The sequence below is a fragment of the Triticum aestivum genome, chromosome 6B (genome assembly GCF_018294505.1).
Source record: "Triticum aestivum cultivar Chinese Spring chromosome 6B, IWGSC CS RefSeq v2.1, whole genome shotgun sequence".
Taxonomy (NCBI): Eukaryota; Viridiplantae; Streptophyta; class Magnoliopsida; order Poales; family Poaceae; genus Triticum; species Triticum aestivum.
This window is the reverse complement of record NC_057810.1, coordinates 351555754-351699932: the sequence shown is the minus strand read 5'-3', so window position 1 is coordinate 351699932 and position 144179 is coordinate 351555754.

The window sequence follows — 144179 nt, the reverse complement described above, 5'->3', positions numbered from 1 at the left end:
CAGAACCCCATCTTGATCAATAAAGCTTTCATCTTATATTCGCAATATCTAGATTGCAATCTCAGTTTCTTGCTTGTTCTTTGTTTGCTCGCAGGAAACAGACCCTCGTGGTCAGGTTCATCGTGCTCCGGCGTGGTCAATAACCTCTCGGAGTTGGTTTAGCGATTGCTAAGGCGCGACGTCCTCGCACGTTCGTAGTCCGATCGTCAAAGTCGACTTCCACCAAAGCGATATCCATCCTCTCATCGAAAGACGGGACACCTTTGCCTCTATCAAGTGGTATTAGATTTCCAGGTTGCTCGGTGAGATTTTACAGTTTTTCATAATTTAGATCGAGTCGGTTCTTCATACCTACAGTCCATGAAAAAGCCACAAAAAAAGTTAGGGTTAGTTCATCATATCCGAACCAATCTGAGCCTTTGCATAATCTTTTTAGGGTTTTGCTTTGTTGAATTTGCGGTTGCATCGTCGTGTCTAGTTGCTGGTCTTAGCGTCTAGTCCTTTAGAGTTTCGAGTTCTGTCACAGTTTGTCACGCCGCCGCCGCACCATCTTCATCGTTGTTGCCATATACCACCACCGCTGCCATATCCCAGCAACGCTACCTTATACCACCACCGCTGCCATATTCCACCGCCGCTGCCATATCCCACCAACGCTGCCATATACCACCGATCCATATCTATATACCACCACCACTGCCATATCCTACCACCATATATCCACCACCAATCCGAGTTCTTTTCGTAGTAGGTTTGTTTCCGAGATCCATCTAATTTCCGATTCGTGTTTCCTTGCCTGAGTAGGTTTTGGGAAAAAAATTGTTGAACTTTTTAGGCCAAAATTTTTAGTCTGGAGACCCCCGGGCAGTTTTTAGGCCGAAATTTCGGTGACCGAAAATATTTTTTCCCTATCTTATTTTTCGGTCCCCAGGAGTGTTTTGAGACATTCGCCATCATAGTGATTTTTTGTCGCACTTTTTCGTCGTCGCTGCCCTGATTTCCGAAAAAAAAATGTCAAAAAAATTTTTGTGCCCATCTTGTCAGTTTGACCTGGGAAGAGTTTTGAGACACTCGCCATTATAGTGATTTTTCGTAAAAAAAAGCAGCGCAAAAAAAGAGAAGCACAAAAAAAAGAACGAAAAAAATTCTAAAGTGTGCTTTTCCCTTGTTTAAGTGCAGCGCTGTGATTTTGTTAGTGTTCTAGGCTCCCGTCTCTAGCACGGTCTAGCCTAGGACCAGCACAGTACCGTCGTTGAGCGTTTATTCACCTTTGCATGTCTGAATTGATTATTGCTGATCCTTTTTGCTACCATATTATAATCCTTCCTAGCTCCACATACATCTACGTCGTGTGTTTGACTCTCCCTGGTAATCGCTCTATCCAAGCTTTGAGAGTTTCGACTACAACGGTTGCCGATCACCGCCTGCTGCTGGGTAAGAACTGGTAAGAATTTGAGTTTTGCTTGACGGATTTGCAACACCCACCACCAACACTTGTTAGTAGTCTGTAGGATCATAGTCTTGTGTGTTTCTATTGCTGCTAACCATGCCAAGATCACAAGCCGACGAGATTGACTGGGAGAACTTAACGAACAAGGAGCTTCATGATAAGTTTCAGCAAATGATGACTAAACAGGTGCAAGATGTGCTGAACAATTTTGAAGAGGCCATGGAGAAGATCATTGGCCTTGAAAAGACGTTTGAAACAAAGCTCGATAACAGATTTTATGAACTGCTTGCGTGTCTTCCACCGGCTACCTGCCACACCTCTGCAACAACAACAACAACTACTACCTCCATGTCGCGAAACAGCCCTCTGCCGAGCGAGCCGTGTCCTTCTTCAGCCTGGCCAAACTGTTGGTGATACTTCTGTGGCTCCTGCTGCTGATTATGAGGGAGATTACGAGGATGAGGTTGATCAAAATCAGAACTACGTGCAACCACCAGCACCACAACCACCAGGTCATCCACATGGAAATAATCACAATGGTAGGGCTCTCCCTTAGGTACGAGATCATGACCATCTTCCTAAACCGAAATTGAATATTCCACCATTTGACGGTAGATATGTTCCTGATATATATCTTACTTGGGAGTTAGAAACTGAACAACGATTTACATGTTTACAATATCCTGAGGAGAGACGTGTTCCTGCTGCTGTTTGTGCTTTCACTAGCTTTGCATGTGTTTGGTGGTCTAAACATTGTAGATTATATCCTATTCCAGCTACTTGGGCTGCTTTGAAAACCGCTATGCGTACTCGTTGGGTTCCACCATATTATCAACGTGAATTGCTTCAAAAATTGCAGCGTTTGAGACAAGGAAAAAATTCTGTAGAAGAATATTATTAGGAATTACAAACTGGCATGATTAGATGTGGTATTGTTGAGGAGAATGAACCTATGCTTGCACGTTTTATGGGTGGATTAAATAGAGAGATTCAGACCATTCTAGAGTATAAGGAGTATACTAATATCACTCGTTTATTCCTTCTTGCTTGTAAAGTTGAACGTGAAGTGCAGGATCGACAAGCATTGGCGCGAACTAACTTTTCTGCAGGTCAACCTTCATCATGGACACCGCGTGCATCTTCTACTTCCACTGCACCAGCACCTCCATTAGGTGCCACCTCCAGCCGTGATACAAGAAAGCAGGCACAACCACCACTATCTGCCAAGAGCGCACCTGTCGGGCCTACACAGAGCTCTTCTTCTTCCATGGCATCAACTGGGCACACAAGTGATATTATTTGTCGTCGTTGTAAGGGAAGAGGTCATTATGCGAGAGAATGCAAATCTCAGCGTGTGATGATTGCTACTGAGGATGGTGGGTATGAGTCCGCTAGTGACTATGATGAGGAGACGTTGGCTCTTATTACACATGAAGAACACGGTGGAGATGATTCTGATCATGAGACGCAATACATGGCTCATGAAGACGCTGACAGGTATGAATGTTTAGTTTCTCAACGTGTTTTGAGTGTGCAGGTCACACAAGCTGAGCAAAATCAGAGGCATAATTTGTTCCATACAAAGGGAGTTGTGAAGGAACGTTATGTGCGCGTCATCATAGACGGAGGGAGCTGCAACAACTTGGCTAGCATGGAGACGGTGGAGAAGCTCTCTCTCACCACAACACCACATCCACGTCCTTATTACATCTAACGGTTCAACAACAGCGGCAAGGTTAAGGTAACACGTACTGTTCGTGTGCATTTTAGTATCACTACATATGCTAATTATGTTGATTGTGATGTGGTACCTATGCAAGCATGTTCCTTATTACTTGGTCGGCCATGGCAAGTTGATAAAAATTTTGTCCACCATGGTAGAAACAATCAGTATACTCTTGTTCATAAGGATAAAAATATTACTTTGCTTCCTATGACCCCTGATTCCATTTCGAAAGATGATATTAATAGAGCTAATAAAGCAAAACAGGAGAAGAATAAGAGTGAAAATCAGATTGTGGGAAAAGAATTTGAGCAACAAATGAAGCCTTATAATAAACCATCTAGTGTTGCTTCTGAAATTAAATTGAAAAGTGCATGTTTACTTGCCACTAATCTGATATTTATGAGCTAGATTTTAGCAAATTTGTTTGCTATGCTTTTGTGTGCAAAGAGGCATTATTTTCATTCGAGGACGTGCCTTCCTCTTTGCCCCTTGCTGTCACTAACATTTTGCAAGAGTTCGCTGACGTCTTACCACAAGACGTGCCACCGGGATTACCACCTATTCGAGGGATTGAACATCAAATTGACTTAATTCCCGGTGCATTGCTACCCAACCGTGCACCATACCGTACCAATCCAGAGGAGACGAAGGAGATTATGCGTCAAGTACAAGAGCTTCTCGACAAAGGTTATATACGCGAATCCCTTAGTCCTTGTGTTGTTCCTATTATTTTAGTGCAGAAAAAGGATGGTACATTGCGTATGTGTGTTGATTGTAGAGGCACTAATAATATTACTATTCGTTATCGTAATCCTATTCCTAGGCTAGATGATATGCTGGATGAATTGAGTGGCTCTACAATATTCTCCAAAGGTTATTTGCGTAGTGGATACCATCAAATTCATATGAAATTGGGGGATGAATGGAAAACAACATTTAAAACTAAGTTTGGATTATATGAGTGCTTAGTCATGCCTTGTGGGGTAACTAATGCACCTAGTACTTTCATGAGATTAATGACTGAAGTTTTATGTGCTTTCATTGGACGATTTGTGGTAGTTTACTTTGATGACATATTTATTTATAGCAGAACTTTGGAGGAACATTTGGAACATTTACGTGCTGTTTTTACTGCTCTATGTGATGCACGTTTGTTTGGTAACCTCGGGAAGTGCACCTTTTGCACCGACTGAGTGTCATTTCTTGGCTATGTTGTTACTCCACAGGGAATTGAAGTTGATAAAGCCAAGATTGAAGCTATTGAGAGTTGGCCGCAGCCCAAATTGGTCACACAAGTGAGGAGTTTTCTTGGCCTTGCTGGATTCTATAGGTGTTTTGTGGGATATTTCAGCACCATTGCTGCACCTCTCAATGAGCTTACAAAGAAGGATGTGCCTTTTGTTTGGGGTACCGCATAGGAAGAAGCCTTCACGGTATTGAAAGATAAGTTGACACATGCTCCTTTACTCCAACTTCCTGATTTTAGTAAGACTTTTGAGCTTGAATGTGATGCTAGCGGAATTGGATTAGGAGGTGTGTTATTACAAGATGGCAAACCTGTTGCATATTTTTCTGAAAAATTGAGTGGGCCTAGTCTGAATTATTCTACTTATGATAAAGAATTATATGCTCTTGTTCGGACTTTAGAGACATGGCAACATTACTTATGGCCCAAAGAATTTGTTATACATTCTGATCATGAATCTTTGAAACATATTAAAAGTCAAGCTAAACTGAATTGTAGACATGCTAAATGGGTTGAATTCATTGAGACTTTCCCTTATGTTATTAAACACAAGAAGGGTAAAGAAAATGTTATTGCTGATGCATTGTCTCGTCGCTATACTATGCTTTCACAACTTGACTTCAAAATATTTGGTTTGGAGACCATCAAAGATCAATATGTGCATGATGCTGATTTTAAAGATGTATTGCAGAATTGTAAAGAAGGGAGAACATGGAACAAGTTCGTCGTTAATGATGGATTTGTGTTTCGTGCTAACAAGCTATGCATTCCAGCTAGCCCTATTCGTCTTTTGTTGTTGCAGGAGCCGCATGGAGGGGGATTAATGGGACACTTTGGCGTGAAGAATACGAAGGACGTACTTGCTACACATTTCTTTTGGCCAAAGATGAGACGAGATATTGAGCGTTTTATTGCTCGCTGCACTACATGTCAAAAAGCTAAGTCACGACTCAATCCTCATGGTTTATATATGCCTTTGCCTGTACCTAGTGTTCCTTGGGAGGATATATCTATGGACTTTGTTTTAGGTTTACCTAGAACAAATAAGGGGAGGGATAGCATATTTTTTGTCGTGGATAGATTCTTGAAAATGGCACACTTTATACCATGTCATAAAAGCGATGATGCCATTAATTTTGCTGATTTGTTCTTCAGTGAAATTATTCGCTTGCATGGTGTGCCCAATACTACTATTTCAGATCGTGAAACTAAATTTCTTAGCCACTTTTGGAGATGTTTATGGGCTAAATTGGGGACTAAACTGCTTTTTAGTACTACTTGTCACCCCCAAACTGATGGACAAACTGAAGTAGTCAGTAGAACATTGTCTACTATGCTTAGGGCTGTTTTGAAGAATAATAAGAAAATGTGGGAAGAATGCTTGCCTCATATTGAATTTTCTTATAATCGTTCATTTCATTCTACTACTAAGATGTGCCCTTTCGACATTTTGTGTATGGTTTCCTACCTCATGCACCTATTGATTTGTTGCCTCTTCCATCTTCGGAGAAGGTTAATTTTGATGCTAAACAACATGCTGAATTGATTTTAAAAATGCATGAGTTAACTAAGGAAAACATTGAGCGTATGAATGCTAAATATTAACTTGCTGGAGATAAGGGTAGAAAACATCTTGTGTTTGCACCTGGAGATCTTGTTTGGTTACATTTGCGTAAGGATAGATTTCCTGATTTGCGCAAATCAATGTTAATGCCACGTGCTGATGGTCCTTTTAAGGTGTTGGAGAAAATAAATGAGAATGCATATAAACTTGAGCTGCCTGCAGATTTTGGGGTTAGTCCCACTTTTAACATTGCAGATTTGAAGCCTTATTTGGGTGAGGAAGATGAGATTCTGTCGAGGACGACTTCATTTCAAGAAGGGGAGGATGATGAAGACATCAATACCATTGTTACACCCACAGCCCCTACTGCTACATATACTGGACCAATTACTAGAGCTCGTGCATGCCAATTAAATTATTTGGAACTTTCGTTTCTTGGTAATGATTCTAATGTTCATGAGAATATGATGCTGCCTAAATTGGATACATTTGTTTTGCTTACAAATGAAGGGCCTAGCTTGGAGAAGGATGAACATTGGAGCAAGAACAAGCATGGTGATGATGGCATGCGCAAGGGGAACAAGATCGGAGTTACAAGTGATGATTTCAGGACTTTGAAGCCACCATAATGAGTGCATGAAGCCTTGGACGAAATATACAAGATGCCACTTCATAAATATCGTGCTGTGTCACCTTATTATTGGGCCAGGCCCATGTAATTTCGAAATACATAAGTATAGGCTATTTTTAGAGTCCGTATGTGTGGGGAAACAAGAGATAGGGTTAGTTTCGGACCCCTCCATCAAGGGCCACTAAATTCACCCCCTCTTCCTCCATATGTAGCCCTTAGCGCACCATTTAGACTTTGGGTTTTGTTTAGATTAAAAGTTCGCCATAGCTGCAACTTCGCGTACTTCGTTTGTGTTGAACGACCAGACAAAGGCGTCACAGAACCCCACCTTGATAAATGAAGCTTTCATCTTATATTCGCAATATCCAGATTGCAATTTTAGCTTCTTGCTTGTTCTTCGTTTGCTCGCAGGAAACAGACCCTCATGGTCAGGTTGATCATGCTCCGACATGGTCAATAACCTCTCGGAGTTGGTTTAGCGATTGCTAAGGCGCGACGTCCTCGCATGTTCGTAGTCGGATCGTCAAAGTCGACTTCCACCAGAGGGATATCCATCCTCTCATTGAAAGACGAGACACCTTTGCCTCTTGATAGAGGCGAGGGTCCCGATCTTTCGATGAGATGATAAGTATCGATTTGGTGGAGACGACTTTGACGATCCGACTACAAACATGCACGATGTTGCGCGTTAGCAATCGCTAAACCAACTCCGAGAGGTTATTGACCATGCTGGAGCACGATCAACCTGACCACGAAGGTCTATTCCAGCAAGCAATCGAAGAACAAGCAAGAATATGATTAAGCAATCTGAATATTGTGAGTATGGATGAAGTATTGATAAAAGTGGGGTTTCATAAGCGGTCTTGGTCTGGTCATTGGACACAAATGAAGTACACGAAGTTGCAGCGATGGCTAACTTTTAACTAAATAAAACCCAAGCCTAAACGATGCCTTAAGGGCTATATTTATAGGGAAAAGAGAGGGGATTTTGTCCACCCTTGGCAAGGTGGGACTAAAACACCTCCTAAATCGTTTTCCCTACAATATGGACTCTAAAAATAGATTACATGGGCATGGCCCAAAATAAGGTGGCACAGCACCAATAATAAGCTATGGACGAAATTTATGAAAGGCCATCTTGTATATTTCGTCCACCATCTTGTATGTCATCATGGTGGCTTCAAAGTTCGGAAATCTCCACTTGAACCTCCGTTCTTGTTCTCTTCGCATGCACCTTCATCTCCGTCCTTGACCATGCTCCAATGTTCAACCTTCTTGTCCGTGCTAGGCCCTTCAATTGCAAGCAACACAAATGTAACTAAGTTAGGCAGCATCATATTCTCATGAACGTTAGAAACATTACCAAGAAACGAAAGTACCTAATAATTTAATTGGCGTATCTGAGCTCTAGCAACTATTCCAAGAGGTAAAACAGTAGGGGATATGGGTGTAAGTATGGTAGCCATGTCCTCATCATCCTCCCCCTCTTGAAAACAAAGCCGTCCTCGGCGTTGCTTAATCTGAAATCTGGCTAACAAAAGAGGCAAGGTGTACACGTTGTATATGTATATGTCATCCATTTTCAATGATCTCAGTTGGGGCACATGTGACACAGTTATACAAGAGCACCCTTCAAAAGTCATGAAATATAAAGCCAATATATTATCACAAGAAGTCGAAGGCATGAAAAAATTGCAACCTAGTTTGCACATATAAGTGAAGCTCTTATTCATATCAAAAGATTGACAATGCTTATCATTAAACCATCCCAACATTGATGAACCATCACCAAGATTAGAGGTCATATCAAAATGATTAAACATTGGCACAATTATTTTCAAACGTATTTGATCCAAATCTGATTTATTCCCTGATTCACTTGATTCTTTTGCATCGATAGTTAATTCAATGGGTTCACTCAAAATTGTTTGATCACATGGCAAAGTCAAATCATCAACATAGTCCTCTAAAATAGCTTGTGTGATCAAAGTAGTGGGTAGCTCACCGCATGGTGCATTTAAATTGACAAGACATTCATCATACTCATGTGGAGGTGGAAGATTAGTACCTTTGTCATTACCTCTTATGATCAACTAAGATGATGGCTCCCCACCAATAGACTCCTATGGCTAAGTGAAGCTAATAAAGGTGCATAGTCCAATTGCCTGGTTCACCCTGGAGATGCCTCCTTTATGGACCAAGACGTTGGATAAAGTGCGGTCACGCGTTACATAGAACACCCCTATAACATTTACATGGGGGCAGAAGCGGTGACTGGCAACTTTCAGAAATATAAACAATAAATGACCGCATGGGAGGATAAATTAACACAAAAGGCACAAGCATAGCATGGATTCATAACATAGTTTTTACAACCTGGATACATCTAATCGAACATAACGTCCTTTGAGCACTGGCCTTCTACTATTCGGGCCCCTTCTAGGACATCTTCAAAGTACCTCTCCGGCTTCCGATAATCTTTGCCTTCGGGCGGGCCTGCGGTTGCCACTTCAGTGGCCCTCATCTTCTCCCATTGCATCTTGACACGGGCGAAGGCCATCCGGGCACCTTCTATGCAAGCCGAACGCTTTATACCATCAATCCGAGGACGCGCATTGACCAACCGCTTTACAAGGCCGAAGTAGCTGCTAGGAATGGGCTCGGCTGGCCAAAGTTTTACTATTAGATCCTTCATGGCCAAGCCGGCCACCATATGCAGCTATGTCAGCTGCTTCAGCTGGTCGCTTAGATGCGTCAAATGCTCCGGCGCGAGATACTGCGACCAGAACAACTTCTCGATCGAGCTCCCCTCCTGAGCTCGGAAAAACAGTGAGGCATCTGCGATGCTCCTTCGAAGATCTGAAAGCGCGCCTGGAGAACTCCAAACTCGGGTAAAAAAGATATACCTCTTACTTCCAAATTTACTCTGCAGAAGAAAGGCCTTACCAACCGCTATCTGCCTCGCCTGCTGGATCTCCTCGCGAGATCTCTTGTACTCGACCCGGGCCACTGTGGCATCCTGGGGAACCTTGGCAAGCTCGGACGCTTGGTCTGAAGTCTTCTGCTCCAAGGTCTCGCATGTTTAGATTGCGTCCTTCAGCTCTTGTTCGACTTTGGCCACTCGAGCCTCATGTTAGCGGCGGTCGGTCTGCTCTGCCTCAACTCCATAGCCTTGTTCTCCTTCGCATCCTTCTTGGCCTGGGCAAGCGCCTTTGAGGGATTCGACCTCTGCTGCGCCAACTATGATCATAATCAAAAGAATTCCGTGAGTTAAAATACTCACTATACATATCACTTCTGATATAAACATAAATTCCTTCTTCCAAACTTACACATACCTTGCGTCTCCTCGAACCACTTGTTAATGCGGTCAAGCTCCTCATCGGCCACTCGAAGCTTCCAATTGAGCTCGCAAACCTCTGCGGCATGGGTGGTAGCTGCCAACATGGATGCATGTTAAACATTCAGTACAATATATCAATGTCTGAATTATCATAGGGATCCTTTGTCTGGATTGTTCTAATCCGAACAGAGTATCAGGGGCTACTGTCTATACACAAGTTCACCCTTTCATAGCAAAACATTTTTATCGCATTACGTCACATACCTCAAAGCATGTCAGTAGGCTGTAGAAGGCTTCGTTCAGTTTGCTTTTTGTACACCAAACCTTTTCTATAACCATACCCATCAGGGTGCGGTGCTTCTCCACAATGGAGGCACTTTGCAGTGCTTCCTCCAGAGCATGAGACGCCTTCGGGTTAGTGGAGGCCACTGATGGAGCTGTTGCTTCTCACCCTCTCTCGAAGGGGGGGTGCCTATCCAGTCCCAGAGCCGCGTTGGTCTCCGGAGCTTTGTGCGACAGGGGCCCGGACTGATGGGGCTCCCCACCATTGGTTGTCAGGGGGGTCGCCTCCCCCAGGTCTTCAGTGACCAAGGTGTTAACCTCAGGCACCTTCTCGACGGCCTCGTCCGCCCCTCCTCGGCCAGGAGAAGTCCTTCGGGACAACAGTTCGGTGTCCTCCATGGTAGTAGGCAAGGGGGATCGCGACGGTGTGTCGCTCTCCTCCTTCTCAGGCGGCAAGGAGTTCACCTTCGAAGAGGGGGTGTTCGAAATCTCACAGGGAGGGCTGAAAGGCAAATAATAATATAACTTACATAACAGATGCTGGTAAGCTAAAAAAGAACAGTAAGATTATCAATACTTACGATTCGGCCAGGGGCTTCATCTTGGGAGGTCTCTTAGGGATGTGTTTGGAATCTGAGTCCGAACTGTCCGAAAGGGTTATCTTCCCCCTCTTCGGCACCACCCCCTCTGGGTATTCAAAGGCAGTCCTCTTCTTCCTCCTCAACTTGTGGGGGGATTCGCTTTCCACCTCATCCTCCTCCTCCACTTCTTCCGCGTCTCCCTCATGACAGGAGATGATTTTAGTCTCCCCAGACACAAGAGTCCGAAGGACCTCTGTGGTGAGGGCCGCCCTTGGCTTCCTTGCCCATCTTCTTACCCTTCTTCTCTGGCACCTGATAGGGCTCTGGGGCCAGCATCTCGGTCAGCCGGGGAGTGGCTGGGTCTTTGGGCAGTGGAGCCGGACAGTCGATCCGCTCCTCCTTTGCTGTCTAGCCATGTGCGAAGGGCAGGTGATAAGATCTCTATTGATTAAAACATCATCCGAATAGGTCTTTGGAAAAACTGATAATTACCTCTGAGGCCAGATTCTCAATGTCGAGCCCGATGTCCTCGGTGTCCATGGGACAGCTCTTTTGGACATTGAAGAGCAGCTTGCATATATCTTCATGCGCAATGCCGAAGAAGCGCTTCAGGGTCCACGGATTCTCCGGATTGAACTCCCACAGAGGGGAGGCCCGGCTTTGGCAGGGGAGGACGCAACATGACAGCATTATCTGAACCACGTTGGTGAGGCAGATGTTCGTGCCCAGCACGTTGGTGATGCGTTTCTGCGGCATCTTCACCTTCGTCTATGACACCCAGTCAAGGCCCTTGGCAGCCCATGAGGTGAGTCTCATAGGGGGTCTAGATCTGAACTCAGGAATGGCAGCCCAATTAGCGCAGTGGGGTTCAGTGATGTAGAACCACTCCTATGGCCACACCTTGACAGTCTCATTGAACGCCCCTTTAGGCCATGTGGCGTTGGTAAACTTACTTACCATGGCCCTACCATAGTCCGCATGCTGTCCGTCGACCACCTTTGGCTTCAGACTGAAGACCTTAAGCCACAAGTCGAAGTGTGGCGGGATGCAGAGCTAAGCCTCACACATGACGATAAACACTAATATGTGGAGAAAGGAATACGGAGCTAGATCATGGAAATCTAGCCTTTAGTAGAACATAAGGCCGCGGACGAAGGGGTGGAGGGGAAACCCTAGTCCCCTGAGGAAGTGGGGGAGGAACACAACCCTTTCGCCGAGCCCTGGAGTGGGGATGACTTGGTCCTTGTCAGGGAGCCTATGCACGATGTTCACAGACAGATATTCCATGCTCCAGGGATCCTTCACGTCTTTCTTAGTGATGGAGGAGGCCTCCCACTTGCCCTTGGAGCCGGACCCGGCCATAGCTGGGGAGGGTAGTGGCGGTGGGGAAGATTGAATATTTTTGGGTGCTAGAGCTCGGGGGAGTGCAAAGCAGAGGCTAGTGGAAGGCGTGGGGAGGAAAGGAGGAATCTTTGTCCTCTTATAGGCGGTGAAAATGCCAATCGTCCCTCTCTTAAGCCTTAAACCTCGCCTATTCCCAATGAAATTGTGTGTAAGGTGCAGTTTGGGTTACCCAAATCCCATTGATGAGAATCCCGCAATAAGCGGGCACGATCTCTGTTTCGATAAGACATGCCAATGGAGGCTCGACCTCAAATGCGAAACGGGAAGTGTGAAAATGATTCAAAATGCTAAGGAGTCAAGTGTGACGCTTCGCCGGGAAAACTTGTCAGTAAAGACACTATTCCTATTTTAACATCTTGCCTTCGTGGCTAAGGGTTGTATTGACAATGCAGAGGCGGATACAGTTCTTTTATAAGGGAAGCTAACGTATGATATTCAAGTGGAGGAACCCGCCTTGCAATGCCGAAGACAATCCACGTGCCGAACACATCATCATTGAAGACTGGTTCAAGGGCTACTGAGGGAGTCCTGGACCAAGGCGTCCTCGGGCATCCGTTCTATTCAATATCGGCCGGACTAATGGGTTGTGAAGATAAAGGCAGAAGACCATCCCTCGTGTCCGGGTAGGACTCCTATATGCGTGAATGGCAAGATAGGTGTCCGGAGATTCAGTTTCCTTTCCCTGTAAACCGACTCTATACAACCCTAGGCCCCACCGTGTCTATATAAACTGAAGGGTTTAGTCCGTATGGACAAGGATAATATTCATAGGCTAGACAACTAGGGTTTAGCCACTACGATATCAAGGTAGATCAACTCTTGTAACCCCTATAATCATTTAATACATTCATAGGGTTTTACCTCCTTTAAGAGGGCCCAGACCTGGGTAAACATTGTGTCCCTTTGTCCAATGTTACCATTGATCCTTAGAGCATAGCTTGCCCCCCTACCCGAGATCTGCCGGTTTTGACACCGATAGGTGGGTCGGCGTGGGAGGCAGGGGCCGGTGGTTCGGCCAGTGGTGGCTGGCGGCTCAGTGGGTGGAGGTTGAAGATGAACTGCAGGCCCTTGATTTCATATCCAACGGTTGGAAAATCGACTGACTAGAGATGAGAAAGTCAACCGATTGACGTGTCGCCTCACCCGCATCTTTTTGTAGTTCCATCAGGTCATCCAAAGCCACCTAAATTTTTAGTATTATTGGAGGTAAAGGTACTTCATGAAGTAGAATCTAGGACTTGGTTCAAACAATGAAGAAAGGGGGGAAAGTCGTAGCATGAATCTAGGCCTTGATTCAAAGAGGAAATAACAGGGGGAAAGTAGTAGAGACTGGATACCCAACCGGTCTCTTGGTTGAAAAGGGAAATAAAGGGAAAAGACAATACAAATTGGATAAGGAACAAATCTATTATTGGTTGAAAAAAGGATAGAAAGTGGCGGCTGGTGGACAAGTCAATAGAGTATGTCCAGGATTAGATTTGCTGCCCTCACATAGTAAAAGGTCTCCATGATTATATTTGTTGCCCTCACAGAGTATGAACAAACTCGGCACCACCACTTTATGCCTCCTTGTAGGTACATTGTGCTGATGCGTCCACTATCGCATGTCCTTATACCAACTGTTTGTTGTTGTTAAAGTAAGAGCGCATGTAAAATGAAGATATCACACTATTACCTTAAGGACATGCCTAACCAGTGTTATTGTTAATCTAATGCCTCCAGTGATATGATGCAATTAAATTGTGTAAAAAATGGTACTCCTACTGTTTTCCCCTGTATGATAAGTAAGTTGCTTCTTTACACTGCTGAGTGTCCTGGTGTCTGCACGGTCCCATGCCCTTAAACCAACTCTTTAGCTGTTGTTGATCTACTGTATCTGGTAAACAAGCAATGCCACCATTAAAGTAATCCCGTATTTGATGAATGTCATTGTTGATCGTAATGCTTTTAGTAACATGAAGCATTGCTAATGTTTTAATATTTCTACTGTTCTTGCATGATTGCCATGAAAAAAATCAAGATGCTTCTTTTCATTTCGTGTATGTTTCGTATCTTGTTATTGACCTGGAACTGTTTTTTTTCTATCTTTTTGTGCAGATAGGGATATCCATTTCACCTTGTTGCTATTGTGACCTTTTGGTGAACTGCACAAAGCACTTTATTTGGAATGAGTGTCTTGTGCAGTTTAACTAAAATGTCATGTGGTCAACATCTCTTAATTTTGCTGGAACTACACAAAATGGTGATTGGAGTTTCCAAAATCTCTGTCAAATTATGCTGGTAATCTTGTGCAACATTTTGTTAGCCTTTGCAAGATGAGCCATCACTGTCACCACAATGGCACTTTATTTTAGTGGAAATGCACAAAAGGATAAGCAAATTATAGTTGCACCTTACATGGGCAGGACAGCCAACCTTAATGTTGCTCAATTTTAGTGCAACTACTAAAGAAGAACCTGCCAGCTCATGAGAGCAACTACTTCTTTCTAGCTGAATGATGCAATCTTTGCTTCATTTCAGGTGAACTACAGAAAAAGTCGCATGAATTGAGTCATCCGAGTGGAGTTGAAGGTTCGCCACATCGAGTCCTGACGCCATAAGGCCCCTCTCTCAATTATGGTTCCCATGACTGGGTATGTTCCTTTTTGGTTGATTTTGACTCTGCATCTAGCTAGTGATCATGTGCTACTTTTTTGGCACTGCTACTGCCACTGATAAAATGAAGTAATAATACGTTTAAAATATACCTACTGTCTTAGCTACCATTTCATTTCCAATGTACATAATTTGGAGAAAAAAGTGATCGAAATGAGTTGACGCTCCTCCTCTCTAACTGGCGGGCGCCATATTTTTAGTTGAACTGCACAAAAAAGTGATTGAAATGAGTCAACGCTCATCCTTCTACTACCACACTGAGGTGTTAATGAATGTCATTGAATCTCTTTCATGGCAAGATATGGGGACATGAAGAATAACTTGATCTCCCAAAGTCATCTCACACCGGTCAGTATTGTCCTTTATCAACATGTTTGTGCTTTGCCATACTGTGCTAACGTTGTCTTTTTAAATAAAGGTATCCTATCGCAATCTTTTCTCGTTTTGGAAATAAATTTGTTTCAACTAGTGCCACTATTATAGTAATCATGCTCTTTCTTATCTGTGCAAACAGAAATACTCAACTATAGATGTTGTGATGGTCAAGAGAATTCGCCAAGTTCTTAGGTTGTATGACACAACTAGCCAAGATGGATTTAATCCCGATGTTCACTTTATCAAAAGGCTCTAATGGGTAGGTTCTGAATCTTGCAAGCTGGGAATCAATGAGATGTGTAGGCATCTTTGTTATACTTATTATTTGAATCTTATTTGTTGGTCCTGAATCTTGCAAGCTGGGAATCGATGAGATGTGTAGGCATCTTCGTTGTACTTATTGTTTCAATCTTATGTGCTGGTTCTGAATCTTGCAAGCTGGGAAACACGGCATGATGATGCAGAGGACGAAAACCATAACAAATTGTTCAAACTTGGTAGTATTGTTTGTGTGAAAGTGCGGCAAATGTGCTGATCATGTGCGTCCGGAGAATAATAATTCTAATTGATGTGCATGTTGATCCTGTGGCACTGATAGAATGAGCCAATGCATTTCTTGTTTTAAGAATAAATTTTAATTAAAGCTAATTAAATTTAAGTAAAGTACCACTAACACTTGTTATTATAGTAGCAATACAGACCCGCTCATGAACCGACGTCTGGCTGTAATATGTTTCTTAATGGAGGCATTTGAATGCGCTGAGGTTGCATGTTCCGCCAGGTGTGCAGCGGGCAAGGGAACGGTAGTAACTGTTGTAACCTGTACACACATAGTTTACTGTTGTATCCAGTTCCCCAAGAGCTAAAAAAACAAACTACTACCGCTGCATACCCACTCGTTCACTTGAAGATACTCCAATGGCGATCCGAGGGGGTGAGCTTGCTGGATATGGACTTCAGCAAGGAGTTCACCATTGACTTCGCCGTTCAGTCCCATGGCTGCACCAAGTTGAATGTGATGTACATCAATGAAGCTCTGCCTCGCCGAGTTCAAGCAGTACCTACAGGACGAGAAAGCACAAGGTCGCAAGAATAGACCTTGTGCCCATACATTCGTCTCCTGGTAGGGACCAGCGGATCGCCGTCGCCCAAGTATGCGTGCGGGACGCAGTTCTCATCTACCACTGTTGTAGGGCCATCAGAGGTTCTGGAGAATTCGCCCGTTTCATCGACAGCGCCGATTGCACCTTCGCTACGCTGGAGAGAAGGAAGAACGCCACGATTCGGCCATCTGGTGCAACAAGCTTGTCGACATCCAAAAGCAATACAAGATCATTGGCAACGGGCAGGAGAGCGACTCTGTGGTTGACCTCGCTGAGACCATCATCGACCCCTGCTATGCCAACATGAAAGAAGATAACAATACCAAGGACCTGAACACGTGGGAGATACCTCTGAATCTAGCCTACATAACCTACGCGGCCAAGGACGCATACACATGCTATGACATGTACAGGCAGATCTTGGATATGAGGGCATCTCTGCTTCCCGTAACCGACAAGTATACGGACAGCCGCAACGTCATGATCAAGCGTGCCAAGATGGTCTAGATGATGTACTTTATCTGTTTAGGCACCTTTATCATTTGAGTGTTTCAAGCATTGGCCTATGTGTCATAATTATCTGTTTTGTCTGAAATATTTCGTCTAAGAACACATTAACCTTTTTGATTTTTTAGTGTCTATTTGCTTATGTATGTAACTAGTTTGCTGGGCTACCGTGCTTTGAATCTCCTTCCTCCCAACATATTCCCCTTCTCAGGTGAACCCAGCAGGTCTCGTACACAGACATCTGGGACCAACCACCTATCCATTTGTATTTCTTTATTTTGTTCAATCTTTTGTCCTCTTCCTATACAACGGCTGGTGACCCTGCCGCGCACGCCTCGGTGACCCATCATAGCCTATGGCGTTGGCTAGGCCATCCCTCAACTTCCAGACATTGTCTGACGGCGGCAGCTCCACCGGCCCACCCTGCGCCCGAACAAGTCAACCCTCGTACTCCCCTCCGCCTGTGTCTTCCTCTGCTCTGGTTCTTTTGGTCCGGGGGCTCGACGTTGTCCTCCACACTGGCACTCTCGTTGTGGTGCCGCCGTCTGACATTCCCAACATCGTCAGGAAAACAAGAGGAATCGGGAGACGACTGTTCGTCGAGAGGCTGACAGTCCCGGGCCCACCAGGTCCATGGCCTAGGTTTTGTTGTTTAACATGCGCAGCCCACGACATGTTTCAACTTTTTTTGGATCCAGCAGGTATCAAGCGGCCTCTGGGCCACCCAGCCTAGCTTGTCTATAACATCAGCAACCCAAGTTATGTTTGTTTTTTCAAGACGACGCACAGCTCAGTTCTATTTTTCCTATAAGAATGCAAAATTGAACCTATGTTTTCCCTTCTATAATAGTATATATATTTATATTTATATCTTACTTTATTACATATATATAATAGAAACAACATAAGGTTCCATTAAACCTATCGTTCGTCCAACCATTTTATAGACCTTCCCACTTTCTCTATTTTTCATTTTTATGAATCCTATATATGAATTTTCTCCCACTTTCTTTTTCGATGTAATCTGAGTTTTCTCCCAATACTTTTCCCTAGAACCAACTCAACTGTCCCACGTCTATCCTAAAAATTAATAATACCCCACGTCCTATTCATCAAATTAAAATGATATTTTATTTCGTAAATCTAAAGTTCTTACAAAATAATAATAATATTTGTTTATATATAACTTCGCAAGTTAACTCCTGGTGATTGCGTACGTAAGCTTGCGAAGATTTTACTGACCAATGCAGTAATAGATGTGCAATCATGTGTTTATGTTTTTATAACATTTCTCCATCCAGCCCAACATGATATTTTCACCCAGCACAGCTAGTCCACGGATTTAGAGAAAATGCATATGGGCTTTAAATTCTACCATAATATATAAATGGGCTGCATAAGCACTACATCATTGTTTCACCCAGCCCACCAAATGGATGAAAAAACAAATGGACTGGCTGACATGTAGGCCAGTAGGCCGAACCCTAAGCACTTTCGCAAAGAATAAAAATACAAAGGTCGAAGCATAAGCAAGGTGTTGGATTTACATCCAACGGCCAACATTACTCTTCAATCTCTCGTCTTCTTCCCCAGCGCTGCCGGGACCGCCTACTCCAGCCTCTAGCGTCCAGCAGCGCTGTTTTGCATGCCTAGTAATGAAACGCTACCCCACCGACGGCCAGGCCATCCCTCCACTCCTCCGCACCTCCTGTTGTTGTGTGCCAATTGTAGGCCCAACCCTCACCCGAACAAGTCAAGTTTCCCACTCCTCTCTGTCTGCGACTCCACTATCGCGTCTTCCCCATCGTTGGGGCATTCGAGTCTTGGGCCTCGCTGTTGTCCACCGTCTTGGTGTGCTCTGCATGTTGTGGTCAATGTGGTCAACAAATGAGCGCCATAGGAAGAAAACTATATGTGGAGAGGCTGGCAGTGGGGACGCTCCACGCCCATGGACGCTAGCATGCAACTTCATCCTGTTTACCCTAAAATTTATGTTTTCTCCCCCTGACAGCTGGGACCCACCAACTACATCTTCGCACACAAGGAACTGCGTCCTGATTACGGGCAAGAAAAAAGATTCTTCCCCCTGACAGCTGGGACCAACCAGTTATATCTTCGCATGCAAGGAAGTGCGACCTTATCCTCCCTGACAGCTGGGACCCACCTGCTCGAAGCATACATAGCGTTGTCTATGTAGATACCGGTCGATCGATCTGTCTGCCATGATCAACCGTGGCCATGTAAGGAGCGGTAGCAGTTCAGGCCGTCCAGTCCAAATCGTGTACACGTACGGCCATGTAAGGAGCGGTAGCAGTTTAGGCAGTCCAGTACAAACCGTGTACACGTATGTACAGCCTGATAGAGGCAAAGGTGTCCCATCTTTCGATGAGATGGTGGCTATCGTTTTGCCTGGAGTTGACTTCGACGATCCGACTACGAACGTGCGAGGATGTCGCACCTTAGCAATCAACCAACTCCAAGAGGTTATTGACCACGCCGTAGCACGATCAACCTATGTTAGCGTTCTGGATATGGGGGTATCCAGACTTGCCTACCTGCGGCCCACCACGTGGCTCCATCGACGGCCTGGTACGTCCTAGCTTGGACATCAACAGCTCAAGACCCTCGCGAGGGGCCAAGCCTCGCCGAGGCGGACGACGCCAAGACCCCCGAGGGGATCGGCCTCCTCAGGCTGGCTCCCGAGGGGCGGAGAGTTCTATGCAAGATGCACCTCATGAGGCTCAGCTGACGTGAGCCTTTGACGACCAAGGTCAGGTGGGCGCTAGTGGGCGCAGAGCGCCAGTTTCCTCTTGGTGCAAGGGAGGCAAGTTGCAGGCACGGAGTCCCGATGAATCAGCCAAAGGTTTCCATCCTGGTGCAACAAGACCAAGACCACCAGGACGGCAGGACGGAGGTCATCACTGAGCCCATCGCAGCGTCACGACCAGAGGCTTTTCGTAGGCGAAGACTACTTTTGTCAGGATAAGTTGAACTACTTGTCCCCTTTCAAATCCGGCCATTGTGGGATCCCTTCCCACCAACATTTGGGAAGAGGACTAAGGCCACAATAAATAGGACTTAGCCACCACCAGAGTGGAGGCATCTGATCTAGTTCACATCCACCAGCTCTCTTGAGCTCAAGAACACCTCACCTCCTGAGGCCAGTTCATCCACTTTACTAGTTCTTCCTCAGCCCCTTCGAGGCAATCCACCAAAACACTAGAGTAGGGTATTACACCGCAAGGTGGTCCGAACTAGGATAAACTGCTGTGTCTCTACGTCTCTTCGAGCTCATTGCGCTAGGGTTAGGAGAATCGCGAGTAGGCATGCTGGTAGGTTGAGATTTCCACATGCACCCTAGAGTTCGAACCTTTCAAGGGTTTGCGGAACCCGTAATCTGACATTTGGCGTGCCAGGTAGGGGTGCATCGGATCTTCTATTTCGTCGATCAATCGACCGTCACTCCGACAACTCCATGGCTGATGCACGCCGAGCTCGCGCCGAGCACCGGGCCGCAGTCGCCGCTCGTGTTGCTCAGACGGCTCTGGCAGGCGATGGTTGCGCTCGTCGTTCTCCGTCTCCGGTGGCAAATGCCACCATGGGCCCTGCCGGCCATGAGCAGCAAGCTTCTTCACTGCACCCTTCGGTGCGCCGCGACAGGCGCACCGCTACTCCGTCACTGACTCCAGTAGCTTCGTCCTCCCACGGACATCACAACCCGGTGAACGCACAAGCCGCTCTACTCATGGCGCGTGAGATCCTCCGCTATCGCCCGGTCGACGACTTCTACAAGGAGTGGCTTGAGCGGATCGCTGAGCTCGTCAACACGGCCGGGGGCTCCGTCGCGCTGGCCCACTCCCTGCCTCAGCAGCCAACTCCCGTGAGCGACGTGGCTCACGGGGATCCTCCACCACCTCTGGCTTAGGGCGTCATCATCGAGCCAAGGCGTGTGGCGCCGCGGCGCGACCCACCATGCCAGGCGCCTGTGTGGGAAGAAGTGAGCTGATAGGTGGTGTAGCGACCTCAAGGAGAAACACACATACTTCCTACAGCCCCGCGTCAGGCCCGCCTGCCGCCACAAGAGGTGGCGGCACGCATGCACCAGGACCAAATTCTACCTCCTCGGCGGGCCGCAATGGCCACAGCAGGATGCCTCGCGTTCACCCCGGAGCTCTGCAACGTCGTCTGGCCGAGCAACTTCAAGCCTGACCTGCCCCCATGCTACGACGGCACCATCGACCCCGACGAGTTCCTGCAGCTCTACGAGCTGAGCATCGAGGCGGATAGTGGTGATGAGAAGATCATGGCAAACTAGTTCCCGATGGCCCTCAAGTATGGCGCGTGTTCATGGCTCCTGAACCTTCCTGAGGGATCGGTCTCTTCTCGAGAGGAGAAACGCGGCCGCTTCATCGCCAATGCCAGGACACTCGCGATGACCTGTGTCATATCAAGCAGCAGCCTGGAGAGATCCTGCAGAAGTATATCCAGCGCTTCAACAATGTTCGTCTCAAGATCCCCAAGGTGTCAGATGAGGCCATCATCTCAGCATCCACTGATGACGTCTGCGATCTCAAGATGAAGGAGGAGCTCGCCATTGATGAGGACCTCTGCATAGCCCTGGAGATTTTCAACATGGCGAACAAGTGCGCAAGGACTGAGGAGGGGCGCCTCTCCCTCCTCGAGCTCACCAATGCTGACCCAGAAGACAAGAAGGCCAAGACCAAGGACGTGAAGCACAAGGGGTTGGCCGTGCTTGCGACCGAGCCAGAGACGAAGCATGGCTGCGACCACCCCAAGTCCTCCAAGAGAAATTGACCGTTCCGCGTCTTCCACAATGTCCACAATCACAACACCATCGACTGTCGGGAGCTAAGGGCTCTCCGCGACGGGCGCCTCGGTCGACACCCCGAGCGCAACTATCGAGGCTACGACCGTGGAGGTGGAGGATGCTGGGACGGACGCGACCATCGCCAGGAGTGGCGCGACCATCCTCGGGAGGACCGCTGGCAGGTCCAACCTCGCGAGGGCGCCTGGAGGGAGCAGCCTCATGAGGAGTGCCCTCAGGGCAATGCAGGTCTGCCTCCACCGCCAAGAAGGAACGAAGACCACCACCAAGACGAGCGGGCTGGGGGCTTCCAAGAGCCTCGATCCATCGCCTGCATCCTGGGCGGCTCATAGGCCCCAGCTTCCCACCACATCTTCAAGCAGTTCGTGTGTGAGGTGAACACAGTGCTCCCCAAGCCCGAAGCAACTCGCCCTCTTAGGTGGTCCAAGTGCACCATCACCTTCAGCTCCTAAGACCAGCTCAAGTGTGAGGCCACTGCTGGCACGCTGCCGATGCTCCACTCTCCCGTCATCAGCAACATGGTCGTCACCAATACCCTCATTGATGGTGGAGGGGTGCTCGATGTCCTATCTGTTCAGACGTTCAATGGACTCCAAGTGCCATACTACCAGCTTCAGCCAACTAAGCCATTTTAAGGAGTGACCGACGGCTCCACACACACAATAGGGTAGGTCCGCCTCCCTGTCACCTTCGGCGAACGCAACAACTACCACACCAAGCTCATCGACTTCGACGTCACCGACATCCGCCTGCCCTACAACGCCATCCTAATGTACCCAGTGCTGGCCAAGTTCGTGGCAGCTATGCACCACAGCTACAACCTCTTCAAGATGCCAGGAAGCAGCGGAGTCATCACAGTCGCATGTCAAGAAAAGGATGCGGTGTGCTCCCTCGAGCGCGCCTTCCAGGCTGCAGCAGTCGAGAACCCTGAAGATGGGGGCCGTGCCATCCCTCCTGAGGTCGCCCCCAAGACGAAAAAGCTGCAGCTGGGTCAAGGATCCCGTGAGGAAGCATCGCCCGAGGACGCCGCGCTGAGCCTCGTGTCCCAGGACGCAACGCCTTCACCCATCGCATAGGAAGGCGTGCCCGGCGCCCCTCTCAGGCTAGGCTTGGGGGTTCTCCTCGGGAGGGCCTCCGACCTAGCCGTCACGTGGGAGGTGCTCGAGCACCACGTGGAGGCACGCTTCAGAGCACGCTTCCAGGAGAAGGCATCAGGCTGGAGGCGCCAGGCGTTCAGGAGTTCATCAGAAAGGCAATCGAGAAGATTCAAGAGGCAAGGGTTCTGTAAGGCAATCACCGGCTACCGCGAGGCACGGCTCACTACCCTGGCGAGGGTAAGGAGTTCCGTGTCTGCATCGACATCCCTGGGCTCAACATGGCCGCGTCTCGGTAGCTCTTCTGGACGTCTCGTGTCAGCCGATGCGAGGGTCCACCCCACAGCTACGTTTGCATGCCTTTCGGCCTGCCTGGCACGGCTGTGGTGTTCCAGCGCTGCATGAGGGATGCCCTGGCGGCTCGCGAGGCCAGGCATCAGGCAATCCTGGTGAAGATGGAGAAACACCTCCAGGAGCCTCACGGGCCCTCTGGGCCTCCCGAGGCTCGGCACCAGGGCGGCTCATGAGGAATGACTCCAGCAACGCCCGTCCTTTGCTACCCCAACACATCTTCAGCAACGGTACCAGGTGACATCTCTTCAGTTCGTTTAGTTTGGGGGTGCCCCTCGGGCTGCATCATCCCCAGGTCGTATGGGTCCGTCCCTGCGGCATGTATCCCTTTTTGCATCTATCAGAACTAGTTTACCTTCCTTCACAAGCTCCCTTAAGGTTATCAAATTGCCTGACCGGTGCTTCGTCGCCAAGAACGTCTCGCGCCCTTGTGAGCCCTCTCGCGGCCGCCTCATGATTAAGGACTGGCACAGCGTCTGTGCTCGGGTCTGTCCCTGCAGCGTCGCTAAACCCAAGAGGCTGAGCTCTGGCTCATGGGCCAGTCCCCATGTACGTCACCTCCCATGGCCCTTGGTGCCTTGTTCTCGCATGAGCTAATCGTGGGTGGATAAGTGAGGGTGCGCGACCTGGTGCCCCCGTGGCCACGGGAACCACGCGCCGGTTGTTTTTCTTCAGGATCTTTGCATGAGAAGACTGGGCATGGCGTCCTTGCTCGGGTCCGTCCCTGCAGCGTTGATAAACCCTACGACTGAGCTTTGTCTGGCGGGCCGGCCCCGTTCACGTCACTCGGGTGGTCGTTGGTGTCTAGCCTTCTCATGCAATAGCCTCAGGAGATTCATTCGGCGCAGGCTGCCTAATCATCTTGTAAGACTAACACAAGTGTTCCCATTCAAGCTCAGGCGGAACCCGCCTTGAAGTAGGGCCTCGTGAGTCCAGTGCTGGCTCACGGGTGCCCATATACACCTCCACCAGCCCTTCCGTGCAAGCCACGTGTTAGGGCGAGGTTGTACATGCCTCGGGGGCTCTCCTCAGAGGGAGCCCCCTCCCACGCACCAGTGGAAGCACCAAGCTCTGTGCTGGCCGTCGACACTGCTGAGGAGCGGCTATGCCCGTGCAAGAGCGGAAGCACTATGCTCCGCGCTGGTGATAAACAACTTGGGGTGGCCTTGCGGCTGCATTAACCTCAGGGAGCTTTCGGGCTCAGTGACCAGCCTCACCGCGCTGCTCTCCCTCGGGAGGGTAGCGCGAGGGGGCTGGGCACGGGTCTACGCTCAGGTCACGCCTGGCGTACCCCACTTCGCTAGGCCCCATGGGGCTGGTCTTCGCGCGCCTCACCCGAGCGAGGGTTTGGCGAGGAAAAGGTATGATGGTCGGTTCGTACGTCAAGGGGGACTCCTGAGCATCACATCTCAGGAGCCTAACTGTCCATGTAGCCCCTCACCCCTTGGTCTATTCCTAGTGATCCGGACGACCCAACGGCGGTTGTGGCATGCGTGGGGCCGGGCCCTGCCGACGCAGAATGCCAAGGCCTGACTTTCTCCCTTTTCAAGTCGTTCGTACGTCAACGGGGAATCCTGAGCATCGCGTCTCAGGAGCCTAACTGGTCACGTGGCCCATCACCCCTTGGGCTCGTCCTGGCGATCCGGACGACCCAACGGCGGATGAGGTATGCACGGGGTTGCGCCCTGCTGACGCAAAACATCAAGGCTTGCCTTCGCACTTTTTCCTAAGCTGTTAGCACGTCAAGGAGGACTCCCGAGCATCGCGTCTCAGGAGTCTAACTGGTCACGTAGCCCCTCACCCCTTCAGCTCATCCTGGCAATCCGGACGACCCAACGGCGGCTGAGGTACGCGCAGGGCCGGGCTCTGCCGATGCAGAACAATAAAGCAAACGAAAAAAATCGAAGGACCATAATCTAATTATTACAAAAGATATTGTTTCAATCAAAGAGTTTTAAACGCCTCCGTGAGGCATGCTACATGATACAGGACGAATAGGAAGGAGAAGCATCACCAAGCCAGCTCTTCAGACTTGGATGCCGCCATCACCCGCTAGTGGAGCCCTGTCGCCGAACACGTCGCCCATCCCTTCGGCCACAGATGGACGACCGACGACAAGGAACTTGCTCAGCAAGGCATCCACGGAGGTCTTCACGGCGGAAAAAGTAGCGTCCTGGCAGTTGGGGTCCACATGAACGAGGAAGGAGGAGAAGATGGCTGAGGACGCACGTAAGGGCTGAAGAAGAAAGCAAGCGAGCTGCACCTTCCATAAAAGAACCAAACCCGTCGACAGCATCCTCAGGAAGCAGAGTGGCAGGGCTCTCCCTCGGGGCCCTCACCATTGCCTTCTTCAAGGGATCGTCCCCGAAGAGTGACCGCCGAGCCTTGTGGAACCTCGCCTCAAGGGAGGTGAGGGTGCTGCGTTCCATGGTGGCCGACTCCTTGGCCTCGGCAAGGGACGCCTGGGCAGCCCCTACCTCCTCCTTCAGCTTTGTCACGGGGTCGCGCTCCGCAGCCTGCTCTAGGGCTGCCTTCTTCAGCTCGGCATCTCGATTGGCAACGGCAGCCTCCTGGGCCTTTAGCTTCTCCTCACATTCCTGAAGCTGGCTGGCCTGGGAGGCCTATTGATCCTGAAGGTCCTTCAGTTCAGCCTCCACCACGTGGCAACAATCCTCGGCTTCCGTGGCCTCCTTCCGTGCTAGGTCGCGCTCTGTGGCAGCCATCTCAAGCACCTTCTGGGTTTCCTCCACAGAGCCCCAGGCCGCTCGGACAGACGCATTGGCCTGGAGCCATCCAGAAATTAGCCCCAGGCATCCCAACACTGCGCGTCGGTCCGGGCCCCGGAGTTCACCATGGAGGAGGTCCAGCACCGCTCTTACCTCCTCCAGGGCCCCGGAGATGGTAGGGGCGCCATGGCCCAGCTGCACGACAAGCAGAAGAGAAGACGTCCTCGGCGCTAGGACTGGAAAAACCACGGCAGCAGGAAGGACCGGGCGCTCCGGAGGCTGGGTGGCCTCGGCAGCCGCGGCAAGGACAGGTGCCGGTGGGGCCAGCCCCGTTGAGGGCGCCGGCACCTCATAAGGACGGGCATCCGCACCCTGGGGAGGCGATATCACTGCTGGGGCTGCAAGGGCTGCATCACTCTCCTTCGTGAGGGCTATGGCGACCACCTCGACGCGCTCGATCATGGCAACTCCCGCGCCCTCCTTCTACTTCTTCGATGGCTGCTGCCTAATGACAGAGGAATACGCTAAGCATCGCACCAGGAATCAATGACATGACGAAGGGAAGAGACTCACTGGTCAGAGTAGATGTAGTTCCTCTTCAGGCTCAGCAACAGGGGCCGAGCCGGGGCAGTCGGAGCCGCACTCTTGGGGGCAGCAGAACTCGCGGTCGGCACCACTCGGGACGCTGCCGGCGAAGGCAGAGCGCTGCCTGGGGGAATCAGCACAGTCCTGCCCTTCTTCGTGGCCGACTGCTTGGGCTGCTTCAACGAGGCCACCCCGGATCTCGTGGTGACCTAGAGGGGCGAGCCAGCTCGACCACCGGAGGCGCATCATCATCATCATCGTCAGGAAAGTCGTGGAGAAGCTCCCTCTGCCCTGGGATAGAGGATTCCCCCTCACCCTCATCCTTGATGGACTCGGAGGATTAATCGCTAGAGGACAGGTCCACCAAGGAGGTAGGCGGTGGGGGAAGCCCCACCCGCACGAGCCCGAACTCGTCGAAGACCGGCATGGCAGCTGCAACCTCCTCCCCGTCGTCTCGACAGTATAGTGGGAGCCAATCCTCCGGAGGACCATTTGGGTCTTTCCCAGTCAAGTAAAGCACCACCTTGCTCAGCTCCTCCTCGGGAAGGACGTCCTGGCGTAGGAAGATCTTGTCATCGGCGCCCCCAAGCTTCCACAAGGGGCGGGAGTGATCTTGGAGCGGCGCTAGGTGCTGCATCAAGAACTCCTTGACGATCATGGTACTCGTCAGCTTCTCGCTCTTCAGGTCCTCCTCCATCTTCTTCATCAATGGCCTGAGGGAAGGGTTGGTGATCTTCTTAGAGAGCCACCCCTACCCAGAGGAGGGAAACCCGGTCGGCAACTCCAGCAAGTCCTGCGAGCACTTGGCATCCATCAGAACCCACCTCTTCAGGGCATCCTCCACCTTCTTCCCATTGCGGGAGATCGTGTTACCGCCCTGGGCTGCAACGAAGCCGACGCACCCAGCAGGATGGTCGCCACCCATGCGGAGGAAGAAGAAGTGGCGGAGCGTGGCGAAGAAGGGCATCACCCCCATGAACGCCTCATAGTAGAAGGCAAAGATAGACAGGAGGAGGATGGAGTTGGGACGAATATGGAGCGCGTGGAGGCCATAATGGTGAAGAACAACGTAGAAGAAGCGGGAGAATCGGGCCACGAGCCCCAAGTAGATGCTGTGCAGGAAGAAATTGTAGAAGGTACTATTCATGGGTTACGGCGAAGCGGCGGTGACCCGGTGATGCAGAGCATCCTTCGGTCATCCCCATGGACCTTCCATCGCCTCGCCAAGCACCAAGAGGACCCATGACTAGAGCACGAGCTAGAGCTCTCGAGACTGAGGCGACTTCTCTCCTTAGTGATATCTCATATGATCCTCTCGAGACATGGCTACTACCTCAATCCGGAATGTTGTGCATGATTAGGTACCAAGAGGATCCTCCCGAGGATGCACATGAAGATGGTCAAGACCCCATGTCCATGGAAGAAGAGAACCAATGGAAGAAGGCAAGAACAGCCTCCAGGCACCGGACATCCGGCCAGGATCCCGGACATCCGGCCCCTGGAGATCTACATGGCCAGCCCACTTCAGAAGAAACTACAGCGACCGGACATCCGGCGTCCATCCCGGACATCCGGCCCCCACCGGAAATCCGGCCAAAATCCCGAATATCCGGCACCAGCGACCAGAGAGCACAGAAGCTTGCCCCGTCAGCCCGGACATCCGGCGATCGCCCCGGACGTCCAGCGCCTCCCGAAGCAGCGGACATCCGGCCCCTCCGAGCGGACATCCGGCATCGCCCATCCAGAGAGCATAACAGCCGTCTGCGCCAGCCCGGACATCTGGCTCCTAAGCCCGGACATCCGGCGCCCCGCGAGCCACCGGACATCCGGCCCGACACCCGGACGTCCGGCCTTCCCAGCGCCTGCGCACGCGTGTTGGACAGAGTCCATGTACCCCTTCGCCCCTAGCCTATATAAAGGACTCCTCCTCACTTCGAGACTTAGCATTGTGATAGCTCATTTAGAGATAGAGCTCTGCTCATCTGTACCAGATCTACTCCACGTGAGGGATCGTGCCTCCTCGGAGAAGATCCATTCGGATTCAAGGCCTCCATCCGGAGAAGACAATCAAGACCTCCTCACGGAGAAGAACGGTTCCCTTTGTATCCTTCCTTTGTTGATTTTGGATCATGTGTTACCTTATGCTTTCGGTGATCTAGCCCTTGTGTGATCGATTACTTGTCGGTTGAGTGATTCTCTCGTTTCTCCCCGTGTTTTCCCTTGTGATTTCCACGCGTTGTTCGTGTTTTCCCCGTAGGATGCACTCCAAACGTGAAATATTGGCCCCATAGGGATCCGCCCTACATCATCTTGGTATCATGAGCCAAGTTGATCACGTTTTTGGAACCCCTACCCCGTGATTTCTTGCTTGATTTTGTTGTTTTTGTCCTAAATCCAAAAATCCCCACCAAAAATAGCCCTAATTTTTTTTTTGTGATTTCTTGGTGTGATGAAGTTTTGTTGGATTTGATCCACGGATCTGCTTTGCATCGAGTTGATCAAGCTTTTCCCCATCTCTCCCGCGATTTCCATCCACAAATTCGTCCGAATTTTGCCCTGGAGTTGCAATTTTTCCTATGCTGTTCATCGTGTTCGTCCCCGATCCACAGCCCGGACATCCACCCCGTGTCCATCGAACATCCGGCATTCCGGACATCCGGCCGCTGGCCCGGACATCCGGCCCCTGGGAGCAACAACTCCATCCCCTGCGCCCATTTCCGCCTACTTTTGCCCAATTTTGCCCCGGTGCCCACGCTTACTTCCGCATACCCCCAATGCTTTCCACAAACATCACCACCGCTCACCACTACCTCCTATGTCGATTTTGACACGTTTTGGTCTTTGAGATTTTGAGTTGTGGTTCCCGTGTCCTATTGTGTTTCGGCTATATAGGTACGGTTCGACGTCACCATCACCACCGCTCATCTCCATCGACTACTCATCATCGCCAAGGACGCTAACCTCGACGACATCTTTGTCATACCTTGCAATTGCATTGATACACCACATGGCCTTACTTTTGCGTAGCTTACCCATCGAGACTAGCCATTGAGTATTGCCGGCAACGTGACTTGTGCACATTAGTGATCATACTCCATAGCATACATACCATACCAAAGTGGTGCATATCTTGGCATCAACTTGTTTGTCACAAAGTTGTCATAGCATACACAATTGCTATCTTGGTTCGTGAAGTTTTGCATGAGAAAAGAGCTCAAAAGTGAAAGAGCCACCAAGCTTTTAAGCAAAGAGGAAAGATAAGCAAAGAGCTTATAAGCAAGAACCATAGCATCATACTACATTAAGATTGTCATATAACATCATCTTGGATCATAGCACCGAAATACCATACATATAGCATACTTGGGATAGAGATCATTGCATTTTTGCCTAGTAGGTTGTGCACAAGCTCCGTATCCGCCTATTGTGCAATCGTGCTAGCATCTCTCTAGTATTGTGCAACAAGAGCATTTTCGTGGATTCCACATTTTGTCTCACTTTTGGTTTGCACAATCCCATTTATCTATTTGCGTCTGTGTTTCCATGTACCACTACTTGTTTGCTCTACTTGTTGCATTTGCAAATTTGTGAATCTTTTCCAACATTATTGAATCTCACTTTCAATTGCATCAAATTTTGTGCCACCATCCTAACCAAGCTCAACAATAAGCTTTTACTTGTGTAGGTGTGAGAACCGACAAGAATTGGTACCAATAGTGCTATTTCATTGTCCGCATTTGAGTGAACTTGATTCATCATCAACATCGGTCAAGGTACATTGGTATAAGTTATTCTCCTTCTACCACTCACATTTTTCTTGGAATGATGGATAGGCCGAGTACTTCTACCAACTCACTCTTCATCAAGCAAGACGACGACATGTCATCATACGTCACCAAGAGCCACCTCTTCGGTGCACAACAAGCGTTGCATCAAGAGAAACATGCAATGAATGACCGCATCGACAACCTCGCCACCGACTTACGACTCTCCGAGCAACGTACAAGAGACTACTTCGACAACAAGCTCGACGCACACAAGTAAGAGAACGATGCAAGAATGGACGAGATCCGTGCCTTGTTGGTGAACCGGCCTCCTTCTACATCGTCATACTCAAGACAGAGCCACTCAAGTCGACACTCTGACGACTCCTTCTCCGGCTCAAGTACACCGTCATCAAACAGTCTTCGACGAGCCGCGCGTCAAGACCGTCATGCATCTCGCAACCCGCTACATGTCAAGCATTCACAAGAGGAAGCCGATGAGCAACTTCCTCGTCCTCAATCAAACCAAGTCGCTTTTGCTAAAGCTCAAGAACAACAACGTCTTCATCGCCAAGAAGAAGAAGAACGAGCGCGTCTACACCAAGAGCCACAAGACACTGAGGCTCAACGTCTTCAGCAACAACTACGTGAAGCGCAAGCTCTTGAGGCGCAACATGCCCTTCAAGAATCAAGTCGAGCTATCGCCAACCGCAATCGCGAACGGCGCAATCAAGAGGAAGCCCTTCGATAAGAATTCCAAGAGAGGAACTACCAACCGCGTGTGCAACATCAATCTCCACAAGCTCCTTCACAAGCTCATCAAGCTCCACCTCAACCTCAAGTTCAACAAGAGCAAGTTGATCATGGACTTCCTCCACGCCAAGAGCAACATGAGGATGATTACCCTCCATGGCAAGGGCGTCATCATCAACATCGCCAACAAGACAATGAAGAGCAACGCTATGGCAAGCTCAAATTCACAATGCCCAAGTTCAATGGAAGAATACCTCTCATGGGCATTGAAGGTCAACAAAATCTTTCGTTTGCACAACTATGAGGAAGAGAAGAAGATCGCTATGGCATCACTTGAGTTCCAAGACTATGTGCTCATATGGTGGGAACAAGTCCTTGAGCACCGACAAGCAAGAGGTGAACCTCCAATCACCACTTGGGCTCAAATGAAGGATGTCATGCGCGCACGTTTTGTGCCAACCTACTACAACCGTGATATCTTCAAGAAGCTACAACTCCTCAAGCAAGGAACAAAGAGTGTTGAAGAATAGTACAAGGAAATGGAGATTGCCATGATTCGAGCCAATGTCATGGAGGATGATGAGCAAACTATGGCACGATTCTTGAATGGACTCAATCATCCCATCAAGCAGATCGCCGACTTCCTACCCTACTCCAACCTCATTGAGCTTGTTCATCAAGCGACCAAGGCGGAACGTCAAGTGCAAGATGACTCCAAGTACACCAAGTATTCATCAAAGACGTATGACTTCTCCAACAATCAAGCTTCAACAACTCCTCCAACATCTACATCAACCAAGCCTTCTCCAAGCAACGACGACAAGTCAAGTTACAAGAAAACTTTGGCAAGTTCAAGTCGGCTTCCTCCTACTATAAGCAACTTCAAGCCGCTTGCTTCTTCATCTACTCCGACCGATGAGACCATCAAGACAAGCTCCTTCAAGTGTTTCACTTGCGGCGGCCGAGGCCACAAGTCCTATGAATGCACAAACAAGCGCACCATGATCCTCGACGATGATGGCACCTATGACTCAATGAGTGATGAGGAGATGGAAGCTCTTGAGCAAGTAGCCATGCACCGGCGCGTGAATGAGGATGAAGATGATCAAGTCTTTTGTGATGAGGATTCGAGCCCCGCTCTCGTTGTCTCCAAGGTCTTGACTCTTCAACATCAACAAGAAGAAGACCAACAATGCCACATCTTCCACAAAAAGGCCAGCATCAATGGACGGTCCATCAAGGTCATCATCAACAGAGGTAGTTGCCACAACTTGGCAAGTGAAGAATTATGCTCCAAGCTTCAATTGGTCAAGAGGAAGCACCCACACCCCTACAAGGTTCAATGGCCAAGTGACTCCGGCACTATACGAGTTGAGCATATAGTTCAAGTCTCCTTCAAAATCGGTGCATATGAAGACACTTTGGAGTGTGAGGTGGTCCCCATGACCGTTTTCCACATCCTTCTTGGTCGACCATGGCAATTCGACCGTGGTGTCATCCACAACGGGCGCACCAATCAATATAGCTTCAAGATGAAAGGGAAGGAATATGTGCCATGACCTATGTCTCCTAGTCAAGTGATAGCCGACAAGCAAGCCACCCATCATGGAGAGAAGAGTGAGAAAGTGATCCACCCAAAAGTGAGTGAGAGCCACAAGCCAAGCTTGAGCGCCTCTTCGCCTAGAGAGAAAAACCTAGTCCTATTTGCCACAAAAAGTGAGATGCGAGAAGTGTGTGAGAACCCATCGAGTGTTATGCACTTTGTCCTTGTGTGCAAGGATGGAGAACCAAAAACTAACACTTCTCACGAGCTACCTTTAGTGTTTCAATCTCTTTTGCAGGAATTCCAAGATGTTTTCCCCGATGAGCTACCTCCAGGTCTACCTCCTCTACGAGGCATTGAGCATCGAATCAACCTCATCCCCAGAGAGCCCCTACCAAACAAAGCTCCATACCGCGTCAACCCGGAAGAAACTAAGGAGATCCAATGGCAAGTACAACAACTAATCGACAACGGTCAAGTACGTGAAAGCCTAAGCCCTTGTGCCGTTCCGGTTATACTTGTGCCTAAGCCCGATGGAAGTTTTCGCTTGTGTTCCGATTGTAGACCTATAAATGCTATTACCGTTCGCTATAGGCATCCCATTCCTCACTTAGATGATATGCTTGATGAACTTAGTGGAGCCAACTTTTTCTCAAAAATTGATCTTAAAAGTGGCTATTACCAAATCCGCATTCAAGAGGGTGATGAATGGAAAACTGCTTTCAAAACCAAATTTGGTTTATATGAGTGGTTAGTTATGCCTATGGGTTTATTGGAGGCTCCCGGTACTTTTGTGCGTCTTATGCATTATGTACTTCGCCCTTATATTGGAGTCTTTGTTGTGGTTTACTTCGATGATATTCTTGTGTTTAGCAAATCCATGAAAGAGCATCTTAATCATGTTAGGGCTGTTTTGCAAACCCTTCACAAGAAATGTCTTTACGCCAACATGAAAAAGTGCACATTTGGTGTTGACAAAGTGGTTTTCTTGGGTTTTGTTGTATCTTCCAAGGGTGTCCATGTTGACGAATCTAAATTTGAAGCAATTAAAACTTGGACCCAACCCACCATTTTGCAACAAGTGCATAGTTTTCTTGGTCTAGCAGGTTTTTATCGTTGCTTTGTGAAAGACTTTAGCATAATTGCCGCTCCTTTCCATGCTTTGAGTAAGAAGAATGCTCCTTTTGTTTGGGGATCTTTGCAATCCACCGCTTTTGATGAGCTCAAGTCTTGCTTACTCATGCTCCGAGTCTTGCTTTGCCCAACTTTGACAAAACTTTTGAGGTTCATTGTGATGCAAGTGGTACCGGAATTGGCGGAGTTTGGATGCAAGAAAAACGAGCCATTGCATATTTTAGTGAAAAACTCTCCGGTGCTCAACTTAACTATCCCTTCTATGACAAAGAATTGTATGCTTTAGTGCGTGTGCTACATGTTTGGGAACATTATCTTAGACCTCATGAGTTTTTCATCCATACCGATCATGAAATGCTTAAGTACTTAAAAGGTCAAACTAAGTTGAACAAGCGTCATGCCAAATGGAGTGAATTTATTGAATCTTTTCCCTATGTGATCAAGTACATTAAGGGTAAGGAAAATGTAGTTGCCGATGCACTTTCATGCATATGCACACTTGTCACTAAACTTGGGTTGAATGTTATTGGCTTTGAGCACATAAAAGACTTGTATACTAATGATCCATATTTTGCGACTCCTTATGCTAAATGTTTGATGCATACATCTTGGGAACAATATTACATCAAGGATGGTTATCTTATGAGAGCTAACAAACTATGCATTCTCGAGTCTTCTCTTCATTTGCTCCTTTTGCAAGAGGCTCATGGAGGCGGACTCATGGGACATTTCGGACGCGACAAGACATTCGCCACGCTCTCCAAGAACTAATTTTGGCCCAAGATGTTCTGCGACGTATCGCGCTTCACCACCCGATGCTCTACATGTCGCAAAGCTAAGTCTAAACTCAATCCCATGGTCTTTACATGCCTCTTCCTGTTCCTTATCAACCTTGGGAAGACATTAGCATGGATTTTGTACTTGGTTTGCCTAGAACTCAAAATGGCAAGGATTCTGTGTTTGTTGTTGTGGACCGATTTTATAAGATGGCACATTTCATTCCTTGCAACAAGATAGACGATGCTTCACACATTGCAAATCTCTTCTGAAGGGAAATCTTGCGTCTCCATGGAGTACCAAAGACAATCGTCTCCGACCGCGATGTCAAGTTCTTGAGTTACATTTGGAAGACCCTATGCTCCAAGCTCGGAATCAAGCTCTTGTTCTCATCTGCATACCATCCTCAAACCGACGGCCAAACGGAGGTGACGAACCATACACTCTCCACTCTACTTCGCGTGTTGATCAAGAAGAACATCAAGGAGGGGAGGAGTGTCTACCCATCGCCGAGTACGCCTACAACCGTGCAAGACATTCGACGACCAGCAAGTCCCCCTTTGAGGTCATCTACTGCTTCAACCCGTTGTCCCCATTGGACATTCTACCTCTCCCTCTACAAGAGCGCACCAACCTCGACACAAGTACCCGTGCAAGCTACATCAAGAAGATGCATGAAGATACAAGGCACACCATCGAGCGCCAAGTACAATGACTCGCGACATCTTCAACATTGGAGACCTCGTGTGGCTACACCTTCGCAAGGACCGCTTCCCCAACGAACGGAAGTCCAAGCTTCTCCCTCGAGCCGAGGGACCCTTCAAGGTGCTAGCATGCTACAACAACAATGCTTACAAGATTGATCTCCCACGCGACAAGTACAACGTGAGCGACATCTTCAACGTCTCCGATCTCTCCCCGTACCATGGTGATGAGGATTTTGATCCGAGGTCGGATCTTTCCCAAGGGGGGGGGGAGATGATGCGGAGCATCCTTCGGTCATCCCCATGGACCTTCCATCGCCTCACCAAGCACCAAGAGGACCCATGACTAGAGCACGAGCTAGAGCTCTCGAGACTGAGGTGACTTCTCTCCTTAGTGATATCTCATATGATCCTCTCGAGACATGGCTACTACCTCAATCAGGAATGTTGTGCATGATTAGGTACCAAGAGGACCCTCCCGAGGATGCACATGAAGATGGTCAAGACCCCAAGTCCATGGAAGAAGAGAACCAACGGAAGAAGGCAAGAACAGCCTCCAGGCACCGGACATCCCTCCAGGATCCCGGACATCCGACCCTTGGAGATCTACACGGCCAGCCCACTGCAAAAGAAACTACAGCGACCGGACATCCGGCGTCCAGCCCGGACATCTGGCCCCCACCGGAAGCTTGCCCCGTTAGCCTGGACATCCAGCGATCGCCCCAGACATCCGGCGCCTCCCAAAGCAGCAGACATCCGGCCCCTCCGAGCGGAAATCCGGTGTCTCCCATCCAGAGAGCAGAACAGCCGTCTGTGCCAGCCCGGACATCCGGCTCCTCAGCCCGAACATCCGACGCCTCGCGAGCCACCGGACATCCGGCCCGACACCCAGACATCCGACCTTCCCAGCGCCTGCGCGCGCGTGTTGGACTGAGTCCATGTACCCCTTCACCCATAGCCTATATATAGGACTCCTCCTCCTCACTTCGAGACTTAGCATTGTGATAGCTCATTTAGAGATAGAGCTCTGCTCCTCCGTACCGGATGTACTCCACGTGAGGGATCGTGCCTCCTCGGAGAAGATCCATTTGGATTCAAGGCATCCATCCGGAGAAGACAATCAAGACCTCCTCACAGAGAAGAACGGTTCCCTTTGTATCCTTCCTTTGTTGATTTTGGATCGTGTGTTACCTTATGCTTTTAGTGATCTTGCCCTTGTGTGATCGATTACTTGTAGGTTGAGTGATTCTCTCGTTTCTCCCTGTGATTTCCCTTGTGATTTCTGCGTCTTCTTTGTGTTTTCCCCGTAGGATCCACTCGATACGTGAAAGATTGGCCCCATAAGGATCCGCCCTACATCACCAGGAGTGCAGTCTCCTTCCGCTCTTTGTCCTCGCTCGCCGTCAGGAGAAGCATGGTTTGGAGCTTCTCCTCAGTGATGGAGGGAGCGAAGAGCATTGCTTCGTACCGGGCGGAGACGGCAGCCGAGGCTGAGGCCTTGGCCTTCTCAGCAGCCATCGGGCGGAAGATTGGAGGAGAAAATCGGCAGATCTGGTGAGTTCTTTCGGTGTTGGGAAAAGGGGACCTGGAGCAAGACGAAGAGGAGGCAATGAAATCCTGGCAACAGATGGCAAACCTTTTGTAAGACGGGAACAATTGCCGAGGCAGTGTGGGGAAGTGGAGACGCCCACGTCCCATCAATCGCCACACATCATCAAGGCCGCAGGCGGTTAGGGCCCGCGGCGCTCCGCACTTGCCCCTTGGCTTTGCCTGGAGGCCAAGTCCGAGTGCGCCTTGGCACCAGGGGCTATTGTCGGCGTTCTGGATATTGGGGTATCTAGACTTGCCTACCTGCGGCCCACCACGTGGCTCCTTCGATGGCCTAGTACGGCCCAGCTTCGACATCAATAGCTCAAGACCCTCACAAGGGGCCAAGCCTCGCGAGGCGGACGACGCCAAGACCCCCGAGGGGATCGGCCTCCTCAGGATGGCTCCCGAGGGGCGGAGAGTTCTATGCATGATGCACCTCACGAGGCTCAGCTGACGTGAGTTGTGACGACCAAGGCCAGGTGGGCGCCAGTGGGCGCAGAGCGCCACTTTCCTCTTCAGTGCAAGGGAGGCAGGCCGCAGGCGCGGAGTCCCGAGGAATCAGCCAAAGGTTTCCATTCTGGTGCAACAAGACCAAGACCGCCAGGAAGGCAGGACGGAGGTCATCACCGAGCCCACCGCAGCATCGCGACTAGAGGCTTTTCGCAGGTGAAGACCACTTTTGTCAGGATAAGCTATACTACTTGTCCCCTTTCAAATCTGGCCGTTGTGGGATGCCTTCCCGCGAACATTTGGGAAGAGGACCAAGGACACTATAAATAGGACTTAGCCACCACCAGAGGGGAGGCATCTGATCTAGTTGACATCCCACCAGCTCTCTTGAGCTCAAGAACACCTCACCTCCGGAGGTCAGTTCATCCACTGAACTAGTTCCTCCTTAGCCCTTCGAGGCAATCCACCAAAATGCTGGAGTAGGGTATTACTCCATAAGGTGGCCCGGACTAGGATAAACTGATGTGTCTCTTTGAGGTCGTCACGCTAGGGTTAGGAGAATCACGAGTAGGCAGGCTAGGTAGGTTGAGATTCTGCACGCACCCCAGAGTTCGAACCTTTCAAGGGTTGGGTCTATTTTCTATAAGCAACAAAGAACAAGCAAGAAACTGAGATTGCAATCTAGACATTGCGAATATAAGAGGAAAGCATAATTAATGAACGTGGGGTTCTGTGATGTCTTTGTCTGGTCGTTGAACACAAACGAAGTACGTGAAGTTGGAGCTATGGCGGACTTTAATCTAAACAAAACCCAAAGTCTAAATGACGCCCTAAGTGCTGTATATATGGAGGAAGAGGGGGGATTTCGTGGCCCTTGGGGGAAGCACTATTAGGGAAAAGCCTATACACAGAATATTACCAAAAGTGCGCTTTAAAATAAGGCGCTGCTGCTACGTAGCAGTAGCGCGCGCAAACATAACTTGCTGCTGAATAAATATTGCGGTAGCGCGCCCGCTCTAAGATGCGCTACTGCTATAATTCCCACGAGGCCGCCGCGAGGCTAGTTCTAGCTGCAGCGCATTATCACGAAGAGCGCTACTGCTACAGATCATAGTAGCAGCGCATTTCACCAATAAGCGCTACTGCTAAGTTTACTACAAAAATTTACTCCCACCATGCTCCGTGAAGAGAGTTTCTACCACCTTAAATATGTTACTTCTCAAACTTCTACAAGCACATGGTCTTCATTGAACTCTATGTGTAGAATTTGTGGCCACAATATGAGTCTTCACCGGTTCCTAAACCGGTGAGGACTCATATCGACAAATCAGATTGTACACAAAAAGATCGTTGATGATCAATGTATTTTTGAAGTCTATTTTTACATGCTGACACATAGCAGTTGCGCTTTCTTTGTGAAAGGCGCTACTGCTAGGTAGTTTACCAATAGCGCATTTCTCTATAGCGTGCTACTGCTAAGCCATTCCATCTCCCATCCCCCACTCTCCTCTATCCGATCTACTCACACTCACACACTCACTGGATCTCCCCCTCAACCCCCCGCGCCGGTCCTCCCCCGTCGCACCTCCTCCCTCTGCGCCGCCGTCACCTCCTCTTCCGTGCTGGACTCGGTACCGGCCTCCTCCTCCGTCCTCCCTCCACTCGCCGCTGGCCACCCCCTCCTCGCTCCGCCTTCCTCCTACATCCTCCCTCCACTCGCCGCCGGCCGGCCCCTCCTCGCTCCGCCTTCCTCCTCCGTCCTACTCTCTTCTCCCTCCTCGAGTCGCCCCTCCTTCTCCCTCCTCCCTGCTACATTTTGATTTAGTAGGCTAGTTCAAATGCAACATTTTGACTTAGTTGATTTAGTAGGCTAGTTGATTTAGTTGATTTAGAACATTTTTATTTAGTTGATTTAGTAGGCTAATTGATTTAGTATGCACCATTTTATTGTTATTTTTTTCGTACATGGATAGGTAGATGCTTTTGTTTTTTTGTAATAAGTTATTTTTTGGCAAAATGCAGGTGGTACCTTGTCATCTAATATGTTACTAGATCTTAGGATTATAATTGTCCATCAAATTGCTTCTCGCGGAAGAACCAAAAAAATCACATGCTACTGTTTTTCTTTCTTGTGAAGTGGATCGTTAATCCTTTGCTCATATTGCTTTAGGAAAAATGGCGCCACCACCACCACCACCACTATGTCGACTGTGCAAGTCAAGGTGCACCAGCAGCCTTGCAACTGGCAAGCTATTCGGTATCTACTTCCAGCCGAGTTTTCGTCATGCGGCGGTAAGAAATTAGATGAAATGTAACAACTATTTTATTTCTAGTGTTGGCATTACTGCATTGTGTCATTTTGCTTTTTTTACACAGATCGTCCTATGCAATGTGAGGTTGAAATTCAACAAGCTGACAGGAGACACTGTGACATTTGAGGCTCCTCGGGGGCCGTACACTATGGAGGTCGAGAAAGGACGCAATATCTCACAGATTGGAGGAGATGGATGGGCCCATTTCCTCACCCGCATGCTTCTTACTGGTGGTGAGTTGATCAGATTCTCCTTTAGAGCAGAAAGACCCAAGGTGGCTGTCATTTATCTCAACCAAGTGGAAGATGATGAAGATGACGAAGATGACGAAGATGACGAAGATGATGAAGATAATGAGGGCCCACTCGATGAAGATGATGAGAACCCACTTCATGAAGCCATCGTAGCTCAAAGAATGAGGCTGAGTGAGGAGGAGGTGTGCAACCTATGGGACATAATTCCGCCATGTGATGACTTTGTCGGGGTGCCATTCGTGACCTGCCTGACAAGTACCATCGTGATCTGCATGAAATGGTATGTTATACTGATTGTAGTAATTTGATGATATATATATGCTTTATTGTTACACTTACAAATGCAAATTATCCGATGATATGCTTAGTGAATCCGATGATATGCTTAGTGTATAGTCCAAAATGATATGCTTTGTGGAATCTAGTCGATGATATGCTTTAGTGTAGAGTCTGATCACATGCTTATTAGTGTAGACTCCAAGGAACTATTAATAGTGTAGATAATCCATATATACTTATTAGTAGAATTCATGATTAATTAGTAGAATCCATATATACTTATTATGTGCGAGGCTATTTATTAATTGATATGTTTTTCTTATTCAGAAATTGCGAAAGAACATATCTGTGAGTTGTGGTGTTGATCCTGATGAAGAAGGTTCAGCTGGACTACACCTTACTGCAAGGGGCTCTGTCACCACATGTACTTACCGCATGGACACAGGCGGTCGCACACACTTAAACTCGGTTGGGTGGAAGAGATTCCTCGTTGGCAAGCATCTTCGTGTTGGACATGCCATCTTAATTACTATCAGGAACACCCACCGCCCAAGCTTGAGGATGATGATCGTCCTCAATATCATCTAGAACTACATATGTGTGTGTGGCTATATCATCTAGAACTACATATGATGATTGTCCTCGATATCATGTAGAACTACATATGATGATCGTCGTCGATATCATCTAGAACAACATATGATGATCGTCGTCGATATTACCTAGTACTGCTTGAGGATGCATGTTGAGTATATATGAAATTGTTATCTAGTAGTCCCTCCATTCCAAATTACTCGTTGTGGTTTTAGTTCAAATTTGAACTGAAACTACGACGAGTAATTTGGAACCGAGGAGTACTACCTAGTACCTATAATGCTTTATGAAATTGATATCTAGTAGTACCTAGTATCTGGAAATTGCAGTTTATTGAAGCTGAAACGGGGTAGGAAGCCGGGGGAAAATGATGAAAGATATAGCAGTAGCGCAGGGCTAGGAAATCGCTACAGCTAATTAATAGTAGCGCGTTACGGAAAAGCGCTATTGATATAGTCAATAGTAGTAGTGCGGGTACAAACCGTGCTACTACTAATAGTTAGTTGTAGCGCCTTATTGGTAGCGCGGCTGCTCGCGCTGTTGATAGCCTCAAAACCCGCGCTACTACTAGGGTTTTCCCTAGTAGTGAAGGGGTCCGAAACCAACCCTATCTCTTGTTTCCCCAGACATACGGACTCTAAAAATAGCCTATACTCTTGTATTTCGAAATTACATGGGCCTGTCCCAATAATAAGGCGACACATCACCTATAATAGCCTCTGGACGAAATTTAGGAAGTGGCATCTTGTATATTTCGTCCAAGCCTTCATACACTCATTATGGTGGCTTCAAAGTCCTGAAATCACCACTTGAAACTCCAGTCTTATTTCCCTTGCGCATGCCATTATCTCCATGCTTGATCTTGCTCAAATGATCATCCCTCTTGTCCATGCTAGGCCCTTCATTTGTAAGCAAAACAAACGTATCCAGTTTATGTAGCATGATATTCCCATGAACATTAGAATCATTACTAAGAAACAGAAGTAAGTGATAATTTAATTGGCGTGCGCGAGCTCTGGTAATTGGTTCAATATATGTAGCAGTAGTGGTTGTGGGTGTAACAATGGTATTGATGTCCTCATCATCCTCCCCTTCTTGAAATGAAGTCGTCCTCGACGGAAGCTCATCTTCCTCACCCAAATAAGGCTTCAAATCTGCAATATTAAAAGTGGGACTAACCCCAAAATCTGCAGGCAGCCTAAGTTTATATGCATTATCATTTATTTTCTCTAACACCATAAAAGGACCATCATGACATGGCATTAGCTTTGATTTGCACAAATCAGGAAATCTATCCTTACACAAATGTAACCAAACAAGATCTCCGAGCGCAAACACAACATGTTTTCTACCCTTATCTCCAGCAAGTCTATATTTAGCATTCATATGCTCAATGTTTTCCTTACTTAACTCATGCATTTTGAAAATCAATTTAGCACGTTGTTTAGCATCAAAATTAACCTTCTCCAAAGATGGAAGAGGCAACAAATCAATAGGTGCACGAGGTTGGAAACCATACACAATTCCGAAAGGGTACATCTTAGTAGTATAATGCAATGAACGATTATAAGCAAATTCAATATGAGGCAATCATTCTTCTCACATTTTCTTATCATTCTTCAAAACAGCCCTAAGCATAGTAGATAATGTTCTATTTACTACTTCAGTTTGTCCCTCGGTTTGGGGGTGACAAGCAGTACTAAAAAGCAGTTTAGTCCCCAACTTAGCCCATAAACATCTCCAAAAGTGGCAAAGAAATTTAGTATCACGATCTGAAACAATAGTATTTGGCACATCATGCAAGCGAATAATTTCACGAAAGAATGAACAACACTAACAACACCATCACTTTGATGACATGGTTTAAAGTGTGCCATTTTCGAGAATCTATCTACGATAACAAATATGCTATACCGCCCCTTCTTTGTTCTAGGTAAACCTAAAACAAAGTCAAAAAATATATCCTCCCAAGGAACACTAGGTACAGGCAAAGGCATACAATAACCATGAGGATTGAGTCGTGACTTAGCTTTTTGACATGTAGTGCAGCGAGTAACAAAACACTCAACATCTCGTCTCATCTTTGGCCAAAAGAAATGTGTAGCAAGTACGTCCTCCGTCTTCTTCACTCCAAAGTGTCCCATTAATCCTCCTCCATGTGCCTCCTGCAACAACAAAAGATGAACGAAGCTAGCTAGAATGTATAGCTTGTTAGCATGGAACACAAATCCATCATTAACGACGAGATTGTTCCATATTCTTCCTTCTTTACAATTCTGCAATACATCTTTCAAATTAGCATCATGCACATATTGATCTTTGATGGTCTCCAAACCAATTATTTTGAAGTCAAGTTGAGAGCATAGTATAGCGACGATACAATGCATTAGCAATAACATTTTCTTTAACCTTCTGCTGTTTAATGACATAGGGGAAAGTCTCAGTGAATTCAACCCATTTAGCTTGAGTTTTAATTTGTTTCAGAGATTCATGATCAGAATTTATAACAAATTATTTGGGCCATAAATAATGTTTCCATGTTTCTAAAGTCTGAACAAGAGCATATAATTCTTTATCATAAGTAAAATAATTCAGACTAGGCCCACTCAATTTTTGAGAAAAGTATGCAATAGGTCTGCCATCTTGTAATAACACACCTCCTAATCCAATTCCACTAGCATCACATTCAAGCTCAAAAGTCTTATTAAAATCAGGAAGTTGGAGTAAAGGAGCATGTGTCAACTTATCTTTCAATACCGTGAAGGCTTCTTCCTGTGCGGTACCCCAAACAAAAGACACATCTTTCTTTGTAATCTCATTGAGAGGTGAAGCAATGGTGCTAAAATCTCTCACAAAACGCCTGTAAAAACCAGCAAGGCCAAGAAAACTCCTCACTTGTGTGACCGTTCTGGGCTGTGGCCAATTCTCAACAGCTTCAATCTTGGCTTTATACTTCAATTCCCTGTGGAGTAACAACATAGCGAAAAGATACTCAGTCGGTGCAAAAGGTGCACTTCTCGAGGTTACCAAACAAATGTGCATCACGTAGAGCAATAAAAACAACACGTAAATGTTCCAAATGTTACTCCAAAGATTTGCTATAAATCAGTATATCATCAAAATAGACTACCACAAATCGTCCAATGAAAGCACGTAAAACTTTTTTCATTAATCTCATGAAAGTACTAGGTGCATTAGTTAACCCAAAAGGCATGACCAACCACTCATATAATTCAAACTTAGTTTTAAATGTTGTTTTCCATTCATCTCCCAATTTCATACGAATTTGATGGTATCCACTACGCAAATCATATTTGGAGAATATTGTAGAGCCACTCAGTTCATCAAGCATATCATCTAGCTTAGGAATTGGATGACGACAACGAATAGTAATATTATTAATGCCTCTACAATCAAGACACATACGCGATGTACCATCCTTTTTTGGCACTAGTATAATAGGAACATCGCAAGGACTAAGATATTCGCGTATATAACGTTTGTCGAGAAGCTCCTGTACTTGACAAATAATCTCCTTCGTCTCCACTGGATTAGTATGGTATGGCGCATGGTTTGGCAGCGAAGCACCAGGAATAAGTCAATCTGATGCTCAATCTATCTAATAGGCGGTAATTCCAGTGGCACATCTTGTGGAAATACGTCAGTGAACTCCTACAAAATGTTAGTGACAGTAGGAGGCAAAGAGGAAGGCACGTCCTCAAATCAAAATAATGCCTCCTTGCACACAAAAGCATAGGAAACAAATTTGCTGAAATCTAGCTCATCAATATCAGATTTGGTGGCAAGTAAACATGCACTTTTCAATTTGATTTTTGAAGCAACACTAGATGGTTTATTATTAGGCTTCACTTGTTGCTCAAATTCTTTTGCCACAATCTGATTTTCACTCTTAGTTTTCTCCTGTTTTACTTTATTAGATCTATTAATATCATCTTTCAAAATGGAATCAAGAGTCATAGGAAGCAAAGTAATATGTTTATCCTTATGAACAAGAGTATACTGATTGTTTCTACCATGGTGTATAGAATTTGTATCAAATTTCCATGGTCTACCAAGTAATAAGGAACAAGCTTGCCTGGGTACCACATCACAATCAGCATAATTAGCATATGTAGAGATACTAAAATGCACACGAACAATATGTGTTACCTTAACCTCGCCGGTGTTATTGAACCATTGGATGTAGTCAGGATGTGGATGTGGTCTTGTGGTGAGAGATAGCTTCTCCACCCTCTCCATGGTAGGCAAGTTGTAACATCCCAAAAATTTAACTATGATTTATTGATTAAAATTTTGCCTTGGTAAATTAAATTTTTATTTACTGGGTTTATCTTTTGATTTCAGAACCTTTCCTTTCTTTGATATTGTGAAGCTTTCACCCCAAGTAAAAACTTTCCAAAATTATTATTGGACTTGTATACCCTCTCAAGAAAATCAATTTTTTTATCAATGGATTTATTTGCATAATTATTTTCCCCTGAGCTCTATTTCTTTAAAAATGATTTTTATAAGCTTTGGAGCCTCTTTTGCACTACAACCCTTTGATAGATTTATTTAAAAATCCCACCAAAATTTGGGGATGACATGTGATGTCCCTAAATCACTTTGATGCAAAAATATCCTTTAGTCTTTTGGAGATTTTGAGCTTTACCCCAAGTTTTCAAATCTGGTCCAGTTGCACTTTTGCACTACAACCTATTTAAATATTCTTTTAAAACTACCACCAAAATTAGGGGATGTCAGTAGGAGTATATAATTCAACTTTGTGCAAAAATCCACTGGTGTTGTTTGAAAAATTTGAGCAAATCATCCTCTTTTACTCTCTGGTCCAGATTGGCTTTTTCTACTGCAACCCTAATTTATTTTGCTCTAGTGCCCATGAGCTTTTTCCTGCTTATAGTCCTGCCTACCAAACCCTTAAGTCCAGGAGAATGGACCCATTGGAGTATTTTTGGTCCATGAAACTATGCCCTTTTCTTTCTGTCCAGAAATGGTTTTCTCAAAAACATACACTAACAAGTTTTTGTTTATGACAAACTAACCTTGCGACCCCCTTTTACATCTAAAGAGACATTGGTCTGGAGTTTTTGGCCACCACAAGAGTTGCCTGGATGCACATGGCATTCTGTCAAGCACCTTGTGTGCATGGTCAGTTTTGACATAGTTTCTGGTTTGCACATTGGACCTGCTTGCTTTGCCTAACCAGCATGTCTAATGGATCTACCATTGTCTATAGCCCCAACCTGCTAAAGCTCATGTGAATTGGAGTCCTCTGGCATGCCTTGGCATTTTGCCGAACATGCAGTGTGCATGCTCTGGGCGCGTCCAGAGTGCACGTTTTGCACGTGCGCGCACCGAGCCGCAGCGTCTCACTGCCGCCTCCCCGCGCCCGTTTGTTTCCCTTCCCACTCGCAGCCAACACGCCCGCCCCCTCCCTCACCTCAAAGCCGTCCCTGGAGCCCCACAGCACCACCGTCAGGTCGACCGTGGCAACTAGCGGCCGACCACAGCAGGCCCCTGCCCTGGACGGCGCCGCCCGAGCCACAGCCGCACGCCAGCTGCCCTCTGGAGCAGCTCGAGCTCATCTGCAAGCTCGTTTGCTAGTGCACGTCTCCGCCACGTCACGCTGCAACTAAAGAATGGCGGTTCGTCGATCTTATCCCCGGTCGCCGTCGGAACCGACCTAGTCGTGCTATAAAAGGAACCCCCGAGCTCGTCCGAACCTCACGCGACCTCCTGCCATCCCCCTAGGGCCCCCACAGTCAGCAGTTGATGGCGGGAGGCCGTCTTCCTTGCCTCCGGCCAGTTCGGCCGCCACCACTCTCCGGCTCCATTCGTCACGAGTAGGCCCTCCCCCGTCCATCCAGCACCACCATCCGACTCCCCTCAACCTTGCGGAGCCTCCCAACCTCTCAAACACGACCGAGAACCACCGTAGCCCAAACCCCCAAATCCTCCCGAAGCCACCTCCGCCATGGAGCTCGCCGTCGGCGACTCCCTCCGTCCCCACCAGCCTTTCGACCATCGGGAGGACCGCCCTGGACTGGTGGATCCATCCCCGCACTCAGAACCCCGCGGGGAGCCGCCGTTCGCTGGCGTCGATCGCCGGAGCCCCACCTCTGCCCGGACAAAGGAGGAGGGAGGCAGGGCGACTGGTCAAACCTAAGCAGTGGGCCCCATGGACCCACTGTCAGTGAGCCAGCGCTGGTCCACGCAGGCGTAAGTGGAGGCGTAATCCCAGAGTATGTCTCCTATGTGTTTTTTTATTCGAAACGTTTTTTCTTTTTCTGTTTTATTAAAAAAACAGAATTTTGACTAAACTTTGACTGGCTATAACTTTTTAAATATAACTCCAAATGAGTTGATTCTTTTTCCTACCTCTCTCAGATTTCACCTAGTTTATTTTAAGATTTATTTCAAAATAATTAGGAAAACTTTGTGTACTATTTTTAAAGTTTGTGTTAATTTGAATATTTTCAAAAATAGGATTTTGAAGAGGAGGGCAACTTTCAAAAGTTTTGGAATGCACCCTGCCTCTCCACAACTTGAAGGCAAGCATTCTGAACTCTGGCATAATATTTCTGTGTGTTGTTTGATACGGTTACAACACCACCTTGACATGGAGCATTCGTTATTTTATGTGATGATTCGATCATATGCATGAGTGCATAAGGAAGATTCTTTGCTGTTGGAAATGGATATGCTTGTGATAGTAATCATCCTCGTATACCTTTCCTGCCTACCGAAAGGAAGCCGAGAAAGTCGCTGTCTTGGGTAGACACGAGGTTGTCCCTAGTTCCTCATCGAGACGATTGTGTCTGGTCTGGCATGACGGGGTATGACGAGTGGTGATTCTGTCTGTTGTCTGAAATACATTTGTTATGCTAATCATGCAAGGAATACTTAAACCTCCTGAGTCGACCATAGATCGAGTCTTGTTCCAGTAACCCCCATACTTGTTTCGTACTACCACTTGTCCCTGCCGCAGGTAGGGTATAGTTCAATAATTGTCAACCCCTTTCCTGGCACACACCGTACAGAGAGGCCATGGTGGAAGATACCGGCTGCATCCAGTAGGCAGGCCACCTGGTCCGGGGGCATTGGTGTTTCCGGTTGGGACCGAGAGGGGGGCACCCCTTAGTAGAGCGCGGTATAAATTTGATCCCATGCTAATCGAGGTTGTAGCCTCCCCACTTAGAGTTTTTCTTGACAGGTGTCGTGGGTGATTCCAGACACCGGTAAGTTAAGCTGGTGTGTGCGGGTCAGGTGTGTTTTCAATAAAAATACCGTAAATGGAATTAGTCCCGATGGATTAAAGGAATCCGTTACTCGTGGGTAATGAGTACACCCTCTGCAGAGGTTATTTCTATTCGAATAGCCGTGTCCATGGTTAAGGACTACAATCTAGGTTGGGTCAAGTGTCGGGTCTTAGTGTCGGTCTTCGGAGGAGAAACTGCTAAACCAAAACATGGACCTTGACTTGTGACTTATGATGGTTATGATTATTATTATTATGGACTAACCCTTTATATTAATTGAATTATTGAGTATCCCTGGGACGGTACAACCTCCTGGATATTCGCTGTGATTATTCTCTTATAAGCCCTTTATGCGGTGTCGCTCAGACGCCCGACTATGGCATGCTTGTTATTTATTTACTTTATAAGCCCTTTATGTGGTGTCGCTGAGACGCCTGACTATGGCATGCTTGTTATTTATTTCATTATAAGCCCTTTATGTGGTGTCGCACAAACGCCCGACTGTGGCATGTTCATTACTTGTTTCACTTATAAGCCCTTTATGTGGTGTCGCTCAGACGCCCGACTATGGCATGCTTTCTATTTATTTACTTTATAAGCCCTTTATGTGGTGTCGCTTAGACGCCCAACTGAGGCATGCTTTATGTTATTGTCCTTTCAAGGCGTCGCTTCGGACACCCGAACGGTGCATTCTATTTCTACTCTCTGATTTCATATTCATGTTTTATATGAACAATTTGCTTATGTGCATCATGGATTTCATTTTGTGACTGACGTTGTGATCATAGAATATTTCAGTGCATGATTATTATTTGTTATGTTATACCCGTGTCCATAATGTTTGCGAGTACATTCAAAGTACTCACTGTCGTGTCCCTGGCTATTGTCTTGGCCAGATTTCTTGCTTGGAGAGGAGGGTTGCGATGACATCCCTGGAACCTAAGCAATGGTGATAGCAGCCTTGTGAAGATAGGAGTTATCGAGGTCAGCTGTTCCTGTGGGAAATGGAGTCTCATAGACGCTGATGAACCGCAAACCGCTTCCGCCATCAACCACTAGTAGCCATTTGTTGTACTCATAGGCCAGAATGGTCTTGTACTACACATTATGTACCTTGCTTGGAGTTTCTGTATCAAGTTGGTGTCTCGCCAGCTAACAGTACTCCTAGGGCTGGTGAGCACAAGGGCCATTTTCTGGGAAATTAATATCCCGAAAATCTGGTCCTAACAAACTTGGTATCAGAGCCAGGCTGACCATTGTCTAATCCTATCTTAGCCAGGTCGAAAAACCTAGGTTAACCAACCCACCAGACCTTAACCTAACCCCAGCCAAGCTTCTCGTGTAAGATAGCCACAGAGTGACCCCGACACCTTTTGGCAGTCGGTGCCAAACCTATCAGCCTAGCCTGTCGATCACGCGCCAGTGACCGACACCTAAATATTCTCTTTCGCAAGCGTGCGAAGGAAGACTCCGTCCCCTTTTTCTATAAAAAGGGCACGCTAGCCTCAACACAGCACAGCACAACCTCTTCCCCAAACCGAGCTATAATGCCTGGCCCCATTATTCACAATGAGACCACAGCAACCAACCTTGGAGGTTTTGTGACCGTGCTAGCAAACCTCACCCGCCGTGCCTTTGCATTAGAAGATCCCCCAGAATATGTTGTGTACCAAGGACCCATGAGCGGTGAGAGCCGTCAATTCTGGGCCACCGTGCATGTCTATGGTAGGGGTCTATCTCCAGAACGCCCCTACTGGTTCACCGGAAGGACAACTTCCTTTGAGCCACAAGCCATCCAACTAGCTGCCCAAGAGGTTATAGTTCAACTCCGACAATTGTCGCCCAGAGTAAACTGTCGCTCGTTCTACTACTACCCCAGCCGTGACGGGTATGGTAGGCCACCCGAGGTTGCCAACAGAAATCACAAGACGGATCCTGCATTGTTGCTTCTGGTGCGCTATGTAAGTGCACTAGAGGATCTGTTCGATCAAATCACTCTTGATCTGATCGCAGCTCGTGGAGAACTGATACGCCGAGCCCCGCCAAGAGGAGAAGATGAGCCCGACGCCGACAACCCAATCGTGTTGTTCGGACAACTGACCGAGTCCTTGAGGTCTGCCCCAGTCATCGACCAAAATACTTTGATGTCCCCAGAAGTGCTTCGTCGCCTTTTGGGGACACGCTCCAACGGGATTGTGGCCAACAATCCCCGGGATGGTCATCATCGCTACCCCGAGCCTGTAGCCCCTCAACCCCCTCCAGCTAATCCCGATGGTGAAACCCGTGGAGAAGCCTCGACGTCCACAAGGCACGCCCGCTTATATATTAACAAGGTAGACTGAGTCCCTCGAGTAGAACCGAGTCTTAGTATGTCCACGCCCTGTAACTATGTGATCCTCTATCGCCATAATTAAATGTTGTTTGCTTGTGCGCCCCTATTTTAAATAGTAGCCATGCATAAGTATGTTGGTGTACGATTGCACTTTTTTTCCCGGGCGTAGCTACCAAAAACCAAACCCGACGACACAAAGTTTGTGCTATGAATAAATCTTGGTTCCAGCTAATGGGAGTAATATTTCCAAAACAAACCTTAGCAAATCTCGAGGACGAGATTTTTCTTAAGGGGGTAGTGTTGTAACACCCCAGAAATTTAACTATGATTTATTGATTAAAATTTTGCCTTGGTAAATTAAATTTTTATTTTCTGGGTTTATCTTTTGATTTCAGAACCTTTCCTTTCTTTGATATTGTGAAGTTTTCACCCCAAGTAAAAACTTTCCAAAATTATTATTGGACTTGTATACCCTCTCAAGAAAAACAATTCTTTTACTAGTGGATTTATTTGCATAATTATTTTCCCCTGAGCTCTATTTCTTTAAAAATGATTTTTATAAGCTTTGGAGCCTCTTTTGCACTACAACCCTTTTATAGATTTATTTAAAAATCCCACCAAAATTTGGGGATGACATGTGATGTCCCTAAATAACTTTTATGCAAAAATATCCTTTAGTCTTTTGGAGATTTTGAGCTTTACCCCAAGTTTTCAAATCTGGTCCAGTTGCACTTTTGCACTACAACCTATTTAAATATTCTTTTAAAACTTCCACCAAATTTAGGGGATGTTAGTAGGAGTATATAATTCAACTTTGTGCAAAAATCCACTGGTGTTCTTTGAAAAATTTGAGCAAATCATCCTCTTTTGCTCTCTGGTCCAGATTGGCTTTTTCTACTGCAACCCTAATTTATTTTGCTCTAGTGCCCATGAGCTTTTTCCTGCTTATAGTCCTCCCTACCAAACCCTTAAGTCCAGGAGAATGGACCCATTGAAGTATTTTTGTTCCATGAAACTATGCCCTTTTCTTTCTGTCCAGAAATGGCTTTCTCAAAAACTTACACTAACAAGTTTTTGTTTTTGACAAACTAATCTTGCGACCCCCTTTTACATCTAAAGAGACACTAGTCTGGAGTTTTTGGCCACCCCAAGAGTTTCCTAGATGCACATGGCATTCTGTCAAGCACCTTGTGTGCATGGTCAGTTTTGACATAGTTTCTGGTTTGCACATTGGACCTGCTTGCTTTGCCTAACTAGCATGTCTAATGGCTCTACCATAGTCTATAGCCCCAACCTGCTGAAGCTCATGTGAACTGAAGCCCTCTGGCATGCCTTGGCATTTTGCCGAACATGCATCATGCGTGCTCTGGGCGCGCCCAGAGCGCACGTTGTGCACGTGCGCGCACCGAGCCGCCGCGTGTCACTGCCGCCTCCCCGCGCCTGTTCTGGTCCCTTCCCACTCGCAGCCAACACACCCGCCCCCTCCCTCACCGTAGAGCCGTCCCTGGAGCCCCATAGCGCCGCCGTCAGGTCGGGCGTGGCAACTAGCGGCCGGCCACAGCAGGCCCCTGCATTGGACAGCGCCGCCCGAGTCACAGCCGCACGCCAGCTGCCGTCTGGAGCAGCTCGAGCTCATCCGCAAGCTTGTTTGCTAGCGCACGTCGCCGCCACGTCGCCCTGCAATTATAGAACGGCGGTTCACCGATCTTATCGTCGGCCGCTGTCGGAACCGACCTAGCCGCGCTAAAAAAGAAACCCCCGAGCTCGTCCGGCCCTCAGGCGACCTCCTGCTATCCCCCTAGGGCCCCCACAGCCAGCAGTCGACGGCGGGAGGCCGTCTTCCTCGCCTCCGGCCAGTTCGACCGCCGCCACTCTCGGCTTCGTTTGTCATGAGCAGGCCCTCCCTCGTCGATCCAGCACCACCACCCGACTCCCCTCAACCTTACGGAGCCGCCCAACCTCTCAAACACGACCGAGAACCACCATAGCCCAAACCCCCAAATCCTCCGGAAGCCACCTCCGCCGCGGAGCTCGCCGCCGGCGACTCCCTCTGTCCCCGCCAGCCGTTCGACCACCGAGAGGACCGCCCTGGACTGGCGGATCCATCCCCGCCCTCAGAACCCCTCAGGGAGCCGCCGTTCGCCGGTGTCGATCGCCGGAGCCCCGCCTCTGCTTGGACAAAGGAGGAGGGAGGCGGGGGCGACTGGTCAAACCTGACCAGTGGGTCCCATGGACTCACTGTCAGTGACCCAGCGTCGGTCCACACTGGCATAAGTGGAGGCGTAATCCCAGAGTACGTCTCCTCGTGTTTTTTTTATTCGAAACAGTTTTTCTTTTTCTGTTTTATTAAAAAAAATTGACTAAACTTTGACTGGCTATAACTTTTTAAATATAACTCCAAATGAGTTGATTCTTTTTCCTACCTCTCTCAAATTTCACCTAGTTTATTCTAAGATTTATTGCAAAAATAATTAGGAAAACTTTTTGTAATGTTTTTAAACTTTGTGTTAATTTGAATATTTTCAAAAATGGGATTTTGAAGAAGAGGGCAACTTTCAAAAGTTTTGGAATGCACCCTGCCTCTCCACAACTTGAAGGCAAGCATTCTGAACTCTTGCATAATATTTTTGTGTGTTGTTTGATATGGTTACAACACCACCATGACATGGAGCATTCGTTATTTTATGTGATGATTCGATCATACGCATGAGTGCATAAGGAACATTGTTTGCTATTGTAAATGGATATGCTTGTGATAGTAATCATCCTCGTATACCTTTCCTGCCTACCGGAAGGAAGCCGGGAAAGTCGCTGTCTTGGGTAGACACGAGCTTGTCCCTAGTTCCTCGTCGAGACGATTGTGTCTAGTATGGCATGACGGGGTATGATGAGTGGTGATTCTGTCTGTTGTCTGAAATACATTTGTTATGCTAATCATGCAGGGAATACTTAAACCTCCTGAGTCGACCATAGATCGAGTCTTGCTCCAGTAACCCCCATACTTGTTTCGTACTACCACTTGTCCCTGCCGCAGGTAGGGTAGATTTCAGTAAATTGTCAACCCCTTTCTTGGCACACACCATACAGAGAGGCCACGGTGGAAGATACCGGCTGCATCCGGTAGGCTGGCCACCTGGTCTGGGGGCATGGGTGTTTCCGGTTGGGACCGAGAGGGGGCATCCCTTAGTAGCGCGCGGTATAAATTTGATCCCATGCTAATCGAGGTTGAAGCATCCCCACTTAGACTTTTGCTTGACAAGTGTCGTGGGTGATTCCAGACCCCGGTAAGTTAAGTTGGTGTGTGCGGGTCAGGTGTGTTTTCAATTAAAAGACCGTAAATGGAATTAGTCCCGATGGACTAAAGGAATCGGTTACTCGTGGGTAAAGAGTACACCCTCTGTAGAGGTTATTTCTATTCGAATAGCCATGTCCATGGTTAAGGACTATAGTCTGGGTTGGGTCAAGTCTCGGTCTTAGTGTCGGTCTTCGGAGGAGAAACTGCTAAACCAAAAGATGGACTTTGACTTGTGACTTATGATGGTTATGATTATTATTATTATGGACTAACCCTTTATATTAATTGAATTAATGAGTATCCCTGGGACGGTACTACCTCCTGGATATTCACTGTGATTATTCTCTTATAAGCCCTTTATGCGGTGTCACTCAGACGCCCGACTGTGGCATGCTTGTTATTATTTACTTTATAAGCCCTTTATGTGGTGTCGCTGAAACGCCCGACTGTGGCATGCTTGTTATTTATTTACATTATAAGCCCTTTATGTGGTGTCTCACAGACGCCCGACTGTGGCATGTTCCTTACTCGTTTCACTTATAAGCCCTTTATGTGGTGTCGCTCAGACGCCCGACTGTGGCATGCTTGCTATTTATTTACTTTATAAGCCCTTTATGTGGTGTCGCTCAGACGCCCGACTGAGGCATGCTTTATGTTATTGTCCTTTCGAGGCGTCGCCTTAGACACCCAAACGGTGCATTCTATTTCTACTCTCTGATTGCATATTCATGTTTTATATGAACAATTTGCTTACGTGCATCATGGATTTAATTTTGTGACTGACGTTGTGATTATAGAATATTTCAGTGCACGATTATTATTTGTTATGTTATACCCGTGTCCATAATGTTTCTGAGTACATTCAAAGTACTCACTGGCTTGTCCCTGGCTATTGTCTTGGCCAGATTTCTTGCTTGGAGAGGAGCATTGCGATGACAGCCCCGGAACCTAAACAATGGTGATAGCAGCCTCGCGAAGATAGGAGTTATCCAGGTTAGCTATTCCTGTGGGAAATGGAGTCCCATAGAAGTTGATGAACCGCAAACCGCTTCCGCCATCAACCACTAGAAGCCATTTGTTCTACTCATAGGCCAGAATGGTCTTGTACTACACATTATGTACCTTGCTTGGAGTTTCTGTATCAAGTTGGTGTCTCTCTAGCTAACAGTAATCCTGGTGAGCACAAGGGCCATTTTCTGGGAAATTAATATCCCGAAAATCCGGTCCTGACACAAGTTGTTGCATTCCCTCCATCTATGATGACACAAAAAGAACGTTCCTTCACAACTCCCTTTGTATGGAACAAATTATGCCTCTGATTTTGCTCAGCTTGTGTGACCTACACACTCAAAGTACTTTGAGAAACTAAACTTTGATACCTGTCAGCATCTTCAGCAGCCATGTATTGCGTTTCATGTTCGGAATCATCTTCACCGTGATCTTGACTTGTAATAAGAGCCAAAGTCTCCTCATCATAGTCACTAGCGGACTCATACCCACTGAGGGATGGTCAGTGTGGCATATGAAAAAATGCCCCGACTTCTCACATTCGCTCGACACGTGGGGATAGCCATTATTGAAGCACAGAAGCCGAGGAGTGCGACATTGATGAGGAGCCGGACACTGCTCGCTACAACAGATACTCTGGAGAATTTGGAGAAGAACCTGCCTTGCAATGCCCAAGACAATCTGCGCGCCAGACTCATCATCATTAAAGCGTGGTTCGGGGGCTACTGAGGGAGTCCTGGAGTAAGGGGTGCTCGGACAGCCGGACTATATACTTTGGCCGGACTGTTGGACTATGAAGATACAAGATTGAAGACTTCGTCCCGTGTCCGGAGGGGACTCTCCTTTGCGTGGAAGGCAAGCTTGGCAATTCGGATATGTAGATTTCCTTCTCTGTAACCAACTCGGTGTAACCCTAGCACCCTTCGGTGTCTATATAAACCGGAGGGTTTAGTCCATAGGACAACAACAATCATAATCATAGGCTAGCTTCTAGGGTTTAGCCTCTACGAGCTCGTGGTAAATCAACTCTTGTAATACTCATATCATCAAGATCAATCAAGCAGGAAGTAGGGTATTACCTCCAACGAGAGGGCCCACACCTAGGTAAAACATCGTGTCCCCTGCCTCCTGTTACCATTAGCCTTAGACCCACAGTTCGGGACCGCCTACCCGAGATCCGCCGGTATTGACACCGACATTGGTGCTTTCATTGAGAGTTCCACTGTGTCGTCCCGATAAGGCGTGATGGTTCACCTTGTTTTCAAGGACAACATCACCTCTGGAGGAACCCTGGCTATAGGCCAGACTCTCTGGCTGGGCGGTTTCATCATGGCCGCCTGTTCGGCTGCCACGCCGACGATGACTTCTCAGGTCATCAAGAACAGCCTCTGTGTCAGCTCGGAATTCACCGAGCAGATGGATCCAATGGAGCTCTCCTCCCTAAACGAGCTCTTGGATCGCATCGCCGCCCTAGGAGCCGCTACGGACTAGGATTGGATCGGGCTTAAACCCGACCAAAGGGAGATTAACTCTCCGCCGGTCACCCATCAGATAGCGGTGGTGGAGGAACAAAACAACGATTCTTCCTCGATTTTGAGGATGAACTATGTCCGGATTCCCGAGCTCACTGGCCGGATACCCGTCTACGGGAAGACATGGCCCAGGCTCCAAACTTAGAATCGGGTAACGGGCCACAAATATTGGGCAACATCCTGGAGCCCAAGCTGCCTAGCTCGGGAGCTCGTTTGCCGCTGGGTCTCAGATTGGATCGGGATTTGGACTTAAGTCTACCCACCCACCCAGACACAAGTGATATTTCCCACATTAGACAAGAGCCCCAAGAGACAGTACATCACTTCTGGGCCAGATTCCTCCTTGTAATGAGCAAGGTTTAGGACTGTCATGAGAAAGACGCAATCTCATTCTTTTGCAAAAATTGCACGGACAAGGGAATTCTCAATGCCATAAGTCGCCGTGACATAGCACAGTTTGCTGACTTGGCGGCCATAGTACAGAAGTACTGTGCGATGGAAAGCGCCTGGAAAACCCAAGAATTCTGGGATCCTCCGGCTCTAACTAAACCCCTAGTCCGAACTAAAAGGGTGCGCTCTCGCAAGTCACCCAATCCAATCACAAAGAAGCCAAAGCCCTCTACAGGGTGTCGAACCGTACTAGAGGGATGGCTCAACAAGCCATGCAAATTTCACAGCGCACGGCGCATCATACCAGCACACAGCCTTAGAGCATGTTGGATACTCCGGCAGGTGGCCAAGAGCAGCAAGGACCTTCTCATCAACAATACCGCAAAGCACGATCCCACGGAGAATAACAATACAATACTGACAGTCTTCGAGACTTTCGCCTCAAACAATAGGCGTAAGCGAGCACTCCGCAGCCTTGCCGAAGTCTGCCACGTCGCAGCTATAAATCTGTGGAACGATACGGCCATAACCTTCAATGCCAGTGACGAACCTTAATTCCGAATAGTCTGAGCACCAGCCGCTTTGGTCCTTAGTCCAATTGTGGACGGCTTTCGGCTTACTAAAGTGCTCATGGACAGTGGCAGCGGATTAAACCTCATCTATGAGGAAACTCTTAACAAAATGGAAATAGATTAGAGTCGCATTAAGCAAAGCAGTACGACCTTCGGAGGAATCATCCCTAGTCGGGAGGCACGATGCGCAGGAAAAATTACACTTGATGTGGTACTCGACACTCCGGAGAATTATAGGTCTGAAGAAATCACATTCCAAGTGGCCCCGTTTAGCAGTGGATACCACGCCCTTATAGGGCGGTATGGATTCACAAGCTTCCAAGCTATACCCCATTACGGGTACATGAAGCTCAAGATGCCTGGACCCAATGGAATCATCACTCTAGCCAGTGACCCGGACATAGCTCTCCGCGCCGAAAATAAAACCGCTGCACTAGCCCTGGAGGCATTATCCGAAGCCCTCGCGGCCGAAGATTTAACTGCGCTATGCTCCACGGTGGACAGGACGACGTGATACTCGACAAACGACCCAAGTCCACCTCTTTTAAACCAGCAGACAAAATAGTCAAGTTCTAGGTCCACCCAACGAACCCTTCAAAAACAGTATCAATTGGGGCACAGCTAAACCCCACAATAGACCCCATCAATTGGACAAGCCATGGGAGAAGAGCTAGCCAAACTACTCGAGGCCGAATTCATCCGAGAAATAAAACATCCGGATTGGCTAGCAAACCTGGTGATGGTACCAAAGAAGGACAAATTCTGGCGCCCATGCGTCGATTTCAAGAACCTCAATAAGGCTTGCCCCAAGGATCCCTTCCCCCTCCCCCGCATTTACCAAATCATCAACACTACCGCAGGACACGATTCATTGTGTTTCCTCGATGCATACTCCGGATACCATCAAATCAAGATGGCGGAGTCCGATCAGGCCTCAACAACATTTATCACTCCATACGGCCCCTTCTGTTTTAACACCATGCCCTTCGGGCTCAAAAACGCCGGCGCAACCTATCAACGCATGATTCAGACATGCCTGGAAACACAAATAGGCAAAACAGTGGAGGTATGTGTAGACGATGTGGTCGTCAAAACCAGACACGTCGAATCTTTAATAGACGACCTGAGGCTTATCTCCAACAATCTCCGAACATATGAAATCAAGCTCAACTCGGAAAAATGCGTTTTCGGTGTACCTGCTAGAAAGTTCTTGGGCTTTATCGTTTCCAATAGAGGAATCGAAGCAAACCCGGCTAAAATACGAGCTCTGTCACAAGTTGGCTACCCCAATAGACCTTAAGCATATCTAGAAATTAACTGGATATGTGGCCACCTTAAGCCGCTTTATCTCCCGATTAGGAGAAAAGGCACTACCTCTTTATCGCCTTATTCGATGCACCGAACACTTCGAGTGGACGGATGTGGCCACAGCCGGACTGGAGGAAATAAAAGCCCTCTTGGCCACCAATCCTATCCTGGCCGCGCCAAATGTCAGCGAACCCATGCTGCTATATATAGCTTCAACACACCAAGTTGTAAGAGCAGTGCTCGTCGTCGAACAACAGACAGATGGACATAAGTTCCCGCTTCAAAAGCCGGTATACTAAGTATCCACTGTCCCCACTCCATGAAAGTCACGGTACCCACATTATCAAAAGATAGCATACGCGGTCTTCATGGCATCCCAAAAATTACGACACTACTTTCAAGAGTTTTCAATCACAGTGGCCTACGAAGTACCACTCAATGACATAATAAACAACCGCGATGCCACGGGCCGGATTGCTAAATGGGCTATCGAGCTCCTCCCGTTCGACATAACATACAAACCACGGAGAGCCATTAAGTCGCAAGTACTGGCTGACTTCGTCGCCGAATGGACAGAAGCCGAACTCCCTAAAGAGTACGACGTGTACTCCAATTGGATCATGCACTTTCACGGCTCTAAGATGCTGGCTGGTCTAGGGGCAGGTGTTGTCCTGACATCCCCCACCGGAGATACAGTCCAATATGTGCTCCAAATACTGTACAAAGATTCCAACAACGCAGCCGAATACGAGGCCCTGTTGCATGGTCTTTGGATGGCAGTCTCCATGGGCATTCAACACCTAGAAGTGCGTGGGGATCCAGACCTTGCAATATCTCGAATAAATGGAGATTTTGATGCCAAGGACCAAAAAATGGAGGCCTACCGCAATGCCATCCTCAAAATGTCAGCTCGGTTCGAGGGGCTCCAATTCCACCATGTGGTCCGAGAAAACAACCAAGCGGCGGATATCCTTGCCCACATCGGCGCTAAGCGCGACCCCGTCCCACCTAATATCTTTCTGGAAAGGCTGTTCAAGCCATCCGTGGTATGGGAAGGGGAGACCGACAATACCAGTCTGGATCCGAACACAACCCCAGATCCCAAACAATCTGACGTAATCGGAGGCTCCGCCACCGAAATAACACCATCGACCCACATGATTATGGCTGTCATCGCCCCGTGGACAGAACCCTTCTTAGCCTACTTAAATAGGCAAGAACTCCCTGAGGACCAAAATGAGGCTCGCTGCATTGTGCGGCGCTCTAAAGCCTACAAGGTCCATGAGGGAGAGCTTTATAAGAAAAGCACTACTGGAGTGCTCCAAAGGTGCATCTCCGAAGAGGAAGGGCGGCGGCTCTTGGCCGAAATTCATGCCGGACTCGGCGGCCATCACGCCACAGCTCGGGCGCTTGTAAGCAAGGCCTTCCGCACAGGTTTCTACTGGCCGACAGCCCGGGCAGACGCACAGGACCTTGTCCAACATTGTGTCGGTTGCCAGCTTTTTGCAAATCAAAGCCATATGCCACCTACCGCTGTCTAAACAATCCCCATAACTTGGCCCTTTTCGGTCTAGGGCTTGATATGATTGGACCCCTTAAAGGAGGAAGCCATAAGAAGAAATACTTGTTGGTCATGGTTGATAAATTCACCAAATGGATAGAAGCCAAAACAGTTAAAATGGCCGATTCTGGACCGGTGATAGACTTCATATCCGAGGTCGTACACCGTTACGGTGTCTGCCACAGCATCATCACTGATAACAGCTCAAAGTTCACAGCTGACGAGGTGAAAACTTGGTGCAGCAAAATGGGCATAAAGCTCGATTATGCATCCGTCTATCACCCCCAAACAAACGGTCAAGCCAAACGAGCGAACGGTCTTATTATGAGCGGCATTAAGCCTAGGCTAGTGCGATCCTTGAAGGAATCAGATACGCACTGGGTCGAGGAGCTCGACTCCGTACTATGGGGGCTGCGGACAATGCCAAATCGCATAACCGGATACACACCATTTTTATGGTGTACGGCACAGAGGCAGTGTTACCCTGTGATATCATCCATGACTCACCTCGAGTGCGGATGTACGAAGAGAGAGAAGCCGAGCTGGATCGGCAAGACGACTTAGATGCCCTGGAGGAGGAGCGTGACGTTGCAAAGGCCCATTCCGCATTTTATCAATAGCAGGCTCGAAGGTATCAAAGGAGAGAAGTACGGGCCAAAACTTACAACATTGGTGAACTCGTTCTACGCCTACCAGAGAAGAAAAAGGACAAGCTCAAGCCCAAATGGGAAGGTCCCTTCATCATTGATAAAGTTCTCACCGGAGGAGCGTACCGTCTGCGTGATGCGTCCAATAATCGACTCGAGCCAAACCCATGGAACGCGGCCAGACTCCGAAGATTCTACGCGTAGTGCCGAACTCTGTGTTTGTCTCCTTACCTGCGTATTCCTTTTTACAGTATACCCTCTCTATCCTTTTTATATATATTGCCTTAAAAGCTTCAAGTATCCTTTGGCCGCACACTCCTACCGCGCTATGCGTGCTCAATATACCTGGGGGCTTCTTATACAGAAGCTTAATATAATTGTCTTTCTGGCTTTATGCCCACCACATATGCCTCACTTCTACATATGTGCCTTTTTTTCACCACTATATGCATCGATATGACTTAAGTTTTGGCCAAGATGGGTTGCCTGGCTCTTGTGTTTATGCCCAACATTCCTGTTAATTTGGCTAGGGCATAAGGGGAGCACCTCCGCGATTGTTACTGCCGGGTCAGCCAAATGTGTACCTCAGACTGGGTGACGCCGAAAGCTAGCATTCTTAAGGGAATATTCGGTCGATGAACAATAGATGTCTTTTACCTATTACAAAACATGCCCCCAGAGGCTTATATCCTGTGTAATTTTTTGCAGTTCGGACATGCACATTTACGCATGCACACCCAGGGAAAGGAACCCTTAACGGAACTATTCTCCCTGGAAGATGTTACGTAATATAACATAACTAGTTGGGTACTTGTCTGTTCAAGCACTTATGACCCCTACGCCTGGTTTCCATGCATGCCCCGGTTTTCACATAACCGAGCAGGCATTCAGATACACTCTGGACTGTCTGGTCCAGAGGTTGAAGCAAAAAGGTCCACCAAGACAAATGATTTACAATCCGGCTAGGGACAAAATGTGTCCTTCGAAGTACAAAAGTCACTTAGACTGACTAAATTCTTCTTCTATACCATCCAACAGGCTGTCTAGCCTACAGTCCTGTTGGGAATTACTTAGCGGCTAATGCTAACTGGTCATACACCAGATTTATAGGGATCTCTTTCCCATCTGACCCTACAGGTCCGACCTCGGCCATGTGGTTTGGGTCAGCCTTGGTGTATCGCGTCTTCACCATGGCCCAGGCTTCCCTTGCGCCTTGTCGGTAGGCTGATATCTTCCATAATCGGAAGCGCCGCCGCGCTCCCTTGAGCATCTCCACAATCTCCCCCATGCCTCCTGGCAGGGAGGCGGATGGCCACAAGGCCTGGGCAATGCCTTGCATCACCTGCCAAACTTGTTCGTGCAGTTGTGAGAGCTCCTGCAGAAGATCGCCGGCAGATTCGGGCATCTCTTCTTCTGGACGACCTGTCAACATACCTACAGACATAATTATTTTAGCATGCTTCTTCGCCAAAATTTATAGTGGTTTGTTAGAGCACTTACTAAATATGTTGCATCGAAGCCTCTTATTCTCCTTCACAGAGTCAGCAAGCTGGGCTCGAACATCCTTTAATTCGACATCCAGTCGGATGTTCGCCTACTAGAGATTATTTTTCTCCTGTATAACCTTTGTAAGCACACGCTCGCCAGCCTTCAGCTGTCGTTGAGCATGTTGCTCATCCTCTGGTACGATCTCCGGATCGCCTCCGGGATTCTCTGCAGAATCTATTGTTACATTTGCACTCATGCCGAATACTAACTGGTACATGTCATTACATCATTTTCGATCAAAATAAGTGTTACCGGATGGGGCCCTAGTGGACTCCTCCATTCCGGTGATCACGGCCCGCAGTTGGGCTTTGCACTCCTCCAGCTCTTTAGACAGCTGGGTATTCTTCTCTGTTAGAGCCTATGCACACGAGGATCCTTAAATTAGTTGTGCCAACTGTTTCAAGTCTCAGGGGCTACTGATATACATACTTATCAAATTTTCTTACCCGTATATCCTTTACGTAATGGTCCGTGGCTCTGGCGAGGCCATCTTGAGCAGCCCGGATGTATGCTTCCCCTGAGTTGAAGGCATTAAACGCCTCTTCAGAGAAATTAGGGTCGTGTAGTGTGGCCCGTCGGCGCCTATGATTCAAGGCGCTCTCCACTTTGGAGTTTGTAGCAGAGAATCTATCTGTATCCACTGTAGGAGGATCGTCCGGCGTTGTCCCCGCATCGACCTCCGCCCCTGAGTCCGGCCTTGGAGTCCGGCTGGTGGAGGCGCAGCCGACAGGCTCTCCGAATATAGTCCGGCGACCGCTTTTTCTGCCACGAGGCAATGGTCATTATTATATTTTAACGACGATGATTTCATGGCAGGTTTTTAAACATACCTTTGTAACGGCGTCTCGGTCCTGACCGCCTTCCTTTTGAGCCTACCCGGCTTCGGTGCCCCTTATTGACGAGTCACCGCGGGTTCGGCATGGCGTCCCGATGGCCTTCCCTGTAAAACACAATACATGTGCGGTGGGTAAGGCGCAAAGAGGGATTCCTTTTTGGAAGTCGGGACTCCGGTCTTACTTACATTTGATACAGGTAGTAGGCCAGGATAATCAGCTATGATAGCCACCAACGCACCATCGCAGCTTAACTGATAAAATGTCCTGTCGACGAGCTCCACAAATGTGTCCGGATCTTCTTTGAGTCCGGGGTCGGGGGTCCTCTGGCTGAGGAGACGAGCTGTGAACCTCCCTCATAGCTTTTCGCAGTTCCTGCTATGAATGGACAAGGTAAACATTTGTGCTAAAAATAAGAGAAAGGCTGGAATAAAAGATAATAGCCCACCCAGCTTGGGGGGGTTGTACATGGAGAATCCGTCCCGTGGTTTGATACAGATGAACTCCTCTTCTTCTCCTTTGTACAAATCGGACAATATCTTCGCCAGAGCAGCGGCGGGGTCCGGACCTTTACGGCCGCAGCGGGTGGCATCGTCTTCTCCATTGAAGTGCCACATGGGTTTCCCCCAATATTGAAGTGGCTGCACTCCCTGAATTATACATATGGACATAACCTCAATTATTGTCAGTCCATATTTGGCCAGCGTCTTTATCTTATTCGTTAGGAAAAGGATATCTCTGTTATCTTCCTCCTGGGGGCTCCGGGGGTGCCAGTTGTGGCATTTCTTCAACGAGGCATTTACAAAATCGGGAAGGCCCTTCCGAATAGGGTCCGGAAGAGGGACATCCTCCATATAGAACCACTCCTAAGGCCAGTCTTTGAATGTCTTCTTTGGGGTACCGGACAGGTATCCGGTCCCAGCGATGCGCCATATTTCGGCTCTGCCCACTTGATATACCAACCCCTCCTGAGTGCGGGGTATGAGGCAGAATAGCCTCTTCCACAGCTCGAAATGAGCTTCGCAACCCAGAAATAGCTCGCAGAAGGTGACATAGCCTGTGATATGCATTATGGAGGCTGGGGTAAAATTGTTCAGCTAGAGGCCGTAGAACTCCAGGAGCCCGCGGAGGAAAGGATGGATTGGAAATCCGAGTCCCCTCAGCAAATAGGGGACAAAGCATACTCGCTCCCCCTTGGATGGGTTTGGAGAACTCTCCGCTTGCTCGCCGCCATTATAAGTGGCTAGTCCAGCTCGGACGGGACCATGTATGCAGGGGGAGAAACCCCTTGGTCTGCAACTCTACTAATCGGCTGTGGGGGACAGAACATTTCTACCAATCGCCTAGCCTAGTGCTATGGGAGCGAGAGGAGGAGCTACGACGGCCGGCCATGATGGGATGGTTTCTTCCGGGCGCACTCTAATGGATACTCGCTGGGAGGAGATGGTGTGATTTGGATCTGAGGATCCTCAACTCTTTAAATAGAAGATTTACTTGCATGGTCAGTGTGGCAAATGAAAAAATCCCCCACTTCTCACATTCGCTCGACACGTGGGGATAGCCATTATTGAAGCACAGAAGCCGAGGAGTGCGACATTGATGAGGAGCCGAACACTGCTCGCTACAATAGATACTCTGGAGAATTTGGAGAAGAACCCGCCTTGCAATGCCCAAGACAATCTGCGCGCTGGACTCATAGTCATTAAAGCCTGGTTCGGGGGCTACTTAGGGAGTCCTGGATTAAGGGGTCCTCGGACATCCGGACTATATACTTTGGCCGGACTGTTGGACTATGAAGATACAAGATTGAAGACTTTGTCCCATGTCCAGAGGGGACTCCCTTTGCATGGAAGGCAAGCTTGGCAATTTGGGTATGTAGATTTCCTTCTCTGTAACCGACTCTATGTAACCCTAGCCCCCTTCGATGTCCAGAGGGTTTAGTCCGTAGGACAAAAACAATCATAATCATAGGCTAGCTTCTAGGGTTTATCATCTACGATCTTGTGGTAGATCAACTCTTGTAATACTCATATCATCAAGATCAATCAAGCAGGAAGTAGGGTATTACCTCCAACGAGAGGGCCCGAACCTGGGTAAAACATCGTGTCCCCTGCTTCCTGTTACCATTAGCCTTAGACGCACAGTTCGGGACCCCCTACCCGAGATCCGCCGGTTTTGACACCGACACCCACCATCCTCAGTAGCAATCATCGCACGCTGAGATTTCCATCCTCTTGCATTATGACCTCTTCCATTACAACGACGACAAATAATATCACTTGTGTGCCCTGTTAATGCCATGGAAGAAGAAGAGCTCTGTCCAGGCCCGGCAGGTGTGCTCTTGGTAGATAGTGGTGGTTTTGCCTGCTTTCTTGTATCACGGCTGGAGGCAGCAGCTGAAAGAGGTGTTGATGCAGTGGAAGTAGAGGATGCGCGCAGTGTACATGATGAAGATCCCGTAGAAAAGTTAGTTCGTGCCAATGCGTGTCTATGCTGTACTTCACGTTCAGCTTTACAAGCAAGATGGAATAAACTAGTGATATTATGATATTCCTTATACTCTAAAATGGTCTGAATCTCTTTATTTAATCCACCCATAAAACATGCAAGCATACCTTCATTATCGTGAACAATACCACATCTAATCATACCAGTTTGCAATTCCTGATAATATTCCTCTACAGAATTTTTTCCTTGACTTAAACGCTGCAAATTTTGAAGCAATTCATGTTGATAACATGGTGGAACCCAACGAGTATGCATAGCAGTTTTCAAAGTAGCCCAAGTAGCTAGAATAGGATATAATCTACAATCTTCAGGCCACCAAACAGAAGGAAAGCTAGTAAATTGACAAATAGTAGTAGCAACACGTCTATCCTCGGGATATTATAAGCATGTGAAACATTGTTCAGTTTCTAACTCCCATGTAACATACACATCAGAATTGTATCGACCCTCAAATGGTGGAACATTCAATTTTATTTTGGGGACATGGTCACAATCTCGTACCTGAGCTAGTAGTACATCCCTACCATTGCAATTATTTGCATGTGGCCGACCTAGTGCTGGTGGTGGCACGTAGTTCTGATTTTCATCAACCGTCATCCTCATAATCGCCCGCATAACAGTCATCCTCCTCGGCACCAGCGGCAGTAGTAGGAGCAAAAAATAATCAAAAGTAGGTATAGCAGCACCAGAAGTTTGGCCATCCTCAATAGGAACACGCTTCACTTGTCCTAACTGATTCGGAAGGGGTGTTGTTGTTGTCGTTGCTGAGGTGCAACAGGTGCAGGCGGTGTTGGTTGTGGAAGACGTGTGAGCAATTCATTAAACTTGTTATCCAGCTTTGTCTCAAACGACTTCTCCATGCCATCTATCTTCTCCATGGCCTCTTCAAATCTGTTTAGCACATCTCCCACCTGGCCACTCATCATTTGATGAAATTTATCATGCAACTCCTTGTTCGTCATGTTCTCCCAGTCAATCTCGTCAGCTAGTGGTCCTGAATGGTTAGTAGGAATAGAAACACAGAAGAATATGATCCTACAGAGTACTAGAAAGTGGCGGGGTGTCACAAATCTGTCAAGCAAATCTCAAATTCTTACCATTTCTTACCTAGCAGCAGGTGGTGATCGGCAACCGTTGTAGTCAAATCTCTCAAAGCTTGGAGAGAGCGATTGCCAGGTGGTGTCAAACGCACGACGTAGATGTATGTGGAGCTAGGAAGGCTTATGATATGGTAGCAAAAATGCCAGCAATAATCAATTCAGATATGCAAACTTGAATACATGCTGAACGATGGTACTGTGCTGGTCCTAGGCTAGACCATGCTAAAGACGCGAGCCTAGAACACTAACAAAATCACCGCGCGGCACGGAAACAAGGTAAAAAAATTATTTTCTCTTTTTTTGCGAAAATTCATTATAATGGCGAGTGTCTCAAAACTCCTCCCAAGTCAAAGTAACAGGATAGGCACAACAAATTTGACTATTTTTTTCCAGAAATCAGGGTAGCGATGACGAAAAAGTGCGACAAAAAATCACTATGACGGCGAGTGTCTCAAAATGCTCCTTGGGACCTAAAAACAGGATAGGAAAAAAATATTTTTGGTCTCCGAAATTTTGGCCTAAAAACTGCCCGGGGGTCTCCAGACTTTTTGTTTTGAAGCCTACTCAGGCAAGGAAACATGAATCGGAAAATAGATGGATCTCGAAAACAAACCTAATATGAAAAGAACTCGGATTGGTGGTGGTATATGGTAATGGTGGTGGATATATATGGTGGCGGTGGTGGGATATGGTAGCGGTGGTGGTATATGGATAGGGAACGGTGGTGGTATATGGATACAGATCGGTGGTGGTATATGGATTCAGAGCAGTGGCAGCGGTGGTGGTAGATGGCAGGGGTGATGATGATGGTGTGGCGGCGGCATGACAGCTTATGAGCAGAACATGAAACTCTAAAAGACTAGACGCTAAGACCAACAACTTGACTTGATGATGCAACCGCAAATTCAACAAAGCAAAATACTGAAAAGACTATGCAAAGGCTTAGACTGGTTCGGATATGATGAACTAACCCTATTTTTTTTAGCTTTTTCATGGACTGTAGGCATGAAGAACCGACTTGATCTAAACTATGAAAGACTGTAAAATCTCATTGAGCAACCTGGAAATCTGATACCACGTGATACAGGCAAAGGTGTCCCATCTTTCGATGAGATGGTGGCTATGGTTTTGGGTGGAGTAGACTTTGACGATCTGACTACAAATGTGCGAGGATGTCGCACCTTAGAAATCGCTAAACCAACTCCGAGAGGTTATTGACCATGCTGGAGCACGATCAACCTGACTACAAGGGTCTATTTCCTGCAAGCAAAAAAAGAACAAGCAAGAAACTGAGATTGCAATCTGGATATTGCTAATATGAGAGGAAATATTTATTGATGAACGTGGGGTTCTGTGACATCTTTGTCTGGTCCTTGAACACAAATGAAGTACGCGAAGTTGCAGCTATGGCAAACTTTAATCTAAACAAAACCCAAAGTCTAAACGACGCTAGCACACCTTGCTTCCAAGGCTCTGAGTGTATTGCATGAAGGCGTGGTTCATGAATTGTGTGCCGTTCTCAGTGATGAACCTATTTGGGACCCCGAACCAGCAAACCAATCCTTTGAAGAACTTGACGGCTGACTGTGCTATAACCTTTGTCACTAGCTCTACTTCAGGCCACTTTGTGAACTTGTTGACGACAACGTACAAGAACTCAAAGCCCCCAGTAGAACGAGGGAAGGTGCCTAAAATATCGAGCCCCCAGACCAAAAAAGGCGAGGATAGAGGAATCATTTGGAGAGCTTGCGCTGGTTGGTGTATGTTCTTTGTATAGAACTGGCATGCTTCACATCTTGGTACTAGCTCAGTTGCATCCTGGAGGGCAGTGGGCCAACAAAAGCCTTGACGCATAGCTTTCCCGAAAAGAGTTCTTGCTCCAGTGTGACATCTACATACACCTCCATGTATCTCCGCCAACAACTTCAGTCCATATTCCCGGGTAATGCACTTCAATTTCATCCTGTTTGGTCTCTTTCTACACAGAATGTTATCCACAAACTGTTACATACTCGATTGACAGGCTACTTTCTCAGCTTGCTCTTGCTCTTCGGGAAGTTCTCATGTTTGGAGAAACTAGACTATTTGTTGTGCCCATGTTAGAGCTTGGGGCTCGACGACAAGGACTAAAGGCATCTCTGTGGCTATGGGAGCGCTGATCTCATTAGCAAAAATCTGGGCTGCCTGAGACCGGTGCTCACCGACAGGCACATCATTGCTTTCGACAACTTTTATCCCGGCGGCTTCTTGGACCTCTGCCAGAATGTATTTGCCAGTGCTTATCTTCCTTCTCTTCTAGGCTCTCACTGACGAGGTTACCGTGGGTCGAGTCAAGCGGACTACAAAAGTGCCTAGTTCCACAGGTAGCTTTTGGGCAACACACTTTGACAACTCATCATCGATGCTACTTTGCACGAGGGATGTGCTCTATTTGCAAGCCATCAAAGTGTTGTTCCAACTTCCTCACTTCATCTACATACGCTTCCATCAACGGGCTCTGTTATTTATTGTTTAATTGCTTTACCACTAGCTGTGAAACTCCACGGACGATCAGCTTTTTGATTCCCAACTCTACCACAATTCTGAGGCCGGCAAGTAATCCCTCTTAGTCAACAATATTGTTGGTAGCTTCCTAAGGGGGGAATATATTTGAACCACGTACTTGAGGTGCTCTCTGGTGGGTGCAATAAGCAGCACCCTGATAATCCACAAGTATAGGGGATCAATTGTAGCCTCTTTCGATAAGTAAGAGTGTCGAACCCAACGAGGAGCTAAAGGTAGAACAGATATTCCCTCAAGTTCTATCGACCATCGATACAACTCTACCCACGCTTAACATTCGCTTTACCTAAAACAAGTATAAAACTAGAAGTACTTTGTAGGTGTTGTTGGGTAGGTTTGCAAGAATATAAAGAGCACGTAAACATAAACTAGGGGCTGTTTCGATAAAGAAACAATAAAGTAAATATAGTGAGTGTGGAAAAGTGGTGGTAGGAGTTGCAAAATTGTCCCTAAGCAATTGACTACTTTACTAGACCAATAGCAAGCTTTATGTGGGAGAGGCATAAGCTAACATACTTTCTATTCTTGGATCATATGCACTTATGATTGGAACTCTAGCAAGCATCCGCAACTACTAAAGATCATTAAGGTAAAACCCAACCATAGCATTAAAGCATCAAGTCCCCTTTATCTCATACGCCAGAACCCCCTTACTCGGGTTTATGCTTCTGTCACTCAAGCAACCCACTAGAAGCGAATCGTGAACGTATTGCAACACCCTACAGCGGGAATCCCTCACGCTTGCGCGACACGGAGAGCACCATAGGAAAGCGACATAACCACAAGCAAATTAAATCAATCATAGAAATTAACCAATTACCGATAGGACAACAAAAATCTACTCAGACATCATAGGATGGCAACACATCATTGGATAATAATATGAAGGATAAAGCACCATGTTCAAGTAGAGGGTACAACGGGTTGCGGCAGAGTGGACCGCTGAATATAGATGGGGGAAGGTGATGGAGATGTTGGTGAAGATGGCGGAGGTGGTGGTGTAGATTGCATTGATGTTGATGGCCCCCGGCGGCGTTCCGGCGCCACAGGAAGCAAGGGGGAGAGAGCCCCCCGTCTTCTTCTTCTTCTACCTTGACCTCCTCCCTAGATGGGAGAAGGGTTTCCCCTCTGGTCCATGGTCTCCATGGCGTGGGAGGGGCGAGCCCCCCCCCTCCCCCGAGATTGGATCTGTCTCTCTGTGTCTCTCTGTTTCTGCATTCCCGTATTCTGCCCTTTCACCATTTCTTATATATCCGGAGATCCATAACTCCGATTGGATTGAAACCTTCACCAAGATTTTTTTTCCCGAAAATTAGCTTTATTGCGGCGAAAGAAGAGCAGTAACCGCCTTACGGGGTGCCCATGAGGGTCAGGGGCGCCCCCCTGCCTCGTGGCCCCCTCGGGCATCGTCTCGCGTTGATTTTTCTTCCCAAAAATCATAAATATTCCAGAAATATTCTCCGTCCGTTTTTATCCCATTTGGACTCCGTTTTATATGGGGTTTCTGCGAAACATAAAGCATGCAACAAACAGGAACTGGCACTGTGCACTGGATCAATATGTTAGTCCCAAAAATAGTATAAAAAGTTGCCAAAATTATATGAAAGTTGAATAATATTGGCATGGAACAATCAAAAATTATAGATACGGCGGATACGTATCAGCATCCCCAAGCTTAATTCCTACTTTTCCTCGAGTAGGTAAATGATAAAAAGATAATTTTTGATGTGGAATGCTACCTAGCATAATCTTGATCATATATCTAATCATTGCATGAATATGAAGACGCGAGTGATTCAAGGCGATAGTCTATCATTTGACATAAAAACAATAATACTTCGGGCATCCCAACAAACAATCATGCCTTTCAGAATATAAGCGCTTCAGAACGCTATCCCTACAAAGTCATATAGTCTTGTATGCTCACTTTTCTTAACACAAGGTACCCCTCATCCTATCCCGGTGTCAGCCAAACAATTGGTTCATACTTTTTAATGCGCTTCAGCTTTTTCAACCTTCACGCAAATACATGAGCGCAAGCCATGGATATACCACTATAGGTGGAATAGAATATGATGCTGGAGGTTTATGTGGAGAAGACAAAAAGCGAGAAGGTCTCACATCAACGCGGCTAATCAACGGGCTATGGTGATGCCCATCAATTGATGTCAATGCGAGGAGTAGGGATTGCCATGCAACGGATGCACTAGAGCTATAAGTGTATGAAATCTCAAACTGAAAGTAAGTGGGTTTGCATCCAACTTGCTTGCTCATGAAGATCTCGGGCATTTGAGGAAGCCCATCATCGAAATATACAAGCCAAGTTCTATAATGAAAATTCCCACTAGTATATGAAAGTGATAGCTCAAGAGACTCTCTATATGAAGAACATGGTGCTACTTTGAAGAACAAGTGTGGTAAAAGGATATTAACATTGCCCCTTTTCTGTTTTTTTGGGCGGGCTTCTTTGGCCCCCTTTTTTATTTAGGCTTCTTTGGCCTCTTTTTTTTATACAGGGCAATGCTCTAATAATGATGATCATCACACTTTTATTTACTTACAACTCGATATTATAACTCGATATTAGAACAAAATTATGACTCTCTATGAATGCCTCTGGTGGTGTACCGGGATGTGCAATGATCTAGCATAGCAAAGATATCAAAAAATGGACAAGCCATGAAAACATCATTCTAGCTATCTTACGATCATGCAAGGCAATATGACAATGAAAGCTCAAGTCATGTATATGATGATGATGGAAGTTGCATGGCAATATATCTCGGAATGGCTATGGAATTGCCATGATAGGTAGGTATGGTGGCTGTTTTGAGGAAGCTATAAGGAGGTTTATGTGTGATAGAGCGTATCGTATCACGGGGTTTGGATGCACCGGCAAAGTCTGCACCAACTCTCGAGGTGAGAAAGGGCAATGCACGGTACCGAAGAGGCTAGCAATGATGGAATGGTGAGAGTTAGTACAATCCATGGACTCACATTTGTCATAAAGAACTCATATACTTATTGCAAAAGTTTATTAGCCCTCGAATACAATTACTACTACGCATGCTCCTAGGGGGGAGGTTGGTAGGAGTTAACCATCGCGCGCCCCCGACCTTCACGCAAAGATAAACAATCAATATACAATGCGCGCCAATTTGGTTACATAGTCAGTAGACCATACATGCATGCTTCGGGAATCACAAACCTTAACACCAATATCCTTACTATACACAACCATCTACTAGAACTTCCCACATATTATCATCTCTATATCGCAAAACTATTGCAAGGAATCAAACATATCATATTCAGCGATCTACAAGTTTATGTAGGATTTTATGACTAACCATATGAATGACCAATTCCTGTCATCTCTCTAAATAGATATAAGTGAAGCAAGAGAGTTTTAATTCTTTCTACAAAAGATATGCCCACGCTCTAACAAATATAAGTGAAGCTAAAGAGCATTCTATAAATGGCGGTTTTCTATGTAAAGAGAAACAGGCAATCCAAACTTCAAATGATAGAAGTGAAGCACATGAAGATTTCTATAAATCAACCAAGGACTATCTCATACTACCATGGTGCATAAAAGAAAAGTGAAAACTAAATGCAAAAGACGCTCCAAGATTTGCACATATCGCATGAACAAAACGAATCCGAGAACATACTGATACTTGTTGAAGAAAGAGGGGATGCCTTCTGAGGCATCCCCAAGCTTAGACAGTTGAGTCTCCTTGAATATTTACTTGGGGTGCCTTGGGCATCCCCAATATTGAGCTCTTGCCTCTCCTCCTTTTCCTCATATCGAGACCTTCTCGATAAAGCTCTTCATCCACACAAAACTTCAAACACTAAACTCGGTAAGATCCGTTAGTATAATAAAGCAAATCACTACTCTAAGAACTGTTGCAAACCAATTCATATTTTGTTTTTGCATTATAGCTACTGTAATATAACTTTTGCATGGCTTAATCCACTGATAGAAATTGATAGTTTCATCAAAACAAGCAAATATGCATCAAAAACAGAATCTGTCTTAAACAGGGCGGTCTGTAGTAATATGAACATTCACCATAAATATGCTACCCCAAAAATTCTACCAAAATTATGAAAAATAAAGAATTTGTCTAGAAAGACAGTTCAAAAACTTTCAGAACCGTTTGATGTTTCAGTAAAAAATGTAAAATCGCGCACTACAGCTAAAGTTTCTGTCCTCCACTATAACACCCACGATGCGGCTATATCTCCCACGTGTCAAAGCACGACTTAGAGGCATAACCGCATTGTGGTTTTGTCGCAAGAAGGGTCATCTTCACACAATCCCATGTAATGAACAAGAATGGGATAAAGAGTTGGCTTACAATCGCCACTTCACACAATGAACATATAATAAATCATACATCATTCAGAAAACACACATATAGTCCGACTACGGATGAAGCCAAAAGAAAAGAAGATAACCCAACTACTAGATCCCCGATCATCCCAACTGGGCTCCACTACTGATCAACATGAAATGAAACATAGCAACGACCAATATCTTCGTTGAGCTCCCATCTTAGCTCGGTTGCATCACCTGCACTGGCATCATCGGCACCTGCAACTGTTGTGATAGTATCTGGTGAGTCACGAGGACTCAGCAATCTCAAAACCCGCGAGATCAAGACTATTTAAGCATATGGGTAGGAAGGGGTAAAGTGGTGAGGTTGCAGCAGCGCCTAAGCATATATGGTCGCTGACATACGCAAATAAGAGCGAGAAGAGAGCAAACGGAACGGTCGTGAAGCTAGCAATGATCAAGAAGTGATCCTGAACTCCTACTTACGTCAATCATAACCCAAAAACCGTGTTCACTTCCCGGACTCCGCCGAAAAGAGACCATCACGGCTACACACGCGGTTGATGCGTTTTAATTCGGATCTGGTGTCAAGTTATCTACAACCGGACATTAACAAATTCCCATCTGCCACATAACCGCGGGCATGGCTTTCGAAAGATAATATACCCTATAGCGGTGTCCCAACTTAGCCCATCACAAGCTCTCACGGTCAACGAAGGATATACCTTCTCCCGGGAAGACCCGATCAGACTCGGAATCCTGGTTTACAAGACATTTCGACGATGGTAAAACAAGACCAGCAAAGCCTCCCGCTGTGTTGACAAATCCCGATAGGAGCTGCACATATCTCGTTCTCAGGGCACACCGGATTGTCCAAACTTCCGGTAGGCCAGCCCAGAGTTGCCCCTGGTGGCCACCGGCGGTTGACAGGTTGGACCAACACTCACGACGAGAACTGGCCCGGGGGGGGGGTAAAATAAAGATGACCCTTGAGTCTGCAGAACCCAAGGGAAAAAGGCTTAGGTAGGCAAATGGTAAAACCAAGGTTGGGCCTTGCTGGAGGAGTTTTATTCAAAGCGAACTGTCAAGGGGGTCCCATAAATCACCCAACCGCGTAAGGAACGCAAAATCCGAGAACATAACACCGGTATGACGGAAACTAGGGCGGCAAGAGTGGAACAAAACACCAGGCATAAGGCCGAGTCTTCCACCCTTTACCAAGTATATAGATGCATTAATTAAATAAGAGATATTGTGATATCCCAACATAATCCTGTCCATCATGGAGCAATCTTCAACTTCACCTACAACTAACAATGCTATAAGAGGGGCTGAGCAAAGCGGTAACATAGCCAATCAATGGTTTGCTGGAAGGGTGAAAAGGTAAGATGCTGACATGGCAATATGGGAGGCAGGGTAAACAAGTGATAGGTAGCGCAGCATAGCGATAGAACGAAGCAACTAGCAAGCAAATATAGAAGTGATATCGAGGGTAATGGTCATCTTGCCTGAAATCCCGCAAGGAAGAAGAACGAGTCCAAGAAGAAGACAAACGAACGTAGTCGAACGAATCCTCACAACTCCGGAACGAAACCAGAGCTAACGAGAGAAGCAAACCGGAAAGAAGCAAACAACATGGTAAACACACAAGCATAATCATGGCATGATGCACAATCAAGTATGATGCATGTCCGGTTTAATGAGGCATGACATGGCAATATGCACAAACAACACTACAAGTTAAGTGGAGCTCAATATGCAACGAGTTGCATATTGACGGAACACCACAACAATTATTTAGTTCCCTCTCATTTATGTACCCAACATTTTTAAATGTTGTTAAACATGGCAAGAGGTGAAGCATAATTAAACTAACAATTTAAGCAAGTTTAAATGAGGCCGGAACAACAAACAACAATTCCGGAAATCCCCATATGTCATTTAGCAATTTAATGCAACAACAATTTTAAACATTTTAAATGTTGTTATCATGATGCGGATGACATATACAAGTTCATGCAATTTTATGAAAACGTTAACATGAGCATGATACGAAGCATTTGTCGCCATGGTGGGACGAAAGGGGTGCCACGGCAATGACAACGGGAATGGTGCCACGGTAACATTTCGATGATCCGACAATTCGTCGAGATGTCGGTGCAAAAGAAAGTGGGCGTGAGCGTGTCATGCAAGGATGGTGGGGTGCTCCCGAATTCCGGGTTCCCACAGGACGGTGGCATGGCAAAGGAGCGGCATCGCAAGGACGATTCGATCACGGTGCAAAACTCGAGCATCTCATACAACCAAGCATGTATTCGTTCACGGAAGTCGTCTCGGGGTTATACCTTTGAAGCGTGCATTCGGGGCGGAACGCGTTTCGTAGAGGGAAGTAGACGTTCTCGTGATGTAGTGGATGTAGTTGTTCTTGCGACGGTAGTGTAAGTAGTCGTACACGGCGACGGTAGTTGTACATGTTTTCGTAGATGAAGTAGTTGTTCATGATCCGTAGATGTTCGGGGTCACCACAAGGAACTTGTTGCATCGCCGAGCGTAGTCGACCTCGGCATATCCGAAGGGGTACTTGTCGGATCCGAGAGGTACTTGGCGAAAAGCATGTCGACGGTAGTTGTACTCAGGTCATAGAGGAACTTGATGCATCCAAGGTCTTCGGGTTCGTAGTTGTACTTGGCGTTCGGAGTCCGGGTCTTGTCGGTCCAAAACGAAGGAACACCAGGGCCTCAATTGGCAGCAGCAAGGAGGCGATGGAACAACAGGCTGAGGAAGACGCGATGCTGGGTTGGGCCTTGGCGTGCTAAGGCTGCTGGTAGCCTGAGCGAGCAACACAGAGGAGGGCTCGAAGGGAAGCAGGGGCAGTGGCATGGAGCTTGACGGTGGGGACTTGAAGCGATCGAGGAGGCAGGGGACTCCGGGCTCCTGGTGGAGCTCCTGGTGGTCGCCACCAGCGGAGGAGGCGGCAAGGGGCGCAGGGCAGAGAGGCAGATGCGGGCGAGCGAAGACGGGGCGACGTCGGGTGCACAGGGAAAGGAGAAGGGCGAGGAGGTCCTGGCACGGGGACGGCAGGGCGTGTGGAGGCGACGGACGGGCAGCAACTCGGGGAGCTCCTGCTCAAACCCGACCGCAGAGGGAGGCACGGGGCTGCAGGCCTCGAGCGGTGAGGAGGCGATGGGAGGAGCGGACGGTCGCTGGTCGGCGCGAGGGAGCGAGGGGGGTCGAGGGCTGCGCGTGGGGATCTTCTCCCCTTGGTGCGATGCGTGTTGCGTGGGTGGTGGCGGCGGAAGGGAACGAGGGGATGGAGATGGGAATCGGGCAGGGGAGAGGGGGTGGATCGGCTAGGTTAGGAAGGGATGCGGCGGTTGGGCCATGATGCAAATGGGCCGGCCTGGTTGGTCGGCCCTAAGAGGCCTGGCTGGGCTCTCTTCTCCCTCTCTCTTTTATTTACCTAAAGCAGTAAATAGCAAAGAAAGAAAAAGGAGATAAAGAAAGGGTTGGATAAATAATTTGAGCATGGGGGTAATTTTCCCGGACTCGCAAAAATATGCTTGTTCCAAGAAAAATAGAAAGGTCATGATTGAAAGATTTAAATTCAAACTCATTTGATTTAAATTCAAATGGTTTGAATAAGAAGTGAGGGTTGGGAAGGTCCAAAAATGTTGAGATTTTTGGTGGAGCTCCGAAAAATGATAAAAGAATTATTGGCAAGGTTAGAGAGTCAAAACTTGAAGAAGAAAAGGCCAAGGGATTTAATATGCCAGTGGGTTCATGGGTGATTCCAAAACAATGGAATATTTTATAATATCTCCCTAAATATCGGGAGGGTATGTTTTAAAGAGAACCCACCATGTGAGTTTCCTCAATTTAAATGGACCGAAGATCCATACGATTTATTTAGATGAGTTTTTAAAATTAATGATATGATGGCATGATGGCATGATGACATGATGCAATGCAAAAATAAAAGAGCAAGCAAAAAAATGAAACACATGGCAAAACTCGGAATAGCTGGAAGTCTTCTGGAGCGTCGGTCTCGGGGCGTTACAACACTCCACCACTACGAGAGGATCTCGTCCCGAGATCTAGGATGGCACCGGAGAGAAAACGAAAGAGGAAGAGAGGAGGTAAAACTAAGTTGCTTCTCCGACAAACGAGTGAAACCAAAGAACCTTGAGAGGTTGAACAAATTGAAAGAAATAATACAATGGAGATGAACGAGATTGCAAACACTCTGTTAGCAAAGAGGAACAAGGAACATCACAAGAACCTTGGAGGTTGAAAGACATGGAAATAAGAGCTTGACGAACGAAAAGAATATGACCACATCGGTATAATGAGATAGCCAAGGAACAAGAATGACAGAATTTGGACAGCACTCCGATAGAAAAGAGATGCAAGACTTGATAAGATGAAAAGAACTTAGCAGAGAACATAACAATCCGGTTAAGTGGATAAGCAAGAAAATAACATGAGCTTGACAAAATGACGTGATGGGTGAAGATCACAACATCACAATGCCTCCGGAAGAAATGAAAGAATGGAATGGAATGAACGGAGGAAAACTTGATCTTGAAAGAGCACACTTACAGGAAAAGCTAGAATGTCGTTGTTGGATTAACAACAATGAAAGGATAAGATTGTTGTGGGCTTATGGAAAACATCTCAAAACTATGAGGTGACAACCGGCCACTAACGGAAACAATTGATTGCTTGAGATCAATGAAGAGATGAAAACTGCTTTTGCCGAGAGGATAGGAGAAAACTTGGATCATTGATAAGTACCACAATACAACATTCCTTAGGGAAGGCTTTAGGTGAAATCTATACCAAGATAACTCCAACGAAGAGATTGATGGATTTAAAATACCTCATTCTTGACAACATGTGAGTCACAAAACATGAATGGAAATTGTCAAGAACGATATAACATTGGAATGCAAGATGAAGAATGCTTGAACTCCTCTGAAAAGAATCTCGATGAACACTTCGAGAAGGAATTAAATCCTTGATGAACCATCATGTAGAGCCTCCATGGAGAACTCCGGTAATAAAAGGATGATAAAACGAAAGGAAAGTTGAAAACACAAAGTGAAGCCTTGCGATGATTTAGAAGGAGCTTCACGACGATATAACCGAGAAAACTTGGAACTCCGGAAAAAGAAAAGATGAACAACAAGAAACCAAGAATTTATTCCTCCTGAACAAACTCCGAAGGAAAGGATTAATCACTTGGATGAAAAAACAATAAGAATTATGTCATGCCTATCCTTCACCAATTTAAATTGATGACAAGCAACGGATTTGGCATACTACTTATTCTCGTAGAAAGGATTAAGAGAGATATAGCGCAAACTTGGGAAGGTCTTCAATGAACCACCGATAGGATTGAAACAACGAATAAATTGATATGATAACCAAGGAAGAGAACTCTTGAATGAACCACCGTAAGAATTGGAAATGAAAGTAGCAAATGCACAATTGACCGGGAAGAATTGGGAAAATGAATGAAGATACTTAAGGGGATTTAGATACAAGAGAACGAAGAGATCATGAACTGATTAGAGGATATTTGAACGACGCACCGGTAAGATTTGGAGAACTATAGCTACATGCTGAGAATGAAGAATTATGACATGATGGCCCTCGGAGGAAAGAAACGGAAATAACTCATGACATGCTCCGGATGGTGAAAAGAATTCTCACAATCGAAAGCAATTATGAGAGGATGGTATCAAGCTAGAAGCACGCATCTTTGGAAGAACAGGTAATGATTTAAGAGGAACTCTTCTTCGGACTTCAAAATTCGAGAATGACAACGAGAAACACCACCATGAATTGTTGAGACACTCCATAATAAAGAATAGAAAGGTTGAATCAATGATGAAAGAATTTGGAAGATCTTGGACAAAGGCATATGACTGATGAAATTCATTCTTACATCAAACATGGAAATGAATTTGAGAATCGCTCCTGATAATTAGAAGAGTCAGGTAAGATCCTGGAAAAAGACCTATGGGTTAGGGCCCACTAAAAGAAAACACCGTAGAATGAGATTGAAAGGGGGGATTGCACCGGTTGAATTAAATGGCTTGAATGGAAACACGAATCTTCTGAGATATCTTCAACACTCCGGATATGAACTGGGAGAGGCAAATAAATAAGAGAGCCTTGGATAAGAAATTCACATGGGAAGATATGTGAAACGAAAGGAAGATATATGATTTACACTGAAACTTGAAATTAATCCACCGGAGAAGAATACGAGAATGAAGAATAATAAACTTGAAGCTTCCTTAGTATCTTCCTGAGAATCACCGGATAAGAACATTGACGGAAAAGAATGGGGAGTCTTCCCATCAATAAAATGGATACCCGATTAAGAAATCTGAGTCCTTGAAGAAAAGGGTGGGAGGGCGGGTAAACGAAGGCAACTTGGGGCAGATGGAATGGATACCGTTGAGAAAACTTAGAATTGATCTTGCGGATGTTGAAATGATCTGATGCACTTGAAGAGAAGCACACCGGTCGAAAAGAATTCACATGACAATCTCGATGATCAAGAAGGATTAGTATTCACATAGCCATATGAGAACAACCTTTAGGGAAGGTATGGATTCAACATTTGACTTCGAAGCAACTCGAATACCACATATAACACAAAACAAAGGATTTGGCTTGCAGAATAAGCCAGAACAAACATATGATAGAGATTTCATCCGAAGTTTTCGTGGTGGGGCCCACACGGGCTCGAGTGTACAACACCATCATGTACAAGGCAGTGCACATGACATACGAAGTGTCCCCGAACCAGCATAGCCAAGGGTTCTTTAAGATACAACGAGACCACTGTAAAAACGACCGTGGAAAGGCGGACCACTAGACGTCGAACCCCAATCTCATATCATGCATCTGTCGAAAAGATATTCTAGGAGCTACTTGGATTCCCACCTATAAAACTCCCGAAACTTTCTGGTTATGCAATCTGGTGTTGGGGATATAGGGGAAGCAACATATATCTCACCCAAAACTAACAATACCTACATCCAAGCTGTATCCATCCGTCAACACATAACCAAGAAACCTTCGGAAATCGTGTACCTCAACCTTCGAAAAGCATCCGTTATACGAGTTATGGCAATACTCCCGAACTCTCGCCCCGGTACTGGGTGGCGTCGAGGTTATCTCACCAACAACTGCATAAAAGAGATTTTCGATGTCGGCAAAACTTAGGTATTCCAGAACTGCAACGATAAAATTATGACGACAACACCTTGGAGCTCAACTCCCCGGGTCACTGCCACATAATAGATAGGAGGCACCAAGAACAATGTTCTCGTAACAAAACCATCAGAACGATTCCAAGATACCCGCGTGATCCTAAAAAAAAATTAGTGAAATTTGTGGAGAGGGAAGTAAAAACATCTACGTCAGGAGACCTCACCAGAGCGACAAAGGGACTGAGGAGTAAAAAGAATCCTACTCTTCGATATATATAATCCTAAGACTCAAAACATTTTTGTTCTAGACTCAACAACGCCAGCAAACAATCAAGCAGGGGGCTCCTAAGTCGGGGATGGCTCTGATTACCAACTTGTAACACCCACGATGCGGCTATATCTCCCACGTGTCGAAGCACGACTTAGAGGCATAACCGCATTGTGGTTTTGTCGCAAGAAGGGTCATCTTCACACAATCCCATGTAATGAACAAGAATGGGATAAAGAGTTGGCTTACAATCGCCACTTCACACAATGAACATATAATAAATCATACATCATTCAGAGTACACACATATAGTTCGACTACAAACGAAGCCAAAAGAAAAGAAGATAACCCAACTGCTAGATCCCCGATCATCCCAACTGGGCTCCACTACTGATCAACATGAAACGAAACATAGCAACGACCAATATCTTCGTTGAGCTCCCATCTGAGCTCGGTTGCATCACCTGCACTGGCATCATCGGCACCTGCAACTGTTGTGATAGTATCTGGTGAGTCACGAGGACTCAGCAATCTCAAAACCCACGAGATCAAGACTATTTAAGCTTATGGGTAGGAAGGGGTAAACTGGTGAGGTTGCAGCAGCGACTAAGCATATATGGTGGCTGACATACGCAAATAAGAGTGAGAAGAGAGCAAACGGAACGGTCGTGAAGCTAGCAATGATCAAGAAGTGATCCTAAACTCCTACTTATGTGAAACATAACCCAAAAACCGTGTTCACTTCCCGAACTCCACCGAAAAGAGACCATCACGGCTACACACGCGGTTGATGCCTTTTAATTCGGATCTGGTGTCAAGTTATCTACAACCGGACATTAACAAATTCCCATCTGCCACATAACCGCGGGCACGGCTTTCGAAAGATAATATACCCTGCAGGGGTGTCCCAACTTAGCCCATCACAAGCTCTCACGGTCAACGAAGGATATACCTTCTCCCGGGAAGACCCGATCAGACTCGGAATCTCGGTTTACAAGACATTTCGATGATGGTAAAACAAGACCAGCAAAGCCTCCCGCTGTGCCGACAAATCCCGATAGGAGCTGCATATATCTCGTTCTCAGGGCACACCGGATTGTCCAAACTTCCGGTAGGCCAGCCCAGAGTTGCCCCTGGTGGCCACCGGCGGTTGACAGGTTGGACCAACACTCACGACGAGCACTGGCCCGGGGGGGGGGGGGGGGTAAAATAAAGATGACCCTTGAGTCTGCAGAACCCAAGGGAAAAAGGCTTAGGTAGGCAAATGCTAAAACCAAGGTTGGGCCTTGCTGGAGGAGTTTTATTCAAAGCGAACTGTCAAGGGGGTCCCATAAATAACCCAACCGCATAAAGAATGCAAAATCCGGGAACATAACACCGGTATGACGGAAACTAGGCGGCAAGAGTGGAAGAAAACACCAGGCATAAGGCCGAGTCTTCCACCCTTTACCAAGTATATAGATGCATTAATTAAATAAGAGATATTGTGATATCCCAACATAATCCTGTCCATCATGGAGCAATCTTCAACATCACCTTCAACTAACAATGCTATAAGAGGGGCTAAGCAAAGCGGTAACATAGCCAAGCAATGGTTTGCTGGAAGGGTGAAAAGGTTAGAGGCTGACATGGCAATATGGGAGGCAGGGTAAACAAGTGATAGGTAGCGCAGCATAGCGATAGAATGAAGCAAGTAGCAAGCAAAGATAGAAGTGATATCGAGGGTAATGATCATCTTGCCTGAAATCCCGGAAGGAAGAAGAACGAGTCCAAGAAGAAGACAAACGAACGTAGTCGAACGAATCCTCATGACTCCGGAATGAAACCGAAGCTAACGAGAGAAGCAAACCGGAAAGAAGCAAACAACATGGTAAACACACAAGCATAATCATGGCATGATGCACAATCAAGTATGATGCATGTCCGGTTTAATGAGGCATGACATGGCAATATGCACAAAAAACACTACAAGTTAAGTGGAGCTCAATATGCAACGAGTTGCATATTGACGGAACACCACAACAATTATTTAGTTCCCTCTCGTTTATGTACCCAACATTATTAAATGTTGTTAAACATGGCAAGAGGTGAAGCATAATTAAACTAACAATTTAAGCAAGTTTAAATGAGGCTGGAACAACAAACAACAATTCCGGAAATCCCCATATGTCATTTAGCAATTTAATGCAACAACAATTTTAAACATTTTAAATGTTGTTATCATGATGCGGATGACATATACAAGTTTATGCAATTTTATGAAAATGTTAACATGAGCATGATACGAGGCATTTGTCGCCATGGCGGGACGAAAGGGGTGCCATGGCAATGACAACGGAAATGGTGCCACGGCAACATTTTGATGATCCGACAACTCGTCGAGATGTCGGTGCAAAAGAAAGTGGGCGTGAGTGTGTCATGCAAGGATGGTGGGGTGCTCCCGAATTCCGGGTTCCCACGGGACGGTGGCATGGCAAAAGAGCAGCATCGCAAGGACGATTCGATCACGGTGCAAAACTCGAGCATCTCATACAACCAAGCATGCATTCGTTCACGGAAGTCGTCTCGGGGTTATACCTTTGAAGCGTGCATTCGGGGCGGAACGCGTTTCGTAGAGGGAAGTAGACGTTCTCGTGATGTAGTGGAAGTAGTTGTTCTCGCGACGGTAGTGGAAGTAGTCGTACACAGCGACGGTAGTTGTACATGTTTTCGTAGATGAAGTAGTTGTTCATGATCCGTAGATGTTCGGGGTCACCATAAGGAACTTGTCGCATCGCCGAGCGTAGTCGACCTCGGCATATCTGAAGGGGTACTTGTTGGATCCGAGAGGTACTTGGCGAAAAGCATGTCGACGGTTGTTGTACTCAGGTCGTAGAGGAACTTGATGCATCCGAGGTCTTCGAGTTTGTAGTTGTACTTGGCGTTCGGAGTCCGGGTCTTGTCGGTCCAAAACGAAGGAACACCAGGGCCTTGATTGGCAGCAGCAAGGAGGCGATGGAACAGCAGGCTAAGGAAGACGCGACGCTGGGTTGGGCCTTGGCGTGCTAAGGCTACTGGTAGCCTGAGCGAGCGACGCAGAGGAGGGCTCGAAGGGAAGCAGGGGCAGTGGCATGGAGCTTGACGGTGGGGACTTGAAGCGATCGAGGAGGCAGGGGACTCCGGGCTCCTGGTGGAGCTCCTGGTGGTCTCCACTAGTGGAGGAGGCGGCAAGGGGCGCATGGTGGAGAGGCAGATGCGGGCGAGCGGAGGAGGCGGCAAGGGGCGCAGGGTGGAGAGGCAGATGCGGGCGAGCGGAGACGGGGCGACGTCGGGCGCACAGGGCGAGGAGAAGGGCGAGGAGGTCCTGGCACGGGGACGGCAGTGCGTGTGGAGGCGACGGACGGGCAGCAAATCGGGGAGCTCCTGCTCAAACCCGACCGCGGAGGGAGGCACGGGGCTGCAGGCCTCGAGCGGCGAGGAGGCGATGGGAGGAGCGGACGGTCGCTGGTCGGTGCGAGGGAGCGAGGGGGGTCGAGGGCTGCGCGTGGGGATCTTCTCCCCCTAGTGCGATGCGTGTTGCGTGGGTGGTGGCGGCGGAATGGAACGAGGGGATGGAGATGGGAATCGGGCAGGGGAGAGGGGGTGGATCGGCTAGGTTAGGAAGGGGTGCGGCGGCTGGGCCATGATGCAAATGGGCTGGCCTGGTTGGTCGGGCCTAAGAGGCCTGCCTGGGCTCTCTTCTCCCTCTCTCTTTTATTTACCAAAAGCAGTAAATAGGAAAGAAAGAAAAAGGAGATAAAGAAAGGGTTGGATAAATAATTTGAGCATAGGGGTAATTTTCCCGGACTCGCAAAAATACGCTCGTTCCAAGAAAAATAGAAAGGCCATGATTGAAAGATTTAAATTCAAACTCATTTGATTTAAATTCAAATGGTTTGAATAAGAAGTGAGGGTTGGGAAGGTCCAAAAATGTTGAGATTTTTGGTGGAGCTCCGGAAAATGATAAAAGAATTATTGGCAAGGTTAGAGAGTCAAAACTTGAAGAAGAAAAGGCCAAGGGATTTAATATGCAAGTGGGTTCATGGGTGATTCCAAAACAATGGAATATTTTATATTATCTCCCTAAATATCGGGAGGGTATGTTTTAAAGAGAACCCACCATGTGAGTTTCCTCAATTTAAATTGACCGAAGATCCATACAATTTATTTAGATGAGTTTTTAAAATTAATGATATGATGGCATGATGACATGATGCAATGCAAAAATAAAAGAGCAAGCAAAAAAAAAGAAACACATGGCAAAACTCGGAATAACTGGAAGTCTTCTGGAGCGTCGGTCTCGGGGCGTTACATCCACTTCACAAACCAACAAGCATTGTAAATATCATAAAGGCAAACCTTAGAACATTATTTTTATAATACAATGGAAATGTACAAGGGGAAAATTATTGTTGATGAAAAGTTTCTATAATTAAGATTCACAAAGTTTCCGTGAGCATGAACGAAGCTCAAGGAGCTCCCCAACTTCAACAATGCTTGTCTCTCTCACTTTCACTTTCCTTTTGAAAGGTTTTGGGTAACCCTCTTTATTTTTTTTGTTTTTAAACTTTATGGAAGCACACAACAGATATAAATGACTCTCCAAAACTTCCGGGTTATGTCCCTGGCAGCGCTTTCTTTAAAGCCATTAAGCTAGGCATATAGTACTCAAGTAATGGACCCACCCGGATCCCAAGGTATATCAAAGCCAACTTTAATTAACAATGATTTGTGATTTAGTAGTGAGCACAAAGTAACATATATCATGCAACAAGGAAGTCTAACTCTCTTCCTATGCATCGGCATGTCATAAAAGAACAATTCATGCACACATATTAAAGGCCAATGCATAGTATAAGCAGTTTGTTGCAATTCTATCATATTGGATACATAGAGAGGTGGAGATGTAGTTCCTCTCTCATAATAATTGCAAGTAGGAGCAGAAAGCACATGCATATTATATTTATCAAAATTATCATGTGCAACGGTAAAAGGCAACCCATCAATATAATCCTTAATAAGCACAAACTTCTCCGATAAAGTGTAGTCGAGAGAATTCAAAAAGATAATAGGACTATCATGCGTGGGTGCAATATCAACAATTTCATGTTTAACATAACCAACTATACAAAATTCATCTCCATAAGAATAATTCATATTGGCATCTTGGCCACAAGCATAGCAAGCATCATCAAAAAGGGGTATTTAAAAAGAATCAATGGGATCATAGCAATCATCATAGCAATCATCCTTCGGTAAGAACCAAGGGGAATTAAACAATGTATGAGTTGAAGAGTTACTCTCCTTAGAAGGTGGGCACGTGCAGCTAATCTACTCTTCCTCCTTTTGTTCTTTGCTCTCCTCATCATCTTTTTTATCCAATGAGCTCATTGTTTCATCAATTTCTTCTTCCATAGACTCCTGCGAAATATTAGTCTCTTCTTGGACAGCGGAGGAGCCCTCAATATATGGTTTAACATAGGCATTAGAAGCATAATTATCATAACAATATTCAAGTATGGCAAAATTTTCATATTTGTAAAGAGTAGCATCATACTTTTCAATCAAAGAAGCAATTTCATAAGCACACGTAAAAGCAACAAATTCTTCAATTTGTTGAACATCATAGTAATTATAAACACCCTTAGCATACGAAGATGCGATTACATTATCACTAAACTCACATTGGTAGGGAAGGTATTTCTTAGGGTTTTTAGAACAACAAGTAACATCATATATTTCACATAAATTCCAAGCATAGCATTGCAAACGAAGGATTTAATCCAATAAAAGTTTCCCTTTTTGAGATAAGTGGTGTCACACATAACAAGCATGCTCATCTAAAGATTTGCTATCAACTAAGCTAGTTGGGGTTTCAACACGAGCACATAGGGATCGAAGATGATCCAAGTAAAAAGCTTCAGGTGTGTGATAGATTTTGAGTGGTTCTTCAACCATTTGTGTAGTAGGTACATCTAATTTTTTTTGGTATTTTGCATTTCCCACCCATAGCTAAAGATAGAAAACAACTAAGAACAGCAAATAAAAATTACTTAGTGATAAAGCAAACAAGCACACACGAGAATATTCACCCCATGCTATGACTCCCCGGCAACGGCACCAGAAAAAGGTCTTGATAACCCACAAGTATAGGAGATGAACTGTAGCCTCTTTTGATAAGTAAGAGTGTCGAACCCAACGAGGAGCTAAAGGTAGAACAAAAATTCCCTCAAGTTCTATCGACCACCGATACAACTCTACGCACGCTTAATGTTTGCTTTACCTAAAACAAGTATAAAACTAGAAGTACTTTGTAGGTGTTGTTGGATAGGTTTGCAAGAATATAAAGAGCACGTAAATATAAACCAGGGGCTGTTTAGATAAAGAAACAATAAAGTAAATATACCGAGTTTGGAAAAGTGGTGGTAGGAGTTGCGAAATTGTTCCTAAGCAATTGACTACTTTATTAGACCGATACCAAGCTTTATGTGGGAGAGGCATAAGCTAACATACTTTCTCTTCTTGGATCATATGCACTTATGATTGGAACTCTAGCAAGCATCCGCAACTACTAAAGATCATTAAGGTAAAACCCAACCATAGCATTAAAGCATCAAGTCCCCTTTATCCCATACACCACAACCCCCTTACTCGGGTTTATGCTTCTGTCACTCAAGCAACCCACTATAAGCGAATCATGAACGTATTGCAACACCCTACAGCGGGAATCCCTCATGCTTGCGCGACACGGAGAGCACCATAGGACAGCAACATAACACAAGCAAATTAAACCAATCATAGCAATTCACCAATTACCAATAGGACAACAAAAATTTACTCAGACATCATTGGATAATAATATGAAGCATAAAGCACCATGTTCAAGTAGAGGGTACAACGGGTTGTGGGAGAGTCGACCGCTGAATATAGATGTGGGAAGGTGATGGAGATGTTGGTTGAGATGGCGGAGGTGTTGGGGTAGATCGTGGTGATGATGATGGCCCCCGGCGGTGTTTCGGCGCCACCGGAAGCGAGGGGGAGAGGGCCCCCTCTTCTTCTTCTTCTTCCTTGACCTCCTCCCTAGATGGGAGAAGGGTTTCCCCTCTATTCCATGGTCTCCATGGCATGGGAGGGGCGAGAGCCCCTCCGAGATTGGATATGTCTCTCTGTCTCTCTTTGTTTCTGCGTTCCCGTATTCTTCCCTTTCACCGTTTCTTATATATCCGGAGATCCATAATTCCGATTGGATTGAAACCTTTGCCAAGATTTTTTTCTGAAAATTAGCTTTATTGCGTCCAAAGAAGAGCAGTCACCGCCTTACGGGGTGCCCACGAGGGTCAGGGGCGTGCCCCCTTCCTCGTGGCCCCCTCGGCATCATCTCGTGTTGATTTTTCTTCCCAAAAATCGTAAATATTCCAAAAATATTCTCCGTCCGTTTTTATCTTGTTTGGACTCTATTTGATATGGGGTTTCTGCGAAACATAAAACATGCAACAAACAGGAACTGACACTAGGCACTGGATCAATATGTTAGTCCCAAAAATAGTATAAAAAGTTGCCAAAAGTATATGAAAGTTGAATAATATTGGCATGGAACAATCAAAAATTATAGATACGATGGAGATGTATCACACCCCGACACCGGCGCCTTGCAGCGAGAAAGCACAATCAAAGTACATGATCCAATTCCCTTGGGTTTTCCTGCTGGGGAGGGCTGATTCCAGGATCTCATCCTTTGGTGTTGGCGTCCATTCTATGATGAATTCAGCCAATATGCTCTGCCATGAATAGTTCATGTACTCCCAAACTTGAGCGCAAAGCTTGACAGTTCCAATGCCCACTCTACTATTATGCCAGTTGCCTCTGGATTCCTCAAGATACACTGCAACGGAAACCGAGTGACCACCGTGACCTCATGTGCTTGAAAATAATGGCGCAACTTCCTTGAGGCCATGTGTAGGACAAAAAGCAACTTTTGCACGCCCTAATACCTTGACCTAGCCACCTGCAATAGGGAGCTAACAAAGTATACTGGCCGCTGCACCATTTTATTCTTTGATGTAACTTGCTCCTTAGTTGTCCTCCCTTGCACCACCATATCCTTCCCAGTATCTAGCTTTGCTGGGGAAGAAGCTATTTCATCAAAGGATGGTTGTGCCGCTGTTGTGCCCTCATTGTCGGCTTCCCTCTGCACAACTAGTGCAGCCCCTGACCACTTGCTTGGTCGCCGCCAAGTATAGCAGCAATGGTTCTAATGGTTTAGGCGCGACTAGAGTGGGCGCAGAAGATAGGTAGTTTTTCAGGTCATGTAGCACAACCTCCACTTTCATAGTCCATTTTACTAGACCCGCCTTTTTCCCGGGCGCGCTCGGCAGACCTAAAAAAAACCTATCAGAGCTGCAACACAACTGGCAAGGTGACGCACGTCCTTGACGGTCTTGGGTGCTTGGGTCTGCTTAATAGTCTTGATCTTGTCGGGGTTCACTTCAATCTCACGCTGAGATATGAAGAATCCAAGGAGCTTGCTAGAGGGAACACCGAATACACACTTCTCGGGGTTGAGTTTCATGTTAATCTTTTGCAAATTTGAGAAAGTTTCTTCCAAATCTAGAATTGCGGTGGACTTGTCCTTGGTCTTAACCATAGTATCTTCCATGTCGGCTTCTATGTTTGTGTGCAATAGTGGCTCAAAACCGATCAGAACCACCCTTGCGAATGTCGGACCTGCACTCTTTAGTCCGAAAGTCATCCGTATAAAGCAGTACGTGCCACATGGACTAATGAATCAAGTTTTCTCTTCGTCTTCTTTGGACATGAATATCTTGTGGTATCCGGAGTAGGCACCAAGAAACAAGAGCAGATCACACCCGGCGGTGGAGTCCACAATCTGGTCGATGCGCTGCAAAGTGATAGGATCCTTTGGGCATGCTTTGTTGAGATCAGTGTAATCAATACAAAGTCTCCATTTCCCATTCGCCTTGCGCACGACGACCAGATTCACCAACCAGGTTGGATGTAGCACTCCCCTAACCAGGCCAGCTGCCTCGGGTTTCTTGATCTCTTCTGCTATGAATTGATTCCATTCCAAATTTTTCTTTCTGACCTTCTTCTTGATGGGCCGTGCATGGGGGAAGAAAGCAAGGTGGTGCTCAATTACCTCCATGGGAGCACTTGGGATGTCAGATGGTTGCCTTGCAAACACAATGAGCGCACTTTCCTATTTGCTGTCTAGGGTGGCACTAATGGTGAAGGTACCAGCAGTGCCATCCTCCCTTGCAGATGCCTTCTTTGTGGCAGGAGGATCGACTTTGGATGTCTTGCTGGTAGAGCTTTTCGGCAAGTCCTCGACGGGCGTGTAGCACTTCGAGGAGGTGCCCTTCCCGGAAGTCTCACTGGATGTCTTGCCAGGCTTTTTGCTAGTCTTCGGCTTGGCGGGAGCTGTTACCTACTCGGCTTCTGCTGCAACCGCATATCTGTTCGGCTTGTCCATACAGATGACTTCTTCTTTCTAGTCGGAGCTGGTGGAGATGACACCCATGGGCCTTGGCATCTTCAATGTATTGTATGTATAGTGGGATGTTGCCATGAACTTGGCCAAGGCAGGGCAGCCAAGAATTCCATTGAACGGCAAGGGGATCTTAACCACGTCAAACCTGATCTTCTACATTCGGTAGTTGAGGTCTCCGCCAAACATCACCCGCATCGTGATCTTTCATTTTGGGTGGCTCCTTCCTGGGTTAGTTCCCCTGAAAGTCCCGCTTTTCCTAAGCTCTTCCTCAGGTATCTGCAGCCTTTCGATCACCTAGTGGGAGATCAATCTCAAGCCAGCCGCACCGGCGACTAACATTTTTGTGACCTTGAGGTTGCATATCATTGGTGAGTCCAACAGCGGTGTCAGGACCCTGATCCTAAGTCACACTGATCTAGCATCTAACACATCATATCACTTTGCGGCCTCACGCACGGTATTCCCATGGGTGCCACCTTACCTAGCCCAGGACCGTTTGCGCCTTTTGTCTCACATATATGATAGTGCCGCTAGCATCCATATGACAAAGAACCCGGGCTGACATGACTAGTCGTGGACCCAAAGTGGCGCTAACTTACAGGGACAGGCATACATGACCCAACAACGAACGTGTCGATCAACAACATATGAACCCAAGTCGTAGCAAGCTACATGGACTTAAAGGAACAACGTGTGACATTTCCCCGAAGGGACAGACACATGAACAAAGAAGGACACATGCCGACCAGCCTAAGTGTTCCGGGGCAATAGCAAGCTACCATGGCTCAATGGAAGCACTAGGAGACATTTCCCATTAAGAGAGGCTACCAAGGATGAACAACTAGGTTGTCATATCCCACACATACCAAGCATTTCAAATCATACACACAATATGCTCGATATGTGCAAATACAACATGGCATCACAACATAACTCTATGACTGTCGGGGGTTGGATACGACATATGCCAAAGGATGGCTTATCATGGTGGGAGCGAGTAGAACGTCGCCGGTGCCTGGAAGCGGGATGAGGCGAAGACATGCACGCCGGCGGAACTTACCCAGCTTCAGGGCTCTCCTAGGAGATAACACCCCTACTGCTGCTCTGCGGGGTCTCCGCATGATCACTAAGGCAAAGTGACTACAATGGTGCTCCTGGAGCTGTTTCGGGAGGCAGGAGAGGGCAAGGCTAGCTCTCTCCTCCCTGTGCTATCTGGTCTATCTCTGGAGGTCGCCTAGCTCGGAGTCGGCTTATCTTGGAGTCACCGTCTGGGACTCGGCTTGTCTTGGAGTCGCTCCTGGGACTCGGCTTGAGGGGCGCGGCCTGCCCCAATGTCTTGAAAGGTCCTGGGGCTCGGGTTAGCCTACCCGTGGCCCATTACTCCGACAATGACTCAAAGTATTTATTCAATAGGCTCCAAGTAGCAAGATATTACAAACATGGGTCTCATGACCCAACATTCAGAGCATACAAGTCAAACACATGTGGATGCTTAACATGTCTGAGTACAGACATCTACAAATGAAAAAGGCTGAGAAGCCTCACTATCTACCAGATCCTGCTGAGGGGACAAGATCGTAGCTGAGGTAGCAACCTAAACGTCAAAGTCCAAGCGAATTACTAGCGAGACTGAAGTAAACATAAATTAAGAAAACATGAGTACAAATGTACCTAGCAAGACTTACATCAGAACTAACTACATATGCATCATTATGAACAAAGCGATGGTGGGGTTTAACTACAGCAAGCCAGCTTTGACTCCGTGGCTATCCTGAACTACGACTACAAGTAACTCTTTTGAGGTGGCGCACATGAGTCCACATATTCACCATATCAATACACCACTATGGATCCGCCTCCCGTCTCCCTACGAGAACGCCATCCATAGCACTCACGCTTATCTTGCGTATTTTAGAGTATCCACTTTCACTTGTATATGAACTGTATAGGCAACCCATAGGTCCTTTACCGCGGACGCGGCTATTCGAATGGATGATGTTAACCCTGCAGGGGTGTACTTCTTCACAAATGCTCTCCCCACTTACCGCCATGTACATCTCATGTATCTCGGCAACCTTGAAGCAGAAGCCTGGCGAGGGTGTCGGCCACGACCTTACTAACCACACAAGTCTCTAGTCCATGTTTATCGCCTATTCAGGTTCCATCCATAGGGAGTCCGGCTGAGGTTTCCACATACGGCCCCGAACGACGTGTACAGGGTTCCACGACACCAAACGGGCGCCCGACATACCCGGCCACGTGCCTACCACATCAAAGCCCACCCACGGGTCAGCGCTGTGCACGGCCTCCAGCATCCTACAAACACCAGAAACTACTTGCAGTGCCTGGACAGAGGACAGGGGCGGTTAATAAGTCAAGCGGGGTCATATTTTAGGGCCCAACGTGTGGTAGTAGCTGTTCATGGATAAAAAAAACAGCAGTTCCTGAGGACGGCTTCAATGAGACAACCCACCATGTACTCCTACATGGCCTCTCACCGCTACCTTTACCAAATCGCATTCACACACAGTAGGACATGTTCACAACTTTCCAATTCATCCCCGATGAATCAGACCTGACACAACTCTAAGCAGTAGCAGGCATGACAAACAAGCATGAATGATTAGGCACATTAGGGCTCAAAGAACTCCTACTCATGCTAGTGGGTTTCATCTATTTACTGTGGTAATGACAGGTCATGCAGAGGAAAGGGGTTCATCTACCGCAGCACGTAACCGATGTATCAAGGTTGTCCTAATGCAGTAAAGGAGAGCAAAAGCGAGAGAGTGGGACTGTATTGGGATGAACAAGGGGTTTTGTTTGCCTGGCACTTCTGAAGATAGTATAGTTCTTCATCGGTGTCATTGAACTCATTGTTGGAACACGTCTATCGAGAGGGAACAACACCGGCAAATAGAGAATGAACATGATCAATGCAATGCAACAATATGATGCATGAATGTGCCATGGCAATATTCTATGGTTTGAGCTAATGCCACTAGCAACAATTTAAATGTAGTTGGTTTGAATACTAGGTTCAAATTCAAACTCCATATGTGATTTCCTAAATGCCATTTAATTGAATTGTCCTAAACAGAGGACATAAGTTGCTCTAACATGCATTCAAATGCCATAAACTGATTCTTTGGATTTTTCTGATCATTTTTCATATATAAATTATTTCATTCTGAGTTACGGTTGAATTTATATGAATTTTAGAAGTTTTAGCTATTTTCTAGAATTTCTGAATTATTTTAAATATAGAAATTGCTTACTGCGTAAGCATCACAACATCATGACGTCAGCAGGTCAACGGGGATAGTCTAGGTCAAACCTAATGCGTGGGGTCCACACGTCAGTGACACAGGGCTGGTTAGTGTTGCTGAAGGGTGGGCCTGGTCAACGACCACGTCAGCTAGGTCAATTCTGACGCGTGGGGCCACTGTGATTAGTTAATACTAAACAGGAAACTAACTGTTGTTGGTTAAGGGCGTGGGGCCCATATGTAAGTGGGTCAGGGGGTTAATTAGTGGGTGATTAGCGCTAACTAGGTGGCCACGTCGACAGTCGCCGGAGCCTCACCAGCGGTGACCTCGAACCGTGGCGGAGTTTGCTTGAAACTCGCCAGAGGCGACGGATCGATGCGCCAGGGGCACCAGAAGGTAGCCTATGCCCGTCCGCATCTTGGGATTCCAGCGGGAGTGCAGGGGTGACTGGAGTTCGCCAGAAGCGAGCTCGTGGCGGCTGCCGGAGCTCGGCTATTGATGGTTTTGCTGCTGCAGCGAGCTAGCGTGAAAACGGACGCACTAGCGAGGCGCTACGAGGTGCTGTGAGTGTGTTAGGCACCCAGCGTGACCAAATGGTCACTGGAGTGACACCGGCGTTGAGCTCGCGCTGTGGTGAAACGTCTCCAACGTATCTAGTTTTCCAAACACTTTTGCCCTTGTTTTGGACTCTAACTTGCATGATTTGAATGAAACTAACCCGGACTGACGCTGTTTTTAGCAGAACTGCCATGGTGTTGTTTATTGTGCAGAAAATAAAAGTTCTTGGAATGACCTGAAAATCCACGGAGATAACTTTTGGAAAATATGAAAAATACTGGCGAAAGAATCAAGGCTAGGGGGCCCACACCCTGTCCACGAGGGTAGGGGCACACCCTCCCCCCCGGGCGCGTCCCCCTTGTCTCGTGGGCCCCTTGATGCTCCACCGACCTCAACTCCAATTCTATATATTCCGTCTCGCAGAGAAAAAATCATAGAGAAAGTTTCATCGCGTTTTACGATACGGAGCCACCGCGCAGCCCTAATCTCTCTCGGGAGGGCTGATCTGGAGTGCCTTCGGGGCTCTGGAGAGGGGGATTCGTCGCCGTCATCATCATCAACCATCCTCCATCACCAATTTCATGATGCTCACCGCTGTGCGTGAGTAATTCCATCATAGGCTTGCTGGACAGTGATGGGTTGGATGACATTTACATAATCAAGTTAGTTTTGTTAGGGTTTGATCCCTAGTATCCACTATGTTTTGAGATTGATGTTGCTATGACTTTGCTATGCTTAATTCTTGTCACTAGGGCCCGAGTGCCATGATTTCAGATCTGAACCTATTATGTTTTCATGAATATATGTGAGTTCTTGATCCTATCTTGGAAGTCTATAGTCACCTATTATGTGTTATGGTCTGACAAACCCGAAGTGACAATAATCGGGATACTTCTCGGTGATGACCGTAGTTTGAGGAGTTCATGTATTCACTATGTGCTAATTCTTTGTTCCGGTTCTCTATTAAAAGGAGGCCTTAATATCCCTTAGTTTCTATTAGGACCCCGCTGCCATGGGAGGGTAGGACAAAAGATGTCATGCAAGTTCTTTTCCATAAGCACGTATGACTATATTCGGAATACATGCCTACATTACATTGATGAACTGGAGCTAGTTCTGTGTCACCCTATGTTATAGCTATTACATGAGGAATCGCATCCGACATAATTATCCATCACTGATCCAATGCCTATGAGATTTTCACATATTGTGCTTCGCTTATTTACTTTTCCGTTGCTACTGTTACAACTACTACAAAATTGCTATCTTTACTTTTGCCACTGTTACCATTACTATCATACTACTTTGCTACTAAATACTTTGCTGCAGATACTATGTTATCCAGGTGTGGTTGAATTGACAACTCAACTGCTAATACTTAAGAATATTCTTTGGCTCCCCTTATGTCCAATCAATAAATTTGGGTTGAATACTCTACCCTCGAAAGTTGTTGCGATCCCCTACACTTGTTATCAGGCGGCATGCTACGGTGAGCAAGGGGGCGGCGTCTACGGTGAGCGAACGAAGCAGAGAAGAGGGGGGTTCGATGTAGGGGCTCACAGCGGTTGCATCAGGCGACCAAGCGGGCTCGGGGAAGGCCGGACGGCGATGTACGGGCGGCGGCGATCTTGGACAACCGAGGGGGGAAATGGCGGCGTTGGAGATGCCATAGGGCTTCTGGCACCGTGTGGCTTGGTGGAGAGGACGACGACGTCGTGGCGGAGCTCGGGGACATCTCGGTGAGGCGGTAGGTGGTCGGCGGCCGTGGCTACGGCGAGCGGCGGCAATGGCTGCTCTCAGGAAGAGAGCAGAGAGGGGAGGGGAGAGAGCTTCAAGGATGTAGGACCTTGAAGTATGTCTAGAGGGGGGGTGATTAGACTACTTGACCAATAAAAACTTAACCTTTTCCCAATTTTAGAGTTTGGCAGATTTTAGCTATTTTAGGACAAGTCAAGCAATCATCACACAATTCAAGCAAGCATGCAAAGAGTATATAGGAAGCGGAAATTAAAGCATGCAACTTGCAAGAAAGTAAAGGGACGGGCTTGGAGGATTCAAACGCAATTGGAGACACAGATGTTTTTGGCATGGTTCCGATAGGTGGTGCTATTGTAACGGCTGCGCGAGTCCACGGGGGGCTCCACCCACGAAGGGTCCACGAAGAAGCAACCTTGTCTATCCCACCATGGCCGTCTCCCACGAAGGACTTGCCTCACTAGCGGTAGATCTTCATGAAGTAGGCGATCTCCTTGCCCTTACAAACTCCTTGGTTCAACTCCACAATCTTGTCGGAGGCTGCCAAGTGACACCTAGCCAATCTAGGAGATACCACTCTCCAAGAAGTAACAAATGGTGCGTTGATGATGAACTCCTTGCTCTTGTGCTTCAAATGATAGTCTCCCCAACACTCAACTCTCTCTCCTAGGTTTTGGATCTGGTGCAAAGAGGATTTGAGTGGAAAGCAACTTGGGGAAGGCTAGAGATCAAGATTCATATGGTAAGAATGGAATATCTTGGCCTCAACACATGAGTAGGTGGTTCTCTCTCAAAAATGGTAAGTTGGAAGTGTAGGTTCGTTCTGATGTCTCTCTCCACGAATGAAGAGGAGGTGGTGGGGTATATATAGCCTCCACACAAAATCTAACCATTACACACAATTTACCAAACTCGGTGGGACCGAATTGTTAAACTCGGTCGAACCCATTTAGTAAACCTAGTGACCGTTAATGATTTTTGGTGGGACTGACATGCATCTCGGTGAGACCGATTTGGTTAGGGTTAGGGCATAACGTAATCTCGGTAAGACCGATTACGCAAACTCGGTGAGACCGATTTGGTAAAAAGCTTTCCAGAGAGTTGGTCAGGTAAACTCGGTGGGACCGATTTGCTCTTTTCGGTGAGATCGAAATGTTACAAAAAGGAAAGGGAGATTTTACATTGAAATCTCGGTGGGACCGATTGCTCACTTTGGTTAGACTAAAATGTTATGAAGGGAAATAGAGAGATTACAACCCCATCTCGGTGAGACCGAGATCCCTATCAGTAAGACCGATTTGCTTAGGGTTTGTGGCAGTGGCTATGACTTTTGGAATCGGTGGCGCCGGATAGGAGGAATCGGTGTGACCGATTTTGGCTTTGGGTTTAGGTCATTTGTGGATGTGGGAAAGTAGTTGAGGGTTTTGGAGCATATCACTATGCACATGAAGCAAGAGGCTCATTAAGCAACACCTCATCCCTCCTTGATAGTATTGGCTTTTCCTATAGACTCAATGTGATCTTGGATCACTAAAATGTAAAATGAAGAGTCTTGAGCTTTTGAGCTTGAGCCAATCCTTGTCCTTAGTATTTTGAGGGATCCACTTTCATCATCCATGCCATGCCATTCATTGAGCTTTCCTGAAATAATAGTCTTGGAATAGCATTAGCTCAATGAGCTATATATTGTTATGAATTACCAAAACCAGCTAGGGATAGTTGCACTTTCAATCTCCCCCTTTTTGGTAATTGATGACAACATATAGATCAAAGCTTCGACAAATGATAATAAGATTCAATGACATCGTCGCTTTGAGAAGTATGTGCATGGGTTAATATTTTCTTTGGACTGCAAATGCACAATGAATTAGGCTCATGGGTTACTCTTCCATGTCACATACATCCTGGTGGAGCGCTCAAAATAATAAACAATGAATACAAGCACTCATCACCAAGCATAGTGAGTGATCACATAGGATAGATAGGATAATATCAAGCATGCATAAATGTAGCTTATGATCAAACACATGATCATCAATGTCTCACAAGCATAGTATCTCAACCAAAAGCAAACAAAGTTTAAAGAACCACCAAATAAAGCAAGAGAGAACAAAAGCAACACTCTTTCTCTCTCAGCCTATGATCTATACATTTTTCTCCCCCTTTGGCAAGAAGTTACCAAAAAGTTCATAGAAAATGCATAGTGCTAGATCGACTCTCAAGCTTGATCTTCTGGTGGTGGTGTCCTGATAGCTCCTTGGACGAAGGCTTCAGTTGAAGTAGAGGGTGCTGGAGTGGATGCTGGAGCTGGTTGCACTGGAACTATAGGGGCAGTAGCTGGTGCTAAAGTTGTTGCTCTAGTGTCTGTCACTGGCAGTGCAATTGACCTCTGAGCTCTGGGCACTCTGGGAAACACATTTGTGGTAGTCTTGCCCTTCCTCTCCTGCATATCATCCTGCAGCTACTCTACAACTGACTGAATCTCAGTTACTTTAACATCTAGATCATAGAATTTTTGTTCCATGATTCTTTCAAGGCTCTCCTGATTCTGAGTGAGGGTGGCCAACCCCTTCTCAATCCTCAGAGTTGATGCTATCAAGTAACCAAGCTGCTCCTGTTTGGTTTTCAAGAAATATTTAGATGCCTCCTCTTGAGTTGGCATCTTGGGAGCCTTCTCCTTCTTTTCCTTCTCCTTCTTCTCCTGAGCTTGAACTGATTGTGGATCATCTTCATTCATGAAAACCTCATTGTCCTCAAAGTCTGGATAAAGTGGAAAAAGTTCCTTATCCAACTGATATTTTCCTGTGCCCATCTTTGAGTTGATCAATTCCTGAATCTGAGGTGCATATCCACAGCTCCTCTTTTGATATGCTGCAGTCCTCTTGATGTTTCAATGATTAGGCTCATGACTTTGAACTTCTGTGCACATCAAACACATGCAGCATGTTGATGGCATGTCCTCTGATCATGTTATGGTCACCAGACTTGGGCAACAAAGTGTGCCTCAGAATCCAATTGATGGTTGGCAATCCTGACAGCAGAAAGTGAACTGATCCAAACTTGTGAGTCTCTACTGCCTTGTCTGGGATCTCCTTGTACATGTGAGCCATTGAAGTGTGATCCAACTTCTTCTTTGCATAAATGTCCAGGTCATCCTCATTTTCCTTGGGGGCATTTATCAGACTTTCCCATTCTTCAACAGTGGATTGGTACCTTGTACCTTCAGACATCCAAACAATTCTACCATCTGGGTAAAAATGTGTTGTGGAGTAGAACTGCATGATAAGCTCATCATTCCAGTTGGTGAACTTCTGTCCAACAAAATCAGCAACTCCACAAGCAACAAAGCTTTCTTGCACTCTAGGATAGTGCTGCTCATTGTCCTTGATGTAGGTCCAGTCGACCCACCTCATGTCACAGACTATGGGCTTCTTGTCCAACAGAATTGTTTCATAAAAGTCCTGCTGTTCCTTTGTATGGAACCTGTAGTCAACAGCAGTTCTTATTCTTGAAGCATATGGATCTTCCATCCTCCACAGTCTCAGCCCTGAATCCTTCCTGATTCTCATGTCCTCAGCCACAGGATGGGCATCATTGTGGTCTGGTATCTTGGGCTTGAGCTTTCTTAGGACCTGTCCTTCTTCATCTTCATCTTCAGCAACATTGGGCACTGGGGCCTTGTTCTTCTCAGCAGCTGGAATACTCCTAGTATTCCTCTTTGGAACTTGTTTGGCCTTGGAGGCAGCCCTGGGTGCTTCCTTGGGCTTGGATGTTGCAGCCCCTGATCTGATTGCATCACCCATAAGCTTAGGTGCCTTAGGTGCTGGTGCAGCATCCTCTTCCTCTTCATCAGAATCTCTTCTCATAGAGGGCTCTCCAAGGAACTTGGCAGTTGTGGTTCTTGCTCTCTTCTTTTTCTTGTCCTGATCACCATCATCCTTTGATTCAATTGTGAACTTGACAGTTTCACCAGTGGGGACTTTCTGAGGTTTGGAATAAGTGACTTTCTTCTCAGGTGCTTCTTTGGGTTGAGCCTGAGTTGGCACTTGAGTGGACTTTCTGGCCTTTGGCATTGGTGTCCTCTTGGCAGGAACTTTCTTCTTCAGACCTGGCTTAGTGCTATGTGGAGAGCCATATTCCTTCTTGAGCACCACTTTCTTGGAAGTGGCCTCATCTTCCTCAGCTTTGTAATCTTCATCCTCAGAATCTGAAGTTCTTTTCCTCCTTTGCCTAGTTGCTGCCTTAGGAAATTGCTAGGAGTACTTATGCTCCCTTCATCTGTAGTTGAGGGACTAGTGCCCTCACTCAAGTACATCTGCTCTTCTGACGTGTTCTGGCTGTCACTCTGATCTGACATACTACAAAAGCTGACTGCTGACCCTGTGAAGAGTTATAAATGAGATAGAATAGATGAGCATCACAAAATGCAGAGATTTTTGCAAAAGAATGATTCAAAAGTTCAGTTTTAGTTTTCCATAGAAAGCATTTCGAATCAACCGATTTTCAAACTCGGTGATACCGAAGCAGTTTTGGGACATAATTGATGATCTCGGTTGGACCGAGTCACAGTTCGGTGGCACCGATACTGCTAGGGTTTCACAGAATCCTCAAATCAGTTGCACCGATTAGTAATTCTCGGTCAGACCGAGAGTCACTAGTGCAATGGCATAAGCCAAATCGGTGAGACCAAGTTTTTCAACTCGGTGGGTCCGAGATGGTTTCAGCGGAAACCTAACCCTAAAAATTTGAATCTCATATAATCTATGGATTTCTTTGGCTGGATAGAAGAGTTTCAATCGTGGCAAGATTCAATAAAAATATAATGTGCTTGGAATCAGACGTGGATAGCACAAAGATCAAGTCCATACCCTAACTTGGCGGTGGACTTGCTACAGCGACAACGGCGGGGACGAAATCCGTTGACGGCGGCGGAGACCAGCGACAGCAGGCTGCTGGCGACGAGGAGACGATCCGGAGACCTCCGATGGCAGAGCAAGCTATTGCGCGGGCGAAGGGTTTCGGAGAAATTTCCAAAAAAATTCCCGTGGATATATATAGCCCAACCCTGTCGGTGTGACCGAGTGGAACAACTCGGTGGCACCGAGATGCATAACTGTGTTCAGTTACAGCAAATTGGTGAGACCAAGAAGTTCAAATCGGTTGCGACGAGATTGAAAACTCAGATCAACTTGGTGATCTCACTAGGACCGAAATGGAGGAATCGGTCTGACCGAGAATCACAAAGATGTTTTGGAAGTTTAAGTCTATGACGAATCAGGGACTCCGAGTGCTCCTCACACAGAGTTGTTCGAATCTAACTTGATCAAAGTTTGTGATGTAGAATGAATATAATTTGAGATGAGAAAAGCATAGATAGCTAAAGAAGGTTCTTAGACATTCTTGTCCATCCACTTGGCAAAAAGAAAAAGAACCCAAACAATCAAAACAACAAGTGGATGTCCTTGAATGAGTAAAATATGCACCAACATGCTCACAGAATAAGATGGCAAATGAAATATGTGGCAAAGCATGCACAACCAATTCTAGCATCTATCAAACAATTGCGATGACTAGGTCATCTATATATGAGTATATTGACTTAGGAGTCAAATGAGAACATTTGATCAAAGGTCATACTCATCGTTTAAGCTCAAGTGGGGTTACCACTTTTACATAGTGCATTGATGTGTTCACACCATTAGAGTTGCTTTGACTCAATTCTTAGAGTTAATATCCCCCTAGATGTGAGATTCCCCCTTAGAGGGATGAACTAACCTTGGGTTTTGTCGATGATGACTTCATGTAGGTGTTGAAGATGTAGATGCTCAATGTTGATGTAGATCACTTGGAGCAATCCTTTGGAGTGAGTTGCACTTTCAACTTACCTACATGGGTTAGTCCCACAAGGAACAAACAAGAATATCTAAGGGACTTCCGGACTAGGGGGTGTCCGGATAGCCGAACTATCATCATCGGTCGGACTCCAAGACTATGAAGATACAAGATTGAAGACTTTGTCCCGTGTCCGGATGGGACTTTCCTTGGCGTGGAAGGAAAGCTTGGCGATACGGATATGTAGATCTCCTACCATTGTAACCGACTCTGTGTAACCCTAGCCCTCTCCGGTGTCTATATAAACCAGATGGCTTTAGTCCATAGGACGAACAACAATCATACCATAGGCTAGCTTCTAGGGTTTAGCCTCCTTGATCTCGTGGTAGATCTACTCTTGTAACCCACATCATCAATATTAATCAAGCAGGGCGTAGGGTTTTACCTCCATCAAGAGGGCCTGAACCTGGGTAAAAACATCATGTCCCTCGTCTCCTGTTACCATCCGCCTAGACGCACAGTTCGGGACCCCCTACCCGAGATCCGCCGGTTTTGACACCGACATTGGTGCTTTCATTGAGAGTTCCTCTGTGTCGTCACCGATAGGCTCGATGGCTTCTTCGATCATCAACGACGATGCATTCCAGGGTGAGAACTTCCTCCCCGGACAGATCTTCGTATTCGGCGGCTTCGCACTACGGGCCAATTCGCTTGGCCAGCTGGAGCAGATCGAAGGCTACGCCCCTGGCTGTCAGGTCAGATTTGGAAGTTTGAACTTCACGGCTGACATCCGTGGGGACTTGATCCTCGACGGATTCGAGCCACAGCCAAGCGTGCCGTACTGTCACGATGGGCATGATTTAGCTCTGCAGCCGGACTGTACCATGGAGGCCGCACTCGAACCCGCTCCGATCTTCGACTCGGAGCCGGCTGTGCAGACCAAGGATGGATGGCTAGACACCACCTCGGGGGATGCAACCTCTACGGCGATAGAGCCGAACAACGATCTTGTCCCCCATGAAGCTCGTGACTCCGAGGTACTGGACTCCTTGCTGGACTCCGGTCCTCCCGCGCCCCCTCCAGTCGAAACCGGTTGGGCGCCGATCATGGAGTTCACCGCGGCGGACATCTTTCAACACTCACCTTTTGGCGACGTCTTGGGTTCGCTAAAGTACCTCTCGTTATCAGGAGAGGCCTAGCCGGACTGCGGCCAGGACGGTTGGGATGCGGACGACGAAGAAATTCAGAACCCACCCACCACCGACTTGGTAGCCACTGTCGACGATCTAACCGACATGCTAGATTACGACTCTGAGGACATCGACGGTATGGACGACGATGCCGGAGATGACCAAGAACCAGCGCCCACCGGGCACTGGAAAGCCACCTCTTCATACGACATATACATGGTGGATATCCCAAAGGATGGGAACGGCGAAGGAATAGCGGAGGATGACCCCTCCAAGAAACAGCCCAAGCGCCGGCGTCAGCGGCGCCGCTCTAAATCCCGCCATAGCAAGAACGAGGATTCCGGCACCGGAGACAATTATACACCGGATAGCGCCAAAGACAACCCACTCCAGCAAGATCCAGCACAGGAGGAGGGGGACGCCAGCCCTCATGAGAGAGCGGCCGAAGAAGAGGTAGAGGACTATATGCCTCCCTCTGGAGATGAGGCAAGCCTTGATGACGACGAATTTGTCGTACCTGAGGATCCCGTCGAACATGAGCGTTTCAAACGCAGGCTTATGGCCACGGCAAACAGCCTCAAGAAAAAGCAGCAGCAGCTTAGAGCTGATCAAGATCTGCTAGCCGATAGATGGACCGAAGTCCTTGCGGCTGAAGAGCATGAACTCGAACGCCCCTCCAAAAGCTACCCCAAACGTAAGCTGCTCCCCCGATTAGAGGTGGAGGCATATGATCCCGCTTCACCAGGAGACAATACGGCTGATCGACCACCCCGTGGTCGCGACAGAGAGGCCTCAAGGCCCTTCACTAGACCCGTACCCAGGCATCGCTCGAAAAGCACAAGGCCACAGGGGAACACTCCGGACCTGCGCGACATATTGGAGGATAAGGCAAGACAATCAAGATCGATCTATGGATCACGTGGGCGCCCCACGATACGTGACGATCACCGACACCCCGGACACAGTAAGTCCGGCCGGGCCGAACACAACACACAAAGCACTTTTGAGCTCCGTCGTGATATCGCCCAGTACAGAGGCGCCTCACACCCACTGTGCTTCACAGATGAGGTAATGGATCATCAAATCCCAGAAGGGTTTAAACCCGTCAATATTGAATCTTATGATGGCACAACAGACCCCGCGGTCTGGATCGAGGACTATCTCCTCCACATCCACATGGCCCGCGGAGACGATCTCCATGCCATCAAATATCTCCCACTCAAACTTAAAGGACCAGCCCGGCACTGGCTTAACAACTTGCTAGCAGAGTCAATCGGGAGTTGGGAGGACCTGGAAGCCGCATTCCTCGATAACTTCCAAGGCACGTACGTGCGACCACCAGATGCATATGACCTAAGCCACATAATTCAGCAGCCAGATGAATCGGCCAGACAATTCTGGACACGGTTCTTAACCAAGAAAAACCAAATCGTCGACTGTTCGGATGTCGAGGCCCTCGCGGCCTTCAAGCATAACATCCGCGACGAGTGGCTTGCTCGGCACCTGGGACAGGAAAAGCCGAAATCCATGGCCGCCCTTACATCACTCATGACCCGCTTCTGTGCGGGTGAGGACAGCTGGCTAGCACGCAGCAACAACTTCAACAAAAATTCTGGCAGTCCGGATATCGAGGACCATAGTGGCAGGTCGCGTCGCAACAAAAACAAACGCAGCATTAACGGCGATAACAGTGAGGATACATCAGTCAATGCCGGATTCAGAGGCTCTAAACCCTGTCAACAGAAAAATCCATTCAAAAGAACAACTCAGGGTCCGTCCAATTTGGACCGAATTCTCGACCGCTTGTGCCAATACATGGCACCCCTGAAAAGCCAGCTAACCACACCAATAGGGACTGTTGGGTGTTGAAGCAGGCAGGCAAGTTAATTGCTGAAAACAGCGACAAGGGGCTACATAGCGACAACGAGGAAGAGACCCGACCGCCGAACAATAGAGGACAGAAGGGTTTCCCCCCACAGGTGCGGACGGTGAACATGATATATGCCACGCACATACCCAAAAGGGAGCAGAAGCGTGCACTCAGGGATGTATACGCGATGGAGCCAGTTGCCCCGAAGTTTAATCCATGGTCCTCTTGCCCGATCACCTTTGACCGAAGGGACCGCCCCACCAGCATTCGCCATGGTGGGTTTGCCGCATTGGTTCTAGACCCAATCGTTGATGGATTTCATCTCACCAGAGTCCTGATGGACGGCGGCAGCAGCCTAAACCTGCTTTATCAGGTGTCAGGACCCCGACTCGATGCCACATCGATCTAGCATGGAACACCTCATATCACTTTGCGGCCTCACGCACGGTATTCCCACGGGCGTCGTCTTACCTTTGCCCGGGACCATTTGCGCCTTTTGGCACACATATATGATAGTGTCGCTAGCATCCATATGGTAAAGACCCCGGGCTGACATGGCTAGTCATAAACCCAAAGTGGCACAGACTTACAGGGACAGGCATCCATGACCCAGCATCGAACGTGTCGGTCATCAGCAAGTGAATCCGGGCTGTAGCACTGGGCTAACAGGACTCCGGTAAACCGGGCTGTAGCGGGCTGACAGGACTCCGGTATCCATCGCGTGACATTTCCCCAAAGGGACAGACACAGGAACGAAGAAGGACACATGCCGGCCAGCCTAAGTGTTCCGGAGCAGTAGCAAGCTACCAAGGCTCAGTGGAGACACTAGGAGACATTTCCCGGTAAGAGAGGCTACTAAGAATAAACAACTAGATAGTCAGATCCCACACATACCAAGCATTTCAATCATACACACAATATGCTCGATATGTGCAAATACAACAAGGCATCACAACATGACTCTACGACACCAGTACTTTATTTAAGGCTCAGAGAGCCATACATATCATACACACAAGTACGGGTCACATGACCCAGCATTCAAGTCATACAGACATACAAGCCAACAGCGGAAGTAACTTGTCTGGGTACAGACAACTAGTAAAATAAAAGAGGCTTGGGAAAGCCTAGCTATACTACATGGTCCTTCACAAGCTCAGGGTCACCACCCGGGCCTCGGTCTACTCATCAATGTCAACATCTACGAAGAACCCATCAGAAGGGGTTGCAGCATCTTCTGAAAAATGTAAATTAAAGCAACATGAGTACAAAGGTACTCAGCAAGACTTACATCAGATCCTACATACATGCACATTATCAAGAAGGGTTGGTGGGGTTATTGCAGCAATCCAGCTTTGACTCTTGGCTAAGCTATCCTACGATACACCAACTTGAAATGGTTTTGCGCACACGAGTCCACTACTCACCACTTCAATACACCACCGAGGAGCCACCTCCGTCATCCTACGGAAGAGCCATCCTCGGCACTCACGCTTATCTTGAGATTTTTAGTAGTTTCCAGTTTACTTGTCTATGGACTATATAGGCAACCAAGTAGTCCTTTACCACGGACGCGGCTATTCGAATAGATTATGTTAACCCTGCAGGGGTGTACTTCTTCATACACGCTCTCACCACTTACCGCCGTTTACACGACATGTACTCGGCAACCTTCAAGCGGAAGCCCAACGTGGGTGTCGGCCACGACCTACCTAAACACCTAAGTCTCTAGTCCAGGTTTATCGCCTATCCAGGTTCCATCCGCAGGGAGTCCGGCCGAGGTTTCCCATATGGCCCCGAATGATGTGTACAAGGTTCCCGAGATACCTAACGGGTATTCGGTACACCCGGCCATGTACCTACCGCATCACAGCCCACCCCTATGGTCAGCGCTGTCCACGGCCTCCAGTAGGCTACAAACATCAGAAACTACTTGCAACTCCTGGATAGAGGACTAGGGTGAATAAGAAGTCGAGAGGGTCCATTGGTTTCGGGCCCAATGCATGGTAGTAACTGATTCTTAAATCACACATACAGATCTCAGTGCTTAGGGACGGCTTCAATGAAACAACCCACCATGTACTCCTACATGGCCTCTCATCGATACCTTTGCCAAATCGTGTTCACCACATCACTCTCATTACCAGCACGATCATTTCACTCTAGCCCATCACCCAGATGAACCAGACTTGACACAACTCTAAGCATATGAGGCATAGCAAGGTAGGAACATCACACACATATGGCTCAATCAACTCCTACACATGCTAGTGGGTTTCATCTAGTTACTGTGGCAATGACAGGTCATGCAGAGGAAATGGGTTCAACTATCGTAGCACACAGCAGTTTGAAACGCGTTGTCTTAATGCAGTAAAAGAGAGCAGGAGCGAGAACATGGGATTGTATCGATATGATCAAATGGTTGGTTGCTTGCCTGATGGGTTGATGCTCTGATATTGCTCTTCGCTAGTGTAAACGTGGTACTCCTCGGAGGCAGAACCTGCCGCAAAGAACACCGATACACAACATTACCAAACAATATGCAACAATATGATGCATGCATGAAACATGGCAATATGAGTGTGTTGGGCTAATGCAACTAAAACCAGATGGGTTTGAACCATTTTGAATCAAAGATTCAAGTTTGAAACTCATACATGGCCCTTATAAGTGCTTTATCTAGTTCTGCTCTAAACATCCGGTTAGCTTGCTTAAACATGCATGAAACCAGTACAGATGGATAGATTGGATTTTTCTGATCATTTTTCATATATAAAACTTTGCATTTGGAGCTACGGTTGATTTACTATAAATTTTTGAAGTTTGGGCTATTTTCTGAAATTTATAAATCATTCTGGATTTATTTTAATTCCAAAAAAGGATTACCGCGTCAGCATGAAGTCATGCTGACCTCAGCAAGTCAACAGGCCGGTCCAGGTCAAACTGACCAGTGGGTCCCACATGTCAGTAGTTAATTAAACTAACTTAATTTAGTTTAAACTAATCTGGGTTAATTAGCAGAAGGGGCCCCACTTGTCATAGGCTCAGGGGTGTCAAACTGGGCCCACCCTGGTCAAAGTCAAAGTCAAACACGCTGGCGTCTAGCCGCCGGCGAGCCCGACGCGGCGGCGGAAGTGATTTTGGCCGTTCCGGCCATCAAATTGGTCGCGGAAGGCATCTAAGTGGAGCTGGGGACAAACCGCAGCTCTTGGTGGAGTTAGTTGGGATCGGGGTGGCCGGAATCGGCGCCAGCGACGACCTAGGCGGCCGCCGGAGTTCGGGTGGAGGCGAACTCGGGGCTAGGGTGTGCGGTGAGGTGCAGGGAGTGTATGGTTAGACCCTACGCGACGTGGTGAGTGCGATGGACACCGAGAGGTGACCGGAGGATGGCCGGGAGCACGTCGGCGACGATCTCCGTGGCGGTGCGTGCGGGTGATCTTCGTGCGGGTGCTACACAGTTCGGGGGCGAGAGAGGAAGGGAAGGGGAGGTAGATAGGCTCACAGGGCACTCGTGGAGGCAACCGGCGGGTCAGGGACGGACTGATGCAGCAACGGCGTTGAAGGGGATCTCCGGCGACGGCGGACTCGGGCGAAGTCGGTGCGGTGGACTCGGGCCACACGAGCACGCGGGGCTCGGCTAGCTCGACGAAGAGGATGGCGGCGGAGCTCCTAGACACGGCGAGACGGAGCACAGACGGCGGGGAGCGCGGCTACGGCGATGGGGCGGCGGCGATGGCGTCGGCCATGGCTGGGGAGCGCGAGGGAGAGGAGCTGGGGGGAGGAGCTGGTGTCTGCGGGGTCGGGGAGAGGGAGAGGGGTCGATCCCCATCATCAGCTGGACGAGGGGAGCAGCGAGGCGGCGGGCAGCTGCGTGGCACACATGCTGTGCTCGCTGTCGAGCAGCTGCCTGCCTGCCTGGCCAAGCCAAGCAGCTCGCTGGAGCGGTGGCTGGGCTGGGCCGGCAGGTGGGCCTCTGGGTGGCGCCAGATAAGTTTTTCCTATTTTCTGTTTCTGCTTTTATTCTGTAAGTTTGTTGAATTTCTAAAAATACCTAGGCAACTCCAAAATTTACCAAACTGCACCTGGTCCTTAGTTGGAATATTTCCAGCAAGGAACATTTTAGTTTGGGAATATTTGAGCATTTGAAATATTTTATAAATTTTAAATGCCCAAATTCAAATATTTATGACCTAATTCAAAGACCTTAGGATGACCTAGAAAACTGTGCATCACTTTTGGCAGGGGTTCTGAACCAAGACAAAAATGATGGACATTTTAGAAGGGCATTTCAGGTTCATTGAAATTTATTTTTAGTAAACCCTAGTTGTTTGAGAGGGGCTGGGGGTTCTGTCATCCCCATTTCAAGTTTCTGTTGAGAAAAATAGACATGATGCAACACTCTAATGCATGAACTAGCTAGGGTGTGACAAGTCACCCCCACTCAAAAGACTCTCGTCCCGAGATTTAGGTTCCTCCGGGAAGAAGGCGGGGTACTCAAGTCGAAGACGATCCTCCCTTTCCCAAGTTGCTTCCTTCTCAGAATGGTGCGACCATAGAACCTTGAGAAACTTGATATTACAACGTCGAGTGGTACGCTCGGCTTGATCAAGGATACGAACGGGGTACTCTCGATACGTGAGATTATCTTGAAGATCAAGCGTTTCGTGGTCCACTCCACGGATAGGATCCGAGAAGCAACGCCTGAGTTGAGAAACGTGGAAGACGTCGTGGACTCTGAAGAGATGCGGAGGTAGTTCCAATTGGTAGGCAACTTCTCCTCGTTTAGCGAGAATGCGAAAGGGTCCAATGTAGCGAGGAGCCAATTTTCCTTTGATACCGAAGCGATGGGTTCCCTTCAGGGGGGTAACCCGAAGGTAAGCCTTCTCGTCAACCTCAAAGGTCATAGCCTTATGTTTTCGGTCGTATTGACTCTTTTGACGAGATTGGGCTGTTTTTAACTTTTCACGAACAATGCGAACTTGCTCTTCTGCTTCCTGGATCATGTCCGGGCCAAAGAATTGTCTTTCCCCGGTTTCTGACCAGTTAAGAGGCGTTCGACACCTTCGTCCATAGAGAACTTCAAAAGGGGCTTTACCCAAGCTAGATTGATAGCTATTGTTATAAGCAAACTCAGCAAATGGAAGCCATTTCTCCCAATCCATTCCGAATGAGATAACAGAAGCTCGAAGCATGTCTTCTAGAATCTGGTTGACACGTTCTACTTGACCACTTGATTGAGGGTGAAAAGCAGTGCTAAAGGAAAGGCGGGTTCCCATAGCATTTTGGAAACTTTCCCAAAATCGAGAGGTGAAAAGACTTCCTCGATCCGAGTTAATTTCCAGTGGAACACCATGGAGAGACACTATTCGGGAGATGTATAAGTCTGCTAATTGACTAGAAGTTATACTCTCGCGAACAGGTAAGAAATGGGCTACTTTGGAAAGATGATCGACAACGACGAAGATAGCATTATTCCCTCTCTTGGTCCTAGGAAAACCGGTAATGAAGTCCATACCAATTTTATCCCATTTCCATTCAGGAATAGCTAAGGGTTGAAGGGTGCCAGCAGTCCGTTGATGCTCTGCTTTTACACAATGACAGACGTCGCAACTAGCAATATACTGAGCAATTTCTCTCTTCATCCTGGTCTACCAGGACCTCTGGCGTAGGTCCTGATACATCTTGGTACTACCGGGATGAATGGTGAGAGGAGATTCATGAGCTTCCTTAAGGATCAGTCGCCTCAAGTTTCGCACCTTGGGAACCACTAGACGATTCCCGAAGTATACGATTCCTTGATCATCAATGGAGAAACAATTCGCAACTCCCTTCTTGATGTTTCTCTTGATGCGGGAAATCCCCGGATCTACCTTCTGCGCTTTGATGATCAGATCCGTAAGGGTAGGTTTCGCCACCAAGGTGGAAAGGAATCCTTGAGGAACAATGTGAAGGTTAAGCTTCCGAAATTCCTCATGGAGAAGCGGTTGACTTTGTTGTAACATTAGATTGTTACAATAAGATTTACGACTTAGTGCATCAGCCATGACGTTGGCCTTTCCTGGGGTGTAAGTTATCCCTAAGTCAAAATCTGTGATCAACTCAACCCAACGTCTTTGCCTGAGATTCAAATCCGGTTGGGTGAAGATGTACTTCAGACTTTGGAGATCGGTGAAGATTTCGCAACGATTACCGAGGAGGTAATGTCGCCAGGTTTTAAGTGCATAGACTACAGCTGCAAGCTCTAGATCATGAGTAGGATAATTCTCCTCATGTGGGTGTAATTGTCGTGAAGCATAAGCAATTACGTGATGATCCTGCATGAGAATGCAACCTAGTCCTTGTCGCGAGGCGTCGCAATAGATAACAAAGTCCTTAGAGAAATCTGGTGGTACCAATACGGGAGCAGATGTCAGGCGTCTTTTCAGTTCCTGAAAGCTGTGCTCACATTGTGGGGTCCACTCGAACTTGTTATCTTTCTTGAGGAGTTCAGTTAGAGGTTTGGCAACTTTGGAGAAGTTCTCGACAAAGCGGCGACAATAGCTCGCTAGGCCAAGGAAACTCCGAACTTGCTTGACCGATTCAGGTGGAGCCCAATTAAGGACGGCTTGAACTCGCTCAGGGTTAACAGCAATACCTTTACCAGAAATTACATGTCCTAGATAGGTCACTTCTGACAACCAAAATTCACATTCAGAGAACTTGGCATAAAGGCGATGCTCTCGAAGTTTCATCAACACTAGCCTTAGATGTTCGGCATGTTCTTCCTTGTTCTTGGAGTAGATGAGTATATCATCGAGGTAGACCACAACGAATTTATCCAAATACTCCATGAAGATTGAGTTCATTAACCGAGAAAAGGTGGCTGGGGCGTTGGTTAAACCGAAGGACATGACGGTGTACTCATATTGACCATAACGAGTAACAAAAGCCGTTTTAGGAATGTCCCCGTTCTGGATTTTGATTTGATGGTAGCCCAACCTCAAATCCATTTTAGAGAAGACTGAGGATCCAGCGAGCTGATCATACAGGTCGTTGATCCTGGGGAGCGGATACTTGTTCTTAATTGTGACCAAATTGACAGGTCGATAATCTACAACCATCCGGTCCGTACCATCCTTCTTCTTGACGAAGAGGACGGGGCAAGCCCATGGAGATGAACTAGGTCGGATGAAACCCTTCTTCAAGGACTCATCGAGTTGTTTCTTAAGTTCGGCTAGTTCAAAAGGTGCCATCTTATAGGGTCTTCTAGAAATTGGGACAGTTCCTGGAATGAGATCTATCACGAACTCGACATCTTTGTCAGGTGGAACACCTGGCAATTCCTCTGGGAAGACATCCGGAAAGTCACGGACTACCGGAACGTCCTCAAGGTCTGGCAAAGGACTGGCGTTAAGAGAATATAGCTGTCGCTTGGCCACTCGGGTCAAGACATTGACTATCTTTCCCGAAGGATGTGTGAGTCGAACAGTCCTAGAGAAACAATCAATTTTGGCATGATGGGCTGACATCCAGTCCATGCCCAAGATGATATTAATATCCGAAGATTTGAGAGCTATTAAAGAAGCGAGAAAAACAAGTCTGTCGACTTGAATTTCATTCCCATGGCTTACTCTAGAAGTTTGCCATTTGGATCCCGGGGTTTGAATTACCATAGAGGTGGGCATCTCATAGAATGTGGTGTTATGCAAACGAGCATAATTTTCAGATATGAAAGAATGAGATGCTCCAGTATCAAAAAGAACAGATGCCGGGTGGCAATTAACAAGGAGCATACCAAGAACGACGTTGGGATCCTCTTGAGCTTCCTCAGCAGAGATACAGTTGACATGGCCATGTGCAGCGGTGGCCGACTTGGCGTGGAACACTTTCCCTGTCGGCTTGCCACGGCCAACAGCTTTTGCAGATTGGTTGGGGTTGGTCTGGGGGCACTCGCGCAGATAGTGGCCCGATTCCCCACACTTAAAGCAAGTCACAGAGCTGGTACGTGGAGAAGCACTGTTGGTTGGACCACCATAGGACTTGGTTGGTGCAAACTGTTGAGCGGGGCGAGGCGCCTGGAAGGATGGCCTCGGTGTGAACCTGGGTGGCAGGGCAGTGTTAGGCACCCACACGCGGCGCTTCTGTGGACCAACACCGGATGAGGAACCCATGTCATGGCCATGCTTGCGTGTTGCTTCATAATCAGTCTGACCAGACTCAGCACTGATGGCTTTGTTAACAAGCTTCTGAAAAGATGTGCACTCATGCAGACGAAGGTCGCGGCGAAGCTCAGGACTAAGTCCCTTACGGAACCTTGCTTGCTTCTTGGCATCACTAGAAACTTCCTCAGTTGCATACTGTGTAAGGTTACTGAACTCCCTGCTGTAAGCGTCAACAGAGAGTCGACCTTGAGTGAAACTGCAGAACGCCCCACGCTTACGGTCCATGAGACCCTCCGGAATGTGATGTTCACGGAAAGCCTCGCTGAATTCAGCCCAAGTAGTGACATGGCCCGCTGGGCGCATAGCTCCATAGTTCTCCCACCATAGACTGGCAGGGCCTTCAAGATGATATGCAGCAAAGGTGACCCTATCAGCCTCAGCTACTAGCGCAGAATGCAGTTTGTGAGTAATACTGCGAAGCCAGTCATCGGCGTCGAGAGGCTCGACGGAGTGGTGGAAAGTGGGTGGATGTAACTTGATGAAATCACTGAGTGACACCAAGTTATTCCTCTGATGGTGTGCTGTGTTTTGCTTGATGCGCTCCAACAAACGGTTAGTCTCCCACTTGTTTCTCTCCGCTTCTAGCATAACTTCGGCCAGAGAGGGTGGTTGAGGCAGGTTTATTCCCCCAGCTCTGCTGCCTTCGGCCTGCTCTGGGGGAGCAGGGTTGGTGCGAGTGTTAACCATCCTAGGAAACAAAGCAATGGTTTAGTCCAGAATGATAAGATTCCGACATAGAATGTAGAATGTAATGGATAACTTGGAATGTAAGATGATCATCCGTATGACATGGTAGATACAGAAGCTGCTTCTTTTAATCCATCGTCATACACACCATACAAGGTTTAGTACAGAACCAAACAAAGTACTACTACGGTGAAAAGAGGATTACATCTCATCGGAGGCATTCCGAGCTCCTATACATTATTTTTCTACACCTCCGGAAGGCGGTACAAACTAAGTCATATCCACGAGTCACGCAGGACGGTGGACGATATAGCTAGTACGATACTAGTGATACTACTACTAACTCAGACAGCTCCGTAGTAGTCTTCATAGAAGTCACCTCCATAGCCTGGAAGCTTAACGTGATCATCCGGAAACAGTCGGTCCCGTGGAGCTTGTGGACCATAGGGGCTAGGATGAGGTCTTGGACCAATAAACGGTGGCCTACGAGGACCACGAAGTGGGGTGATGCCTCCTACATCACGCCAATCCATCACGTCTGGCAGAGCAGATCTCACAGGATAGAGATCTCGCATATCCATATATCCAGCTTGCATAGCCGGTGCAAACCGAGTCAAAGTGGCCCAATGATCAGCACGGCTATGGAAAAGCTCTAGTCTCAAGGCCCGATTTTCACGGTCCTTGTCTTCAAGCAACTGTGCAGTGGTGCGGTTCCGTGAATCCTCCTGAGTGGAGTCAGCATAGATAGCCCGGAGATACCCTTGTGCTCCTGGAAGTGATGCTGGCATATACCAAAAGTCAGAGTCCCGAAATAGGCCAGTCCTGACTCGCATGATGGTCATCATAGAGTAGGCAACATCCTGCACAGCCATCTCAATAGTAACCCCGAGTCCATAGGAGCAGTGGAGGGGCTCGGTGGATCCAGGATAAGATGGAAATATCCTGACAGTGCAAAAATATTGACTTTGATTAAAGTCTCGGAATTACTCTTCGACCATGTACTCAGGATACCAACGGTATCCAGCCTCAGTCATTACCCTGACCAACATAGCAGTATGGCCGGGTACATCTAGACATCGAGTCAAACGAACCACTTGATTCTGAGGACGGGACGCCATCTGGAACATAATAAACACAAGACATTAAGATTCCTAGCAGAAGTTGGACAGCATAACGGCTGTAAATGCTCAAAAAGGATTTTGAGGCATTTTACAAAGAATTGCATAGACACTCAACAACATCATATCAAGGTTCTGGGTTCATCTTAGCAGCATAATGGGGTAGTAGCACTGAACTAGGCTTGTAACCATCAAACCTATAAGGTACTACTGATTAGTAACACGTGAACCTGATAGAGAGGAGGGATCCTAGTCCTTAACCCCTGGTAGAAGAATAGACTGACTCAGATCAGAATGTTATGAGATAAAGGAGTAAAAAGAGCCTTACGTTCCATCCCACAAACAATTCCCCTATATATAACTAAAGAATTTCTAGACTCAACATCGACCAGTTTGGCTTGGAGAACCTACAGGCAGTCCGGCTCTGATGCCAACGCTGTCAGGACCCCGAATCGATGCCACATCGATCTAGCATGTAACACCTCATATCACTTTGCGGCCTCATGCACGGTATTCCCACGGGTGTCGTCTTACCTTTGCCCGGGACCGTTTGCGCCTTTTGGCACATGTATATGATAGTGTCGCTAGCATCCATATGGTAAAGACCCCGGGCTGACATGGCTAGTCGTAAACCCAAAGTGGAACAGACTTACAGGGACAGGCATCCATGACCTAGCATCGAACGTGTCGGTCATCAGCAAGTGAATTCGGGCTGTAGCACTGGGCTAACAGGACTCCGGTAAACCGGGCTGTACCGGGCTGACAGGACTCCGGTATCCATCGGGTGACATTTGCCCGAAGGGACAGACACAGGAACGAAGAAGGACACATGCCGGCCAGCCTAAGTGTTTCGGAGCAGTAGCAAGCTACCAAGACTCAGTGGAGACACTAGGAGACATTTCCCGGTAAGAGAGGCTACTAAGAATAAACAACTAGATAGTCAGATCCCACACATACCAAGCATTTCAATCATACACACAATATGCTCGATATGTGCAAATACAACAAGGCATCACAACATGACTCTACAACACCAGTACTTTATTTAAGGCTCAGAGAGCCATACATATCATACACACAAGTACGGGTCACACGACCCAGCATTCAAGTCATACAGACATACAAGCCAACAACGGAAGTAAATTGTCTGGGTACAGACAACTAGTAAAATAAAAGAGGCTTGGGAAAGCCTGGCTATACTACGTGGTCCTTCATAAGCTCAGGGTCACCACCTGGGCCTCAGTCTACTCATCGATGTCAACGTCTATGAAGAACCCATCAGAAGGGGTTGCAGCGTCTTCTGAAAAATGTAAATTAAAGCAACATGAGTACAAAGGTACTCAGCAAGACTTACATCAGATCCTACATACATGCACATTATCAAGAAGGGTTGGTGGGGTTATTGAAGCAAGCCAGCTTTGACTCTTGGCTAAGATATCCTACGATACACCAACTTGAAATGGTTTTGCGCACACAAGTCCACTACTCACCACTTCAATACACCACCGAGGATCCACCTCCGTCATCCTACGGAAGAGCCATCCTCGGCACTCACGCTTATCTTGAGATTTTTAGTAGTTTCCAGTTTACTTGTCTATGAACTATATAGGCAACCAAGTAGTCCTTTACCGCGGACGCGGCTATTCGAATAGATTATGTTAACCCTGCAGGGGTGTACTTCTTCATACACGCTCTCACAACTTACCGTCGTTTACACGACATGTACTCGGCAACCTTCAAGCGGAAGCCCAACGTGGGTGTCGACCACGACCTACCTAAACACCTAAGTCTCTAGTCCAGGTTTATCGCCTATCCAGGTTCCATCCGCAGGGAGTCCGGCCGAGGTTTCCCATACGGCCCCGAATGATGTGTACAGGGTTCCCGAGATACCTAACGGGTATTCAGTACACCCGGCCATGTACCTACCGCATCACAGCCCACCCCTACGGTCAGTGCTGTCCACGGCCTCTAGTAGGCTACAAACACCAGAAACTACTTGCAACTCCTGGATAGAGGACTAGGGTGAATAAGAAGTCGAGAGGGTCCATTGGTTTCGGGCCCAATGCATGGTAGTAGCTGATTCTTAAATCACACATACAGATCTCAGTGCTTAGGGACGGCTTCAATGAAACAACCCACCATGTACTCCTACATGGCCTCTCATCGATACCTTTACCAAATCGTGTTCACCACATCACTCTCATTACCGGCACGATCATTTCACTCTAGCCCATCACCCAAATGAACCAGACCTGACACGACTCTAAGCATATGAGGCATAGCAAGGTAGGAACATCACACACATATGGCTCAATCAACTCCTACACATGCTAGTGGGTTTCATCTAGTTACTGTGGCAATGACAGGTCATGCAGAGGAAATGGGTTCAACTACCGTAGCACACAGCAGTTTGAAACGCGTTGTCTTAATGCAGTAAAAGAGAGCAGGAGCGAGAACATGGGATTGTATCGATATGATCAAATGGTTGGTTGCTTGCTTGCCTGATGGGTCGATGCTCTGATATTGCTCTTCACTAGGGTAAACGTGGTACTCCTCGGAGGCAGAACCTGCCGCAAAGAACACCGATACACAACATTACCAACCAATATGCAACAATATGATGCATGCATGAAACATGGCAATATGAGTGTGTTGGGCTAATGCAACTAAAACCAGATGGGTTTGAACCATTTTGAATCAAAGATTCAAGTTTCAAACTCATACATGGCCCGTATAAGTGCTTTATCTAGTTCTGCTCTAAATATCAGGTTAGCTTGCTTAAACATGCATGAAACCAGTACAGATGGATAGATTGGATTTTTCTAATCATTTTTCATATATAAAACTTTGCATTTGGAGCTACGGTTGATTTACTATAAATTTTGAAGTTTGGGCTATTTTCTGAAATTTATAAATCATTCTGGATTTATTTTAATTCCAGAAAAGGATTACTGCGTCAGCATGAAGTCATGCTGACCTCAGCAAGTCAACAGGCCGGTCCAGGTCAAACTGACCAGTGGGTCCCGCATGTCAGTAGTTAATTAAACTAACTTAATTTAGTCTAAACTAATCTGGGTTAATTAGCAGAAGGGGCCCCACTTGTCATAGGCTCAGGGGGGTCAAACTGGGCCCACCCTGGTCAAAGTCAAAGTCAAACACGCCGGTGTCTAGCCGCCGGCGAGCCCGACGCGGCGACGGAAGTGATTTTGCAGTTCCGGCCACCAAATGGGTCGCGGAAGGCATCTAAGTGGAGCTGGGGACAAACCGCAGCTCTTGGTGGAGTTAGTTGGGGTCGGGGTGGCCGGAATCAGCGCCGGTGACAACCTAGGCGGCCGCCGGAGTTCGGGTGGAGGCGAACTCGGGGCTAGGGTGTGCGGTGAGGTGCAGGGAGTGTATGGTTAGACCCTACGCGACGTGGTGAGTGCGATGGACACCGAGAGGTGACCGGAGGATGGCCTGGAGCACGTCGGCGACGATCTCCGCGGCGGTGCGTGCGGGTGATCTTCGTGCGGTTGCTACACAGCTCGAGGGCGAGAGAGGAAGGGAAGGGAAGGTAGCTAGGCTCACAGGGCACTCATGGAGGCAACCGGCGGGGTCGGGGACGGACTGATGCGGCGACGGTGTTGAAGGGGATCTCCGGCGACGGCGGACTCGGGTGAAGTCGGTGCGGTGGACTCGGGCCACACGAGCACGCGGGGCTCGGCTAGCTCGACGAAGAGGATGGCGGCGGAGCTCCTAGACACGGCGAGACAGAGCACGGACGGCGGGGAGCGCGGCTACGGCGATGGGGCGGCGGCGGTGGCGTCGGCCATGGCTGGGGAGCGCGACGGAGAGGAGCTAGGGGGATGAGCTGGTGTCTGCAGGGTCGGGGAGAGGGAGAGGGGTCGATCCCCATCATCAGCTGGACGAGGGGAGCGGCGAGGCGGCGGGCAGCTGCGTGGCATGCATGCTGTGCTCGCCGTCGAGCAGCTGCCTGCCTGCCTGGCCAAGCCAAGCAGCTCGCTGGAGCGGTGGCTGGGCTGGGCCGGCAGGTGGGCCTCTGGGTGCCACCAGATAAGTTTTTCCTATTTTCTATTTCTGCTTTTATTCTGTAAGTTTGTTGAATTTCTAAAAATACCTAGGCAACTCCAAAATTTACCAAACTGCACCTGGCCCTTAGTTGGAATATTTCCAGCAAGGAACATTTTAGTTTGGGAATATTTGAGCATTTGAAATATTTTATAAATTTTAAATGCCCAAATTCAAATATTTATGACCTAATTCAAAGACCTTAGGATGACCTAGAAAATTGTGCATCACTTTTGGCAGGGGTTCTGAACGAAAACAAAAATGATGGACATTTTAGAAGGGCATTTCAGGTTCATTGAAATTTATTTTTAGTAAACCCTAGTTGTTTGAGAGGGGCTGGGGGTTCTGTCATCCCCATTTCAAGTTTCTATTGAGAAAAATAGACATGATGCAACACTCTAATGCATGAACTAGCTAGGGTGTGACATCAGGACACGGTGCGCAAAATGGGCATAGATCCCTCAAGGATTAAACCTACCAAGACGACCTTTAAAGGCGTCATACCAGGTGTAGAAGCCAATTGTACAGGAGTTAATCTTCGACATAGTCCCGTTCCGCAGCGGCTATCATGCCTTGCTCGGACGTACCGCGTTCGCAAAGTTCAACGCGGTGCCGCACTACGCATACCTCAAGCTCAAGATGCCCGGCCCTAGAGGAGTCATCACGGTCAACGGAAACACTGAACGCTCCCTCCGAACGGAGGAACATACAGCGGCTCTCGCGGCAGAAGTACAAAGCAGCCTTTTAAGGCATTTCTCGAGTCCGGCTGCCAAGCGGCCGGACACAGCTAAGCGTGCCCGAAGTAACCTACAACACGACCACCTGGCACGTTTCGAGCACGCGTAGCAGTGCGGCCCCAACCCCAGCCCCTGTAAAACATTAAGACAGACCCTTCGCGTACTCCATTATGCTCTGAAGATACCATGGGCATGGGGCAAGGGGCTCGACCACGATAAGCCCAGACTGCGGCTCAACCGCACCAGGGGCTCTTAAGTGTGTCGTTTCTTTTTTTTCCTTTTATTTTTTACCTACAGGACTCCGTTCGTCAGAGGCCCTGTCCGACAGCAGACATGCCGAACCCACGATGCAACAGCCAGGGATGGAGAAAGGCTACAACGAAAACCAAGGTGGTCTCCATCATGAGCATTAAATTTGTTTTATGCATTATTCCGTAACCTACCCTTGGAGGGGGACATGTTAAACAGTCCCATCCCTTGCTTACCGCACCACTTGTATCGTCCTGGACTTACAGCAGTTTTTATTGAATAAAGCAATGCAGCACATTTTTGCTTCTAATTGCATTTCTTTCTTACACATATGTTCATCTATGACATGTTGCATCCGTACGTTTTGGTACGGCTAAATACACCAGGGGCTTATGTTTCCCGCGTTATGGTGTGATAAGTCCGAACACTTTCACAAGTGTGGCACCCCGAACTTATATGCATCGGCTCCGAATCATGTTCTTCGGTCAATAGTTGGGTTTGCCCGGCTCCCACGTTTTGGTACCTTACGTTCCGTTTTATCGGCTAAGGTAGCACTGGGAGAACCACTGCGATTGCGCCCCAGTTGAGCTGGGTTAACGCCTCAGTGGAGAAAGCTAAAACTGACCGTCATGATGAGGCGAGAGCTGGTCGCTGTTCGAGAGGTTCTTTGCGAGTCCCTAAAGACTTATGCCACTTCGAGCGAGGAGCCGGATTCTGTCCGGCCAAGGCGTGGATAGCGCCCCAAATTCGGCCTTCCGAAAACTAGGGGCATCGCCGAAATTTAAAATTATCTATTTCTGTGGCTAAGTGAGAGTGTTCAAGCATTATAAGTTCGGTTGCCTTGTTCGTTGTGTTGAGCGCCTCCCTAGATGGACCCAAAAATGGGAACAAGAGCGCTCGAGTTTATCCCGAACACCCCAGCACTCGTGGCATGGGGGCTGAAGCCGACGACTTGCCATCTCTCAGATTTGATAAACAACCGCATAGAAGGTAATATTTTAAATTAACAAGCATTGCTTAGCGCATATGAACCAAGTTTTCAGCGCACAGGATAACAAAATGCGAGTCTACTCAAATATTACATCTTTGGAGCACTCACCCGCAATAGTGCGGGCGCCCTTCAGCACACTCCTATAATACATCTCGGGCGTGCAATGCTCCTTGCCCTCTGGTGGGGGTCCGTCACAAGCTTCTGGGCATCCATCTTGCCCCAGTACACCTTTGCGCGGGCAAGGGCCCGACGCGCACCTTCAATACAGGCGGAGTGCTTGATGACTTCAACCCACGGGCACGCATCCACTAGCCGCCGCACCAGGCTAGAGTAGATCCCAGGCATGGCCTCCTTAGGCCACAGCCGAACTATGAGGCCCTTCATGGCCTGTTCGGCCGCCTTGTGGAGCTCGACCAGCTGCTTCAGCTGGTCGCTAAGGGGCACCGGATGTTTGGCCTCAGCATACTGAGACCAGAAGACCTTCTCCGTCGAGCTCCCCTCCTCGGCCCAGTAGAATGCGGCAGCATCGGACACGCTGCCAGGAAGATCTGCAAACGCTCCTGGAGAGCTCCGAATTCGGGTAAGCGACAGGTAATTAACACTCACATGCTTACTTTGCATGAAAAATGCCTTACCCGCTGCTATTTTCTTTACCGCCTCGATCTCCTGGAGGGCCTTGTAGGCTTCGGCCTTAGCGGCTTTGGCACTCTCAAGAGCCGTTGCAAGCTCGGACTCTCGAGTCTTCGAGTCACGCTCTAGGCTCTCATCTTTCCTCATGAGATCCTGGAGCTCTTGCTGTACCTCCGCCACCCGCGCCTCCTGTTTCTCTCGCTCGGTGCGCTCCACAGCCGCATTGCGTTCGGCCGTGGCCACCGCCTCCTTCAGGGTCGCCACCTCGTTAGTGGCCCCTACAATACCCCAGTTATCCTTGTCATTCTTCTTGCAACCAAAATCCTTTTCTGTAAGGTACAATTTTCATAAGGTATTACTCACCTTATTTTTCCTCGAGCCGCTTCTTGGCATGGCCGAGCTTGTTCTCGGACCGCTCGAGGTTTTCCTTCAAAGTTTTGACCTCCGCAGTCAGTGCGGCAGAGGTCAGCAGCACAGCCTGCAATCCCATATTGACATATTTTCATGACTCCTGCGATTATCTTTCTAAAGATCCTCAGTCCGGATTTTCTTTCCGAACACCGAACCAAGCATCAGGGGCTACTGTCTATGCGGTACCATTTTATATATATTGAAATTCTTACCTCAAAGCCTATTAGAAGGCTGCTGCAGGCTTCGGTCAGCCCGCTCTTGGCAAGCTAAACCTTCTGAATCACCGCACTCATAACAGTGCGGTGTTCCTCTTTGATGGAGGCGCCGTTGAGCGCCTCCAGCAAATTATTCGGCACCTCCGGTTGGACGGAGGCAGCCGGCATCGCGGTCTTGCCCTTCTTCCGAAGGGGTCGCCCGCCGGACTCCGGAGCCACTATGGGTTCCGGGGCTGAGTCCGGTGCAAAGTTCGGGAGGTTGTCCTGCGACACCTCCGGGGCCCTCTCCTCCTGGTGGGTCCCTTCCTGGGATCCCACCTCGGCATCGTCCGCATCACGAGGGGTGGAGGCATCGTCCACTCTTGGACCCTTCGGCCTCCCTTGTTGGGGAGGCCTTCCTTTTCTTCCCTCCCCCTGCTGGGGGAGAGGCTTTCTTCTTCTCCTCCTCGCCTTGGTGGGAGGAGTCGGCCTCGGATTCATCGTCCGATAGCACCTAAAAACGGGAACTCTTCCGAGTCCCCGTGGCCTTCTTCTTGGCCTTCTTCTCCGGCACCATGTGGGGTGCCGGAGCCAGTAGCCCCATTAGGCGGGTGTCAGCTGGGTCCTCTGGCAATGGGGCCGGACAGATAGCCTGCGCGGCCTTCTTCAGCCAGTCTTGTCAAAGGAAAGGGAGTTTAGATCCCGCATAGAGTCAAACTATGAATAACAAGCGTCCCGTAAAGGATAATATCACTTACCTCGTCAGCTGGACGCTGCGAGCTGAATCCACGATCTTCGGTAGCGGATGCAGGAGCCTCGGCGCCCTTGAACCGCACCTTCTAGACCTCTTCGTACGTAGTGTCGAAGAGCCCATTCAAAGTCTGGTGCAGCGCCACATATTGAAGCCCCGTCGTTGGCATGGGAGAATCTGGCGGATGAGCATGACCTGGACTACATTGACAAGCTTGAGCTTCTTGTCCAGCAGCTTCTGGATACAGGCATGGAGTCCGGTCAGCTCCTCCGAATCCCCCCCAGATCCAGCCACTCTCTTTCCAGGAGGTGAGCCGTGTAGGGATGCCGGATCTGAATTGGGGGCCATTGCCCAATCAGGGTCACGCGGCTCAGTGATGTAGAACCACCCCGATTGCCACCCCTTAATGGTTTCCATGAAAGTACCCTCCAGCCACGTAACGTGGGACATCCTGCCCACCATGGCGCCTCCGCACTCCGCTTGGCTGCCCTTTACAACCTTCGGCTTGACACTGAAGGTCTTGAGCCACAAGCCGAAGTGGGGCTGGATGCAGAGGAAGGCCTCGCACACGATGATAAACGCCGAGATGTTGAGGATAAAATTCAGGGCCAGATCATGGAAATCTAGGCCGTAGTAGAACATGAGCCCCCGGACAAAGGGATGAAGTGGGAAGCCCAGTCCGCGGAGGAAATGGTGAAGGAATACTACCCTCTCATGGGGCCTAGGGGTGGGGGTGAGCTCTCCCTCGTCGGAGAGCCGATGCACGATGTCGCTGGACAAGTATCCGGCGCTGTGCAGCTTCTGGATATGCCCCTCCGTGACGGAGGAGGCCATCCACTTGCCTCCCGCTCCGTACATGTTTGGAGAAGGTTGAGGTGAGATGTGCGGGCTTGGCCGCTAGAGCTCGAGTTCGCAGAGATGGATAAGCCAAGGAGGAAGAAGGCGCAGGTAAAAAGGTTGGATCTTTATTCCCTTATATGGGCGGACAGAAACACGCGTCCCCACCGGCCTGGTAAACCTCTCTTATCCCCCAAGCGTCGCGAATGATGGCGCGGTTGGGTTACCCACGTCCGTATTGATAGGAATCCCGGAATAAGGGGAACACGATCTCTGCTTCGACAAGACGTGCCAAGGAAACCGCCTCGCTAAATGCGCTGAGATGGAACAATAAAAACAATTCGAGGGCTTGGTAGTGGTGCGACGTTACACCACAAAATACGTCAGCAGATTGAACTTGTGTAATATTATTCTCTCTACGGTTGTATGTGGAATTTATTTTGCAGAGCCGGAAACTACCCTGGTGTTCACAATCTTCTATAAATTCTTCTGAGGAGGAACCCGCCTTGCAATGCCGAAGACAACATGCGCGCCGGACTCGTCGTCATTGAAGCCTGGTTCGGGGGCTACTGAGGGAGTTCCGGACTAGAGGGTGTCCGGATAGCCGAACTATCATCATCGGTCGGACTCCAAGACTATGAAGATACAAGATTGAAGACTTCGTCCTGTGTCCGGATGGGACTTTCCTTGGCGTGGAAGGCAAGCTTGGCGATACGGATATGTAGATCTCCTACCATTGTAACCGACTCTATGTAACTCTAGCCCTCTTTGGTGTCTATATAAACCGAATGGCTTTAGTCCATAGGACGAACAACAATCATACCATAGGCTAGCTTCTAGGGTTTAGCCACCTTGATCTCGTGGTAGATCTACTCTTGTAACCTGGGTAAAAACATCATGTCCCTCGTCTCCTGTTACCATCCGCCTAGACGCATAGTTCGGGACCCCCTACCCGAGATCCGCCGGTTTTGACACCGACAATATCCATAGACATAGAGTGATGCACACACAAGATGATGTCCATGAAATCATTAGGTTACCTTGTCCCTTGTCTTACCAACATGAGGGTTTGTGACTCCTTGAACTAGTGCAAGATGTGGAAGTTGATTGCACTTGTTCTTGCCAAAATGATATGAGTGAAGAATGTTGGCGGAGTCACCCTCAAGAACTCTCTAGTTCTTCTTCTTCGGGATCCACATCATCTTGATGGGAATCCTTGGAGTTGTAGTTGTACTTGATGAAGTAGAACTTGACGTAGTCTTGGGGACCCACTTGAACGAGGCTTTAGGTGCTTCTTCAAATGCATCAATCTCTTCTTGAAGCTTGTCCTTGCCTTTGTTCTTGTGGTCTTGTGGTGGAAGATCATCTTGAGCTTGTGTTCCCTTGAAGGAAGTAGGATCATACTTCTCTTGTTGAGGAACAAACTTCGTCTTGGGGTAATGTTCTTCTTCCCACTCAACTCCATTGGCATTGAACTTTCGTTCAAAACCAACACCTTGATTCTTTCGGTGCCTTCCTTGCTTGCGTACAATTTCCTCGAATTGCTTACTCCCGGAAAGGCTCATGTAAACACCTTTCTCTATAATTCCCTTCAATAAGCTATTTTCTTGCTCAAGTGTAACTTGGCTAAGAGAATCATTAGTGGAATCAAGAGAACTACTAGAAGCAACAATATTGGATTTGACATTATTATTGTTACTACTAGAGGAAGTATCTTTCTTGTACTTGTTACTAGACTTGACTTGAGGCATGTAAGTAGATAAGAGTAAACACTTAGCAATGTAAGAAGAACTTTTCTTGCGGAGATCATCATTGATTGCTTTTAAGAACTCATGCTCTTGCTCAAGATTGAGCTTTTCAAAGCGTAACTTCTCATGAGCCCTTAAAAGTTCTCGATGATCTTCATAGATAGTTTCATGAGCTAACTTAAGAGAGTTTAGTTCTTTAGTTAGACGCTCAATCTTCTCCTTATCATTGTCATTCGTTTTATCTTGATTAGCATCATTAATTGACGTTTCATCATAGTATTCATCACTAGAGTTGTCAACAAGTAAATCATCATCCACAAGCAAGTCATCTTCATCACTATTGAAATCAACATACTCGGGATGTGTTACCTTTGGACCTTTGGCCATGAAGCATCTTCCAACACCTTCATTTGGTGAGTCAGATATGTCGTAGGAGTTGGTTGACACAAGTTCTAGACCGGCAACACCTTCATCTTGAGTATATTCAGAGTCAGAGTGATAGCTTCTCTCGGAGTGATTGTCGGAGTCGGAGCCGGATACCCATTCACCAACATGAGCTTGATGTCTTCATTTTGTGTAGCTCCTTGATGACTTGTCCTTCCTTTCCGAATCCTTGCTTCTCCGTGAGGGTCTTCGTTCATAACGATCATCTCTACTCCTCCTCTCTCTTGGTGGTGATTCTTCTCTTTTGCTCCTTCTTCTTGGAGAATCTTCTCTTCTTTTGTAGGGTGTCGTACACTCATTGGAGTAGTGTCCGAGTCTCCCACAATTGTAGCAATTGCGCTCTTGACTAGAAGATCTTTTGTCATTGTAAGACCTTGACTTGAAGCTTCTTTCTTTGCTTCTACTCTTGTAGAATTTGTTGAATTTCTTCACCATTAAGCTCAACTCTTCATTGAAGGTTGATTTCTCACTTGATGATGTGGGGGCTTCACTTGAGGCTTTGTAAGCACCACTTGACTTGTTGTGAAGTTTCTCCTTATCCTTGAGTGACATCTCATGAGCAACAATTCTTCCAATGACTTCCGTTGGCTTGAGATCTGTGTAGTTTGGCATCATTTGAATCAATGTGCACATGGTATCATACTTTCCATCCAATACTCTTAGAATCTTCTTGATGATGAATTTTTCCGTCATCTCTTCACTCCCTAAGCCGGCAATCTCATTTGTGATAAGAGCAAGCCTAGAGTACATTTCAGTGACACCTTCACCATCCTTCATTTTGAACTTGTCAAACTGACTTTGGAGCACATCCAACTTGGATTCCTTGACGGACTTGGTACCTTCATGCATATCAATCAAAGTATCCCAAATTTCCTTTGCATTCTCAAGACAGCTGATTTTGTTGAATTCTTCGGGGCACAATCCGTTGAAGATGATATCACAAGCTTGAGCGTTGTATTGCAGCATCTTCCATTCTTCCGCATTAGCTTCACGGTTCGGTTCTCTCCCATCAAAAAATTCACCTTGGAAGACAATACAAATAATTGCCCAAACGGCGGGGTTATGTCCAAGAATATGCATTTTCATCTTATGCTTCCAACTAGCAAAATTAGTACCATCAAAGTAAGGACCTCTACGGAGATAATTTCCCTCGCTAGACGCCATACTCTCCTAGGTTGTGAAACCAAGGCTATGACCACCAAAAGCTATGGAAATCAAAGCAAATGGAGACCAAAGCTCTGATACCACTTGTAGGACCTTGAAGTATGTCTAGAGGGGGGGTGATTAGACAACTTGACCAATAAAAACTTAACCTTTTCCCAATTTTAGAGTTTGGCAGATTTTAGCTATTTTAGGACAAGTCAAGCAATCATCACACAATTCAAGCAAGCATGCAAAGAGTATATAGGCAGCGGAAATTAAAGCATGCAACTTGCAAGAAAGTAAAGGGAAGGGTTTGGAGGATCCAAACGCAATTGTAGAAACGGATGTTTTGGCGTGGTTCCGATAGGTGGTGCTATCGTACATCCACGTTGATGGAGACTTCAACCCACGAAGGGTAATGGCTGCGCGAGTCCACGGAGGGCTCCACCCACGAAGGGTCCACGAAGAAGCAACCTTGTCTATCCCACCATGGCCGTCGCCCACGAAGGACTTGCCTCACTAGCGGTAGATCTTCACGAAGCAGGCGATCTCCTTGCCCTTACAAACACCTTGGTTCAACTCCACAATCTTGTCGGAGGCTCCCAAGTGACACCTAGCCAATCTAGGAGACACCACTCTCCAAGAAGTAACAAATGATGCGTTGATGATCAACTCCTTGCTCTTGTGCTTCAAATGATAGTCTCCCCAACACTCAACTCTCTCTCATAGGTTTTGGATCTGGTGGAAACATGATTTGAGTGGAAAGCAACTTGGGGAAGGCTAGAGATCAAGATTCATATGGTAGGAATGGAATATCTTGGCCTTAACACATGAGTAGGTGGTTCTCTCTCAGAAATGGTAAGTTGGAAGTGTAGGTTCATTTTGATGTCTCTCTCCACGAATGAAGAGGAGGTGGAGGGGTATATATAGCCTCCACACAAAATCTAACCATTACACACAATTTACCAAACTCGGTGGGACCACATTGTTAAACTCGGTCGGACCGATTTAGTAAACCTAGTGATCATTAGTGATTTTCGGTGGGACTGACATGCATCTCGGTGAGACCGATTCGGTTAGGGTTAGGGCATAATGTAATCTCGGTAAGACCGATTACGCAAACTCGGTGAGACAGATTTGGTAAAAAGCTTTCCAAAGAGTTGGTCAGGTAAACTCGGTGGGACCGATTTGCTCTTTTCGGTGAGACCGAAATGTTACAAAAAGGAAACAGAGAGTTTACATTGCAATCTCGGTGGGACTGATCGCTCACTTCGGTTAGACCGAAACGTTATGAAGGGAAACAAAGAGATTACAACCCCATCTCGATGAGACCGAGATCCCTATCGGTAAGACCGATTTGCTTAGGGTTTGTGGCAGTGGCTATGACTTTTGGAATCGGTGGCGCCGGATAGGAGGAATCAGTGTGACCGATTTTGGCTTTGGGTTTAGGTCATTTGTGGATGTGGGAAAGTAGTTGAGGGTTTTGGAGCATATCACTAAGAACATGAAGCAAGAGGCTCATTAAGCAACACCTCATCCCTCCTTGATAGTATTGGCTTTTCCTATAGACTCAATGTGATCTTGGATCACTAAAATGTAAAATGAAGAGTCTTGAGCTTTTGAGCTTGAGCCAATCCTTTGTCCTTAGTATTTTGAGGGATCCACTTTCATCATCCATGCCATGCCATTCATTGAGCTTTCCTGAAATAATAGTCTTGGAATAGCATTAGCTCAATGAGCTATATGTTGTTATGAATTACCAAAACCACCTAGGGATAGTTGCACTTTCAAAGGAGGTAATAGGTGCAGAGGGTCGGGGGATGCGTGGCACCCTCGGGTGAGTCCAGTGGCGAGCAGGCAAGCAGGAGGTGGCCGACGCGTGCTCCCTTGTGCCAGCCATGCGCGCCTGTCCCTCTGGTAAGAGGAAGACGACAAAAGGAGGTGGGCTGGGCTGGCCGACTGGGCCGCCAGGTAAGGCCAGGGAAGTGGGCTGCCAGGTAAAGTGCCATCTCGCTCTCTGTTTTCTATTTTGTTCTACATTTCAATTTTTTGGCTCTGTTTGGCTTTATTTAAAATACCAAAACACATACAAACATCATGAAACTGCTCAAGGCCACTGTTTGGAATATATCCAACAGTAAACATTTCAGTTTATGATTATTTGGACATTTAAAATATTTTATAGCATTTAAATGCCCAAATGCAAATAGAATATGATTTAATTCAGTGACCTTCTGTTGACCTACAAAACTGTGCACCATTTTTGTCAGAGGTTCTAGACCAGAGCAAAGATGATGAACATTTTAGAAGGGCATTTCAGGCTCATTGAAAAAGTATTTTAGTAACCCTAGTTGATTTAGGTGCTGCTGGGGATTTCTGTCATCCCCATTTCCAACTTTCTGTGAAAAGTAAACATGATGACATGAAAATCAAGCAAAGGCAACAAGGGGCTGAGCTAGGGCTGTGACAAGTGGCAAACACCAGACCACAGTCGTGCGATCAGAGTGATCCTCGACATAAAAAAATGGTAGGTGTGTGGGACCACTTGAGGGGCTTTTGCGCATCTGCTGTCGGCTTTGCCGACTGACTTGACGCGCCCACTCCTTGAGCTAGCGTTGGAGGAGTGCAAAGATGCACCTCCGTCAATGCACATTGCGTCTGTTGCCTCCTGGAATTCTTGTTCGCTAGACACATCATCCTCATCCTAATTTCTTCATCTTGTCATTTCTTCTTTCTGTCCTTGGCGGGCTTTTCTTTCTTCCGGGCAGTGTTGCCACAGCGTCCTCCTTGGCCACCACTGCCCTTCTTGCTGTACCCACCTGTACTGTCCTGGACCTTCCCCTTGTCCCGTTTCTCATACTCAGCTTTTTTTCTCCTCTAGATGCTCAACTTGGTGGCACTCTATGAGGTCGTGACCTTTGGTATGGTGATCTTGCAATATGGCCCGTCAGATTTGCTAGCTTTCTCTCCTGCCGCGGCAACCTGGCAATCTGCGCATGAAGATGCTTCCTTGCCGGTACTCTCCGTTTTGGGTTGCTTGCCAGTGTTGGAGTTGCCAGATCCTTCCACAGCCATAACTACCTTGCCTATATGCTTCGTGTTGCGTCTTTGACCTTTCTTTCCCGTGGTGGCTGCGTCGTCATTTTTAGAATCTACTTTGGCGGCATTGTCCTCCCCAAGAAGCCTTCTCTCTTCTTCAGCGCGCTCACATTTGTCCGCCAATGTATAGAGTTTGTTGACGGTCTTCAGCAAGAGGATATGCATCTTCTCTCGCATCTTGCGGTTGCGCACACTCGTGTGGAACGCGGCAACCACGTCCGCGGGGTGGATATTAGGTATGCTGGGATGTACGCGGCTAAACCTCTGGATGTACTTGTGCAAGTTCTCCCCTTCCTTCTATGGGATCACTTGTAAGTCGTTGGGCAATCCTGGACTTTTCTCTCCCTAGGTAAAAGCACCAAGAAAATCATTGCAAATATCTGACCACGAGGAAATGGAGTTTTCCGACAAGTTCATTAGCCAAGACCTCACTTTGGGCTTGAGTACCAATGGGAAGTAGTTGGCTAGGATCTTCTGGTCTCTTCCCCCAGCAGCTTGCACAACAATCGTATAAATGCGCAAGAACTCTGACGGGTTTTGATTGTCATCGTCTTTTTTTGGGACCTCGGGATTGAACACGCGGACGGACGGCCAGCGGACTTGCCGCAACTCACGTGTGAAGGCGGGCACCAGACATCATAAGGTAAGTACCAGCCAACAAGGGGCGCTGGTGCATCGACGACTAGGCTGTTGCGCTTGTCTAATTGACAGTGTGCCTCCCGGCGCTGTTGGATGGTGGTGCGACCGTCTTCCGGTCATTTGTCAAGCAACACTTGCCCTTGATCTCACTATGTTTGCGGGTCTGAGGAAGCCATCGATGTGTCATGATGTTGTGCATCTTGCTGGCCCCGCTGCAAGTGTTGGTGTTGTCGCTAAGATTTTTGTTGAGGAGGTGATTGCACCATAGGTGCACCGTCTACCACACAGCCTTTGGTTTGAGGCGCATGCGCAGTTGGTGGCCGCCGAGAAGCCTCCATGAACTAGAACATGTTCACATTGGCAAACTCTATCAAAGTGCGAATGGTGGCCCTCCACTCATCCATCTTGTGAGCTACTGGAGGAAAATCCAGCAAGATCTGTGCTCGCGCCATTGCCTCATCGCTATTGCAGGCATGTTGGAACACAAAGAGGGCGGCGTCGCTCAACTCTTGGCAGAGACAATGGCAGCGTCGTTGCGCTCTTGTCTCCACGCCATGCGGGAAACAATAGGTTGGCGTGGCAGAAGCTACGCCCATTGTTGGGGATATAATGCCTAGGAGGGGCCGGGCTATGTTCATCCATATTGAAGCCCATGAAGACAAGGAGTATGGCGCTTTACTATTGAAGCTTAGAGGCCTGGAGCCCAAGGGAGGATTAAGGCCCATAGACATAAACCGCCATGAGTTATATAACTTGAGTTGTAAGTTAGGGAAAGGTAGAAACCGGGCCGGACACGGGTATCAGCTGGCCTCGGTATTTTGTAAACCGTCGGGCGTCAATCTGTGTATATAAATGGACGCCCCGGCGGCGGTTCAGGGACAAGAAATAACAACTCGAGAGATAGGTAAAGTGGATTCGCTCCCTGCTCATCGAGTCCCCATCAATTCCACCACAGCTGGACCATAGGCTTTTACCTTCACCGCAAGGGGCCGAACCAGTATAAACTCCCCGTGTCCTTTGTCTAGTTTAACCCCTTTAAGCTAATCTTGTTGCGATGGCTCCACGACTAAGTCCTCGTGCTAGGACATCTGATGTGTTAATTCCACGACAGTTGGCGCCCACCGTGGGGCTATCGCACGATGGTTTTGAGTTCTTGAAGGGCAACTTTGAAGGACTCAAGGGATGCGCGGTTGGCCAGATGACCAAGAGTCGTTGCTGCAAGCTTTACATCGATGATGCAGGATGGGGCCCTGAGGCCGGCTCAATCGAGTATGGGTACCGGGTCCCCTTTGGTAGAAATCATGTATTCATCAGCAAGATCGGCGAACCGGGCCCTCAGCCGGACATCTGCACCGACCTTGTCGAGACGGCTCAGCGTGCCAGCCCTTCCCGGTTTCAGCCTGCCATGAAGCGTGTGTTCGTGGGATTCATCCATGGTGCGGAAGCTGAACCGGTGTCTGATGGTGAGATGGTCGTTTACTCAGATGGTGAATCATCCACTGCCGAGACCGAGTCACTATACCAGCTACAAGATGGCCAGTTCGGGGGCTGTTCCGATGGCGACAGTATTCTGGACCCCTTTGAATTGCCAAACCGGGTTGCAATTTTCATGGCCGGTAGACAACCCACCTTGCAATCTTCAACTGCAGCAGCAATGACTTCCGGATCGGCAGCAGGAGCAGGAGGCCCCGCGCGCTGATCGGCCCAAGTTCTGTCCAGTTTATTGGATGCCTGGATGACACTGTTGACCACAACAGTTACCCCGGAAACTCAAGATCGGCATAATGCGGAGGTCACAAAGCTGCGGGATCAGATAACTCAGGCCAAGGAGGACTGGGCGGCTGAGGAAACCAGGATGGCTGATGAGCAGGCCGCTTTAGACGCCCAGTCACAGCGGATTCAAGCAGAGAATTACCGGCCCATGCTGAATCAGAACGCTTCAAACGAAGTGTTGAGGAGGAGGCACCAGTCTCGTTTGCCGCGAGTTTATGAAGTAATGAATCTCTTCAACACGCCAGGAGCTGGATCCAGTAATCCGTCAGTAGTGAACTAGACTGAGGCACCTGGGACAGGAGCGCCGGGTCAGCCACGGGGGACGGACCCGCCTTGATGAATAGATAACCCGCCGCAGTTGATGTCGACCCCGCGGGGTCACTTCTCCACCCGTTTGGATGATATGATTGCTACAGCGTCCCGATTGGCGGCTATTCCAATGGCGGGTGAGTCTCCAGTGGCGGTTAAGACGCGGCGGGCCAGGGATCTCCTTCAAACCTCTATGGAACAACATCAAGGTTATTCATATAGCAGAGACAGAATCCACTCAACCCCTCGACCGAGCAATACTCATAGCAGGCACGTTGATGAACCAGCTGTGTCAAGTAGTGCGCGGAACCGTGATGCCCCCGAGGGCCGAATCTGGTGCGCGGTGGTGCGAATGCTCAGGATGTGGTGGATAATGGTAGAGCGCGTAGGGAGACCGAGTTAGCAGCGCAGTTGGCAGCGCAGTATGCGAATCATCAAACCGCTCCGGTTCGGCCGACGACGTCAATGGAACGAGGGCTGGCTTTCAGCTTTTGGGGTGTGCCGTATCTCACCCCGGCTCTACGTAATGTGCGGTTACCCAAGGATTTCAAGGGTCCGCGTAAGGTGCCTAATTACACCGCTGATTTACCCCCCGATTCATGGGTTGAAAGTTATGAGATGGCGATGGAGATGTTGGATGTGGATGAAGCGGCGTGTGCTAAGTACTTCACCATGATGTTTGATGGAACGGCTCGCACTTGGTTAAAAAGTCTGCCCGTTAATTCTGTCGGTTCATGGGACGAGTTGAAAGCCCGGTTTATAGCAAACTTCAAAGACACGTGCAAACAACCCATGTCAATCTTGGATCTAGCCGCTTGTGTCCAAGGAGAAGGCGAATCAACAATTCATTGGGTGCACCGGGTTTCGGAGATCCTGCATTCATCGGACCGCATCAATGCTGATTCGGCAATCATAACATTGGAGGGCAATTGCCGGTTTAAACCCCTGAAGTTGAAGTTGGGATGGCTCAAGCGTCACTGCAATGACATGGGAACACTTATGGTAGCTTTGGTTAAGTATGCTGATTCTGATAGTACCAAGGATCCCGAGTCTGATGACGAGAAGCTGAAGAAGGGAAAGAAGAATGTCGGCACAAAAGGACAGCAGCATAACCAGGCAAGCCATGGGAATAACGGTAAGCGCAAGGCGGGCAATAATTCTGATTTTGTGGCTAACACCAACATCCAGGGTAATAATCAGTGCCGTAAAGGTAAACCGCTCTAACGGGGCGGAGGATCAGGTATGAATCTGGAGCGCTTGTTGAATCAGCCCTGCCCAAAGCACGGGACGCAAGATAAATCGGCTACGCACCTCTAGAAGGATTGCTTCATTATGCGAGAGTTAAAAAATTCAAATCTCTTCTGGTATGATCATGGGCCATCCGGCAGTTCAGGACCCGGGTTTCACAGGCCGGGTTATGGTGGAGGTAACTCCGGTTCAGGTTTTCAGGGTAACCAAGGGGGACAGGGCAATCAAGGCAATTAGGGCAACCAAGGTGGTTATAATCAACAGGGGAATCAACAACAGCAGCAGTTGGGTTATTAGAGTAACCCGAAGCAGTTAAATAGTGGACAGTATCATGTCTTCACTACTAGTCTGTGCAAGCGCGATCAAAAGCTTCATAAGAGGGCAGTGAACTCTGTTGAACTGGTCGTGCCCCGTTATTTGCGCTGGTCCAAACAACCTATTGTGTGGAGTCGAGAAGATCATCCGCCCCGGGTTGATAATCCGGGTCATCTGGCGTTGGTGGTCGCACTGCAGGTTGGAGGTTATAAATTCACCAAGGTGCTCATGGATGAAGGGAGCAGTATCAACATCTTGTATTATGAAACCTTCCGGCATATGGGGTTAACGGATAAAAATCTTAAACCGTCGAACACTGTTTTTCACGGTGTGGTGCCTAGTAAATCGGCCTACCCGGTAGGTAAGATAGCTCTGGAGGTGGTTTTTGGAGATGATCATGATTCAAGATCAGAGACATTGACCTTTGAAGTGGTAAAAATCAGAAGTCCGTACCATGCCCCGTTTGGATGGCCGGTTATGCTAAGTTCATGGCAAGGCCGTGTTATGTTTATCTACAGCTCAAGATGTCGGGTCATAAGGGGACCATCACGGTTCATGGTAGCCGCAAGATTGCTTTGGAGTGCGAGGAAGGTGATGCGGCTTATGCTGAGTTGGCTTGTGCAACGGAGGAGTTAAAATTCTATAAAGACAATGTTGATCCGGCGGATATGACTTCTCTGAAGAAGCCCACTACAGAGCATGATCCGGCTTTAAAGTTTAAATCGGCTGATGAGACTAAGTTGGTTGATTTTGTTCCTGGCGATTCATCCAAGCAGTTTAGCATCAGCGTTAACTTGGATCCGAAATAGGAAAGCGCGCTCATCGAGTTCATCCGTGAGAACCGGGAAATCTTTGCATGGAAACCTCTGACATGCCAGGTGTACTGAGGGAACTCGCTGAGCACACTCTTAATATTGATCCCAAGTTTAAACCGGTCAAGCAGTTTCTTCGCCGCTCTAATGAAGAGAGACGCAAGGCCATTGGTGAGGAGGTAGCCCGGCTCTTGGCAGCAGGGTTCATTATGGAGGTCTTTCACCCTGAGTGGTTGGCTAACCCGGTGCCGGTACTCAAGAAGAATGGCACTTGGCGTATGTGTGTGGACTACATAGATTTGACCAAGGCTTGCCCAGCTGATCCCTTTGCCCTCCCCCGTATTGATCAGATTATTCATGCTACAACGGGTTGTGAGCAGTTGAGTTTTTTGGATGCTTATTCGGGTTATCATCAGATCAAAATGGCGGTTAAGGACCAGGAGAAGACGGCTTTTATAACTCCCTTTGGAGCCTTCTGCTATGTATATATGCCTTCTGGACTCAAGAGTGCCCAGGCGACTTATCAACGGTGTGTGCAGAACTGCCTTCATAATCAGATTGGGCGCAATGTTCATGCTTATGTGGACGATATCGTGGTGAAATCCAGGAAAGGAGAAACACTCATAGCTGATTTGCAGGAAACTTTTGATAATCTGACGGTTTATAAGATGATGCTTAATCCGGCCAAGTGTGTTTTTGGTGTACCAGTTGGTAAGCTCTTGGGTTTTCTGGTGTCTAACAGGGGTATTGAAGCTAATCCAGAAAAGATCAAGGCTATCACGTCCCTGGGTAAGCCAGCTTGTATCAATGACGTTCAATGACTGATGGGTTGTATTGCAGCGCTAAGCCGGTTTATCAGCCGGTTGGGGGAGAAGGCGATCCCTCTGTATCAGATGATGAAGAAAATAGACAATTTTGTCTCGAGTGAAGCAGCTAATGCGGCGTTTGAGGATCTAAATAAGCAGTTGGCCGAACCGCCCGTCCTTGCTGCCCCCATTGATAAGGAACCATTGCTGTTATACGTGGCTGCTAACGCCCGAGCTATTAGTGTGGCTATTGTGGTGGAGCACAAAGAGGCTGGTCAGGAGTATCCGGTTCAACGGCCGATTTAATTATTATATCAATGAGGTACTTATCGAGTCCAAACAGCGATATCCGCATTGGCCGAAGCTGGTGCATGGAGTGTTTATGGCGAGCCGGAAGCTTAAGCACTATTTTAAGGGCCATCCCATTACTGTGGTCAGTTCCGCTCCATTGGGAGATATCATTCAGAACAGGGAAGCGACTGGTCGGGTTGCTAAGTGGGCTATTGAGCTTGGGCCTCACGGGTTAAAATATATGCCTCGCACTGCTATCAAGTCTCAAGCGCTCGTGGATTTCATCAATGACTAGACAGAGTTGCAGGCACCGGAGGATAATCCGGATAACACATACTGGACTGTTCACTTAGATGGATCCAGACAATTGGAGGGCTCGGGGGCTGGAGTGGTTCTTACTTCCCCTCGAGGTGAAAATTTTTGTTATGTTCTCCGCTTAATGTTTCCCTGTACTAACAATGCAGCTGAGTATGAGGCCTTGCTCCATGGTCTTCGGATGGCTAAGGAGATGAACTTAATCTGGGTACGTTGCTTTGGCGACTCCGATTTAGTGACTCAGCAAGTATCCGGTACGTGGGACTCCAAGGATCCGCTTATGGCGGCTTATAGATGTGAGGTGGATATCATTGCCGGTTACTTCAAGGGTTACCAGGTCGAGCATATTGATCGGAGAAAGAATGAAGCGGTGGACGCTCTAAGCCGGCTCGGTTCCCAGCGTAAACCGGTGCCACCCAATGTTTTTCTTGATGTTCTGCATAATCCGTCGGTCAAAATACCAACGGAGGAGGATCTGGCTATTCCTGACCCAGAGACTCAATTGGTGGTAGTTCTTCATGCTATCCCTGATTGGACAGTGCCGTACCTGGCGTATATGACCCGAGGCGAGTTACAGGAGGAAGAAGTTTTGGCCAGGTAGATAATCCGGTGGTCCAAGTCCATGACTATTGTCAATGGCGAGTTACATAATTGCAGTGTCTCATGGGCGTTTCAGCGTTGTGTTTCTCTTGAAGAAGGCTGTGAGATCTTGCATGAAATCCACGAAGGAGATTGTGGTCATCATGCCGGTTCAAAATCCTTGGTGGCTAAGACTTTCCGGCACGGTTTTTATTGGTTGACGGCGCATGCTGATGCGGAGGATCTGGTCGGAAAGTGTTATGGCTGTCAGAAATTTTCACGCCGAGCTCATGTTCCGGCCCAGGAATTGAGGATGATTCCAATCACCTGGCCGTTTGCAACTTGGGGGCTGGATATGGTTGGGGCTTTTAAGAGGTCCAAGGATAAGAAGACCCACCTTCTGGTGGCGGTTGATAAATTCACCAAGTGGGTAGAGGCAGAGCCAGTAAGCAAGTGGGATGCAGCCACGGCAGTTCAATTCATGAAAAAGGTGATCTTCCGCTTTGGTTTTCCAGACAGCATTATCACAGATAATGGCACGGATCTCTCCAAGGGTGCTATGGAAGAGTTCTATCAACGTGAGCACATCCGGCTTGATGTGTCATCAGTAGCCCACCCCCAGTCTAATGGACAAGTGGAGAGAGATAATCAAGAAATCTTCAAGGGTATCAAGCCCCGGCTTATGGTCCCTTTGCAGGGGACGCTGGGTTGTTGGGTGGAGGAGTTGCCTTCTGTTTTATGGAGCATTAACACCACCCCCTATAGATCTACGGGTTACACACCCTCCTTCATGGTTTATGGAGCGTAAGCGGTTCTCCCAAGTGATATTCGCCATGACTTGCCCCGAGTGGCAGGTTATGTTGAAGCAAACAATGAAAAAGCACACCAACATGCATTGGACTTGTTAGTGTTGGAGATATGCCCTAGAGGCAATCATGTATTATGATATTTCCTATGTGTTTATGAATAAAGATAGTCCTTGGACATTATCAATGATGTGTATCAGCAAGTACGTGACTTGTTTGTGGGACTATGCACTATACGGTGACTGTCCTAAAAGGTCCCTAGTCGAAAGGGCTGTGTGGACGTGCAACCGACTAGACTAGCATATGACACGGTCGATGGCTTGGTCTCACTAGACATGGAGCATTGGATGCTAACCGGATAATATGGACTTGGAAAGGTCCGGTCGGATTCGACGTAGTCGGATCCGAGTCGAGATAAGGTCCGAGTCGGACAGACCCAACTATGAGACGCAGCGATATGTCATCTGTGAGTCTCTAGTACAACATACGTTCTATGTCCTAAGACCTGAGCTGGCGCATGTACTCGGGATGGTGACAGACTTGCTTTGGGCCGACCAAATGCTACCCCGTGACTGGGTAGTTACAAAGGTAGGTTTCGGGTTTGTCCAGTCCCATGCTGCGAGACATGGTCGAGCAAGATGGGATTTGCCCCTCCGATCAGGAGAGATATACGCTGGGCCCCTCGTGTGATCCGAGCAGGATAAGCATGGCCATGCGACAGGGATTATGACATAATCCGGTTTGTGGTCGGTATCACTGGAATGAGAAAGAGGTCGGGCTAGCACAAGGATGACTGTCTCGCCTTGAGCCCGACAACATATATTGTGCGGCAAAGGGAACAGAAGTGTGACACATTGTACAGGTTCGCCTAACCAGTTTCATAGTCTGCTTGGTGGTCGGCACGCCTTGCTAGAGGCCACTACCAACCGTGCAGGTCGGAGGTTATCCGGACTGTGACCAAGCCGACTTGAACCTAAGGGGTTGCGTGCTTAAGGGAAGGAACCTACAAGGTCGGTTCGTAGGGCACTGGTCGGATCTGATCCGAACTGGATTAAGGAACATGACCGAGTAGACTTTTGGCTTTAGGGTCCGTGCGAGGCCCAAGTGTTGAGCCTGCGACGGACGCCTGTATAAAGTGGAGATGTGGCACACTCATGGGATTGATCGCTTTGGCGTTGTCACTAGGGTTTGCATGTGTTGTGAATAGCCACATCCACTCGCTGCCGACTGTGTGATCGGACCTAGCAGTCCATCGCATGGTGTTCCTCCTGCATGTGCGGATACCGTTAGAGGCAGTGCACTTGCGCCGCTCCGGCGAACTTGTACGTGGGATCAGACGACCGATTGTTCGAGGGAGATCGGACAAGGAGGATACGATCCATGCGGACGCGCTGCCCCAACTCTTCTTCCATCTTTCGTAGCATGTTCCTGGATATTCTATGCATAGGAAAATTTTAATTGGAAGTCGATGCACCCTACCGTAGAATCCCAGCAGTGGTATCAGAGCCTCTGCTATAGGATTTGGATTTAGATCGTATGCATATTAGATATGTGGAGGCGGCACATGAGATCTATTGTCGTTGATAAGATTGGCTATGTGCACGGTTGATGTGATCAATGATGTCTACTACACAACCTTCTTCTTGTAGACGTTGTTGGGCCTGCAAGTGCACATGTTTGTAGGACAGTAGCAAATTTCCCTCAAGTGGATGACCTAAGGTTTATCAATCCATAGGAGGCGTAGGATGAAGATGGTCTCTCTCAAACAACCCTGCAACCAAATAATAAAGAGTATCTTGTGTCCCCAACACACCCAATACAATGGTAAATTGTATAGGTGCACTAGTTCGGCGAAGAGATGGTGATACAAGTGCAAAATAGATAGTAGATATAGGTTTTTGTAAACTGAAAATATAAAAACAGCAAGGTAACAAGTGGTAAACGTGAGCATAAACGGTATTGCAATGATAGGAAACAAGGCCTAGGGTTCATACTTTCACTAGTGCAAGTTCTCTCAACAATAATAACATAGATAGATCTTATAACAAGCCCTCAAAATGCAACAAAGAGTCACTCCGAAGCCACTAATAGCGGAGAACAAACATAGAGATTATGGTAGGGTACGAAACCACCTCAAAGTTATTCTTTCAGATCAATCTATAAAAGAGTTCGTACTAGAATAACACCTTAAGATACAAATCAACCAAAACCCTAATGTCACCTAGATACTCCATTGTCACCTCAAGTATCCGTGGGCAAGATTATACGATATGCATCACACAATCTCAGATTCATCCAACCAACACAAAGTACTTCAAAGAGTGCCCCAAAGTTTCTATCGGAGAGTCAAGAACGTGTGCCAACCACTATGAATAGGTTCCCAATGTCACAAACCCACAAGTTGATCACCAAAACATACATCAAGTGGCACATGATATCCCATTGTCACTACAGATAATCACGGCAAGACATACATCAAGTGTTTTCATAAAAGACTCAATCCGATAAGATAACTTCAAAGGGGAAACTCAATTCATCACAAGTGAGTAGAGGGGGAGAAACATCATAAGATCCAACTACAATAGCAAAGCTCAGGATACATCAAGATCGTGCCATAGAGGAACACGAGAGAGAACATGAGAGAAAGAGAGAGATCAAACACATAGCTACTGGTACATACCCTCAGCCCCGAGGGTGAACTACTCCCTCCTCATCATGGATAGCGCCGGGATGATGAAGATGGCCACCGGTGATGGGATCCCCCTCCGGCAGGGTGCCGGAATGGGCTCCCGAGAGGTTTTTGGTGGCTACAGAGGCTTGCGGCGGCGAAACTCCCGATCTATCTTCTGTTCTAGAAGTTTTAGGGTACGTAGGTATATATGGGTGAAAGAAGTACGTTGGTGGACCGAAGGGGGGGCCACGAGGCAGGGGGCGCGCCCCAGGGGGGTGGGCGCGCCCCCCACCCTCATGGGCACCTCCCTTCTTCCTTGACGTGCACTCCAAGTCCATCGGGTGGCTTTCCTTCCAAAACTAACTTCTCCAGTTGATTTCGTTCCGTTTTGACTCCGTCTGATATTCATTTTCCTCGAAACACTGAAATAGGAATAAAACAGAAAATCTGGGCTGGGCCTCCAGTTAATAGGTTAGTCCCAAAAATAATATAAAACTGGATAATAAAGCCCAATATTGCCTAAAACAGTAGATAAAGTAGCATGGAGCAATCAAGAATTATAGATACGTTGGAACGTATCAAGCATCCCCAAGCTTAATTCCTGCTCGTCCTCGAGTAGGTAAATGATAAAAAAGAATTTTTGATGCGGAGTGCTACTTTGGCATAATTTCAATTTAAATCTTCTTAATTGTGATATGAATATTCAGATCCGAAAGATTCAAGACAAAAGTTCATATTGACATAAAAATAATAATACTTCAAGCAACTAATCAAAGTAATCATGTCTTCTCAGAATAACATGGCAAAAGAAAGTTCATCCCTACAAAATCATATAGTTAGGCTATGCTTCATTTTCGTCACACAAAGATGTTCCCCACTTCTATACCCGCAATGAGAAGCCAAGAAATTGTTTCATACTTAAATAATCTCAAACTTTTTTAACCTTCACGCAGTACATGAGCGTGAGCCATGGATATAGCACTATGGGTGGAATAGAATATGATGATGGGGATTGTGTGGAGAAGACAAAAAAGGAGAAAGTCTCACATTGACGAGGATAATCAACGAGCTATGGAGATGCCCATTAATTGATGTCAACATGAGGAGTAGGGATTGCCATGCAATGGATGCACTAGAACTATGAATGCTCAACAAAAGAAAACTAGTGGGTGTGCATCCAACTTGCTTGCTCATGAAGACATAGGGCATTTGAGGAAGCCCATCATAGGAATATACAAGCCAAGTTCTATAATAAAAAATTCCCACTTGTATAAAAAGACAACTTATGAGACTCACTACATGAAGAATAAGGTGCTACTTTGAAGCACAATATATGAGACTCACTACATGAAGAACAAGGTGCTACTTTGAAGCACAAGTGTGGAAAAAGAGATACTAGCATTGCCCTTTTTATTTATTTTCTTTATTTTGGGGCCTTTCTTTTTTTTCTTTTGGCCTTTCTTCTTTTTTTGTTTGGGCAATGCTCTAATAATGATGATAATCACACTTCTATTGATTACAACATAAGGATTACAACTCGAAACTTAGAACAAGATATGACTCTATATGAATGCCTCCGGCGGTGTACCGGGATGGTGCAATGAATCAAGAGTGACATGTATGAAAAATAATGCCTGGTGGCTTTGCCACAAATACGATGTCAACTACATGATCATGCAATGGCAATATGACAAAAGTAATGTATGTCATGAATATGATGATGGAAGTTGCATGGCAATATATATCTCGGAATGGCTATGGAAATGCCATGATAGGTAGGTATGGTGGCTGTTTTGAGGAAGATATAAGGAGTTTTATGTGTGATAGAGCGTATCGTATCACGGGGTTTGGATGCACCGGCGAAGTTTGCACCAACTCTCAAGGTGAGAAAGGGCAATGCACGGTACCGAAGAGGCTAGCAAAGGCGGAAAGGTAAAAGTGCGTATAATCCATGGACTCAACATTAGTCAAAAGAATTCATATATTTATTGCAATAATTTAGAAGTCATCAAAAACCAAGTACTACGCGCATGCTCCTAGGGGGATATATTGGTAGGAAAAGACCATCGCTCGTTGCCGACCGCCACTCATAAGGATGCACAAGCCAGGTACACTTCATGTTACAAATTTGTTACACAACTTTAACCATACGTGCATGCTACGGGACTTTCTAACTTCAACACAAGCATTCTTTGAATTCATAATCACCCAACTAGCATGACTTTAATATCACTACATCCATATCTCAAAACAATTATCAAGTATCAAACTTTTCTTAGTATTCAACACACTCATAAGAAAGTTTCACATATCTTGAATACCAAGTATATTAATATTAAGCAAATTACCATGCTATTAACGACTCTCAAAATAATCTAAGTGAAGTATGAGACTTCATCTATTTCTTCAAAATAAAACTACCACCATGCTCTAAAAGGTATAAGTGATGCACTAGAGCAAATGACAAACTACTCCGAAAGATATAAGTGATGGTCAATGAGTAGCTAAATAATTATGCAACTATGCGAAGACTCTCTCTCATTTAATAATTTCAGATATTGATACTTTATTCAAACAGCAAGCAAAGCTAAAGAAAACTACATTCCAAGGATAACACAACTCATGTGAAGAAGCAAAAACTTAGGCTCAACCGATACTAACCGATAGTTGTTGAAGAAGAAAGGTGGGATGCCTAGCGGGGCATCCCCAAGCTTAGATGCTTGATACTTCTTGAAATATTATCTTGGGGTGCCTTGGGCATCCCCAACCTTGAACTTTTGTGTCTCCTTAATTCCTCTCATATCACGGTTTCTCTTTTTATCAAAAGCTTCATTCACAACAAACTCAACAAGAACTCGTGAGATAGGTTATTATAAACCAATGCAAAACCTTATCATTTCCTACTGTAACAAATCACTAAAGTTATTATTCCACATTTAATACTAAATTCCTCTGCATATTTAATACTCCTAACCTAAAATATAATCATTAATTAAGCAAACATATGCAAACAATGCAACCATAACAGCAATCTCCCAAAACAGTATAGTCTGTAAAGAATGCAAGAGTATCAATACTTCCCTGACTCCAAAAATTATGAACTAAAATTACCACTGTAATAAATTTATCAGAGCTCAATATGCAAAAATATTCAACATTATACCACTTCCTGACTTTTCTAGGGAATTTTTGCAACAGCGGTAAACTTTATGTTTTTCAAACAACAACATGTATACTAGCAAAATAAGCATGGCAAAGGCTATCCTTGACTTCTTTATTGAAACTAAAGATGCAAAACATTATTATAAATAACAGCAAGCAAATACTAACAAAATAAAATGACGCTCCAAGCAAAACACATATCATGTG